Source organism: Nyctibius grandis, chromosome 8 (genome assembly GCF_013368605.1).
Source record: "Nyctibius grandis isolate bNycGra1 chromosome 8, bNycGra1.pri, whole genome shotgun sequence".
Classification (NCBI taxonomy): domain Eukaryota; kingdom Metazoa; phylum Chordata; class Aves; order Nyctibiiformes; family Nyctibiidae; genus Nyctibius; species Nyctibius grandis.
In genome coordinates, this window is record NC_090665.1 from 30,347,572 (window position 1) to 30,469,467 (window position 121,896).

Here is a 121,896-nt window from a genome sequence, read left to right on the forward strand (position 1 = left end):
CCTGGATTCCAGAATTGTGCAAATCTCAGACACTAACGGACTTGAGCATCTAATTTACGCTGACACCACATTACAATGACCTGCCTACATCTGACATTAAGCATAATTTAATGCCTGTTAATCAACAACAAGGGGAAGCGTAAGCCCTGCTTTCCTTATCTAATGCATTCCCTCTCCTCTGCTGAGAGAGCTAGAGGATTTGCCTTGTTCAGTCTATCATCTTCTTCAGTAAACACCAATCACTGGAGTAAATCCAATAAGTAGGCTGACTTCTGACTTCTCTGTTCATATTTGTGTCATATATAAATACGTTGCTGGCAATATTTTCTGGTGGTAAACTTCCTGGGGTCTTTTTTAACCCATTAAACAGAAATGCATTACAGAATAGAACATAAGGGAATTTCAAAGTATTATAAATATAGGATTAGGAAACTTGCCAGCAATATCTACTGCTGACAGCTGACTTTAATAAACTTCATCAGCATTAATTGCCTCATTGTTGAATGACTTTTGCATGTAATTATCACCAGTCTAAACACAGATTGCCTCAGGTACAGTATCTAATGTGATCATGTGTTCTGAATCCTATTAAAATAGCTGAGATGTAGCAGAGATTATTCTCTCCCGAACAGTAAGGAAGTGAAAGAAACAACAGAAACAGCGGAAATTATTTTGCTCAGCCTAAACAGTGTTAATTTCTCTGCCTCATTCCAAGGTTTCCAGCAATGCTTTGGACCCACAGATGCTGAAGCACGACACAGAGATGCCAGTTCTATACCAGTGTCATTTATCTCAAGGACAAGTGAAAATTCCTGTGCCCCACTAGAAAGAAAAAGCCTGAGGCATGATTGCTAAAATGGGCTTTAAACGTCATGCTATATTTTAATAGACAGAAGGATGGATTCATCAATGTCTACAATAATAATTCTTAGATTATATTTATCAGAACAAGGCAAGGCTGGAATTGTACTTTGAAGAAGTCTGAGCTCCAGTATTGTGAGCTAATACCCAAGGAGAGAGGACACACAGCCCTTTCTCTGAAGTTCTATGCTGTTTTAATATGTTTTCAAGATCTAAAGGCTCAGCATGAAAGGCAAAATTTCATATTTTTACACCAACCTAAAATCTTCACACCATATTACTATCCCATTCCCAAATCCTACTTTCTCAATAAAAAATAAATAAATAACTATTCCCTTTCCTCAGTGTACCAACACTTTTGAGACTTAACAGAATACACTCTACTCTTCTGCATCATTACATGCAATAGACATATGAAGGGTTTTAAAAAAAATAAAATAAAATTTTGCAATTTTGCTTGTAGATTAATGTTTAAAGTCTTCAAAAGGACCATCTCAAAAGCCTCAATATCATCCTATAATTGAGTTCCTCGTCCTAACAAATTTTGTCAATGTCAAATACCCACCATTCTCATGTATATGCACTCCCTATACACAAACCTACCCATCACCTACCAGGGTTCTGGAGTGACTTTTCAGAGCAATTCATATTCAAGATTGTGTTTCAGCCACAGATTTAACAGCAAAGGACTTCAAAACTATATTACGCAGTATTTAAAAATACAGCATGAAAAGCTATATTGAATAAGGGCTTTCAGCAGTGAAAAGGGATTTGACTATGGAACACAGACAGCTTCAGAAATTTTACAGTGTTTTTGAACACTACTAAGCTGTTCTTGATTTGGTGTTGTGTGTTGTCAAGGGCTTTTGCAGTCCTCTTGTAAGAAAAGTAGCTGCAGACATAAATGCTTGAATAAAGACAAGACTTGTCACATATTACCTTCCCTTACCCCTCCTCATCTTGCTTTTTGTCTCAAGTTTATTAGCATTAATAACTGGAAGCATTGATGTAGCCTTTTAGGGTATTAGACCAAACCTGTAAATTAATGCATTGGTTCATCACAATTCATTAATCAAGCCTGTGTTGGATTTAACAGACAGCAGATTATTAAAGACACCAAATTACACAGACAAAAAAAACCCAGCTCCCAGAGGGTCACATGTAGTGTGAATGGTTTTGCATAAAACCATAAACCTGCTATTAAATTAAAAACAGGCAAAAATTATGTCTGCTGCTTATCTAAAGTAATTTTTTTAAAAGGGATGTTATGCTAATTTACTTCTTAACTGGTCCTGGTTACACAGCAAAGGACTAAAGGTTAACTGCAATGGCTCCTCTGATGCTTGGTTAAGCAACTTACACTAACATATCCTGACTGAGGTGAAGAAATTAATGAAATTACTACTGTAATTCATTACTAATGGAAAATTGTCAATGCTTTCAGCCAGCAGTTCACACAAATTTTCTGCAGACATGAAGACCTAGTACAGTGACTCATGCTCTTAGACTGGCTACTCTTATTCCAAGTCCTAGCACCATTCATCACGGCCGAACCTTATGCCACGCTATCCAGCAAAGTTTAGCAACCTTTGATCTCAATAGCTGAGGGCTTCCTACATCTGTGACACGCGTTTATGAAGGAAGAAAAAAATAATATGTAATTTTCAGCATCAATATAAGGAATACTAAAACAAAGAGAGGAGAGGGGCAGAATCACTGCAACCAGCATCCGAAGTATAACATAGGAAATATTGTAATTTGCCAGCTATTTATGCCAAAAGCAAACAGTGTAAATGAGTGTAAATTTTATATATCAATTACCAACATAAAGGACAACATTCTTGTCATCTACAGATAGCAAGAACACGTTCTATTCAGCAACTTTGACATAAATAAAGTATTTAACATTACTTGATTCCATATAACATGAAACTCATAAGAGAAGCATTCTTTTATGTTAATTTATAGGACAACATTAATTCATAGGACAACATTGTTTTATGGTTGTGGGGTTATGCTGGAAGAAGCTAATAAAGATAATCTTTATGATCTTCCCATTGATTCGCTTTTTGTTTGTAAGCAAGAAAGATACTGTTTCTGAGGGCCATAAATACCCAAGAGACAAGAATTGTGCAGCACGGTTCCCAACGGAGCAGCAGAGTTAAATTATGCAAACAAAAATTAAAGTCTGAATGTCAGTATGGTTTCCCCCATGGGGAAGAGCAGAATTAAAAGAGGTAGGGAAATCCTTACCAATATAGGCACTTGATAAAGCACACACAAAGCTGCTTTGATTCTGTTCTGTGCATCCCACCACATGTGGGATGTGAAATGGAAAGAAGATCTGGCACAATGAGAGTAACACCAGCACAGAAAGCATGTTTAATGGAAGAAGACAGCAGATTTGCTGTCACATCCTTCCCTCCCTGCGGGGAGTGGGGCTCGGCAGATGAGGTTCAGCAAGCGTGGCCAGAAAGTCCCTGTACCTCACCTATTTTAACTGATATATGGTCTCCTCAGGAGAAGTCAGTGCAAGTAAAAGCCAAAAGCACGTGGACCAGGGGAGAGCCTCTCTTCAGATGTTGCCCATTCCTTAAACTCAGTCCACAAGCATCCCATCGGCTGCTTTCAGGGACCGAGTGCTGAGGCAGACAGGATGCCCATGTGCACCTCAAATGATATTTCTCAGGCTAAGCTTTTGCAGAGTTCAAAAATTAGCATTTCTCATAACTCAATGAAGGGTATTACACGAAGTCTTACTCAAACTCCAGCTAACCCTGGCATCACAGCGCACACAGACAGCAAAGCGGCACGTGAGAAGGTGTCTGTCTTCGTCCCTTGGCAGTTGTTACTCCCACAGATTAGTACAGTGGCAGAGCTTAAAAATTAGGTAACGCAACCTAGAAATCAAAGGAATAATAAAGTCTTCATGGACAAAGGATGCTTAGAATGTATTTGATGTAAAAGCCTTTGGTTAACACTTCTAAGTTAATTCTCATTTAAATCAGCTGAGTACTGTGTTTGTGTACACATGTATACTGATAGACTAACGTACTGTGTCAAGTACAGTCCTTTTGCCAGTATCCCAGGCCAAATCTCTGCTTCAAACATTGGACTCGTAACATCTTACAATGCAAATTAGTAACTCTACTATCGAGTTTTCAAAGCGTTAATTTGTAAACTCCACATCAGAGTTCAGTGGGATGGTACACACAGTCCCATTCTTTATGCCAAGTGTCCCGAAATACTTGGGGGGGTAGGAAGAAACTTAGCACACATATGTAACACTGCTGGAATAGCTGGACTCCTCTATACTACAAGCAGGTGAAAACAAGGGCTGGTTTAACAGCAACAACAAAGCACACCTTCCTAGTGCTATAAAAATTACAAAATTCTAATGTTGAATGTGTTCCTTAATTACATAAAACTCTGCAAAGAATAACATGGTTTAAAATTATTATTCAAATGCTCCTAATTTATGTCAGATTGCTACTTCAAATACAAGTATTAAATCTCTATTAGATTTGTTGAGGTAATGCACTAATATGCATCACTAAGGTCTTAAATTTCTAAGCAGCAATAGTGTTTGTTAGATGCAAATAAGGATTACCTTAATTAAAACACTATCCTCAGCAATCTCAGAAGATTTAATCCAAATCTTTATATAGGGCACATTCATTATCTATCTCCAGTTAATAAAAATATGACCTACTTTGGTTACATTGTAGAATTTAACGTTGATTACCATTTTGTTAATAGAAATAAGATACTAAAGACTTTAAAGACAAGCCAAAAGCAATTTTGCCAGCCTAATTAAAATACTATTTAACGGCCTCAGAAGGAGCTTCATATTTATTCATAACTGTAGAGGTAGACTTTTTAGAAACATTTTTAAAATACCGAATTAGACAACAGACTCCTAAAAATATACCTAAGGATAACAAGTGAGATTTATAAGCAAGTTTAAAGCAGAGCCTGAAGAGATTCAGAGAACTCCTAAACCCCACAGGGACACTTTTGAACACGCGAGCTGTTCTGATAAGCTCAACAAGACTCCTCACTTCTGTAGGAGGAGGTCCATACCATGCGTCTTTGCAGAAGCAAGGCTTAAATTAATCATAACACTCCAAATGTAGCGTCAAGTTACTGCTAAGTAGTGGTTTCCAAGGAGACATGATGCTTATCAAAACACTCTGATGCGCTGCAGCCTGCCACATCTAAGGCAGTATCTGAATGGGTTAGTGCACTTCTTGGCAAAATGCAGCTTATTCTGGATTAAATCAGGGACACAGCAGGCTCAGCGAGAAGGCAATGTTTTGGGAGAGCAGGGGGAATATATGTCCTCACTGTAAAGCTGCTCTTATATCTACTACTGCCATATTAAACAGGATAAAGGGGGTCCAGATGGACCACGGCCAGCCAAAGTGTGTGGTCAGAGACCTCGCGGGGCCACCGCTTCCCCAGAGCCATTCACTCACCTCCGTGGAGTTCTCAAGCCCATGTGCAAAGTTGTCTTTTCACAGCTTTGCTTGGCAAACTGTAGCCTCCCTGTACATATGCTCTTCTCCATACAGAAAGGCTGGGCAAAAACATGCGTCCTATAGAGACAGCGCGCTCTGCTCCGTTCTCTCACACCGGTTTTAGCATCAGTTTCTAGTCCGATGTCTTTTTCCTTCTCCCTCATTCAGTATTTCCACTCTATTTCTTCTCTACTTTGTAATTCTTTGCTGGCCCTATATCACTAAGAAGTGATATAAAAGCTCCTTCCCAACTCCCAAATACACGCTCAGAAAAAACAAAGATTAACGACACATTTTCCCCTCCATCCCTTTGGCCACGCTCAGTCCAACAGCAGCGGCCATTGCAAACAGCCCTGTCGGCTGCCACGTGTCCTGCCCTGTCCCCCCTCGGTCCCCAGCCACATCCCCTGCCGCACGCACCTGCAGGGCTGTACTCCACAAGCCCCAGAAGCTGATCGCCGAACACAAGGAGTTAATCTTAGGAGAGAAGGAAATTTTTAAGCCTAAAAAAAACTGATGACATTAGAAAGCTCATTGTAAATTTTACATAAAGAGGTCTTGTCTCTTTATCATGTACATAAATGTCACCCACTGAAAGACTGTTGTCACAAATGCCTCCCATGAGTGCCGGATCTGTCTGTAACATGGCATATAAGATGCTTGTTCTTCTAGTAATCTGCACTTTTCAGCAATTATTAATTCCTTAAACATTTAAAATAGACCTTTTCAATTGTGCTTTCACCTCTTCAGGTCACTGCAGCAATCTCAGCCCATGTGGTTCATAGTTCCCCTTTTAGCATTCATTTTCAAAGACATATAAAACACCCAGACAAACCAAGTCAAAAGCAGACTCCTGAGGCTAAGATCTGTTTTTCCCCAAAACTCTTCCATATGTTAATATAATTCCCTTTTACCAGGTTTCATGCATGAGACAAGAGACTCTAAAATATTCCTTATCTCGGGGAAAGCACAATAGTCAGGATTTTTCCCCTTTCAACTCTCAGCTACTCCTCTCCATGAGAGCATAGGCTGGAAAGATGATAAGGGGAGTATTCTAGCAGATCTATCCCGCTCTCTTCCTCTATTATTAAGAAAGTGAAAAAATAAAAAACCCCATTACCTCCAAAATGGAGGCAGGCTTTTTGTGAGATAAAGCCACTCCTCCACATCATGCATTCCACCAAAGGGATTCATATTGGGTTCAGTATCTTCTAATGGTTTCATCAGTTAATATTAAATTGGTTTCAGATAGGAAAAAAAGAACTTTCCTTACACTGTACTAAATAATTTGCCTTTATATAGACTGCATAAACTACATTTCTGAAGAGGAACAAACAATTATTGGTCCATTTATGTAAGTGACAGTGGATGGATTTTCACAGATCGACAGTCTGTATCCCATACTGTTGGTATTTTGCTGTGTAGTTGACTTTCACTACTTGGTCATTTTCTTACACTTTACAAATGGAAAGACACTTAACAGTAAAAACACCAAAGGATGGTGTTTTGTAGCACAGAGCTCTGGAATTAAGGTCTTCTCCTCATGCCAGCAAGATAGTCCCTAGTGTCAGGGCTAGAATTGCCTGCGTATAAAAACAACCTGTGTAACAACTTGGACACTTAATGGGATAATGTGGCATGTAACATCTGTGGGGTGACAGTCAGGTGTTCCCAGAAGCACTGTCAGTATCAGTTCACACGCAGCCTAAAACCAGCTCTGATGCCCACCTAACCGCTTGCGCCCGTCACAGGGCTGGCCAGGGACAGCCACTGCCGGAGACAGCCTCTGCCTGGAGAGAAAGCCCATCGCTTTCCCATTTCTTCTAGCCCCAGCTGCCAGACCTGCCTGCCCAGTTCTGGGGCCAGCCAGACTGAACCCAGGCCGTCTGGTGCTCCTTCAGACAGCGGCCGCACTTGCACACACCATCAGAGAAAGCGAGGAAGATCACTGCTTTCAGCACAAAGCCATTCCTCGAACCAGCAAACCCTTGCTCTCCTCTTCAGGTCGGTATTGGCAAATGCAGCAACGGAAGCGACACCCCGTCTGTCCCGACCACAAGCCCCCTCCCTCCGAAGCAGTGCCTGTACCACTGCCAGCTCTTGTTTTCCAGGGAAATGACGCTTCACCACTGAAAACCTCGGGACGCTGCTGCCATAAGCCTATTGCTACACAAGCCCTTTTAATCGCTCCCCTGTCTAGGTTCAGTACAAAAGGGGTTGTGAAACAAAACGGACCAAACGAAGAGCAGCTAACCACTGTACACTTGTCATTTTTACCACACGGTGCAATAATTTTCCAGAACTGCCAAAGCTTCCTATTTTTGCCGAGCCTCAGTTTTCTGCTCGTCGCTGGGAAGTCCATCTTTTTTGTGTCCAAAGGGAAATTACTACCTTTTGGAACAACTCACACCATATTTGACCTTGAGCAATGACCTGAGGTTTACTGCAGGTTATTTATTCACATTCTAATCCTTGTTCAAAGGTTGTAGCATGTTCCAGCATCCCCTCTGGCTTTAAGAGGAAAAAAATCAAAACCAAACCAAACCACAACCCACCCCTTACCTGTGCAGACAGTAGTCTCTCAAATATGTCTATGCACAATCCAAAAGCTGTCAACTTAGACTGCCACAAGCTATGTTTTGCCATTAAAGTAATCTTTTCCCAGGCCTCTGCTTCCTCTCCTGCTTGCCACTGGCCACTACAAAAATAAGTCTGCTACACAAGAAAAAAAATCTTCTGTTAGGATAAAGAAGCAGAATCCTTTAGAAAGATTTTGTTATTTCCACAGATGTATGTTTTGGGGTTTGTTTGCATTTTTTTTGGTTGTTTTTTTTTGGGTTTTTTTTTAACTTATGAATGAGACCTACAGATGTGTTAAAAGTTCTGTTACCCCTTCATGGTATGCTTCCAGAAGTACATCCCTCTTCTTTCTGCTATTGGAAATTGGCATAAATGGAATCTCTTGCTGCTGGCTCAAAAAAAAAAAAAATCCTTATTTCTATCCAGAAAAATCTTAGACCCCCTTGCTGCTACTCCTAAGAGTGCCTGCAAAATACTGAGTAACAGGAATTACACGCACTCACAGCTTTCTCTGTGGTAGTTTATTGCACAGCAGCTGAAATTTTGTAACATTTGTTGCTCTGCTTTTAATAATTTGCTGTTAATAAGAAATTTTCAGTGAACTGTAACCAATTCCTACTTCAGACCCATAGGAAACCTATCAGCCAAAATTTTTCTAAGGACTTGCAATCTCACATTCTACCTAACGGCAGGAAAACTTTTTATTTTGCTGCTGAAAAATTATCCACAACTCATTTGTTTTCACTTAGCAATTGATTTATAGAAAAAATCCATAAGCTACATGAGTACGAATCAATTCTTTTCCTTTTTTACATAGCTATTACTAATAACTATGCAAAAAATCCAGTTTTCATTGTCCCAGCTACCAAGAACATTCCAACCGTGCAGCTTTCAAAACCAGTGCTCCCCAGTACTGAACAGCTTCACCTTCTACAATGACCCTCTTCCTCTGGAACTGATTACATGGTTTCACTTTAGTTACGTTTTCCAATAGATTTGATCAGTTAAATAAATATTTCTGAGCCATTACCAGTGCTCCTGTGGGTATTACAAACACTGTCACACAACACGTAGCCCAGCTTCCATGGCTGTTTAAAAGCCGAAACCTTAAAAACCATCAGCATGCTGTCTGTACTTCCAGGCTTTGCTTTAGCTGTCCCCAATTTCCCCCCACAAAGTGCTCTTCAGTGACAGCAACCACTGCCCAGAGACCTGGTCTCCTCTGCTGAGCACTAACATCAGCTTCCGCCAGGAGCTTGGAGAGATGGCAGCTCTGGACAGGTTTGGGGACATGTCTTTATTCCCGTTCTGCTTTATGGTTGTCCTTCTTGTTATGATAATTTTTTCACAGCACCAATATGTAAATGAACAGCTTCTCCTGCGGTTTTATCACTGTTCCTTTCTTTGTTTTAAAGAGCATTCCCCTAATTCTTCAAAATTAGTCTGAAGGAAACCTGTAGCATCTTTTAATAATTAGTATTGTAGGAAGTAAATAACAGAGCTTCCAGCTCCCTTTAAAAAAAAAAAAAAAAAAAAGAAAGAAATCTGGCACATGGCTGGCAGGAAAGACACACGTTCTGTGCCAAGCTCCAGGCACTCTCCAGGTACTATACAGCCCAGACTGATACCCTCACACCCAGCTGAGTTTCTAGCATTTGGCTCCTTGTCAATGCAAAGGTAACCTTGAAGTCCTCCTTTGCCATACCGGTACCTCAGAAGCACGATTTTCTGGAACTCTTGTAGCCGTTCCAGTGGAGTATTTTCCTTCACTCCCATTTTGGCTCTTACTAGATGTGCCTTGTCTAACCCGTACTTAAAGGGTGGCCCTTAATCACATAGCAAATCCTTGATCCAAAATAGGTTTGCAGCACTTAAATCTTAAACCTTGTAATGCCACTGACCACTGTTACCATCCAAAACAATCTTTGTCATTCACTGGAACTGAAACACATAAGCCTCCCAAGACATTATGCATTATTTGAGCAAGTCCCACCTAACATCTCCATGCCAGGTCTCTATAACAATGCAGAAAAAATCTCATAAAAATTAAACACTTACCTGTGTCCTCTGATTCCAGACATAAGTGGACATTTTTTTTGCAAAAGTGATTTGTCAACCCTCTTAGTCCTTGCTTTCCCGAACACCTATATTTTGCAGATAATCTGCTCCTGAAAGCTGCTGGTCACCTCTTCCACCAATCTGCCCAACCACCCGGAGGTACAACAGCCTGGTTTCCCAGTCTTACGAGACTTTTGGAGGTTGTTGCCTCAACAAAGCCTCTGTCATCCCTAGGTCATTTGAGGAAAATTTCTAGGAATTGCTTTAATTCCTTTGCAGACAGCCTACAGCTCTTGAGTGAGCTTAGTCATCTCTATACTCATGAAAACTTGTTCTCAGTTCTACACGCCATTTCTGCTAAAAAGGGAAAATGACAATGAAGCTGTGTATTTATTTCAGGCATTTCTACTTGAAGCTTGGATACAGTAGCAACTTCTTTGGTCATATTCCCAAACCTCTTTCTAGAGAGTAATCAATCCAAAAAAACTTTCTTTTGGCTGCTCCGAGAACCACATCACCACTGTTTTTATTGCCGTCTGTTCCTTTCTAACACCTCCACTTCTACCAAACGAAAATCAGCCTCTGGCATAGCTCTATCCACACAGCTCAGCTTCTGTTCAGCATCTCACATGGACTGTGTTCTCACAAGTAACTCAGTTATTTTACTTTAAAAAAGAACTGTTTTTATATTATCTTGACTGAAAGGTACTCATAGCATCAACTCCCATAAAAATGTACCCTGCCTCTGTACACTACTACAGTTTAGTGATCGATCAGAGACCAAAAAAATCATTTTGCGTGGATTTTTTTCTAAGTGCATCCCGAGAACGGTAACGGCACATTGATTTTAGCACCTTCAGTCCTAAAATCATAGCACCGGTTTTGCTCTGCAGCGTTCTCTGTGACTAGCGCAAGGGTAAACTTTAGGTTATTAGCCCCTGCAGCACTAACACAAAAGGAGTACCAGGCTGCTCTCCTGAGGTAAAGCTCAGATCAAGCAGCAGTCAACCTTTTGGTTTCTGCATAGGTGAAATTAGCTCCCTCAATTCTCTACATAAAGTTCAAGAAATATCCAGCTAATTGCTTCAGTGGAGCAGCTAGATGTTGCCAGAAGTGGTCCCATAAAGGACTAGAGAGTACCCTGCCTCCAGCCAGCAGGTATCAAGATCTGCTGTAACACTGTGAGTCAGCCTGTTAAGTTCAGCTCACAAGAACTGTGATCATTTGACTACTTCCCATAGAAATCAGTCGTCACTTCTTATTTGCAGCAATGTAAAAGGTGACAACAGGAAAAGAAGCACAAAGTAGAGTTCTTGCTCTCATGCAGAGATCTTTTGTATCATTTCATCCTAAAATGACTCTTTGCATTCAAGTTATAATAGATAATGATGCATATATATAATGACTCATAGATACTTATAATGGGAAATACTAATAAAATATTGACCCCAATTCCATGATCAGCTATGCTCTCATGAGTGACACAAACGGATTACTTGTATTACATTAAGAAACACAAAGAAAAACCAAAATGTAATGGTTGTTACCTTATTAGCATAAAATTAAAGCACCTGAATGCATAAATAACCGAAAAAAATAGGGATTCATTTTTAGAGTCCAAAGAATTCCTTAAATTAATGTGTCTTAGACAAATTTTTCTGTCACTCTGGAGTTCTTTTCACTGCAGGTTAATACTGTGAGGTTAGAAAACACAAACTAATATTGATATAAAAGCCAATATATGAAAATAGCACAGAACAATAACTGCAAAATGCTATTAGCATATTTACATTTCAAGTTCTATTTACCTCTATAATTAAGCCTAGAAACAATCATAACTCTTGCATAAGATATCATAAAGTTAAGTACATATAAACCAGAACAGAGTGCTGCCAGTGTTGCACGTGTTATGCACAAAGAGACAGGATGATAATGCTTAATGCTACTATAAGATATATGAAAGCTGATTCCAGCAATTGCACTATTTCATAATATAAGCAATTTCAGTCTCAAACTCTGGCAGAAATACAATGTGTGCAACATTCCATCATCTTATTTCAAATGAACTGCAACATGATTATGTTTGCATTTTCACAGATAAAGCTGAACAAATCAAGGGACACTAGGTTCTAAATCATCCATATGTAGGGTTTATTAAACTATTTTTAAAAGAAACAATGTAAAAAAAATAGTTTTCCACTATGAAGTTTCTTTATTTGGTGCTCGTTACAGCACTTGTGCATATAATTTATATTAATCTCAGTGGGTTTTGCGGGTCATTCACACAGAAACAGGAAACAAATAGTCTTATTATAGGAAAATAAGATAGAACTACAAACCCACAAAAATTAGCCTTATTTACAACATAATCAAATCTACTTTTTGTCTCATCCTCCCTGTAACAACGAAGTGGGGGGGGGGCAGAATTAGAACCTTAATGAGACTGAGTAACTCTAAAAAGCTAATGAATTCCCAGTACTGTTGATGTCCCCCATTAAAAGTGCCTCCTTCCTCTTGACTTTTGCATTACTTCCATTGAAGTCATGCTATTCTCCTGAACGGTAGGCTGCCTCACAGTACATGCTGCTCATAAAGGTTTCTTTTAAAGAGATGACAACAAAAGCCCTTAAATGTAAATAGTACATATTAGTGCTATAAATAATGCCTTAAAAGATTAAAACAGAAAAGAAGCTATTTTTATTCCTGCTCCTCCCTCTACCAAGAGAGAGACAATTTTATCTACAGACCTTGGTCACAATGACGGTCAGTAACGATTCTAAAAAACTAAACTGTAGAAAGATTTATTTCTTGCAGAATTAAGTAATTTAATCTGTTAGCACTCTAATGTCCTCGCTTCCACAGACATCACTACTCCACCATGGTAGTAGCATACATATGTACCAACACCCGACGTTACATGTAATAGTAAAAATTATCTGGATCTCATGTTGCCCTTTTGGTTACTTCAGTTTACACTTGCCGCACAAAGGGTAATGGGAGAGAAGTGCTCCTCAGATGACCAGGCTATCCTTCTCCTCATACCACAGAAAACACAGACATACGACACTCACGAGTCACGTGAAAGGAGCAGAAGTGAACATGTGCCGTCCCCCAACAAACCTGCCTGACATAGCCAGTGCCATCTCTTCTAGAGACTGGCAGATGCCCACCCAAGGCATTAATTCAACCGTGGTTTCACACACCCTTCTGTGGATCAAGCACATCTCTTCAGGATTAGAATGGAAGCTTTGGATGCGATGTGTTCATGCAAAAACAACTGTGCAAATAGGGCTGATGTTGGGTTTGGGGTTTTGCTCCTATTTCTATGTATCTTTCTTTCTTTCTGTCTTAATCCATTTTTTGTTTTCTTCACGCTTAATAAACCAAGGGATTCAAAAAGACCAATCAAACCTCAGTTTTGTCCTAAAAACTTGGTTCTTCAAGTAGTCAGTCCTATTGCAACAGCTGTCATTTTAGCCTGATTTGCAAAGGAAACCAGAGTTATGCAGCTGTGCTGTCTGTACGGAAGCACACATACTTATACTACAAAATTCTTCTAGAATTTTTGAATTCAACTCATTTCAATTAAAATGAGATGTTAACAGCCTGAGAGAAACCAAGTTCCTACAACTTTGATGAAAACAGGTAGCAGACAGAGAAAACCGCTATTGATACTTTAATGATTTACGCAGAAAGCACAATCAATATCACGCATTAGGGAACCCACCTGGGAGAGCACCGTCACGAATGTCTCTTCTGCAAGAAAGGCTTCATGGGCATAATTGTTTAGAAACAAGAAAGCCCACAGGAAATGAGGCTTTACTAACCATGCTGTTCGAAGAACTATTTCTAATAAAATATCCACAAGAAAGCCAGCTTCTTATCTGTTGAACCATTTTTTCTTTGTGGATTTCTTTTTCCTTTCAATTGAAATGTCGGATTCTGATAGTTATATACACTTCACTAACTTTTTAGACACTGATATGCATTCTCTAACAATTCTCAGGAGTTTTGACTTCGTTTCCCTGCATTTTGTTCTTCTGTATCTGCTTCAGTTCCCTTGGAGGATGGAACATGCACCACAGTATGCATTTCAGTGACTTTTGTGCCCCAGGGGCTCACAGGCTTGCCCATCTCTTTTTACAATAAATGCAAACAAACCATCAGTTAACAGACAGCTGCAACATCCTTCCAAAAGAACAAATTTTAAAAATATTGTTTCCTTGTCTGAACACAAGATATCTCCTACCCTTTAAAATAAGTGACTGATTGATGGGCAGGCAAAAGCATTTGCTTTGACAGAATCAGACTGACATCAGTTTTCATATTCTCTGCTTTCTGAACAGTATCAAGCTGATCATATTTGTAATTCTTCTGAAGCACATCAAACCAAGCAAAAAAAAACGCAGTCCTTTCCTACAATGGACTTGTTGGTTTGTGCAATGTAAGTCAGTGAGTAACAAATTCAACTATAGTAAAAATCCATTGTATAAACTGCTTTTTACAACTCCTAAAATACAGAAATCATCTAGCTTCTTACAACAACTTAATTTGGCAAGAAGATGAGCACAGATCAGAAGAGAGCTGCAACTTACTCAATTGTCATTTGTTCTTTAACTTTTTTTGCTTTTTTACTTTTTTAAATTGGCTGTTGCAGAATGCTAGCTCTGACCAAATAGTTAATCAAGAAGGCATCAGGCAATAATATTCAAGAAAATACATGAATTTATATGCAAGTGCAACTGGCAACCGCTGACCCTACAAATGGCTTTTCTTATGCAGCTAATTACAGTAGCTTTTATGCTAGGGAGGAAAAAGTTGGAAAGCCTGCATCTAATTTTGCAAGAAAGATGACCACAACGGCACGCCTCAATTATTTTTGCAGTCACATGCTTTTTGAGATCACATGATTAGGCACACTATTCAACCCAATTCCCAAAATCAACAGAAAGAATAAACAACTGATTTATACACATGCTGGATAAGGCCCCGGCTAGACTTTAACGGCCAAGATTATGATACAGGTTGTGCTGAAGTACCTTACTATTCTCTTTCCAGAAAAGTGGAGCATTTTAAAGTAAAGATCTGGCTGAGGACAAAAAATCCATCTGGCAAAACCTTACAACATTTAGATTTGCAGATAGATACTGATTATGTTTTCTTACGCTATACATGCATAGGCCTTTTCTTGGTTTTGCTACTTGTCAGATCTATCTCACAGTATAAGGAGAGAACCTCTGCATCTTTTCAAGACTTTATACTCCACTGACACACGATTTTTCAACATAGATATTCTGAGAATAGCTCAATTCTGAAAACCATAATTTAAAATACATGTTATTTTAATATTTTAAAAATAATTCTGTTTTATTCTTCTTTATAAAAGTAAAAATTCATCTCTGCATACACTTAAAATGATAGAAAATTAGACTTCCTTTCTCTCAGGAAGTCATTTCAAAATAATATAGAACAGATTTGTAAAAACTGTTTAACTCAGTCTCTTTTCCACAGTGCCTAAGTACTATACGTGCAACACATGAAAGACTCATTAAGAAGAGCTTTTGCTACTGTCTCATTAAATAAGCCTCAGTGCATAAAATAATACGCAACATTGAGAGACTCCATATTAGGAAAATTACCAAACTCCTTAAAAACTTAAGAAACTCTCAGACAATCCTTTATGTATTTGATATCTCAAATAGTAAAACCTAAAAATCTTAATAGTTTGCTTTAGTTGCTTTTCTAGTATACATAAAAAAAAGAAGTATGATCTCATGGTCTGAGTATGAAACTGGAAATCAAAATATCTTACATAATGTTTTGCCAAACCACACTACAGGAACTAACCAAATTGTATCAGTCTTGCCCTAGTACAATGGAGAGAATTTAATTTACAGTGAATTGATCAATTCTGTTCAGTTAACAAAGAATACATGAGACATTTGGCTGCTGGGAGTGAGTTTTAGAGAGCAGTAAAGCACATGTTTAGCTACATGCTAAAACCAATTGAAATGGCATTGCTAGTTACCGAGAAACTTATGACTTCAAAATTTTTCTACTGGACAACTTACCTAGTCTTGCTAGAGAATGGTATCAGGTAAAATAGAAACCAAAGGACATTAATAATTATGAGAAATAAGTATCCAATTCTCCCTAGGCAAACAGAACTTGCACAATTTAATTTGTAAAAATGATGTATATAATTTGTAATATCATACTGAAGTAAAACACAGACTCGTAATAAAAGAATTTATAAGCTGGCCAAGGCCACTGACCAATCAAAAAAAAAAATGCTGAAGGCAGGGAAATGTTAATAGGGAATTATAACTTACCAGCTTCTAAAATGACAGAAGACTTGACAGAAGTCTTGAGAGACAGAAGACTGAAGTCTGTATATATACTGCTCTGAGAGTTTAATTGAAGAAAGATATCTAAAGATGCACAGACAGTAAAACCAGATAAAGTGCAAAAAGGAATCTGTAAATTATCAAAGAAAATATTACAATTGGCTTTACCTTGGCTTCTTAATCAATTTAAATTCTCCACTTGGGGGTTTTTATACATTTTAGAATAAAAACTAACATTCAGAAAGACACTTCTAAGTTTTTTCAGGCCCCAAGTGACATGCACTTTTTCTTTAAATCAACAGTCTAGTATTTATAGTCAAATAAAAAAGGAGAAGGAAAAATTAGCAGAGGAACACCTAAGGGATATTAAGTATATGCCATCCTCATATATTCAAATCTGTGTTTGCTATGCTTTTTTATAGAAAATATCTTCATATAAACTTTCAAAGCAAAATTAATCATGCTTTCTAGCAGGCCATTATGAAAAACCACTACCATGAGAGATAAAAAACAAAACATTGAAGAACAGGGATTGCAAAACAGAGTCTAACTAGAAGACTATTATTTTAACATGATTTCTTCCCAATCTCTCATGCTTGCCATGCCATTATCACAATTACCTCCACATTCCTTGGAAAAAGTTATCAATACGTAAATGCCAAAAAATCATCATTCTTTAATTTATGAATTGCCTTCTCCTTCTTGCAAGAGGATGGCTACTTCTGGCATTTTTTGCAGAAAAGCTTTAATGTTTTTTGCCAAATTAGTCCTTTTATCTTCCATCAGCCAACTTCCAGCATCTGCAGCCAACTACTGCTTTGGTGAAAGAGTCCAGTGTTTTCTTTTAATTTTATTTTATTTTAAGAGAGGAGGCACAAACTCAGAGAAAAGAGTTGTAAGCCCTGCAGTTTCAAATTCCTTTTGTAGCTCATCCAGCGTTGAATATTCTTTGACTTCAAATGTCTGAAACCTACATTGTAAAAGAGAAAATCATGAATATGCCTAGATTTGTCAGAATGTAATTATCAATTCTGTTACTTTTCTATTCACAACAGTACTAAATTATACCTTTTATGCTGTGACTGCACTTCTGTCTCACACAGTACACTAATCATTTTCTCTTTGCATTTCTTTCCACTTGAGTCCACATCTACCTTAAAAGTTTTCTGAAGAATCAAATACTCCTAAACGACAAAAAAGAACAAAATACTAAAAGGCACCTAGTATCTTTGAAGTTTAGTAAAATGCAAAAATCTATACGAAATATACAAATTTTTTTCAGAACATAGCAATCAGACTTTGAAAGTGCCCATCCCAAAAAGTGCATGACTGTTTCTATTCATCAGCTTTAAGTTAAGCAGAGTCTTAAGTGATCTAGAGAACACGAGTTTCAAAAGATAAAACATTCTCCTCCAGTATCACCCCAAAAACCTGCCTAATGCCATGGGAGTTCATAAGTACAGACAAGAAGTTCAAAGTCCAGGAATGAACTAGGAGCACCATGTTGTCTAAGTCAAGGTAAGAGACAGTTAGCAATGAGCTGGAAATATGTTTGTTATTAATTTCTCATCACAAATGTTCTGTTCTCTGGGGCACCTGGGAAATACAGGAGACTTAACCTAGTCATACTACAGTCATGAATACAGGGGTATAATTACAGTGGGAGGCAAAGCAACACAGGCCACAGGTCTACAGGTATCACTAGTTTCTTCCTCATAGAATAGCTGCTTTTTCTTAAATACAGAATAAAGTTGTTGGGCCTTCCTACTTTCCTAATGATAAATCTCCTTCCAAAACTGTTAATCTTAGAAAAACACACACAAAATATTCAGACACATAGGTTTCAGTGGTAAATCGATGAAACTAGTCAACATTCATTGTTCCTGCACCTTAATGTTGCTCCTGTCACCCTGAAGAAGAATCAATATTATCTTGCCCATGAACATCAGTCTTCCAGTCAGCCTGAGATCTGAAGCCCATTTTTGCACAGTTTTGACGTATTTTGCCTTTGCTCTCATGTGATCTAAATGCAAAAGGAGCATCCAAATACCATCCTCTGTACTCGTTCCTTTTGACAAAGTAGTTTTTTCATTGCAAACTGCTGCTGATGGCTTAATGACATATTTAAGATGTTGCTGTATCCAAAGAATCAGATCGTGTATCATGGGTTCAGAAAGATGCTTCTTTGCTTGCTCAAGGAATTTATCTTTCACATCCATACATTGGGCCCTCGTAAGCTGGTCTGAGTTAACAGAAATATCTGGTGGAGTTGATGGATAATTGACTGGTAAATGAAATAACAGCTTTAAAAGTACATCTGTATCCAGCAGTTCTTTCACACTGACTTGAATCCTAAATGTGATTCCATGCGTCTCTGGAAAGTATCAAAACATAAACATTAATAGTTTGCTTAAAGTTGAAATACATATATATTATTAAGTCACGTTATTTTCTTTAACAATCCAACTCAAATGACTGCCGTTCTACACAAAATGAGGAGCGTGCAGTTTTTTGCTGGGTGAGGGCTTGCAACCAATGGCTCAAGCTATACTTGCAAGGAATCCTGAAATGAAACACTCCCATATCATACTAGAATGAAAGTTATTAACACATTTTAAAAAGCATTCACACCTTTTGGCTCTTTCAAAGTCTAGACAAGACAGCATCAGTCTCTTAGAAACACATAAGCCAGCTTCTACAGCTCAACAGCAGCAGTAAGGACAACCGAAAACAGAGACTTTTCTGGATGGATTCAGCACTGCCCTAACTTTGCTCCTAGAGAAATCTGGAGGACTTCTACCACCAATACCAGCGCAAGCCAAACAGACTTGCACTAAGTAATTTTTAAGACAACCATTCAAAAGCAGTCCCACACTAAAGAGAGACTTGGAAAGAAAAAAGTCAGATTCTTAGTCCCCTACAACTTTCAGAGAAACTATGCTTAATTCTTTTCTGCCAACTTCTCTACATTTAGAACAGTTGGATTGACACAATGAAAACATCTCTGTTGTACATCTGACTCTAGATACTACATACATACACACATACATATGCATATACTTACATACGTGTATATATCTGCATATCTACTCAAAACCTATTGTTGGTTTACTTTAGAATAGAATTATTTTCAGAGTGAAAAGGATACATATGGTATGTAGCAGGAAGGGCAAAGACCACATTCTCCTGAGAAATCCCATAATCGAAGATGCTGAATATTAAAGTTATGTCCAGTAATTCCTGCAATAAAACCTTCTTGACTAAACAATGTTTCACAGAAAAACAATACAAAACTTCATAAAGCAAAAAACAGGGACAAAGACATAACCTACTTTTGCTCCTCTGCAATGAAGAAAGAGGGTATCACATAAAAGATGATCTTCAGATGTTCTCTGCTTCACCCCTTTGATGCATTCTAAACACTTTACCCCACTTCTTTAAAAAATTGCTAAAATGTCAGGTTGATTCATTCTATGAGGGTAGGAGAAGCCAGATTTGAAAGGCAGATTAGAGCAGAGCTGAGTTTCAGAGGAGCTCTTTTGAAGTGACTTGCCGCCTTCTCCCGCTACCTTAATCTTACCTTCTTTACATGACAGTCAGTTGAATTATGTTTGACTAGTATTGCTGGTGCTGCTAACCAACCTCGGTGCTCTCTATGATTTTATATTTGAACCCTACTAAATAAGTGAAAGAACCTAAAAGTGGCTTGGACAGACAGAAGTACTTTAGAGAACTTAGTCAAAGGCTTGTTTCCAAACCTCCTTCCTAGGTCAGACGAAGAACTCTCTAGGTAAGAGCAGTCAAAAATAAAACAAGCAAACCCTCCAAACCTAATAATCACACTCTAGCATTATTATAAAGAAGTCTCCAAACATCTACAAACCATCGCTACCTAAACAGAGTCAAATCCAGTATTGAAAGTAACAGACGCAAATCTGGTGAATTAAATGAAATTACACCCAACCATGCCTATACCTACAGGCACTACATGTCAAAGTTCGTTTCCCTGCCACTGTGAGTGGTCTCCAGTCTTCTAAGACCCTATGAAAGGTTCCAGACTATTTTTAAAGCAAGTTTATTCCTCAGAAAGGCACCAGCCTTAGAAGAGACTCCAGTCTCCACAGCATCCATCTGGCAGCGTGCAGTCCTCGCTCACGGACAGTAGCTACACAGGAGGACCTCAAGTCTTCCCATTCCAATCTCCGTCTTCTGCTGCCCTGGCAAACGTTTCTTACTGAGCACCAGAAACGATAGCTCCTCTGCCATTATGCTAAGCTCGGTGCACATAACCACACACACAAGAAGAAAAGCCTGCACTACACCTCCTGGGATTCCCAGCACCCTCTTGGCCACCATGGAGGGTGTCTGCACACACCTGAGCATCACACCGCACACAGACAGTGCCTGCCAACCCACCTCCTTCCAGTTGCCCCTTACACACGGCAGCCACACCAGGTACATGGCCAGCTGAAAGCAAGCTACATTTGGCTGAACGGTATTAACATTATTATATTCCTGCCCACGAATCACTTTATTTTAAACTAGGTTGCCAATAAATTTTAAAATGCACAGCCTATAAACGAATGGAAGAATACTACTCTATTGCCAGCTTAATTACAGTGACAGAAAAACACGTTACCTTTCTGATAATCCTCCTAGGATTTTTTCCCTAGCCTGTCATGACAGATCTCACCAACTCAGAAGTAACTGAGGGATAAACCGACAGGCCAACCTCGCCCCTTCGGCAAGGGCCTCCTGCTGCAAGGATCGTATTCTTAAGCCTGCAACAATCTCACACCTTTCCCTGTGATGATGAACTAATCCGAAGGAAGGATCGCAGCCTCGTGTCCCAAGGTGTATCACCCTGAGCCATCGCGAAAAGCCCTGCCGTGCTCATTTACATCTGCTTCAGACTTACTTCTAAGAAGGAAAATTGGTTCAAAACATTTGTGGGGCTACAGCATCTAAAGTTTATTTAAACATCCCAGCATCCATTTGCTGCACCAGCGCTGCAGACAGCTGGCAGAACAAAGAGCAAACCACCGTCACCCTGCGGAACGAGGCGCTAAAGAAATATTTCCTTTGTTTGCACACGCGACAAGGTCTGAGTTGTCTTCACAGCTAAATGGTGATTATTTCTGAAATAAAAGGTTGGGTATGACCGTTCTGCTGGCATTTAATGTGCTAATAAGACTAAACTCAATACATTTTAACTCATTTTCCCCCATAGCTGCTTATCAGTATATTGAGCTCTAGCATACTTCAGATTTTCTCTTATGTTCCATGTCACCCAGACAGATATCCCCCTCCTCTCCTGCCCAAAGGCATTTTATGCAACACATGCAGTCTATTTTTAAATTCAGAAGATGGCACCTACTAACGTACAAGCTTTGAATATATAAATATATTTTTATAGCAAGCTTGGTGAGCAAACCAGAAGAGAACAGATTAACAAGTAAATTATGGATTCCTATCTGTAACACTAATCTTTGTAAATAGATATGTAAGGTAAAAAAAAAATGCTGTAATTAATTTATTTAAATTCATCAACACATTGGTTTTGATAAAAACATATTTTACATTCTGAATACTTCATTGTTAAACTCCAGAAAGCCAAAGTTTTTAGCATACTAAGAAACCCGCAAAAGCATTTTCTTACATTCCTCAAAACCATAAATCCCCAATGGCCTCCTTTTTGATCCTGTGGATCTATATGCAAATTACTCTCAAAGTATTAGAGATAGCATAACAGTCTTCCTGGAAGTTACTTCTGTGCACTGTTTGTCAAAGACAATTTATACGGTTTGAAGAGATAAAGCAAACGTAAGCTAATGAATACAGCAAAAGCTAATTGTATACTAACTAAAGGATTCTGTAGCTCCAACGTAAAAGGGAAGTAAATTCCCAAAGTAAGAAAACTACCAATAATCACTGTTGTAAATAACCTTTTCAATCCCAGCAGAAAATGATGGAAATCAACGAGATATGCATGATCCTAACATATCATGAACGCAGCCTGGGTAAAGGCCCTGCAAGGTCACATAACATCAACATAAAGATAATATAGCCTGTTCCTGTTGTGCAGTTGTGGCATTTCACTTTATGTTCCAGGAAGGTTTCTAAGCCTTTTACATCCTGGTAACTTACAAACACAAAATCACTTTTCTGTATATGAAGCACAGAGAAGGATGTGTGTATATTTCTCTAACAGATTTGGAGGAACAGACGTGCATATGCAACTTTCAGATACATTCACATTTTTTAAAATAAACGTCTGTGAAGCCTGGATACTGTATTTTCAATCTATGCCTGAAATAACATTCCTGAACTTTTTGACATTTAGAAAACAAAACTCAGTTGAAACATTTCATCAATCGTATTTTAAAAATACAACTCTAAATACCAATCCAAAAAAAATGGCAGAATTACCTGCCTACACTGGAGCAAGACGTGTGTCATGGAGACCTAGATGCAAAACAATTCTGCTTTTAGATTACCCCAGTTAACTGTGCTCCATGCAGACACTGATGTCTTCATCCCTCTCAGGCTGTCTACACAAAAAGTCCTCTTTTCAAATAACCACTTGCTCCTCTGTGCGAATCTATTTCAACAACTATTTTCAAATAAAAGTTTGAGGTTTATTCAACTAACTTCTTAGTAACTTTTTAGTTAGAGTCACTCAAGAGCAGCCACATGTCATTTCACACCAAAGCAGCACAAAGTTATTTTCACAGAATCACAAAGCAGTTGCGGTTGGCAGGTCCCTCTGGAGGTCATCTTGTCCAGCCTCCCCACTCCTACAGCAGGCTGCCCAGGGCCACATCCAGATGGCTTTTGAATATCTCCAACGATAGAGACTCCACAACCTCTCAGGGCACCCTGTTCCAGTGCTCGGTCACCCTCACAGTAAAAAAGAATTTCCTTACGAACCCCAGTTCTTTTGGGCTGAATACACATGCAGACAAAACCTGACAGCAGGCCACTGGATCCATTTTTAATAGCATTCTCCAGTACTTTACTGCAGTCTACCCAGCAAGAAGCTGCTTGCTGTCCATCACTCCACTGGCGAGCAAGGCAGCACGCTGCAACAGCTCCCAGGACACCAAGGAACAGTAAGTGATACAGAATATATGCATATTCTCTGTGTGTGCGTATACATATGTATCTCTCCAACAAACATACAGGAGAGCTATCACATCTGTGGTAGGCACTAAGCAAAATTTACTTATGCTCTGGATCTGAACAGACATGCAACACTTGCACATCCCACCCGACACTTTCTTTAAGCCTGATAGCAGCTGCTGTTGTACACTGAACTACTGAGATTTATTCTCCCTTGCTGAAGGGGCATCTTCACAGCACTGTGATGGCACAGACTGATAAAAGCCATCTCTTAAAATTATGCTCTGATCAGCGGCCACCATGGCTGATGCAGAAAACATGGAGTAAAGGTGGCTGCACTTACTGTGTTCCTAGCCTATGGCATCCAGCAGCTGATGGGAGCAAGCACTACAAATCTTCTCACCTTCCTACCTACAGCAAACATGAAAGATCAGCCTCAGTACCCTGTAAAACCTACAGCAATACGTGTATTGCTGAAGCCAGAGAACAGCACATCGTAAGGCCCAGATCATTACCCCACCCCCAGAAAAAAGCTAGAAATGACCCAAGGTTTCTTATAGCTGCACCCCTATTAAATACTACGGGATAAACACCTGGTCTTGTTACACGTGTGAGATGCTACTGCTTATTCACCTGAAGAGCAGCCACCCACTCCCACTGCTGCCCTTCACCTGTCACAAGTCTCCACACCCACACCAGCCAGTGTGGATGAAGAAAGTCACTAATTACAACCGAGCAGGACCCTCCAGGCTGTGTCCCCTACAAAGGGGCCAGCAGCAAAGACACACGGCAGCACAGGGACAGGCCAGAAGGCGCCCATCTTCGGCGCTGCCGCGCGTCGCAAGCGGTTAAGCCGCTGCTGCCCGATGGAAGCGCAGCCAGGGCCGGGCCGGGCAGCAGGAGGATCCCCGGCGGCGGCGCGGCGGGACCCTGCCGAGCGGGTCGACCCCGCGGCTCTCGGCAGAGGAGCGCGGCCGCCTTCACCTGAGACCGCCAGCACCTCGCAGGCGTCCGGCTCGCAGTAGATGGCGGCGAGAACCGAGAGCTCCTCCAGCGCCAGCTCCGACATGGCCGCGGCTGAAGGCGCGGGCCGGGGGTGGCGGCGGCTCCCCCTGCCGGCGACGGGGCCGGCAGGGGGAGCCGCCGCCACCCCCGGCCCGCGCCTCAGGGAGGGTGCGCGGCCGCTCGGTTCAGGCAGGCTCGGTGCCGAGCCGCCCGGCAAGCCCTCCGAGGCAGCGAGCAGCACGGGGCAGCACCGGAGGCGGTGGCGGGAACCTCTCTTCCCTCGGCGCGCAACAAAATGGCCGCCCGTCCTGCGCCCCCCGCCTTGTTCCTAGGTGTGCGGCTTTGCACGACAACCTCTGGCCCACAGAGAACCTGATCGTCCTCACGGTGTAGGCAATCAACTGACGCACAACCCCATGCACGCACAGAGGAAGCTTTAGTAGAATGTAAATCTGTGCTTCTTGTATTAAACTGTTGTGTCTTCATCATCCTGTTCACGGCCATCTGACTGAGGTCTTTACAGCCACTGATAGTCTAACTCCCAGGTACAATCACTCAAAAGAAACGCCATCTTCCATTATTACAAAATAGTTTTTAAAAGCAAGCGATGGGTGGTTTACTTTTTCAGGAAACTATATCATGCTATTTTTAATTTCCTAAGTTCTCTTGAAATAACAAGAAACATGAGAGTGCGGAGCTGGGAAGGGGGGAAATAACGTGAAGAGAAAGAAGACGGGAGCTGTCAGAAGTTCTGCCAGGCAGGAGCACACGCAGCTGTCAGAAGGTTTTGGTGGAAATTAGCCTTAAAAGTGCCTCATTCTATTATTAAGAACTTTCTTGCCGCTGGTATTTCCCCCTTCTCGTCATCCACTTTGCATATTCCATTTTACATGCTTAAATAAAAAAGTCAATGTAAATGTCTTTTAAATTAACACTATCACAAGACATTGAGGTCCCCATGAATAAGTTACCGCACTCTGACATTTGGAAGTCATCAAATGAGACAGTATAATGTCAGCTTGATATTTTTCACGCTATGAAAATATCAGCTTCATGTCAAAGATCTAAATTCCATCTTAATGTAATAAATTTTCTTGTATTCGCAGACTAGTGAAAATGCTAAATATTTAAATTTGAAATGAACTTCTACAGTTACAATCTGGCCTTCATATTCCATTATTATTAAACTGGAAGTCAAGATCTTATTTTCCCTCTTTTTTTTATGATTCCTTCAAACATTGCAGTGTTTGATAGAATAACATTAGCCATATTCATTAAATGGATGCTTTCCCATCAACACGTGGCAAATAAAGTTCAAAAAAAATCTTGCTTTTCAGAGTTAGCCTACATTAAACCAGCTCCAGCACCCTATCATAAATCAATATGCCACTGGCAATACCAGTATCTTCCACTCTGCCTGACAAGGCGAACAGAATGCAACCTTTCATACATAGGTAAGATTAATCTTCCCAGTGTTATTTGCAAAAGTAGTATCCTTTGCTTTCCACTCCCTAAAATTATGGCCACAACCAACCAGGTGTTGTGTTGACAACCACCAGTGATTATATATAAAACTGTGCGTTTAGACCCGTTTTCCCGACTGGCGAATAAGAGAGGAGTAGACAGACATTTGGAAAGAAACATCAATTTGGAACAACCATCTACATCTTTTTACCGTCCTTTCCATGCCAGCCACCCTGCCATCCCAGCTACAGCTGCAAGCGGTCCTAAAGGCATGTACTCTAGTAGGCATTAGACAACTAGGAAGACTCTAAAAACCACTGCAGCTGCCCATTCTGGCATCACAAGACAAATCCTAATGAGGAACCCATGACCACAGCTAAGTGTGATGACTAACCTATGCAACACAAACCACATCCATCCTTCGGCACTGCTGTAGGACTGCTGCAGTTCCTGTATTTTCTGCTACAAGAATGTTGACAGCTCTAACGCAGCCAGAATGGTACTTACCAGCTCAAACTGGTCTTAACTGAGTTAAATCACACTGATTTTTCAGATACTCAAGAAAGAAGCCATCATTTCTGTAGTAACAACTGTTAAGTGTTATCGCAATGGTAGAAGTTTTCCCAAGAGTGGCTTGTACAAAAATAGTTGAGAGGAAGCAACATGAAAACCTGTAAAAATCACTCCAAAGGAGCTAAAAGGCAAAAGCTGAAAGAAAACAGGAGAAGCAACCCCTGTAACTGTGAAAAATTGTGATAAAACATGGAGATGTTTTTCCTCAGTATTCTCAAGTACAGCTAGTAGAAAAGTTTTCATCATTTTTTTTTTGGCCCAAAGCATGTCTTTTTTAAAGTTGAAATAAATTCATTTAACAAGAAATTTACATTTCAAAGTAAAACTGCCAAAATTTGCATGGTCTGTTCTAAGGTTAAATTCAACATTTTCATGAGGTTTTGCTCTTTGGTTTTTGGAAAGAAGCTAAAGATTTCTCATTGATATACAAAAAAAAAGCTTTCTCTAATTTGAGGGGAAAAAAATCAGAGGAAAAAATCTTTTCTGTTAGTTTTCCTTTTATGTATTTTAGAAGCAAGTTTTTCAAGGATTTGTGGTCTAGCAGTGCTTTTTAAAGACACTTGCATTTATCCTCCATGCATTAAACTGCTCTAAGTCAATTCCCTAAGACACTTAATCTTTTGGCAGATGGAAGCTCATTTTGGAAGTCTACTAATGATCAATTAAAGCATTAGCTATCTCTATAGAGAGGAGGTTTATGGGGTCAGAGTCTTCAGAAGCTGGAGGCAAGAGCAGCAGCATGTTAGAAAAATAGCTAAAACTTTCTGTAGTTACCACAAAATTGGCAAAACATTGGAAAACAAAAATCATGACTTCGTCTTTAATGGGGTTTTTTTTGGCCATAATATGTTGAAAACAAATGTGATGGTTTCTATTTTATAAGAGAGGCCACGGTCCAAACTGAACGACAGCAAAAGGAACTATCTGTTCTTTTAAATTTTTTTAATGATACCTAATAACAATGCCAATACTTCCAATAAATTTACATTATCCTTTGAAAATTGGACTCATTCAGACTCCAGTCAAAAATATGTACCCATGCTGCAAATATGCAGACATGTCTTGTGAGTAGCCGCCACTGGAATCAGTGCTTCACCAGTAAATAATGCACCATTTCACACATCCTCAAGGCCACACCTGTAGGTTTGGAGTCAAGACTAGTACTCTGCCCACAAGCTTCTATACAACTTGACGTACAAGTAGTAAGACCAAATACATGCAACTGTCACATTCATAAAAGAATTTAAGATTCTTTCTCTAGGAGTTTGGCAAGCCATTTTTTCTTGAAGAAGATGCACATAAAAGTGATTAACTATCCAATGCAAACTAAAAAGGATGCTTTTTACAAAATGACATATCTAGTATGGCCATAGGTGCCTGTTATTATTAACATTGCCGAGAGAATCAATACTTATTTGATTCACTGCATATAGATCTTTGCCTGCAATTTATCTGGTACAAAGTAAGATAGAATAATAAATAGAACACATTTTCTTTTGGTGAGAGTAAAAATGCATGAAGTTGCCTACTGAAAACTTGTAGAAAACTAGCAATGCTGTGTATTTCTAAAAAAAACATATGTAAAGATACTTGCGGGTAGGGAAGGGTGTGACACTGAAGACATAAGCACAGCTAGCATTATGAGTAGTATCTTCTATCCTCAAAATAAGTTCAGCTTCCACATCAAGTGCATCTGCTTGTGGAACCTTACTACGATTTTCCTCCAGGTGTAAGCAAAGGGAGACAAAGGATTAAAGTGTCATTTAATTTAGTAAATGTTGGGGACAGATCTTTTAACAAGTAAAGGAGTGGTGTTTTTGAAAGGGACATTTCTACCCTCTTTATAGAATATATAATATAATGTTATATATAACATATATATCATTGTGTCTATATAATGTTACACAACATTAGTAAGAATCCAACAATTAGGCAGTGCTCCTTAGTTTACCAATTCCCTTTATTTTTAGCTGCTGAGCTACAGCAACCTTAGATCTGTGCCTCCATCTTTTGAACTTCAGCATGTTAGCTATTGTTTCCCCACACTTTGACACAAGAGTTGAACAGCAAAATGGGAGTGCATAAGATGACAGACTAGTTACGATCATTTTCAGAGCACCAAGAGATCCTTTGCCGCTCTCACACCTTTTGGAGGCAGAACAATATTCACCATCATATTTTAGACTTTAAATCATTATTTACAGAGCACATTAAAGTCCTGATAGTAAATACATTATGTAAACATTAGACAGCATTGTCCCATTTCACACTAAACTAGCATGCCTCTTTCCCATCAGAATTCAAAAATTGCGATCCAGAACACTTCGCTTTGGTGGTAAAAAACAGCAATAATCAACAACAGAGACAAATACCTTCTTACCAGCAACAGAGTCTCCTCCTTCTACAGCAAAGTACAGCAGAAATTCTAGGGCTTAGCTGAAATATCCTGAAAGAGGTTGAAGCTGGGACCATTGGCATAATATGAAAGGGAAAAGCAAAGTTGTTTCTAGGGGAGAGGGCAATAAATAAATAAACAAAGGGTGACAGAAGAGCTACAGCTCCCCTTTCCAAACTACCTGCCAGTACAACACAAGGGCAAAATGTCGTAGGCTGACTCACCATAGCCAGTAGCTCCAGGCATCCCGGGCGTATAGCTACCTCCTCCACAAGGAAGAAGAGAAGAGTTTTAGTGGTTGGAGACTCCTTCCTAAAGGGATCTGATGGCCCAATATGCAGAGCTGACCCCCATCACAGGGAGGTCTGCAGCCTGCCTGGAGCCCGAATCAGGGATATCACCAGGAAACTCCCCAACCTGGTGAAGGCCACAGACTACTACCCCCTGCTGATCTTCCAGACAGGTGGGGAAGAAGCTGCATCCCATAGTCTGAGGGGGATGAAGAAAGACTACAAGGCCCTAGGACGGTTGGTGAAAGAGTCTGGGGCACAAGTTGTTTTCTCCTCCCTCCTTCCATTTTCAGGTGATGACGTGGGATGGAATAGTAGGATTCTCTCTATTAACGCCTGGCTACGAGACTGGTGCTACAGGCAGGGCTTTGGGTTCTTTGATAATGGCTGGTTTTATAAGACAACAGGCGTGACAGTGATACATGGGAAAGGTTTATGTCGTAGGGGCAAAAGGGTTCTGGGACAGGAATTAGCAGGGCTCATTCGGAGAGCTTTAAACTAGATTCGAAGGGGGATGGGGTAGTAGCTGGGCTTGCACCACTGGGGCAACGCTCTAGTGTTGAGGTAGACCAGGAGGCCTCCCATCCCCCTGGGGTGAAATCGGTGTGCCCAGCTCGCTCCCTGAAATGCCTGTACACCAATGCACGCAGCATGGGGAATAAACAGGAGGAGTTAGAAATCCGTGTTCGGTCGGGGGGCTATGATCTAGTGGCAATCACAGAGACTTGGTGGGACGCCTTGCATGACTGGAATGTGGTCATGGATGGCTATGTCCTGTTCAGGAAAGACAGGCCGCTAAGGAGAGGTGGTGGAGTTGCTCTTTATGTGAGTGAGCAGCTAGAATGTATTGAGTTCTGTCCAGGGGCGGATCAGGAGCGAGTTGAGAGTTTGTGGGTGCGAATTAAGGGGCAGGCTGGCAGGGGTGATACTGTTGTGGGTGTCTATTACAGACCACCGGATCAGGATGAGGAGGGTGATGAGGCCTTCTACAGGCAGCTGAGAGCAGTCTCGCAATTACAGGGCCTGGTTGTTGTGGGGGATTTCAACTACCCTGATATTTGCTGGGAGGCCTACTCAGCCAGCCATCCCCAGTCCAGGAGGTTCCTCCAGTGCGTTGATGATAACTTTCTGATGCAAATGGTGGATGAGCCAACTAGGAGAGGAGCGCTGCTGGATCTTATCCTCACTAACAAGGAGGGTCTGGTTGAAGAGGTGAAGGTTGAGGGCAGCCTTGGTTGTAGTGACCATGAGATGGTAGAGTTCAGGATCTCATGTGGCAGGAACAGAATAGCTAGCAGAATCACAACCCTGGACTTCAGGAGGGCCAACTTTGGCCTTTTCAAGCAATTGCTAGGGGAAATCCCATGGGACAGGGTACTAGAAGGTAAGGGGGCCCAAGATAGTTGGTTAGCATTCAAGGACTGCTTCTTCCGAGCTCAAGATCAGAGCATCCCAGCAGGTAGGAAGTCAAGGAAGGGTACCAGGAGACCTGCATGGTTAAACAGGGAACTGCTGGGCAAACTCAAGTGGAAGAAGAGGGTGTACAGATCGTGGAAGGAGGGGCTGGCCACTTGGGAGGAATATAAGTCTGTTGTCAGAGGATGTAGGGAGGCAACTAGGAAAGCTAAGGCCTCCTTGGAATTAAACCTTGCAAGAGAGGTCAAGGACAACAGAAAGGGCTTCTTCAAATACATTGCAGGTAAAGCCAACACTAGAGGCAATGTAGGCCCACTGATGAATGAGGTGGGGGTCCTGGAGACAGAGGATAAAAAGAAGGCGGAGTTACTGAATGCCTTCTTTGCCTCTGTCTATACTGCTGGAGGCTGTCCTGAGGAGCCCCGGACCCCTGAGGCCTCAGAAGAAGTCAGGATAGAGGAGGAATCTGTCTTGGTTGATGAGGGCTGGGTCAGGGACCAATTAAGCAACCTGGACATCCATAAATCCACGGGCCCTGATGGGATGCACCCGCGGGTGCTGAGGGAGCTGGCGGAAGTCATTGCTAGGCCACTCTCCATCATCTTTGCTAAGTCGTGGGCAACGGGAGAGGTGCCTGAGGACTGGAGGAAAGCGAATGTCACTCCAGTCTTCAAAAAGGGCAAGAAGGAGGACCCGGGTAACTATAGACCGGTCAGCCTCACCTCCATCCCCGGAAAGGTGATGGAACAACTTGTTCTTGGTGCTGTCTCTAGGCACATCAAGGAGAGGGGGATCATTAGGGGCACTCAGCATGGCTTCACCAACGGGAAGTCATGCTCAACCAACTTGATAGCCTTTTATGAGGATGTTACCCGGTGGATAGATGATGGTAAAGCTGTGGATGTGGTCTATCTCGATTTCAGTAAAGCGTTTGACACAGTCTCCCACAGCATCCTCGCAGCTAAACTGGGGAAGTGTGGTCTGGATGATCGGGTAGTGAGGTGGATTGTGAACTGGCTGAAGGAAAGAAGCCAGAGAGTGGTGGTCAATGGGACAGAGTCCAGTTGGAGGTCTGTGTCTAGCGGAGTCCCGCAAGGGTCGGTTCTGGGACCAGTTCTATTCAATATATTCATTAATGACTTGGATGAGGGATTAGAGTGCACTGTCAGCAAGTTCGCTGATGACACAAAACTGGAAGGAGTGGCTGACACACCAGAAGGCTGCGCAGCCATTCAGAGAGACCTGGACAGGCTGGAGAGTTGGGCAGGGAGAAATTTAATGAAATGTAACAAGGGCAAGTGTAGAGTCCTGCATCTGGGCAAGAACAACCCCATGTACCAGTACAAGTTGGGGGCAGAGCTGTTGGAGACCAGCATAGGGGAAAGGGACCTGGGGGTCCTAGTGGACAACAGGATGACCATGAGCCAGCAGTGTGCCCTTGTGGCCAAGAAGGCCAATGGCATCCTGGGGTGTATTAGAAGGGGTGTGGTCAGCAGGTCGAGAGAGGTTCTCCTCCCCCTCTACTCTGCCCTGGTGAGGCCGCATCTGGAATATTGTGTCCAGTTCTGGGCCCCTCAGTTCAAGAAGGTCAGGGAACTGCCAGAGAGAGTCCAGCGCAGAGCCACGAAGATGATTAAGGGAGTAGAACATCTCCCTTATGAGGAGAGGCTGAGGGAGCTGGGTCTCTTTAGCTTGGAGAAGAGGAGACTGAGGGGTGGCCTCATTAATGTTTATAAATATGTAAAGGGCAAGTGTCAAGAGGATGGAGCCAGGCTCTTCTCAGTGACATCCCTTGACAGGACAAGGGGCAATGGGTGCAAGCTGGAACACAGGAGGTTCCACTTAAATATGAGGAAAAACTTCTTTACAGTGAGGGTGACTGAACACTGGAACAGGCTGCCCAGAGAGGTTGTGGAGTCTCCTTCTCTGGAGACATTCAAAACCCGCCTGGACGCGTTCCTGTGTGATATGGTCTAGGCAATCCTGCCCCGGCAGGGGGATTGGACTAGATGATCTTTCGAGGTCCCTTCCAATCCCTAACATTCTGTGATTCTGTGATTCTGTGAAGGACAAGCCTGTGAATTACTCCCTAATTGCAGGGCACTCATGTTGCCCAGATACTGACAGGACATAGCGCAGAAGAGCAGACAGCTGGGCCAACATTAGAGCAGGGAGGGTGTTGTAGGCACAGCAACCACGTGTTTGGTGCCCCTCTAGAGCGGCAGCATGCTGCCCAGCACCGTAACAGCAGGACAGTCACTGGCTGCCTGAAGCGATGCAATGGCAAGAGGCCAAACCAGATGCTTTAATGCAGAATGGTCTCCTGCTCCATGTAATAAAGATCAGTACCACTCTTGACTACATATGTATGACCCAAGACCTGATTACGGTTGGAGTGGTATGCCAGAGTCCTTTTCCATCAGTCAGTCACAGAGATTGCAGCTTCTGAGCACTGCAATATCCTTGAAGAAAGCATCTTCAGTTGCAGACCAGGAGAGCTCTCCTAACTTGTTTTAACTGCAAGAGTCAAACACAACAGGTCAAGCAGGCCTTCAACACAGTAAAGCAGAACATAGGTGAACTTTAGATACCTAAATACACAACTGATTTTAAAAGCGGTCCTGCTTTAGTGGCAGTGTCCACATTTTCCCTTTGCATGTGCAAAGGTTAACCTGGTTTGAGATGCTGGGTTCCGAACTTCTGTTTCAGCCTGACTGGGACTGGGAACCTGATGCTGCTGCAGAATTCCCCGAAAGGGCCTGATCAGGACACTTCTTCACTTTTTTGAGTTTCATGAACTCTCCATACTTTTCTATATTTACAAAGAAAGGACATAAATGTATTTATTTATGCATACACAGACACATACTACCTTTAATCTAGCCTAAACAATAGTTTTACAGTTAAAACATCCTTCTGAAGGGTAAAAAATATCATTTTAAATCATTTTCAAGTTTACATTAGAATTCTAACCACTCTGACACCCATCTTCTGAGAAATAGTGAACAGCCAAGATCATGCATAAAGTAACCCAGACCTAAAAGAGAAAACTCCGTGTTTACTTCCTTAAGTCTTACTGCTTGTAGAAATTATTTTCATTTATACTTCAAGGATTATTTAAAAAAAAAAAAAAAATTCCTTGCATTCCTCTCTTCAGAATTCAGCCACACTCAGGATGAGTATCTTTGTTATCATGTGCTTTTATTCTGAGAGCTGCTGGTTTGGTTGGCAAACACTTGAATTTAGTTCTTGGGTTTTGGTTCTGTATTCACCTGAATAAATAGTAGTACATATTCAAATATGTGATTAATTGTAACAGACTACAATCTCATATGACACATGCAAGAGCTCATCTTGATAATTCTTACAGCTAAAAATATGATCTCCAAATACCAAAGTTAAGAAAACTATATTTATTTGATTCTCCTTTTTGTCTGATGACAAAGTAGTACATTTCATTAGCAGTAGCACAGAAAAGAACAATTTTGAATCTATGTGAGATGGAACAGAAGACGGTAAAGGCATGAAGCGGCATGTGACACCTTTCACCAGATTTAGCAGCAATTACAATTTCCGTAACGCACTCAACATCACACTTCCAAAATCAACAAAGCAAACTCGTTATTTTGCAGCTTCTGCAGCACTCCCTACATTGGTGTACCTTTTCCATGTTTAGTTGTGAGAAATACAGAATTCTGCGTATATCAGGTTACCAAATATATGCATAAACCAACCAACCAAAAAAACCCACCCCAAAAAGCAATAAGCCTCAGTCTTCACTGTTAGAACAGAGAGGAGCAGCTCTTTCATTATCAGCTATGCTTCATACAAGCTCACACATTTCTCATATTTCATATATACACTGGGTACTCTAGATAGAGATTTTTTTTTTGCCCCAAACTATTTTTCATTTATATATATATGAATCACTAAAAACATGAAAAAGGAGTGAGGAAAGCAGATAAGGGTAAGAGCATGGTTTTCTCTTAGGATTCGGGACTTCTGGGTAATATTTATTTCTACCATGAAGAACAGTTGTCTCTGAAGTGGGAACCGTTCATTTCCATTAGTACCTTAAAGTATGGAAGCTTCCCTGAATATTTTTTTCCTAAATGGGAAGTTACTTGACTGAAACATTGAGGAGCTTTCTCCTCTGAGGAAAAAAAAACCAACAAAACTTCCAATGTCAGTTAAAAATAACCACTTCCAGAAAATGAATGTACAGCTGGTTCCCCTAATGTTGTGAAGCTTCCTGAATGAAGCTTCTCCAATTTGAGAAGCTACAATGTGGTACTCTCTTATTCCTTCCATTCCCAAGTGTTCTGCATGGAGGACTCATTCTCAAGAGCAATATATGCTGAAAGGGAGGAATAATTTAAATTTTGGGGTATGTGGCACCTGAAATTTACCAAGCCATGTAAATTTAAAGCTATTACAGTGGAAGACTTAAAAAAAAAAAAAAGTGAGTTTCCCTTATTAAGCACAAACATTAATCAAATCTTTAAAGCCACAAAGCATTAACATGTATCACTCTTAGAAAACACTCAAATCAACCTTATTTCTTGGAACTTTTGATACCCTTTTAGCCAAGTTATATACAGATCTGTAATATGCCTCACTATAAGCACTATGCAGAAACGTGTATGACTGTGTAGTCATACACCCTTGTGCGATTTCATATTGTATAAAAAACCATGCTATGGTACAGCTGATGAAGCCAAGATGCAAAATACAGATGCACTGCATGACAATTTCTTTAAATAAGGCTTAATTCTGTCCTGAATGCGTTACATAAGACACACATTAAAGACATGAAAATACTAAAAGAATACAGTTTTCTTACATCATAAAACAAACATTTTAAATACTCAAATAAATAGCCATTAAATATCAAGTTTATCTCCTTTTAGAAATGTTGTTTTAAAAGTAACTGACACTCATTTTCTGCTTCTAACAGGTGTTCTGTTCAAAGATAAACTGCAGATTAAGGCATGAATATATTCCCCTTATTTTCAACTTAACATACCTTTAAAAATACTCATACTATACTATACTTCCTTTAACAGAATAAACTTGACTAACTCTTCTGAGGAAGCATGTATTTGAACAGGTAAAGTGCCCATGTGAAAACAAATATATGGTTTTATATAGTTAATAAAACATGCAGTTTGAAACAGTCCAGATCTTGTACCCTTTATTCATCATCTAAGTATCCAAACACTGTAACTATGTGAAATCATTTATGAAATTTCTAGTTTTCACTATTTAAGTAATACTCAAAACTGCAGTCAGAATCAGAAACCTAATGGATTTGGTGCAGCTCTGGAGCCACAAAATGAAAAGGCAGCAAGCTTACGCAGACTCCGTGACAAAATAAGAAAAGATTTCCCAGCTCTTAAGAAAATTAAGATACGTGTTTTTGCTACTATAACTTTATTATTTAATTCAAAACACCATAAAGCATCGGTGTACTTAACATTGTATTTCCCCATCCTCCCTTCCCACCCACAAAGAACAGTGGTGATGATGAAAATAATGACACTTGCAGTGAACTTCTATTTCAAGTCCTAGTATTCCCTTATCCTTAGTCTAGGAGGAAAGTGGTTTACTTTTCGACTACACACCACAGAAGTTATGAAGTCCACCGCCACCAAGCTACCTTCATTCTGTCCCACACTGCCGAGAGAGAGTCAAAAGCAGGGCGAACATCCAGGATAGTGAACTGGTAGTTCTTATCTACTGCTCCACCATCATAGTAATCAATAACGTATCGCACTTCTTTTCCACATCGGTCAACAATCCAATCATGTCTGTCAAAGGGAAGTTCATATCTGTAAAGACAGATAATAGACCACGTAGATATTTTAATGGATATTATGAACCTGGGAGAGGGAGTGGAAGTCCTATTTAAGAAGATTTATTTATCCAGATACTGGCATAAGATCCCCACTAGTACTTCTATCTTCTGGTAATTATAACTTGCAATTCCAGTTCTGAAACATGTTTAAATTAATTCTACACCATGTTTTCAGACACATCTCCCTACCCTCCCACCTCACTGGAAGACCTTCTTTCCTGCCCACGTACCCCATCCATGAGCGTATTCTGGCTCTTGGTGAGTACTCCTTTGCTTTGCCTCCAAACCGCATCAGTGATGGTCCACATGGACATTCCCTGTGCACACAATTAAAAAAGAAAGAAGTTTTTACCTTTTAAAACAGTCTTATTTTAAGTGTTTAAACCACTATGGTAATTTGTTTTAGGAACAGAAAATACGAACAGGAGAAAGAGTAACAGTAAAAAATTAATTACAAGTGATCTAAACCAGCTTTTTTTTTAAAGGTTTGAAAAGTCCCCCAGTTTCTGACAGCACTTACTGCTGGTATGATAAAGTACCTTTGATAGGCTCCACACCACTGTTCTAACTTATCAACAGAGCAGTTCTCAGCAAATCTAATCCACAGATTTCACGGATTAAAGAACAGAAAACCATTAAAGAACAGAAAACTGTAATCAAAACTACTGTGTAACAAAGGTCATGGAATTTCAGAGAAAAATTTCTACATACAGAATGCTTAACTAGCCTGTCCCTTCTAGGAACAGGGACTATACTGACCTAAAAAGTGACAGTTTGTTTTACACCAGTCACTTTTAATCTAAGTTTACATCTTGTATCTTTTTCATAACAGAAAGATTTCAATTAAATAATTCCCAAATAGATACACTAAGAAGCTAATTTCTCCAAATCCACATTATACACACACCACCAAAATGCTCATCAGTTTTATCAATATAGTAATTATTCAGTTCTAGTTAAACTCTTCTGTATAATCTTCCTCCATATGAATCAAAATGTAGGATCCTACAAGACCATAACTTTTGGGACGTATCAGCACCAGAGTATTTCTGCAAAACCTAAAGAGACATTCTACTTTCAAAGAATTACAAGAGCAAGAGCCAAACCAAAGGATTTGCTTTTCACTTCATATGTACATACACAGCATGAAGAGCTTCCCACTTCAAAATCTCCTTCCAAGCTTGTTCATTATTTTGATTGTGAATCTTAATGATGTTGGTCATGTCTTCACTTGTTATGTCATCATCCTTCCACCTCCACCTAAAAAAAAAGAATTTGAAAACAGTTTACAAGCATTATACTCCACCTTCCTCAGTTTACCTGATGGGCTTCTGAATCAAGAGATTTAAGGTTTTATGCAAAGACACAAAGCAAGTACAGAAACTTCTGGCTCATCTGCTTAAGCATCTTGAAAACCAGTTAATTTTCTGTGTAAAAGTGTAGTTATCAAAGTTGTCATCACAGAGATCTACAAATTTTAGTCAGCTATATTAACAGCTTAACTGGATCAGAAACTCATCAGAGTGTGCAAACATCAGCACATCCACACTAGTCACAAAAATGCTCAGGAAAAATCCCACTCGCATTCCTAATGCACAGGAGCCCTGTATTCAATACATTTTGTGTACACTTAGAAATGCCTTTCATCTCCCTGGCCCTGCACTATGACTATGTGCGTGCTTCCTTTACAACAGGTGTAACTAACATTGAACACGTTTAAGTGTTTACAGGATCAGAACTTGTGTTTAATATAGACTGCTTATGACATATGTCTTAAGAACAGTATTAATATGTAGAACAAAGAATTATTGTTGTTTTAATAGTAACCACCTTTAAATTAGATCTGTTTGAGAATGACTAACAAGTAATTACCAAAGAATAAAGAAACAGCAGCACAGAAGGTTCTTTAGGCCACAGGAGACATTTATCATTCAGTTAGATCTTGCCTACACTGAATTTTTGTCAAGACTTAAAACACCTACTTGTCAAACAGTTTTCATATTTTCAGCAGTTTTGCTAAGTCAAGTTGGATGTTCTCACAATCGCAGAACTTTTATTATCAGTTTATAGGATTAGCATGAAGCCAACTGAGTTTGAAAGCTGGAAATCATGCAAAGTTAGTCTATGCCTATGCACTAACTTTTAAGAAAATTCTCTGAGCTAGTGGCAGTTGCCTCACATTCCCTACCATCTTGCTGATCACTAAAGGAGACACAGCCTTTGAGACCAGCTCACCCTTTAAAATAAAGCTGTTTATAAAAATACTACTTTTTAAAAGAGCTAGTTAATTATTTGCTGCTTAGAGTCCACAAACTCTTAAATAATATCAATGAATAATAACTAATGATATTACTTCACGAATTTCAGACTCACAGACTCCATCTGATAATTAACAGCGTATTTACCCTTTTCTTAGCATAGCATTCCAGAACATTTGCTCTGAAGGGTAGACCCACTTCTTGTCAGAATGTGCCCTAGGAATGGAAGATTCTTCTCTAACAGTTGACAACGGAAATGGTTGATCTGGGGATGGCTGCTGATTAGGAGGAGGCATCTACAAAACAAGGAGAGTCAACAACAAACTAGAGTAGGAATTATTTTTATGTTACAGTGTTTGAGAAAAATCAAAGCGTAATTAATCAGCTGCTACAACGATCAAGAAGTTCAACTGTTTTAAGTCCACTAAAATTATCTTTTTGGCAGTAAAACTCTTGTACAACTTTGTCATCTGAAGATCAACACCCCTTTTGCCTGAACTTCAACTTTCAAAACACCAGTGTAAATCAGAGGAAACCTTGGAGAGCTCTGAACCAGCACTTACCCATACCACTATTACATAGAACCTAGAAACCACTAATGTAGCATAAAAACCTACGTGTAACTAAGAAATAGAAATAGGCAGCAAAGGGTATTTACAAACTGAAAAACACCTTTTACCAAAAAGATGTAAATTTGAAGAAGAGAATGTTAAATAAGATGTAATGTGGTTTTATACAAATATTTGCACACAAAATGAGAAAAAAGAGTGTTAAAAAATAAAAAAAAATAATGTTAATTACCAGAGTTTCCACCTTAGACAGTATCCCTATTTACCTTTTGGGGATAGTATTTAAGAAGAAACAAGATTGAAGAAAACACCCAAACTAAGCCAAAGTTACCATATTGCTAGGATCTATGTCATCTTTCACTTGAGATGTACCAGACTTCACCGGACATGCTACAAATTCATACGCTCTTTCCTGATGTGCAGGAACGTTGTCTGTGTTCTCACTTCTATGATCAGGAGTCTTCATGTGCATTGGACAACCTGAAATACAGGAAAAAATAGTATATATTTTGCTACAAAATGATGACCCTAAGACATGGCAGAAAATGCGAAACAGTTCATTGAATGAACAGTTCATGTAGATACAAACTGGTATTTTGCTTTTTCTTCTGAGCTTTACAACACTTTTAACTATTCTCTTACCTGCCTATTTTAGGACCCAGCACCATGGTAAGATCAAAAATTCTATGTAGTCCTTGAATGCTCATTCCCCACCCCACGCTGGCCCCTATACTGAGCTGTTTGTAGCTAAGATTTCCACAGCAATGTTAATCCAACATGTGTTGATTGTGTCAACGGAAGAGCTGATGTCCTCCTTCTCCAGACATTCATCTTATCCCACCCTTCTGCCGCCTTTTTCCAGATGCATGTTCTCTAGCAACAACCACCTGCTCCCAGTTACCATCTTTGTAGGGGGCCCCACGCCTCCCTGACCCTTTGTGGGTGTACCACTCGATGGGAATACATCTGCAGGACCCCTGTGAAACGTGACAACTGGGAGCAACCCACAGGTTCTACAGCAAACACCTGCTGTCTCTACAGACAAAGCAGCTTGCATGGTGTTCTGGTGAACACCTGATCTCTTTTCACGTAAAGTCACTTGAGAGCTATTTGCTAAAGGAAAAATTCACACTTTTATTTGTAGAACCCTTTTTCTTTCTTTTTCCCAAATATTTGTCAATTTCTTTTCCATATAAAGATTTTATTTCGTTTAAGTTTCAAGAATAATTACCGCTCGTTTTTTCCTGATGCATAGGACATTCTGAAGGTGGAGACACCGTCTGATGCGGCTTGGATGCATTCGGCGACTGACCTGCAGCAGCCGGGGAGGACGCAGACAAACCCATGGCCTCCGCACCCGGGTCCTTTTAGATCAAGTTTCTAAAGATAATAAAAAGGCAAACATCCGTAATACAAAACTACGCTGGCGAATACGCTGTGTTGCGGGGTCACAAACAAAAAAATTAAATAAAACATCGGTTTAAGTAATAAACATCCTGCCTAAATAAGAACCTACAGCCCGAGCGTCTACCAGGACTGACACGGAACGAGCTCGCGTGGGCGAGGCGCTCCCCGAGGGTACACCCGCACTGCCCGCCCCCACCGGCTCCTCACGCCCACGGGCGGCGGGGCCCTACCGTACCCCGCACCCCGCCGCAGACCCGCACAGGGCAGCGACACCCCCCCACACCACCCCGCCCGCGGGAAGCGCCTCACGTTACGCCGCGCGAGAGACCGCCGCACTGTTACACACACCGTGACCGGCGGCGGCCGCGGGCAAGGTCAGGCCCGCCCCCCGTGCCCAGCCGGCCCGGCCCGGCCCGGCCCAGCGGTGTGCGCCCTCCCTCAGCTCCCGCCTCCCACCGCCGCGCAGCGCGTCTGCGAGAGCCGCTGCCTCCTCCTTCGCCTCCTCCTCACCTCAGCCCGGCCCGCGGCCGGCCCCAAGCAGAGCACAGCACAGCTCCACGCGCCCCGCCTCGCGAGAACGCGGCGCCGCTGGCCCGCTCCGCGCCTGCGCCACCCGCCGGGGCCCCGCCCACCGCCGCCGGTAGGGGCGGGACAGGGCTGCGGCAGCCCGGCCCCCGCGGCCCCGCCCCGGCGGGCCTGGCCCCGGGCTGAGGGCGGGCGGCGGCGCTGCTGCGGGGCGGGGGGCGCTCCCGGCCGAGGGGCCGCGGTGCTGCCTGCGGGCGGCGGCGTTCACCGGCCGCTGGCAAAGGAGGGCTGCTGGGACCGGCCGCTGCCCGCTCCGGGGCAGGGCGCTGCCGGCGGGGATGCAGCGCCTGCCGCGTACGGCCAACGGCTCCCCGAGCGGGCAGAGGGCGCGGGGGCCTGCGGGGCACCTGTAAGAGCACAAACGTTGCTTCAACATTCGCCAGCAGAGGTGAACGTTGCGCCCTGAGGCTCACGTTTAACCGCCGCACAGACGCTGTGGTTGCGTTTGTGAAATCATTATCCCTTACAACTGCAAATATTTTTTCTTTAAAAAGTACAGAATAAATACTGAATGTACGAGCAGCATGAATCAATATTGTAAAGGTGTATCCTTTCTAGAATTAAACTTAGGGAGATACTAAGGTTCCTTAAGATGGTTTTTAAACATCAACTAGTCAAGGCAAGTATCACAGCTCTTTAAGATTCACTAAGAATAGTGCCTTATTTCAGTGCCAGAAGATGAGGTTTAACTATATGGGTGAAATACTGTGCCTAACTGCAGTTTGCTGATTTAGAAAACTGAGCAAGGAAGACTGCTTTCATCCCATCCCTTTTTGACTAACAGATCCAGCTGTGCAGTAACAGCTGGAACAGCGAGTACAAACCTTGCCAGGACTATTTGAATGTTCATCCCACAACGTGGACTCTCACACTAGGCTCTCAAGTGCAAAAGGCAGGTGGGGAGACACAAGACAAACATCCATTATAAATACATAACAATTAGAACTGATCAAAAAACATAAATTTTTTTGAAACTTCCTATTTCATTGGAGCAATTAAAAATAAAATTAAAGGAGGAAGGAATTTAAGCTTCAAGTGGCCCAGCTATTACATTAACTTGGGATGAAGAAAATCCAAATCCAAATCTGGAAGAGGGGTCTCTTCCACCCTGTGTATGTACTTTGGGGTAAAGAAAGGAGTGATTCTCTCCCATTTCTTTTGAAAAAGATCAGAAAGATTAATAAAGACAAATTCTAAACCACACTGAAGCAGTTCTAGCAAGCACTATTTCAAATTATATAAGTATGTGAATTAAAAAACTTCTTTCATACATCCCTCTCAAGAGTGCTATTAAGAACATGGTCACCTACCATCTTTCAAAACAGGATCTTTCTTATTAACAAGGACCTTGCCATTCAGTGTGAACATGAAATAAAACCAGATATATAAAGCAGTATCAAATATCCATCCTTTCACTCATTTTTGCCCTTTTATGGTCTTTATTATGTAAAAGGAAATTGTCTCCTACCCTTTCTGCAGGCAGGAATTATTGGCACAGCATATTGAGAACCTGGAGTTAGTAAGCAGCACCATGTTGGTAACTGAATCTCTATTATATGCCTTAGAAAAACATCACAATTGCCTCCATAGTTGCCCAAGTTTTAGGCATATTTGGCTTTGCTGAAATCTTTCAGACTGCATTCACAGTAACAGCTGTGGAAGCAGCACTAAACAAGATACAACTATTTTAGTCTTCACTTGCTGCACTTGACAACACACTAATAATAAGAGCCTCCTGTAGGCCAGCTGACATCTCTGCTTCCAAATATTTCAAGTCAGTGGCAGAATGATTCCAAGGTAAAACCCGTTTTCTCTCCCTGATGTTCTCAAATGGGGAATTTGTACTACATCCTCCTCTCAAAGTACATTACGCTGTTGATGTCAGTACGCTGTCTCCCTGCTTTCCACCATCACACTCCACCAGAAGCAACAATTGCGCTACTTATTAGTCATTGTATAGATAGTAGTTTTCACCCTTTATAAGATAAGCCAGGGAGAAAATACTTTTTCCTCAATGTGAAGCATTATAAAGAACACCAAGGTCACCATCTCAACGAAGCACAAAATCTACCTTTGGGGATATTACACTGTGAACTCCAGAAAAGCAGAGCAAAATATGATAACTCACAACAGCAGTCCACCATCTAAAAAAATGACAGATATCCACTGTGGAGATTAAATAAAATTTTTTTTAAAACCCTAATGCAGAATTATCACACCAATACAAGTACAGAAAACAAAGTTTTCAGCAAGAATACAGAGTAATCAAAAAAAAATTGGGGAGAAAATAGAGAGCAACTTTACACTAGAACATGACAAAGAAGTGGATATACAAAATACTTCCTATATCCTACATCTTAGGGAGAGGTATGTTCCTCACACTTTAAGCGAGATTTGTTGAATTTGTCAGGTTCAGAATGGCTCACTGAAAGGCATCCCTTGTTCCCAGCCATGCTTAGCCCTTCCTTTCCACCATTCAGTGTTAAAAGCTGCTCAGTGCCAATCCGAAAGCCTCCCACCAAGCCCCCATTGTCCTTCCTCAAGCAGTTGGAAATCTGACCTATATAGCATCTGACCCTAAATAACATTTCCAGACATTCCCAGACACTTCCAAACAGACCGACTACTTAATGAGTAGTTTTCTACACTAACAGTGTAAAATTAGTACCCTAAGAATATAAATTACAAATGGAACTAAATACCCCTTAAACTACAACAGGAAAAAAGTAAAAACCAATGGAATACTTTGTGTTTTCTTCTAGTAATTTAACCACTGCTTAATACAAAATGAAACTCAAAGAAACACAAGTAATTCCTGTGCTTCGAAGCCAATGGTTAAGATATAAAACAGCAGCAACTTCCTCCGAGGATGCTCAGAGAAACCTCTGAGTTTCACCACATAAGTTGTGCTTCCTACGCATACGTTCACTGCACATATAGAATCTAGGAATCCCCATATTAAGGGACTTAATTGCCCACCTTACTATTCAGTAAGGGACTGTGTAGTGCATCACATGTATACTACGCTGACAGCGGTAGCTCTTTATCCCTAGAGCCTTCAGACAACTGTCCAGCTTATGTCCTGAAACGTGGTATTAGAATACAGTGCAATATAGTTATACTATCCAATATAAATAGAAGTTTTTCCTCAACACACAACAAAATTCACAGTTTAAGTCACATTCCTGGCTCCAGTGATTGTCCTACATAGAATTTCAGCCTTCAAAAGTCCAGCCACCTGAACACCAGTGTGGCTCAGGCCTCATACTCCCTCCCCACCTTTCTTGAAATAAAAAAGACACAGCATGAAATTGCAAGACACCATATAAGCCAGTTATTTCTGAACTGAACCCAAAGAAAATTGTTCTTTCATGATGCATTCATTATAGGTACATAAGCTATTATCGCATTAAGAAAGAAAAATTCACAAAATAAGAAAATGTGTTCCTTTCCTTTATTATGCAGTATCAATACCTTGCATACAACATGCAATTTATTGCTTATTGACAGTATTGCATATATCAAAGTGGAAAAAAAAAATCAGCCAGTATCATTTTATGCAAGCTCCTAAACTGTTCAAACAAAATACAGAAATGCTTTACAATATCACTGAAATGCAAACAAATAATTCATAATTTTTTTTAATAATAAAAAAGTAAATTTAAACCCATAATACTTAATCATTCACCTTACTACGACTGATTACTTTTATCACCGATCTGCAGAATTGTTATGTTGCATTTTTAAGTTCTTATGCCATGATAAGGATTGCTCCTACAATCAGGCTACATTACTATTTGAATAATGCGATCCTAACAGTTTGTGACAGTATTAGTATTTACTGCAAACCAGATTGTCAAGATTTACCAGAAATCAGTCTAGCAGAATTTACAGTTTTCGTCCTTGCTCTGCACATAAGTGAGATATATTTATCAAGTTTCTTCTTAGACAAAAGATTATATAAACATTTTTGAATTATAGGCTCCATTACGTATGCCTAACTGGTACCTCATTTGTTCCCAACAGTTTTTGTAATTTGGTTTTATTTCAGGTTAGCTGTGCTTACATGTTAGATTATTCTACATATATAGGTATCTGTTAATATTAAAGAAAACACTGTTTGGTATATGCATGCTAGAAACAAATCCAGGATATTTGGATGTGTGCATATTAAGTGTGCAAATTATATAGCCGAGCTCATGATTAGCCCTTTTCCTCCTTCCCCCCCTCCATTATATAATGGATTTCTCTTGTGAAACTGGAATAGGGTTACAATAAACAAAACCAATACATCCCACATTGCATTCAAAGTGTTATGTTCTGTATTACAGCTTAGTATTAATATTTAAATGCTGTTTTCAAACCTAGCAAATTTTTAAAAATATGAAATTTAAAAACTTGGAAGACAATTTACATGCAACATGTTCCACTTGGGTGCAGATTCTCACATACTTAAATATTTATAAGCTCATAAAAGCATGGCCTGTCCACAAAACAAGTACAATGTTCGACATCCCACACATAGATTAAAAGTAAAGATACGCTACAGAATATTTTATTTGCTTTTATATTTTCAATTTCAGTAAGTAGGAAGTTATAAATATCAAACTGAATCATTATATGGTTGATACCAAGCCATGCTGAACTCTTCATAATTCATTCTCTTAAAGACATTTCCTCTACATGACACCTAGATTAAAAATTTATATACATCATTATAATCAGATGCCCTCTCAGTTCAGGACATCGCACAATGAAACTGATCTCAGAAGAAACTTTGCCAAAATATTTCTTATACCAACCAATAAAATTTATTCTTCATAGCTACCTTCCATTCTTTACTGAGCTATAAAGTGCTTGGTTATTATAAATAGAGCAAGAATGTCAAAGGAGGTAGCTAGTAGAGATTTGTAATGCATAAGAAACCTTACCAAGTGTTACCGCCTAGAAGTATGATTTGATGCTTAATCCCAGATCTCTAAACATTCCAGGAAGCACATCCTTCATCTTCTCTATCATAAAAAGAACTTTCAAGTTCTTTCAGAAAATCCTAAGAGAAATCTCTCCAACAAAGAGATTTTACCCGGGTTTGGATGAGTGTTGAAGTTCATAAATATTGATCACTATTTCCATTTGACTGCTGTCAGGATCTCAGCAATGAAGTGCTGTTCTTTTTCCAGCTGTCAAATATATTCCATAGATAGAGAAACTCCACCAGGAACAAATCCTTCCTCATGAAGTTCCTTGTAGATGGATAATGATGTTGTACAGTAGGCTATTAAAAATATGAAAGAGGGCTGCCCATACTTTTCAAAGTCTTCCACACTTGCATTTTTTCATCTGAAAATTCTAGGCCCTTTCTACTTGCTTTATTGATGGCTTTCACCAGCAACCAACACTGCATCAGATCCTAAGCTGGAGTAACTGTCAAACAGCCCTTTATTTTCCTCTGAATGGCTCAGCAAAAGGATCACAAAACAATTTTACAAACTTCTCTATTAAATGATCTTCTACAGAAAACTTGTATGTACATATACTTAAACACACACAAGTCCATGAGAAAAAGTCCTCTTCATACAGCAATCAACAACCGATAACCCATTTTATACAGCTTGAAAATTTTAAAGAATAAAGTTTCATTTTCCACTGTGAAGAGAGATACAGAAATACCTAAACCTTTTTGCTACGTATCAGTCTGCTGTTGGGCCAAGTGCAGCAGCAGAAAGACATCTGGATCTCTATACTTGTGTTCTCAAAGTCTCCTCCACCTCTCCTCTTTAAACCTGCTTGAACACATTTGCTCACTCCTGTAAGCTTTTACTCTTAGGTTAATGTTAGTTCTGCAGTATGAGTAATCTTCTCCCGTAATTTTCTAGTAAAATGGAAGTCATTCTCTTCTATTTTGTTAATTTCATTTTTAATACATTTTAATACAAAATTCAGAATTGTGAAGAATTATATATAAAGTCAGCTCCCCTAATTTTCCTGTGGATAGGATATTTGTCATTATTCAATCTATTCTATTTTTTAAGCAATTAAGTTATTAAATTATTGAGCTCACTCAAGATAGCATGTATTTATAGAGGTAGAGTAGGCTTCAGAGATGTAGTTCTTGCCACTGAAGAATGCACACAGATAATCCATAAAGCATCTCTGTAGTGTAAGGCTCTCGACTTCATTGAAATCTAGTGGAACACTCACCGAGAAAATGAGTATTTGAAATACATTTCCTCCGTGCAAGTACCGTATCCACAAATCAATTATAAAAGCAAAACTCGACCTACCGTTCCCCTGTAATAGGTCTGCAAGTGGTATTTACTGATGTTTTGATGAAAAAGTAAAGCCATAAAAAAGGGAAACTTGCATTCTAACATACAGCCTTATCAGTACAGAAAGACTCTCCCATGATCATCATGCTAATTTTATATCACCTGGTAGTGAAAAATGTAAAAGAAAAGAAAAAAAAATATCTGAGCATTTTTTAAGATTAACTCCTTCCATCTGATACATCCATGGCAAAGACACCTAATGACATACCAAGCGTCTGCTTTTACACTAGACAATGCATCTGTTAAAAATAGAAGTTTTAAGCCACTAATAAGATAATATTACATTCTAAAGGTAGCATTTATTACAATGCTACTTATCATGCATTTACTTTTTTTGCATAAAAAAAAGCTTGCAACATTAAATTTCATCATTATTTCACCACAGTTTTTAAATTAATAAAGTGCAGTTGAAGAATGGGTGCCACAGCTATCTAATTTGCTGTATTATAATCTTTTAATGGCAGGTAAAAAGTGCCCTATGCTGATGTATTCAGTACATCACAACTTTGCAGCCTGTTTACTACACTCCTTGCTGAGTACACAAGTGTTAGCTATTTTCGTTAGAAAGTCGTCTTCTGACACATAGTAGATGCATCAGGATATAACTGTAATACATTAAAAAAACAAATTAGAAAATTTAAACCAAATGCACTGGAAAATATTCTTTTAATTACACTAATTTTGTACAGCAATCCAAAATCCAGGTGTCCCTGCCCGTGGCAGGGGGGGTTGGAACTAGATGATCTTTAAGGCCCCTTCCAACCCAAACCATTCTATGATTCTATGAATATTACATGTTTTAAAATAATTATCCCACTGCCCTTGCATTCTGGATTGTTGTCCAAAGTGTATTACGCAGGGTTTTGTCTGGTTTGTTTTTTTTTTCAATCTAGTTTTAACGTAATTTTACTATAGCTTGGCTTTCCCCCCCCCCCCCATCAGACAAAAGTCTATCCAGAAGTGAAGGAATTGCACCATTTTAATGATGTTCTCCATTGAAAACAAAAAAAAATAAAATACTGAAATATTAAAGATTAATTCTAAGAAGGGATGAATTTCAAAAAGTTTTCATGAGTTATCACCTTAAGAGTTGCTCCAAATCATCCTCATCAATTTTTTTCATCCTACTTTCTGAATAACAAAAGCAGACTTCTTTCAAACATGTTCTCCAAGATGTTTGAATTTACTCAATTTAAAATTTCCTTTAGAAAGAAACAAGCTATTACAAAATGATTCCCTGATCTAGTGACTTAAAAAGCACAAGAAAAAAGTATTTCATGTACACCTTTAAATCATAAAGGTGATAGAAACATAGAGCCTTTGTACGTAGCCTAGATTTTGCATTAGATGCACTGAAATCACTATTTTAAAAGATACGAAGTTCTGCAAATTAGTATAAAAGGGAGTCTCTTTCTTTCAGCAAAGCAGGTCACAGGATCAACTCTCAAAGACTATGGACTTCCTGGTACCCAAAGAAGGGACTGCGCTCACTCAAATCATACAGCTAAACAGATTAATTGCTAACTTTCCCAAGGCATAAACAGATCTTCTGTCTGCAGGCTTGTCAAGTATTAATAAGCACAGAATCCAAAAAATAGAAGTATTAACAATCCTTTATATCTCCCTTAAGAAGGCAGGATTGGGAAGCGGTTTTGGAAAAAAGCATGCCCAGTGAAACAGTGGAACTAAGCTTATAAAAGCGCGTATTACGCTAGCCCGAACAATGCTCCTTGACAACATTTTAACTGGAGAACTAAACTCATTGCAGCCGCCTTGGTTATAAGGTATTGCAGCCTACACAGTCCTCTTGGGGTCTTACAGACATCCCATTCCTGGAAGACGGGAACGCTGCGTTCCTCACCCAAGAGCACAGTACTGGGGCACTCACACCTCCGACTGCAGAGGGGACAGTTCATGTCACCCAGCTTCATTAGAGGGAACTGGACAAGAGGAAAACTAATTATCCCACACAGGGTATATATTTTATCTTTTTGTTTAAAAATAAATTGCTTAAACAGTCTGCTACGTCTGCTACAATAATTGGGATGTGCACTAAAGTGCTGAGTGAAAATGAATACTTTTAGCACACCTTACCAGAAGGTACAACAAATAAGTAATGACAAAAAAAAATAAAAATTAAAAAAAAAAAAATCACCACACACCAAAGAAAAAAACAGAAGTTAATCAGTCCCAATTCAGATATGGTTTAAAGCAAAACAAAATCAAACTACGCACAAATACAGCTCTCAAAATCATTTAAAAACAAAACAAAAACCAGAATTTCCTCAAATTGTATTATAAATTAGATTCTAGACTACTCCTAGATGGTAAGATTCCTCTCTGATTCTCTCCAAACCTTTAAGTTTGCAGAAGCAGGAACAGAGTACCTATTGACAAATACATGCTTTTTAAAAAAAAAATAAAATGTTGTGCTTACAGAAGTGAACTGTCATTCTACAAAATTACCATACAGCTTTACAGAAGTTTGGCACAGTTAATTCAAGAATGTTTTTAGTCAACACCTCCGATTTGTGATGTGATTAACAAGGAAAATGTGACAAAAAAACGTCAATACTTCATATCAAATGGGTCATTTCTGTGATAAAAGAAAAAAATGTATTACTGTAAATTACACATCACATGTACAAAAGAATTTTATCTCTTTACAATTAAACTTCACATCCAAATAGCCAATGGTTAAAAATACTCTGAGGAGAGTTGCACCACTTCTCAAAGGCAGCAGCAGCAAAGGAAAAAGCACTCCAGTAAGAATTATGCTGTTTCCACACATCATTTACCATACTAACTCACGAGAGAAATTCCATGGGCAATTTAGAAGATGTACTATTGCATGTAATCTAACACAGCAAAAGTGAATCCTTCCCATCAAAATCAGATAATTTTAACAATTTTTAAGATATTCTGTAGTGTTATAATACAGCATTTTAGATTAAATTATGTCATCAATTTCCCAAAATGGTTTGCATTCATATAAGGCAGAACAAAAAGCAGTAGAAGACTTTACAGACTCAAAGTTAAATTTTTAGCTTTTCTTGCAAAAATTAAAAAGTTGTCAAGAATGAAATCTTGATTGTTATTCCTAAAAGAAAACATAGAAATGTGCCAGGAAAATTGCACCATATCAGGAATTTGGGGAGTTTTTTTGTTTTCTAAAAAAAAGAGAGATCTCAGTGTTCACTGGATTTATAAAACACGTTAATCTGAGAAACCTGAGTGAAACACTTCAAACACACTGGTGGACAACAAGCAAGCAACCATTCTGGTCCTTTCTAATTTCAGTAGCTTGTAACTGCTTAGAACAGACACGTGGAACTCATTTGTGTGAGCTTTTGCTTTTATTCCTCACCAGACAGGATCCATAAAGCGTGGCCCTGGGTGTGCAGGCAGTGTGGCTAGGGCAAGAGGTCAGTACAGAGGTAATACCTTGTTTCCTCAAGAGGAGCATTCCATGGCAGAAATGTGCACTGTTTCAGTGAACCCAAATTATTTTCATAGCAGAAATTTCATTTTATGCATGTGATTTCTAGTCAGATTTTCCATTTCTATGAGTTTTGGCTTCCGCCCGTCCGATAAGACAAATGACTTTGTAGCATCCTTTTGCAATTTTGACCATCCACATCACATTCATAACATCCAAGACAACACTGGAGATAATCCAGGCACTCTGGGCTGCAAATCCTAATCTCTGGAAAGCCTCTGTTCCAAATGAAGAAATTACATGGCTGTAATATATAGGCATGACGGCAATCCTCACCATGAAGAACACAACTGTCATCAGCACACCGTTGATGATGTTGGCCTTTGAAGATTTGGGATATCCTAGTACTTCAAAAAACCACCTGCAAAAGAAGTGTTCACAGATACCAGGCGAACTTGAAGCCACCTCATTAAAAAAAGATTTTATTTCTCTTTTTTTTTTGATTAATCAATTTATTAATTGCTTCTACACTTATCTTTTCTAAATTATTGCACTGTGTCTTGGCTTAGTTGCAAATTCTTCTGCTTGGCTACATTTTTTTTTCCCCCACTTAAGCAGTGTGTGATATCCAGTACACTGCAGAATAACATGCAGAAAATCCTGATTTAAATTGTAAACTAGTTGACAACCAGTGCGCATTTCAGTGACTATTGTCTAATACACTGTAATTCAAACTCACTTTTAAAACGATAAATACATATGCACCGATAGGCAACTAAAATTCTGCTTGTTTCCCTGAAAGCAATTCTAGCATTGTATTTGGATATGGTAAGCTAGATAAAGCTCTAATTTCCAGTTTCACAGATTTGGGATTTTCTGACTGCTTCTGTTCAGCCCGAAACCATAACTTCAGGACCAGACATTGTAAATGGCACTAGATCATGTCACAGCTAGGTATGTTACGCAATTAAAAATGTAAATCTAAAATCCCCCTCTCCCACTACTACTACCAAGTCATAAGTGGTCTTTAAAAAAAAAATTCTTGCATATTAATTCCTTAGTAGATAGGGATAACTTATCTATTGCCTAGCACACAGAACCTGTGCACTGAATTCCTAGCAAAAGGAACAACAAACTCCTCTAATTCTTTATCATCCACACTTAAACCAAAATAAACACAAGGAAAGTTTGTGCAACAATGGGAGGTTAAAGACAGGACTGGAGGAAAATTACTTAAATCTCTGTATTCATGATGGGGAAGGGAAGTAGAATAATCAGTTTATTTCCAAGAAGATATGAGGGTGAAACTATTTAACAAAACAACAGTTCTAAAACTGGTTTTAAAAGTAATTTTTAATTTAATTACCTACAGATTACAACCTACGTAATTACAGATTTACTAATAAGATTTGCCAGAAATCCATCTCTAACAGAAATACTCCAGGAATTCATTAAGAGTGCTACTGAGACAATTAAAATCCAGGCACTTGAGGTGACAGTCCAGCCTGGAAGCAGGACACCTCACCACAGAAACACTTACTGGGATGATGAAGAGAGAGACCTCATATATTTGGTCAGACTAACAATCAGAGCCTGTACTTTCATTGATATATACAACACAGGTTCCAAAAGTGATATAAAAAAAAAAAAAGTTTTAAAATACACTGTGATGTGCCAATATAGGTAACTGGACATCTGCTTAGCAACTTCCCTCTCCCAGCAAATTCAAAAAAATAAAAGTCAGTAAATCACAGCTATCTTTACAATTTTACCCACCACGGTTCATAATTAATTACATAAATGCTGATATTAATATTAAAAGACCTAAATACTTGGCATGGAGACAACTCCAATTAGATATCCCTAACAACAAAGACAAGAAATACAAAGAAAATACTACAGTTCTGAGATTAGAATATCATTTTATATTTTAATAATAGCTGTTTTGGTAATACTAAGAGTGCAAACAAGAAACATAATGTAAGTCATTATCATTATCCACTACTTACTGTCTTAAGGGTCTGGTTCTCTTCAAATTTAATGAAAAAATAAAACCCCATGCACTAATGAGATGACATCCTTTATGCAAGGGACTTTATTATCTCCTACAGTGACTTCCGTTTTTCTGAGAAAGCAGTAAATGTCAGTATTCAAAGACACGTGATCTCACCATAGGCATTTTAAAAGTATAACATATATTACTTTTAACAGCCTGCTGTATCACAATACTTCCTAATGCCACAGTCCCAAAGGTAAGCATCAGTACAGGTACCACTTAAACCCAGGATGAAATCCTGTCTTGGTAGAAGTCAGTTGGGAGAACACCCATTCACTAGGACATGAATTTCAATATAGAAACCTAGAATATAATACCACATTTTTTCTTTTTTTTGCTCTCTTCTTCCTTGTATTACTAAAATAAGTTTAAAGTAGTGTTTATTTACTCCTTAGTTTCTCTGCACACAGAGCACAGACTACATTAGACTATAATCTCCTACTCAGCTGCGCTTGGGCAAATGAAAGCAACCTCTGGAGAGCTCCATTACCTTACCCTGCCCTCCTGTAAGTTGAATTTGCCAAGCTAATGTTTAAAAGAGATCTCAGCACACTCTTCTGTATTCTAGAGATCTGAGGAATGCTACAGTCTCATAAAATATTTCAGAGTTTACAGTTACAACTCGGTAACGGGTAATACTCAGATACCCTGTTTGCAGGAGGATTACAATTCCTATCTGCTTTACAAACGTTACCCTTTCTTTACCAGACACCTGGAAAAGAAAACAGATGCCACATACGTAGAATCAGTAAAGTAGAAATACAACCCAGAAAGTATGGGTGAGGGGCATCCGATACACTGAAAGACCTGATCCTACATGGCAAAAAAATGGAGGAAGAGGAGAGGACTGCAGCACTGCCCTATACCAAAGCCCCTCTCCTGAGGTGAAGTCTTCCTGGGGCAAATCCCTATCCCCAGCTGCGTCATGGTGGCTATGGAGCAAGGAGAGAGGCCACCCTCCCCAGAGCACCAGGAAACTCCATTGACCGCTTTCCCCTACCCGCGGTACGTGGCATTATCATGCTCCTTTTCTGATACTCACTGCAGCAATTCTAGTAGCAACACTACAACCAGAAGCCATGGCAGGCTTCGACTCTCGCTGAGCTCTTCCAAAGAGCCTTCTGCCACTTTCTTCTCTGATCACAACTGTGAAGATTAACCATTCCAGATATATTTAGGTGCTTTACTATTTTTCTAATTTAAGTGCTCAAATTAATTTCCTGAACTATTTTTGTAAATAAATAAAGGATATACATTTATGTTATTCTATGTATTCATGTGCCTATATTAATATTGATCTATATATGTGCAGTATTGCAAAATAAACTTCAAATTATCTAGGGCAATGCAATTCCATTCTAGGATTCTGATGACAATGTTATCTTCCTTCTTTTCCTGGTCCATGATACTAAAAAAAAAAAATCCCTATTGAAAATGATGGTTTTATTATAATAATTAAATGAACATACAAAGGCTAATAAACTATTATATTTGTGAACTTCTTTATTGAGTAGTTTCATAAAAATTTGGCATTTCATATGAAGGCTGATCTACTGTAAAAAGGAACTCAGGGGAGAATACATTAGTTGTACTGTTGCAGCTACAGCAGCAAAAAGTTTTCATAGCAAAAAAGGTTTCCACATAGTAATCCTTAGTTCAATACATACAAAATCCCTTTCAGCAGACATTCAACAACAAAAAAAGCTTCCTAAGAAATAATAATACAGATTACAATTTAAAAGAACTATGCAAAAATTCCCCAACCACTTACCGCTGATTGACAAAAGGAGTGGAGAACTCTGCAAGCAGACGGAAGTTTCCAAAATAAGCCAAAAGACCTTTGCTCTGGTTAGCAAAACAAAACAGACATACAAAAATCAACAATGTAGATACCAAAAAGTCTTCAAGTATACACAGAATGATACAACGTCTCAACTTCTTTATTAAAACGGATAGTAAGTGAGTTTGCCAGCTGTGGCCAACTTCCTTACAATTTCAAAATTGGGTTTACTACAAAAGCTGTAATTGTCCTTCAGGTACCTCGAATCAGTAGTTTCTTACTTTAAATAAACTTTTAAAAGACTTACAGTTAAGTGGCCACGGAAAGCTAGCTAGAGAAGACCGGCACAAGTAGTCATAGGTTATAATTATAATGATGGTATTACTGTCTAAGAGAATTATAAATATTTTGGATTTCTCAATATTTAAACAAGCCCAAACAGAAACACTGTAATCTAAAGAAAAATGTCCCTGCATTGTTTTAGGAACATAATTTGCCAAAGTGAAGATGAATTCCCAGCTCTTATTTGGCAGCAGAAAGGGCACATAAAGCCCTTTCTTCCCTCCTCCCTACTGCAGGGGAAACCCTTTCCACCAGCTCTGTCGCAGTCCCTGCCATGCCCTGTGGGTTGGAAGAAGAGCACATCTCCTCTGTGACCGTATCCAGAAAACTGCGTGGCACATTGACACCAATACACATTGTAACTGAGCACTTTCCTCCAAGTGACAAAGTACAGCATATTCTCTGCCTTATCATTGGGGTTGTGCTGGAAATAGCATCCCATTACACAACGGCTGGGTAAGCAGCAGTTTGCAGATGTAGAGATAAGAAGATTTTTTTTTTGAAAATTCCAGTAGGTCTCCTGAACAACCTGTGGAGTGTGTGTCATGATTCCTTTCCTGCACCGAGCGTGCTAATACCCACTACTTCAGGCATTTCATGTCAGTTCGCACTACACCAAACAAAATCTGTGTCTCAATCACATACTCTCCTATCTTGCAAGAGCAATTTTTGAAATAAGATAATTATAAGTAACTTTCTCTGAAGATAAGAGAATCAGAGTAACACACAGATATCCAAGAGCAGAGCTATATCCAAGTAATAAGAACTGCTTTAAAAGAAGTTCACATGAATACTATGCTTTCCATTTCCTCCGGAAACAACTAATGAATTTTCTGCACCGGGGATTAGCCTTGATAGTGGTATTTTCATTTCTCTAATATGCAGCTCTAATTCACTTTAATCCATGATAATATTAGTAGATCTAATTATCTTCAACCTGAAACAGAGTATTTACTTGTCGGTGTACTTCATCCCCTTTAAACCATTACGTGGGAAGTCTGGCAGTAATCTGGCATCTCGACACTTTTAATATTGTAAGCCTGGGATTCACACAGTAGGCAGGGAAAGAAATGTGGTAAATGAAGTAAATTGTATCTTGTAACATTTCCTTATTTACTGAATGAGCTTTTCAGGAGAAGTTCAGCAGCATTATTCTGGAGGTCAATGGGATTTCTACCAAGTCACATGGGCATCTTTCAGAAACTGCAGCAGCAGCAGCAGAGTAACCAAGTTAGTCTTTATCCTAGAACAGTATCTTTCTCTTCCCCTTTTCCCTTCAATGTATGTATGCCACAGATACTTATAGATAAATACAGTTAACCATCCATTGTTTCCTCATCAATGTAACCTTAAACAAGAAGTCTCAGAGGATGTTTGTGTCCTAACAGATTTTTAAAAAAATACAATTAAAAAAAAAAAAAAAACCAACCGCCCCAGAAAAAACACACCCAGCTGACTGTAGTACATTCGCCAGAGTTAGGGATCACTGACCTATGGCCTTGTAAATACAACCACAAGCAGAACATAACCACTTGAAACCATTTCCTTCTAATTTTCCAACTAAATATTCAGACTTGTGGTTTTACTGGAAACGCTTTTCTATAACCATGTGAAAAGCCTCTCCATCAAAGTCTCTCTACGGCAAAAACTAAGAAGAGTTTTCATTGCAGCAGTTAAATAAATTACAAATTTTGTTGAAGGACTGTAACATTGAAAAGGCAGGCACTTACCACAAGTGACTGATAAAATCCTTTAGAAAGTAATGATAAGTGAAAATACAAATATGCCTTTCACAAAGCTAATACACCAACCAGTGAAGAATTCTTTTAAACGCTAAGCAAATGAGATCTATAAAAGCATCATCTTCAATCTCATCTGCTTGTTATGTTACTGGAAAATACAGCACTCACCAGTACAAAATAGTAAGCATACAGAGCTGCCAAGTGATGTATGACGAAAAATTTGTCACCAATTGCCTTCCAGTAGTAAATAATAAGCAACAAATCTACAAGAGAAAAGAAATAATGATAAAGAACAATTTATTATACTACCATTGACCTCAAAATAGTGTTTCTCTAAGTTTTAGAGGTAAAAATGCAAACATATGGCATCAGTAGAAACTCTCTGCACTAATTATCTCTGAAGATAACATCTTTATCCTAAAGACTTTACTTCAGTCAAAGCATTAAGCAACAGTGTTCTTCCAACAGTTGCCATAAACTATTACTTTCCACATCAATGGAAGTACAGAAGCAATAGCTTTAGCTAAAATATTTTCAAGGGAAAAAGTGGATCCCAAATCTTATAGCAAGACTTCACACTTATGAACCCAAAAATTTGGAACAAGTGACAAAAGAAGGGGAGGGGGGCTACAGGGGGCACAGCCAATATGCAAATACATGCAATAAGTGCAGGGATCTATTATGGGGAACTTCTGAATTAAAAAGTAGTTATATTAACAAACAAGGAACCATTTACCAAATACATTTTGCAAGGGGCACTTGGAATGAGAAGCTTGTTTGCTTTATTTAATCAGAATTTTCCAATTACTGCAAAAGTGATATAGTGGACCTGACTTAATGTTATAAGGAAAGCTTTGACAGGAAAGTGCTTTCTTCTCCCATGATGGTCTGAGATTTCAGAAGATTTTCTTTTCTGTACTGGAACAAGTGATTTCTGCCCCTACTTTCTCCAAATGAGTACTTTGGACAGAATATTAGTGACAAAGGTTCCAAATCAAAGATTTTACCCCCGTGCTTTTTGTATCCCCAGTGAGTGCCTTGATCTCTTATATTAGCTATCCTCAGGCAGGGCTCTCCATCATCTGACAAAGCCGCTCCACTTCCTATTAATAATTAAACATTAACCATATAAGGAAGTTAGAGCGAATGAGTAGCCAGTTTCAGGTCTCTGTTCAAAGGCATTCATTAATTCATAATGTAAGTCTAATGCATAATTATTCAAAAATAGATACCAATGAATTTAAACATGGGAGTTTAAGTTCTTATGGAAAAAAGAGACTTAAACTAGCCCACAGTTTAACTGAGTGTGCTGATCACCAGACTGTGGTGAGAAATCTAGTCTGAGAGATAATCAAGTCCACAGCCCAGTCTCTGACCAGAGACTCCATCCTAACATGAGAAGTTTTCCCTGAAAATAGACCAAGTCACAACAAGTTTTTGCTTTGATGAGTCATATTATCCCCACATACCATAAAAGAAAGCTCCAAAGCATTTTGTAGCAAAATTCCCATGCCAAGTTTAATTGACAGTAAATAATTAAGAACACAAAACATATGTAGGGGTAAGTGCCATACCAAGAAAATAATTTTAAATTTCCATGTTTTATAGATGACTAAATTTTGGCTTAAAGTGAGACTAAAAGGTGGGAAGGCAGGATCTTATCATCTGCCTCAGCGTGTATTAAGGGTTACCAAAATTCTTCTGCCAGCATTCTGAGGTCACAGGAAGAAACATAAGATAAAAGAGCTACGAGTTTTAGACACCCTGAAGGGAGTGAATGGCACTGCTTTAACACCTTCTCAATTGGCTGAAGGACAAAACTGAGCTGGAATTGGTGGTTTTGTATCAAACCACCATGAAGCCACACAGTGGCATTTCCTCAGTGCTTGGGGAGATACCATTCCATCTTTCACAACTGCTGGCAAGATCTGTGATTTCACCACAACCCACAACTCCATTAGCAATTTTAAAAGCCACAGTAGAAACTGTATTGTATACATATATCACATCTCCAGCATAATGGCTCAGTATAAATATACAGGTTGTGTGTATTATATACATACTGCATAATTACCAGAAATGAGGTAGCCTGTGGTAATAGCAATATTCAGTTTCACAATTGAAGGGTCACCCCTGTAAACATACCAAAAATAGTTACAGCCTTTATAACAAGGTAATTTGCAAAGGACATACACATATCAAACACATCATGTCTATCAGGTCACCTTATTCTTGGCCCATTAGTAAGACATTACGAGATTTGGTTAAGAAAAGTCCTAGTCAGGAAAATGGATTCCTTTTCCATCCAGATAGAAGACATCTACTAACTACCCTAATCAGGATTACCCCCTGCCTTGGAGTAGAGACTGCCCCAAGAGCCTTGCTAGAGACTAGAACTGAAACCAGCACGTACCCTGAGCTGGCTTCTCTGGAAACAGATGATAAAAGAGAACAGCCCAGGCAGTGTCTCTTAGCACTTTAACTGACACTCTGTCTCCATTTTTGTTCTTCTGCCAGTGTTAAAACTTTGTTAACAATGACAAAAATATCTTGCTCAGCTGATGGTTTTCATATTCATAAGAGGATGGATGCTTACAGGGATAAACAGAGTAGAGGGAGACATGAAAGCAATTATTTGCCAGTTCTTTGGAGCCAAAGAACCTTCGAGGAGAAATGCTTTTCAGAGTAGTTTCACACCTTCTGTCCCTCCCTTTTTGGTGCCAAACATTCAGCAAGCAAAGCTCTTAGTAGCACACACAACTTCAGTTCCTCTATGATGTTCAACACACCCAAAGTTGTGAATATAGCTCAAGAAAGGGAAGCATCCACATTACAGCAAGTAACCTTTGTTCTTTCCTCCACTGTCCCCTGTACATTCCTACTTTGAGGAGTCTGGCAAGCAAATCTCTCTTCCTCAACAAAATATAACTTTTTTTTAACTAAGTTGTGCATCTAATATAGATATGTTTTGTGTAAGTAGGAACTGAGCTTCACGTGACAGGTCTACAGATTTATAAAATGCGGACTGCTCAAGACAAGCTGTAAAAGGAATCTTTGTTGTCAATTTTTCAAGAAAAAAAGGAACATAACTGTACTTACAGCCACCTCCAAGACAAAGTCTACCTCAGCTAAAAAGAAGCAAAATGCTATTACTTAGCTATTATTTTTTAATCCTATTGAAATGAAGCAGTGGAAGAGATTTCCTGTATTATTACAATCTGTTCACTAAATTTTAAGGCTTTCTTAGTGTCTAAAACTAACTGCTTCCCTGAGTGAGAAGGCAGCTTACAGGAAAATAGAAGGACTTACAAAACCAGAATTCTGCCATTAGGTGAGGAAAAACACTACCAGGAGAGCCTGGAGCTCACTCCATCTCTTAAGATTGGTCATAGAGGCTCTCTTAACAACTTGAGACAGGAACATTTTTCCATGGCTTCAAAACCTTGTTTCATGAGCTATGTAGGCTGTGGGCTGAGTGCTTCTTTAGATGCAGCTCTTCTGAAAGCCACAGCTAGACACAGAGCACAGACAACTGTGTTCTCATAACTTTCGCAGAAACTCTTTAAACAGTTACAGCCCTCCTGTCAGTGCTCCCAGCTGCGGCAGCAGCAACATCAAAACCAAACTTGTAAGTCCTCCCAACACACTTCAGCACATCATCACCAAGATTTAGCCTGTGCTCAAGAACCTTCATATTCTTCACCAGAGAAGATACAAAGGACTGAGTATATGAAATTGGTTCCTTGATACTGGTAAACATGACTTAACTGGATGAGACAGGGAATGATTCACTTGCCTTCATTCTTTCCATGAGAATGGTCACCTTGCAACAAACCTTCTCTAGACCTTCACTTCAACAACATATATGGCTGCACTACCCATCTGTCACCTCCCTTCTAGAAGAGTCCATGTTATAATCCCAAATTAATCTCAATTAATGGAAAACTTAGAATTTAGTCTAAAATCATCTAGATTTCCTGATCTGTCTCCTTGAATGGGAAGTGCAATGGAGCTTATGAGCCCAATGTTTGCAGCCTCATTTTGATGCAAACAAGAGCCAGGAGTGACTTGAATAAGCAAAAGGGAAGAGCTATCTCTTCTGTGATTGCTAAGGAGGTATGTGTGGCAAATGAACTAAAAACCAACATGCACAGGCAGGTATAACAAAAGTCCACATGACCAACTTTCTTCAAATTTCTTTGCAGATACAGAGTCATATAAAATGCTGGAATCAAACATCAGCCTTCAAAAAGTGTAATGACTGTAAAGTGGACAGTCATATGAAAAAGGCCGCTCTTCTGTGAAGCTACTACTTAATCACTTATTCACATCTTCTCCCTCTCCTCATCTGATCTCTACCACCTCCACATTTTCTACTGTTATTCTAACCACCTCAAAAACAATTTCTACACCATCTATGTTAGCTAGTCCCTATTACATACAGAAAAAAAGGCAAAGTGTTATGAGAAGTCCTAGACCGTCAAAAAAGGTGGATGTGCACAATGCTGATGCCTCCCTTCCCTATCAATGCTCCAGTCTTTATTATCCTTTGTTAGGATCTATCGTATCTAGTTCCAGCCATCCTCTCTCCATTGAACCCCAACCCTTAGCAGGAGTCCTGATGCCTTTCAAGACATATGGGTATCACAGTCACCATGCATTTAAGCTTTGTGTGAACCCAGAAGTTAGGCTGACATATGTAGAGGCTCAGAACTTGTGATTTTTCATTACTGATACAGATATCTTTAAATCCAACAGAAAAGAACTGATTGGATATTGTGATACAGTCAATGACTACACAAACATGGTGGCAATTACTAGAGGGAAGGAGTATCTGTATCAAAACCTTCCCAGCAGTCTAAAATCAGAGCATCTGTGGAATGTTTTCAGGCTACCTGGGCTAGAACAGTGCAAGAAAGCTGTGTGAAGGATTCCTGGACATTTACTTACAAAATACTGAAACTAGGTTCACAAATGTTTCTTGTACTGTTAACAAGAGACTCCTACAGAAAGGCTTATGCATCCTTCATATCTGTAGATGACCAAGTCCCACAGCTTATGCCTGCATTTCAAAATGGCATTAGATTTCCAGACTGAGCAGCCTTGCAACAATCCATCTGGTATTTCCCATATAATTTGGTTTTTTCCTCTTCAGTTTTATTCATTAAAATCAAGACTATGTGGATTCAGGTACAAATCAATGTAAAAATGATAAGCAACGTAAGACTTATGTACAGCTAAGCCATAAAACAGACTGGAAAAAAATGTTTAAAGCTCCACATGTTCAGCTAAGGCTTTAATTACTGTGTACCAGGAACCAATATGACATATGGGGGAATGCATAGACTAATGCTAGCCATCTCATTTTTAAGAGTAATGTAAAAGTCAGCCTTAGAAGAAAATGTACATCTGCAAATTCTGAGGAAACCACCCTACGATTCTGGCTTCACTGGCAGAAGAAAGCCTAACACAAAGTTGTATTTTACTCACAGGCTGCATGCAAGTACTTGTAAAACCATGGGCAATATTATGTTTGGTCTTCCTTTGCACTTAATCACTTGCATGAACATAAATTCAAATCATTGCAACTGCTTTAAATACCCTAAGTGATACTTCACACATTAGTTTAATAACTAAAAATACTGATTTCCACATCTAGAGTGTGTTCTGTGCACTTTTAATTGACAAATTCCTGAAACCATTGTCTAAGGTAATTTTGACCAAGAAACAATTTGCAGAAACACTGCCATGAAATGAACCTGAAGCTTTGATTTAAAGCACACAGATTAGATATACTTCCACTAGATTTTTAAACATAAAGTTTCCCTTACTCTACCAAACGTAAATAAAACCACTGATAGCAATCATTGTAAACACATCCAAACAGAAGAAACTATTTAGAAGCAATAGCAGAAACACAGAAAAAAATTCCCCTAAAGGCAGATGGATTTTGTCTTTTAAGATTTAATGTTTTTACATAATCTAGGATGCTAAGGCTCCATAAGCAAGATTAAGTTTTCAATGCAGTATACAAAAATACCTACCATAACTTTTCTCAAGCTTATCAAGAACAAAAAAGTGGTTCGATTTCTGCTTAATTTGAATTTTTCCTGGAATTATACCAGGAAAATCTAGTAAATGTGAAGACTCAATTTATTTATCATTGCCAAGAGGCTTCCATTTCTGCCTTTCATGGCTTCTTTTGTACTGTTTAGAACAAGGTCTACTCAAACAAACCAAGATAAAAGCTTCTATTTGATAAAGCTTACCACAACACACACTGAGAGATATAATAACATGCTGCTTTTCAACATGGTTAACAGATCTCATAAGATATTCAAACTGTATTTGGTCTCTCTAAAGATACCAGACTGCAATGACAAAAATTCAAAACAGCCAACAATTTAATCATATATCACTACATACAGAAGAGGCCAATGTGGCCTAAATTTGTGTTATGAATTAGTGTTACATTTATTAAAGCCACATAACAAGGCAGTGGCAGAGCACTTCAAGCACCCAGTCCTGTCTAGTCCACACTGCATTGTCATTAATTCACAACAGCAAAAGAGCAGAACAAGCATCAGATGTTAAATTTCTGTAAGTTTAAACTGACTCACGGTGTGGTTCTTTAACAAGGTTAAAAACAACAGTCTATGACAGAAATAGGAAATGAAATTTAAAGTAGTGAGTCTGTCTTCAGGAAAAATATGGCCTCTTCCTTCTATAGGGAAAGAATTCCAGAGGATAACAAGTGAAATGTCAAAACACCAACAGCAATCTATAATTAACTCGACTAAAACAAAGGCATCTTGTTCCTCCTCCCTCAAAAAGGTGTGAAACAAAACGATATAAATAGAAATCAAGAAAACATAAGCTTAATATAGAATATTTTAACTAGAGAAAATATTAGAAGTCCATTTATTAAATATTCACAAGCAATAGCTTGTGAATACAGCACTTGAAACTTTCACACTTTTTTTAAAACAAAGATTGATAGAAGCTTTATGGGAGGCATAAACATCTTAATTTATCAATTCAGACATATTTTATACATGTAACAGGCCCCTCCAGCTTTTTCTCCCGTCCCCTACACACCCTCCAGACCTGCAACAGCATTTTAATTTCACTTTAAAATGGTTATAGTAAATAGCATAGCTTCAGTCAACGCCGACTTACGGCTACGTTCTTGGTTCTATGCTTCAGTGATTTAATATGATATTTCAAATCACTTACTTGTATTTCATCTATTCCACTTCAGAGACACAATGCACTAAGACATTAATACTGACAAAACAATTTGGAATTATCAAATTGTACAGACATAAAAATGGCACATCACAACCGCATATTTTAATGGGAAATGAAACAATTATTTCAATAATTAATACACTGCAGGATTATTTTTTTTCCTTCTCAATTATGTTATTTTATTGTGTCAACACAACACATCTGTAACATGCCTTACCAGAGACGGTCAGCATTAACAGCGTCATCATACAACAAAATATACAGGCAAAACCCACCAACCACCAAGGCGTGGAATGTGGACACTGTCCTGAAAAAGAGATCACAGTCACAAGGAGGTACTGCCATTCACAGCTTTCTATACTGTGCTTAAGGTAGCATGTTGCCAAAGACATTCTCAGCTACATCGAGATACCTCTGTGGAAGACAATCGTCTCTTCTTACGCTACATCCCACCACTTATACAATGACAGGTGGGAAAAACAGTCAAAAAGAAGGAATCTATCAGATTCGGGCAGGGGGGCGGTTAAATATAAAGTAGGGTCTTAAAGTAACTGAGATCTACATTTTCCTCTAATTATCCCATATATTAATGAATACTTAAAGACAATACAACATCCAGTTCTCTAACAAATACTTACTGTATCATCCCACTTGCTGGAAAATCTATATGCATTTCATATTCAGATTGGCCCATGAGTCCTGCAGCAGCAGGTTTCTCCATTCAGGCACTAAATTAATAGATGACCCATAATAAAACTGCCAAGTTCAGGTTTTGGAAAGAGGGGCATTAAATGAAAAATTCTATCAAGGAAAGTTTCAGAAAGAATTTCTAGTGCATTTGAAGTAGATTCTGGTTTTCAAAGAGAAAACTTGTATAACAAAAGGGTGTAGCTGAGTATCTGAGGTAAAACAGCTACAAGTTCATATGAACTAGCAGCTCACAGCTTTACGTTATTTTATACTCCTCTTGTCCTATATAAAGACACAGTAATCAGAGTTGCCTTGTCCATACTTGGGTATTAAACACTTTTTTTTTCCAGAGACACCAGTCTCAAATATACAGGCTGCATGAACACTGTACATAAACTCTGAATGTAAGAGGCACTTAAAGAGAATTACCTATTTACAGAGGCCCCGGCAGGGTTTCTGCCAGCACGCAGGCCACCCTTTTGAGTCCACATGTATTCTTGGAAGGTAGAACAATGCAATGGGCACAGGTCCAAAATGTGTGACCTTGTTCCTCTAGCCATGGGTTTAACACTACTATAAACTGCATCTAATACTGTGTAGCTACTGTCTGCTTTCCCACTTTTTAAGTCTGACTAGGAAGAAAAAAAACTTATGTGCCAAAATAGCTCTACTGAATCATGGATACTATTTGAAAAATAAGAACTCCAAGTTAGATGCTGTGTGATCAGAAACACCTTTGCACCATATTCACAGCATTAACAATATGCACACAAAAGTATAGATGCTGTTATTAGTCTTGTCTTTGTACATATTGAATACATGTATTTGGAGGTTATTAATATTTTAAATGTGCATAAGTCACTCTCAGAAGTCTAAACTATACCACGCAAGATTTTAAGAAAACATCTTACTTCCCATGGAAGATTTAGCAAAGAAAGAGTATGTTATAATCCCTAGTCTGTTTCCAGAAGTTGTATTATCGTCTGTTGGCATTAGAAGATTCTGTGACTTTTCACAAAAGAAGTCTCTATTTAGAATTTGTTTAAACAGTGTCATCATGCTATTTTCAGCAGCTTTTTCAACAGTGTTCAAAAAAATGAATGGAGATTAATATAATATGAATAGCCAAATGTAACAAGCTGGATGAGAACATTTACTAACCATTATAGCACAGGCTGCTTCTTTTTTTAACAAACAAAATTTAGTTATCAGAATTTTAATGATAATTAATGGTTCAACTAAAATATCTACTCTTGCAACACAGAATTAACAGAGAGCTAGGAACTTTGCTTCCTTTTTAAAACAAAGCATGGCATACAATATTAGTGTTTGAGAAATACCTGGGGTTTTTGAACTTTAGGAGAGGATAATGCTGAAATAAGTAAAATTTGCCCTATAATATTAGGATATTAGTTTACAGTTGCAATTTGTCTCAGCAGTGGCTGTTTATCCAAACCTTAGTGTTTAGAATACAAGCTATACACAAGCACAGCACTTGAAGGGGGAGAAAATAAAAAAAAAGAAGAAAAATCCAAAAAAGCAGATTTCCTCCTTAACTCTGAACTTTGAAGTTTCTCCATAGAAGAGGGGACAGAAGAACGGAAATAGTGCAACACTCCATTTTAATATGGAATCTAGGTCAAGCTCAGTACATTTCCTTGAAATTACTGTCAAAGCTTGCATCCTTTAACTCCTCAATCAACTGCGAAGAAAAAAGTTGCACTGGCAAGTTGCATACTTGTTCCTTTATTATTGAATATCTATTTTTTTTCACAACTGCTTAATAGCAGTACAAACATGTATTGTAGAAGAGGTGACAGGCATTTATGCACAACAAATTAAAAAAATCATACTACATCTGTGCTGAAGTATAGTTTTTAACTCAATTTGAGCATCTGCATACTTAAGATCCCAGAAGCAATTACTTTATTGGTTCTTAATTCTTGGAAGGTCAAAATGAACAAACTGACAGTATGGAAAAGACAGTCCAGAGCTGCACCTCAAATGCTTGATTACAAAACACTCCAAACTGCAACAATACATTTTCAATGCCACAGTTCATTTCAGGCAGATGTCCTCTTCCAGACCCAGCTAAGCTGATAAAAATGCATAACCATCCTCTGTGCCAGTTTCCTTCAGGTCTGCCAACAGAACCATTTGTGTGAGCACTCCCTACACCAGTTCAATATAGGACAAAATAACAAACATCTACTTCTAAATCATGTAAGTTAACCCAACTCATTTTACTGGGAGACAGTAACTTTCTCTACCTGCACAGCTGTTTGCAGAGTACGTATGTGTCCATCTCCATTCCCTGAAAATATAAGATACTCCATGGGGTATCTTCATTTTGGTGAAACACTGGAGTGATAAGGCAGACTGAGCTAACAGTCAATCTTTTGTAGAAACACAAGCACAGTTAACCTTTCTTTCACTTCATGCCCTCCTCAGGTACAACATCAACAAGCTGTTGGTGAACCTTGCTTTGTGTTTCATGCCTTCTAACTCCAGAACTGAATGTAGCACTGGACCATGACTCATCTGCGTGCTAACATCTACATCCTGCTATCAACTCTGAGAAAAAATGTGGAAAAAAGTAAAAAAAGGACACAGCCTGGGATGCTGTATCAACTTGAGTAGTTAAACACCTTACTACAAAGTAGCCTAGAGATTACAGAGCAGCTTATTTCCAGCACACTTGTGATGTGTGAAACAATTCATATGTTATTATGCAAAGCACTACAACTTAGCATAGTGCTACCAGGCATGGGATATGTTCTCAGAAAGCCTATTATGCAATTCAAGGGTCACTTGATGTAGCTTAGAGACAGAAGTTCAGCTCAAACACAGTAATAGCTTAGTTTAGTTTCCCTGTCTGCCTCTATTGTCGATCGTAACGTAGAGATAAACCTAAGCTGCACTGACATCATGAAGTGGCATCCTACAAAGTTGTTCTGACAGATAGGTATTATTCAAAGATCGAACTGAAATTAAGATGGTGCCTTTAAGAACACTGCAGATGGACATTTGCCAAACAGAAGGGCAAGACTATTTGAGTTGTTAATGCTGCCTAGAGCAATGGAAACAACTTCAAGAGTATCCACCTGATATTGCCTTTAAACAGCACTGAGGAGGAACAGTGATACGACCAATGCATTTTGAGCGCAGTGACAGCCATGCAGTACACATTTTTGAGCTTCAAATTTGAGAAACATCTGAAAAATATTTTAAAGTTGTAATAGACTACTCAAGCATAAAGTTATACTGTATAAATTCATTTCAACCAGAGAAGCTTGTGCACTATGTATACCCTTTCAGAGTAGTATGTCACAAATAAAACCCCAGTGATCATCCATTTGCAGTTACTACCCTATACGCCCTGTATTGCTTAAAAGAGAGGAGGGCATCCAGGAAGGATTCACAGGGTTGAACAAGTTTCTAAGAGCGCTCTGTCTGAGGAGACAAGCGTGATGCAGGTAGATCCATCCCAATGACAGAACTGTGAAACACAAAAGGGAGTAAGGAAGGTTTTTAGATTGAGTTTCCACAGCTCCTTCCTAAATCTGTACCCTGTGTCTGTCACAGCTTCCCCCTCCTCTTCTTGCAGTCTCCTTCCCCACCAACACACAGATGTACTTGTCTAACCCTGCCTCACTCCAATACTACACCAAAGATTCATCGAATTTCATGGAAAATCACCTTATCTAAAACAGGGTGTAATGCAGTAGCACTGGGAGAACAGAGAGCAATTCGCTTTGCACCCAAAAGCATGACCAGATATACACTAGCATTTAGACCATAGAATAAATTGCAATACTTTTGATTTTCATGTAGGTTCGGGGGAAAGGAATTTTGCAGCTCTTCTCTTTACTAGAAGCATCACAGAGAAGCCATTTAAAATTAATCCTCTTTACTTTATTACCTCTCAGCAGTCACTATTTTCTTTTTCTACTGACTTTCACTTGGGCATCACTGTCTAACGAAGTGTTTAACGTACAAGTGTTTGTAATGCTGTGTGTTCACGTGCTGAGGGGCCTCAGCATTTTACATTCAGCATTTGTCAAGTGCCTAGAACCATCCCTCTAATCTTTACAGATGTTTAATAATGTTTTCTGCAGTTTTATATATATACACTCAGGTGGTTCAGATGTTGACAATTTCATGTAGTTCATCAGCTGTAGTTTGTTTTGAACAGTATACCTTGAATTCCATTCAATCTTCCTTTTTTGGCTGAGATTGTTAAAACCAGGTGTTATTCGCGTTGACATCCAAGAACTTAAAACATGGAACAGGAGCTGAAATATGGTAAAACTGGCAACAGCAATGCCAATAGTCAGGTTGCTGAAAGAAGCCATTGTTCTTCAGCCTGTGAAGAGAAGCAGAAGGTAACTTCAGTCTATTCTCCATTTAACTACTTTAAGCAGCCAGAGAAAGTGTTTTTGACAACTAACTTATCAAGAGAAATATTATTCACCAAAAGTTTCATCCTGTTCAGTATTTCTACTTAAGGCTTATCAGCATAAAAGTATCCCCAAGATCTTATATGTAAAAGTTGCATTTTGTTTGTTTGGTTGTTTTTTTTTTAACATTTGCATACTCTACATTTTTGTTGCCTAAAGTTGCATGTATTTTGTCTGCACGGAAAGCGCAGGGAGGACCACTGACAAGTGCAAACACCGGCTCAGAAGCCTCCACTCCTGTACCACGAAGTTCCGAAGTTAAAACTCATCTCATTCTTACCAGATTCACAGCTGCTAACGGGATTTTAAAAAGCCACAATGAAATCAGATAAGCGTAGAAGAGAGATTTTTCAGGTCAGCCTCGGGTAGCAACAGCCTCACTGCACCTTTATGTTTGTATACTTTACAGAGACAGTAGTTCTCAGTTTGTTCACAGTTGAGGGCTCCTCTTTGTGATAGCATGTAGGCTATCGTATTTGAGTTTTTTTCTTACCTTCACGTGAAAGTCTAAACTTCACACAACGTCAGAGCATGCTGAAATGCTTCCTATCATCAGAGCCAATGCATTTTTCAGATGCTGGATATTTAGCTATTTCGTGAGGCCTAAATAAATAGCTAAACAATTCCAAATATAAATGTCAGTCTCTAAATGCTTCAGTCATTTCTCCTAAGTCAACAGAATTTTGCAAGACAGAATGATATTTTCCCAGAAGCCACAAACGTCTGACATACGTCTCTGGTTTGATGATGTTGTGGAGTGTTTTATATTCCAAAACTGGCAAAGGTTACAAACTCATAAAAAGTCAATTTGTATTAAGTTGAACAGAAAAGGGAAAAAAAGCCAAATGGCTTCATTTAAAATATTTAAAGAATTATTTTAATAGCCATTTAAATAACTGCTATCACTTAGTTTAGTTTTACTGAAGAGAACACCTAAAAATAAAATGAAGACTTAGAGGCTTGCATAATTTGATGTTACTACAACAACCTAATGGTCAGCAAAAACTGATACAATTACAAAATACACTTATGTCTACCTTTAGTTCACGTACACTACAGAATGAGGGAATGTGCCTTAGATTTTTCAAATTGTATCTGCATTGCAGATGGCAAGAAACTTGAACCTCAGAGAAAAAAAAAAAGGAAGTCCACTAGTAAAAATAATAACTTTTTTAAAAATTAAGTACAATATTCTCACCTGGTGGTGTAAACGGTAAGTATAGATTGAAACAAGGTTTGCATTTAAATTTTGAACTTTAACAGAAGGTGTATTACATATACATCAGAAAAAAATACTTCTGTATTCAAAGAATTAGAAGGTTCAATGATCTCAAACTTTTTTCCCCTGTTCCTTTTTCTTTTTTTTTTTTTTCTGCCAGAATTGAACAGTAAAAAAAGAAAGTGAATTACCTGAAAACTTTCTCTGACTAGTACCCACAGTAAAAGCTACAGCTATGTAAGCAGGACACAGGACAAACAAGAGCAGATTTGCTGAGTGAAACCTGCATCCATATCATATGGATTTTAAGTGTTTACTTCAGACCAGCTTTAATTCTGTCCTAGGGACTCAGCAATTGTTAGATCATATTTGATGTGCTCTTCAGGCGAATCTTACTGCTAAGTTTAATCCAAAAGGAATCCAGCTTGCATGCCCTGGGACAGCTATGCAATACAAACCGAAGGGCAGTAAGTGGGGGTGATCAGAAGATTGGAGCACATCCAGAGGAGGGCTACGAAGATGATCAGAGGGCTGGAGCACCTCTCCTATGAAGACAGGCTGAGAGAGTCGGGGCTCTTCAGCCTGGCGAAGAGAAGGCTCTGGGGACACCTTATAGCAGCCTTCCAGTGCCTGAAGGGGGCCTACAGGAAAGCGGGAGAGGGGCTTTTTACAAGGACAAGTAGTGACAGGATGAGGGGGAATGGTTTTAAACTGAAAGAGGGTAGATATTAGGAAGATTAGATATTAGGAAGAAATTCTTTCCTGTGAGGGTGGTGAGACACTGGAACAGGTTGCCCAGAGAAGCTGTGGATGCCCCCTCCCTGGCAGTGTTTAAGGCCAGGTTGGATGAGGCTTTGAGCAAGCTGGTCTAGTGCAAGGTGTCCCTGCCACAGGCAGGGGGGTTGGAACTAGGTGGTCTTTAAGGTCTGTTCCAACCCCAACCATTCCATGATTTCTATGATGATGATTTCTATGTTTCAGTTCATAAATGCATTTTTACTCCAAACTAAAATTTTAATGTGTATACGCTGCAGTGCATTGCAACAAACTCTGGTTCATTCCAGTTGTGTATCTGATGACCTGTTCTAGTTCAGCAGCATACTAGTCTTGCATACTTTTTAATGTTAGTCTATTAATCCAGTTTCAAATACTATCCTGAATATTCAGTATTCCCTCAAGTACTTTTTACACTGTTCTCCACATACTTCTCCATTTACCTCCACTGACCAAGAAGATACAATACACAAATCAAATTTTATGCACTTTTTACAGTTTAAAGTACTAAAGACAATGGGCATTAAGCCTGATTTTCTAAATGTTTCTATTTGAAGGAATAAAACAATCAATTCAATTCTATATCTTCCAGATTAAACCCACTGATAAGCACTGTACGGTGCCCATTCCAGATTCTACTCCCAGGGCCAAAACTTTGTTATTACATCATCTCATTTGTAGTAAGCAAGTCCTCTCTTGGACCACATAAGGAAAAGAATCAGTTGGTTTAATTCCTGAAGTGTGTGAAGGAAGCCAAAATGCATGTTAAAGACAATTCTCTTCAGAAAAATAGCAAAACCACTGAACATGAATCACACCTACCTCATCCTTTTGACTAAAATATAGCAATTCTCATGATGCTACCAATTTTATTCATCTGCAATGACTATACTAGTACCTCTGAATTTCAAAGACACTGACATAATTTCTTGGGCAAAAGAAATCCATGTTTTGTTTTGTTTCCTTAGCACCAGAAGATTTCATTAGATAAGTAATGTTTCACTGCATGACAGGTGTTCATTTTAGTACAGGAGACTGCAAGAAATACATTAGAAGAGCTAATCTTTCTTCTAAGGAGCCTGTACAGGAAATTTGTTTTAAGAAAAAGCAGTTGTGTGGAAAGATGCATTATGAACCTGTACCTCTCAGCAGTTTTAGCAGCAAGCACAGAACCATGATGCCAGCAAGGGGGAAAGGTGTGATGGTAGCAGAGAAGAAACTAGTCACCCAGCCTCTGTGGTTGGTCTCACAGATACTCATAAGAGTTTTGCAAGACTGATTTCACAAGGTGATTTCATATATGCTTATCAAGATGCTGTTTAAGAACATTAAGTACCAAGTTCAGGAATAATGTCATGTTTTACTTAGGCAAATTAAGAGTGCTGTATTTTAATTCCATTCAAGGACCAGGTGTAAACAGTGTTTCACGTGAGATGGAAAAACAGTTCAGCTATAAACATTTTCTCATATCTCTAAGTTGTTTTCAACTATATCCTGTTTAACATGAAAATTAACTGTTGTTTACCAGATTTTCTTTTTATTTAAAAGAAAAATCCTTCATGTTGTTGAACGAAAGCTTATCACTTAGAAGAAACATAATAAGTTTCTGATCACATGTGATTTCTTTGCCCTGGGGACAATGGCCAAAGTTAGTAAGTCAAAGGCAACTTCAACTACACTGTGTTTTTCTGCCCCAGTATCTTCTTATGGCTGTCCAGCAAAGTCTGATCAAGATACAGAATTCATGGATTATATAAGACCAGACACTTTATCGCCTAAACTGCATAGTCATTGATTACCATTCAGTCAGCTGATACGGTTTTTGAGCTAGTGGAAGGCTGGTTTAGTGTAACTACTTTCTAATTCAGGGGAAAAAAAAAAAAAGTACTATATCCAGGTTGGTTCTTCACCATTAGTTTTTTAGTAGTGGTCTTTTCCTGGCTTACCCAAAATTACGATCTTAACCATTCAGTTAGACAGTAATTACAAGTGATCAGAACTTCACTCTTGCAGCTTTTCAACATAGTCTTTAGGTAAATAAACATCAGCAAACACCTGAAACTAACAATTTTCAGCTAGGTACTGGTTACACATGTATAGCGCAGTATCAAATTGCTTTATTGACCTCAGTAATTCTGAAAAAGCTAATATCACAGCTTTTCAATCATACTCAGAGCTGAAAATACGCTCTTTTCATCTGCTATTAACATGCTGTGGTTTTCCTGCAATTCTGTTTCTACTTGGAATTTAGAAGAAAAAAAAATATTAAGACTCAACATTCATTCACCCCCAATATGAAACCATTTTAAACTTCTGATAGAAACAAGTCAGCACCTAACTGAAAGAGGCCAAAGGAGCAGAAGAGTTACCAAGCGTTGTACCATCAATGGTATTTAGCATTTATGTTCTCCTCATTTCACTGTTTCCACATCAATTTTTCACATCATAAAAATAAGAAATGCAACTGTACAGCCAGAAGACGTAGTAAGGAGGTGCACAGGAAGGTGTAAGGCCCACAGCCCTTACTTTCTTCAAAGCTGGATTTCAAGATGAGTTGGATCATTCTCCAAACAAGATTACAGTCTAAAGCTGCTAGTGATACCAGGACATCCCATTCAGCCCGATGCTCTCCTGATCTGTTTAAAACTGAAAGTCAAATCCAATCATTGCAAAACTTGCCACACTAATTTGCAGAGAACAACGTGGGACTACTGACTGTTTGCACATATTATAACAAGCCTAGTAATAAAACATCTGCAGTGCTTGAGTTTTGTTGTACTGCTGGTTCTGAATGGCAGTTTCTATTGCTCCAACTAGATGAGAAGTACTGCGTTTGCTCTTACCTAGCTGAGTAAGCAGCATCAAGGAGACACACAACAAAATTCAAGCTACTCACAGCTTAAGCCATTCCCTTTCCTATTCAAGGCTACTCACACCCCAAACTCCACTTTGCTTTCTGCTCTTGAAACACCAAGGCAACCAGCAGGTTAGGCACGCTTCCTACACAGCGCAAAGAGGGTGAGCTGCGCGGTATCCTTTACCTACACCATCGATTTCCCCAAACCTGCAAGATGTTCGCAGTCGGAAAGCAAGAGGGAGGGGGAACCCCCCACCCTCGGAGGAGGCGCCGAGCCGCAGGGGCGCGGAGGGACCCCCACGGGCTCACCCCGAGCAGCGCAGCGCTAACGGGAACCCGCCGGGCGCTCTCCCGAGCCGGGCATTACCGAGCCTTTCCCGTCAGCCGAGGTGCCGCCGTTCCCACCGTGCCCGACCGCGGCGGTAGCCCCGGACGGCTGGCTGGGTGGCTGGCAGACGGCAGCCTCCGCCGCACACACCCGCCGCGCTCGCTCCGGCCGCAGCCACCCGCTGCCGGGGCAGCAGGAGGAGGGGGACAGCGCTGTATTTCGCGCTGTCACAACGGCGAGCTCCGCCGGCTGCGGCCCGCGGCCCCCGGGGGCGGCCCCGCGCGGGGGGCGGCCCGTGGCTGAGGGAGGGAACCGGCCGCTCCGCGCAGCCCCGCGGGGGAGGGGGGAAGGGGCTGCACCGCCTCCCCCCCGCCAGCCCCGGCCCCTCAACGCCCCGCCGGACCCGCGGGCCCCTCCCTTCCTCCCCGCCCGCCGCACCTGGGAGCGGGGCTACCGGAGTCGCGCCGTCGCTTCCGCCATGCCTCCCCACGGCGGCGGGGACGGGACAGCCCTTCCCAGGCGCAGGATGCTCCGCCGGTGGCGGCGGGGGCTTCGGCTGCGGCGGCTCCGGCTGCGGCGGCAGGGTCGGGTTACGGCAGACGCAGCCTTAAAGGAGCCGAGCCGCCGCCGCCACCTGCCGCCGGGCTCCGCTCGCCGCCTCTGGGGGGAAGGCGGCTCCCCCGGGCCCCTCCCGCCCCGCGCTGGCGGCCGCCGCCCCCCTCTCCACAGCAGCTCCCCCGGCCCCTCACGCCCGCAGGCCTCGGCAGCTCGGTCTGGGGCGCGGCCCCGCCGCCCCGGGCAGGCACCGGGCTCTGGAGCAGCGGGCTCGCAGCCGGCGCGGCACCCGAGGGCCGGGCTGGGCTAAGGGCCGCGCAGCAGCGGCGGTCAGGAAACTAAATAAATAACCCGGGACCGTCCTTAAACGCGTGGTCGGCGCGACTCGAAATGCAGCCGCTGTCACAGCGCAAAGCGGCGACCGCCTGCGCTGGCAGCGCGGCGGGGCGGGGAGGGGAGGGGGTCCCGCCGGCCAGCCCGGGACCGCAGCTGCCATCGCGGGCTGCCAGAGCCGCTGCATGTTCAGGTCCCCATCTTCCGCTCAATGTACGTGGCTGAGAACAGCAGATGTGTTGGGGGACGAAAAACTCCTGTTGGGTCCAGCATCTCACCTTCCAACAACATTCGAGTCACTCTGCCTTTCGTTTATGTAGCCCCGTTGTCTAAAATATACCAAGGGAAAAATGCTGATGTGGCTGTTCGTGCCCTGGGAACCCACTTATGCACTCCTTGACAGCACTGCACAGCACAGGGTCAAAGGTAACACACCCGTCATACAGAGAGCAGGTATGGCTGATACTTGCTATTTTTTAAATTAAATGCTGTGATTTTTGTCAAATTATTTTTCATTTTACATTTTTGAACTGTTGTTTAGTCCTGAAAAATCAAAGAGAAGCAAAATTATGTTGACAAAATTAAATATTATGATGATGAATGGACTTAGTTTTTTACCAACTATAAAGCATAATGGTCAAGACCCTCTTCCTCTTGGTATGCTTCTACCATCATACGCATCCTAAACCACCTCAACTTTCCAGTTCATTAAGGATTCCTGATCTTTCAGGGCAATAATTTAAAAATTCTCCTCTCAAACAACATAATGTTGAAGGTATTCATAGATATCTCACACTAGATTACGCTGAGGCTGACAAAGAAATCATCTGCCCTAACTACGTACACGAATCTCTCTTGCAAGGTGTCTCCCACTGCAGGAACATTATGGCTTAAGCCTGAACAGAAACCGGTGTTGGGTTGCCTAATACACCGATCTGCGAAATGCAGAAACTCCGGCACTGGTTAATGAGGCATCGAGCCATTCCTGCTGTAGAAATGGTAACCTGTAGGAGGTGGGCAGGGCGTACCGCCAGCATCTGTAACTTTTTCAAGCCATCTTGGCTTGATCCATCGCTGATCATAAATCAACTGCTGGATAAGCATTTGTGTAAATACTGGAACTACAGAAGTTTGATTTTCTATGGACTTGTGTCTTATGGTTCACCAGCTTTTAAACTGATTTTTGTTAACAAAATTCCACAAGACATTCTCAGCTAAGTGAAGGAGGAGGTCCCATTCCTGCTTCCAATCTTTTTCCATTCCAGAAACAAACAGATGGACAAATAAAGACAGCAATATCATATCAACACAATTTCTTAGTGAAATTAGGATAAAAACCTCATCTGTTACTCTTATATCGTATCATTTATTTCTCATATAAAGGAAGATTTCAACCTATTTTCTATTATGTCTACAGTTCTTAGTGAAATAGAACAGCCACTAAAACCTAAGAACTGCATGGTGGGATCATAAACCACTGTCAAGATTATATAAACTATAAAAATTCTAAGATAATTTTTTTCTTCAATAATTCACATTCCAAAGAACAGTCCTCACTTTTTGCTTAAGCCAGTATCACTGACGTTGAAGTTTCTTTATACATACTTGTCTTCATTTAGCCTGCACCTGGGGCTAAACAATAACAGTTGTTCTCTCACCCAATGTCCCTTCCCCAACGGCTGAAGGGAATTAGGAAAAGGAGGGAGACTCGTGGGTTGAAATTAAACAGATGTAATAAAATAAAGAAACCAGTATCAATGATAATACAAAACACACAAAACTATACTTAGCTACAGAGTGCTGGCAAGTTTCTCCAGGAATAGCAATCATTGAGAATGCCAGAGAGGAGAGCCCCCCCCTGCCCCCCTCCCCAAAAAAAACCCCACAAAAAAAACCAAACCAAAACAAAAAAACAAATAAAAAACCCCACCCCTCCCCAGCAAGCTTTCCCTTTTATAGTGAACTTGATGTTAATGATATAGAGCTGTAGGCCAGCCTGGGTCAGCTGCCCTGGGTTTAACTGCTAATGGCCTGATAACCATGGCTGGCCACAAACTGAAACAAAATGTAACAGAAACTTGATTCTATAAATTTTATCCCCAGGAAACCAGGACAATAGTCCTTGCTCTCTTAAGTCGTAGCAACTATGACAACAGTCTCCCCCATGGACAAGCAGCGGACCTCTGGGGTGACAGAGGATCTGCAGTGGCAGTGAAGGCAGGAGTGGTTGTCCTCAGGCCTGCGGGCACAGGCAAGAACTCTTTCCACTCATGGTTAAGAACCAAAGGCTCTGAACAACAAGCTCTGGCAGATTTAGCTGCTGTGTTTTAAGACATTATTTCTCCCAGATGCCTGAGGTCATGATCATTCTAGTCAAGCACAGCAATGAAAGTGGGTAGCTTTTTAATATGCCAGCATGTGACCTGGAGTCTCTACCATAAGAGTGTGGTAATACCTAGCAGCAGGGTAAAGCAGACAGTTGAGAGTGGTAATGTCTTAAACTGAACAGATAACTCTGCCAGAGACCACCTACCAGAGCTCTAAGCCTCGAAATAACCCACTGCCATTATGCACTTAGAGGTTAGGAAGCATCTAGGAGAAGACAAACCAGACCCTCCCCAAACCTCCATGTTAGGCCTGTATAGCACACAGCCTACCAAACAATTCCTTTGGCCCAGTGTGCTGCATGGGTAAAAGAAACTAGTTTGACCTGCCTCACTGCTCTCTCCTTGGCTAATGATCAGCACGTTGTCGAGCACGCACCGGATCATGACCAGAGGCAATGCCATCTTTCAACAGCCCAACAACACGTACTGGGTTGAGCACTCCTGACTGTAAAGCTGAGAACAGTGATGCAGTCAGGATTCCTGGCTGGCAACTGCTCTCCATAGGAGCATCTCTCAGATTTTTGATAAAGCAAATCTGCAGATAAAAGAGAACTGGCTATGGGGGTATGAAGGCATTGCAGTAGAAGGGAGGCCTGTAGATATGGTTAGATACGGCTACCATAAGTCCAGGTTGCCTTAAATTGGTTGTTCTCTTTTCCAACCAGAAATGTTCTCCAGGAAGATTTTGAGAACTGCCTGTATATCTGGCATTGTTGGTATCTAATAACCTCATCAAGTTGGATGTTGCTGCATACGAGCAGCAGCCTCACCTTGGATGTCCCATGTCCAGCAATCCCAAAGAGATCCTCACAGCAAACACACTAGGCCTGTATTGCATGTGCAAAGCAATTCCAACAAAACCAGGGGAGTACTCTACCACTCCTACAAAGTGTTGCATGAACTTACCACGCAATTACTTTGAGCATTTCCATTAAGTCCTAAAAGTATGAGGCTTGCTGTACTTGCATGATGCAACTTGTGCACCTATTTCTGCATCAGAAATACAGGATCCAGAAGGTGGGACAGTCACTAGAGGAGTACCACAGCCAACTGGTTGCTATACAGTGACCACAGTTTGGCTTTCACAATAAATACACTTCTTCCTCAGTCCCTTGTGATGTGCAGCCACCATTTTCCAGCAGCTGCAAACCAAAGTTGCCACTGCTAAATGGTTACTGTCAAGCAGTTCCCCAGTAACAAGTGCAACTTCTGAACCCAAGCTTCAGCATGGAAGGGAAGTACAGGCTTGCTAAGGTGAGGTGTAGAACGGAGATTTAGGAACACAGGGCGAAAAATAAAATTATATTCCACGTCGATAAAGGGCACATATGCTGAAAGACCATAGGGAACATAGGGAGGACATGGAGGTATCACAGTAGCATGCACAGGTAATAGCATAATTCTGTTGGCTTCAGCTGAATCATCATATTTACACTATGCAAGAGAAAAATTGAGCTCTGCCTTTCATCTATGCTTTAATTACAATTAAACTTCCTGGTTATATTGATGATTTTCAGCTTCATGCCAATCAGGCCCAGGAATTCCATAAATGAGGAACAAATTCTGCTGAAATTGGAGGGGGTCTGCTAAGACAGGGTGGTAAAGAGAAGGTAGCCCAACATAAGTAAGTTGAAGTCTGCAGTAATCCATCCTCAGCCAAGTCATACACACCTGTTCCATACCCTTCTCTGTGACCCTGCATAAAGAACCGTACGGTACCCTTTCCTAAGTACACCTGTAATTTCAGAACTGTCCTTTCTCAGAGCTGAGCCTACCTCTGCCAAGAATGAAGCCTTTATCACGGTTGCTGTACTGAAAAGTGAGGCATATGTGAGAAAGTAAAATACTTCTAGAGCATTTGAAAATAATTTCAGTTGTGGTTTGGAACTTACACAAGACATAACTAACCTTTTTGCCTAAATTTACCAATAGTAGTAAGAATAGCATCTTAATGAACGTTTAAAGCCTGATCAGTTTATGAAAGAAATTATATAACATGGTGTTGTAGCAGCAGTGGTTTGAACTCAGTGACCTAAAAAATGCTTAAATTTATTTCCATCTTAGGAAGTTCCTAGGTCTACCTGTCAGCGGCAGGAGATATTCCCAGAAAATCAATTATACATGTAAGCAAAAATATCATGGAGATGAAAGAACATATGAAAGCACAAGCACAATTCTCCTTTCACAACACTGTGAATCAAGAGTAACTCCACTGAAGCCAACGAGTTACACTGGTGTGAGTGAGAAAAGAACCAGCTCCATTGTCTGAAAATTGCTCAGGCCACCCATGGAGTCCAATCACAGTAACTGTAGGCAGCTAATATTGCAGTGTTTAATTCAGAAAGCCCAAGACTGAAAAGAGGAGACTGAAAAGAAAGGATCTGAATTTGGTTTTAGCCAAAAAAAGCTGAAAAATAGCAGGAAAATGGTGAATGGAAAAGGAAAAAAAAGATTCCATTTATAAAAAATCTGCCCTCCCCAAAAATATTTGCATAGAAAAAACAGAGTGAATCTGCATGCTTTGATTTTTTTTTTTTGAACACCCTGCCTGTACCCAGTCAATACTTGCTGGGCTGTATGCTTCCCTGAAGGAAAAGCGTTATCTTCATTTTCCAAACAGCAGACACGTTTTGTGTTTTGATGCATATTGTGTTATACAGACTCAGATTGAGTGCTACAGAATGCGAGCCTTACCTTTCCAGCACAGGTCACTGTAACGTATCCTGTCACATTTTTAGGTAGCAGTGTACTAAACAATACCTTAATTTTCCCCTGCTTTCGTTTACTTCCTCTAAACACACCCTCCCTTTTTCATCTTAGATCCGTTAGTTTAGCTTTCCTAGCTCCTGTCACCTCCCCATTTGAAATAGCATTTCTGCCAGTAGTACTTACTCTCAGTAATGAAACAAAGGCTTGTTTCTGGAAAGCTGTCTGGTCACTAACCTCTTCCTGTATCTCAGCCTCCCCTCTTCAGTTTTCTTCCAGTTTTTCTGCCTTCTCTTCTCCATTTATCTCTCATCACACGCTGTCTCTTTCATCTAGGTACGCCTCACATGCAGCATTACCCTCTCTGTTGGTATTATTGTCCTGATTATAACTGTCCAGTAGCTACTGAGGACCTGTAAAACAGCACATTGTGAGTTTATTATGCTGCATTACAAACTGCTACACTGATGCACCATGTCAGCATTATGACAAAACATCAAACCACATTAAGACAGATGCGCTGAATACAATCCACAGAACTCGCAAGAACGCCATCTCTTTTTTCTTTTCCAGGTCATTCTCTCTCCTCTTTTTCCCCTCTCCCGCTTTATCCTCTATTTTCTTAACACCTTTTCCTTTGCTGTCACATTTTTTTCCTTCCTCCCCACAGTCATCCTCCCCTGGCTTCCTTCATTGTCCACCTCACATTCCTCCATACATTTTCTTTCCTCCTATGTGCCTGCACAAAGGGCTATAACAGAGGCAGTACTGCAGCTTTGTTATATGTGTCCTTGGCTCTTCAGTAAACAAAGCTGCACCTGGGTGCATCTTTGGGATCAGCAAACTGAGGGTCTAGAAAGCATTCCATCCCCAAAGGCTTAAACCACAGAGCTCCTAGATTAACATGACTTCTCGGTTCCCTAATCTCCAAGATGGAGCACACCAGAAACAGCAGGAGGAAGCTTGAAATAATATCAGATTCCTTTCTTCACATGCACATATTTCCTTTTGCCTTGTGAGAGCTGAGGCTCTTAGCAACAAGAGCACTGTAGAGTGGGGTAGTGACTAGAATCTGATGATGTCAGAACACCAGAAAATGAAAGAAGATGTACTTTGTAATGGCATACAATTGAAAAGCATGAAATTGGTGCCACGCAGTGCTAAAACCAAACAAATTATTTCCCAATAATTCAACATGCAAAAGGTCAGAAAGCAATGCTTTTTTTTAATATTCAGACTGTTAATTAAAATCAGCGTAATTCCAGTAGAGAACAAAACAGTGCTTGTTGATACTAGGTATTTTGTTTTACATGCTAGCATCAGATTTTTCAGGAGCAGCACGTCAGGTAAAAAGACCAAGCACACACTTGGGATAGTATGACTCATCTGTATGCTAGAGACAGCTTCTAAGCCTCGCTTAGATCAGTCTAAACTTTGGCACATGCCATAGCAGCTGCATAGCATTTAACTATGTCTCTTTCAGCATGCACCACAGTGCAGAGAGAATGGTCTATTAACACATTTTAATGGCAGATATATTAGCCTGAAAAGGTTAAGTAGTTTCTTCAGACAATATAGTTTCCTTTCAGTGTCTGTCAATTTTTAAGATTTTGAAAAAAGACTGTTTATAATTTTTAGGGATTTTTTTTCCATCCTCCGTTGATCTGTGAAAGCTTTGAGGAAACAAGGAAGGAAAATTACTTAGCGGCACAAGAAAACAATGAAACCTGTGCATGCTCACATTATGTATGTCTAAATGCCGTAGAAATCTATACAAAAAACCCTGAATAAGAAAACAAAGAATTGTTTTTCACATAGTTCTCAAATACAGTACTCAGTAATACTTGTAATAACTATTTTTCAGAGAACAACATGATTTTTAAATTGATATCTCTCAAATATTAAAGCTTTTTAATTTCATATTTTGGGGTGGGTATTATACATTGGGTATTATACATAGGGTATAATACATTGTTGCAAAAGGAAATATACTTTATGTCCTAATTTTGTCAGTTTAGGAGCCCCAGAATGTGCCATTCATTTTTATCTTATTGCTAATAATGTCTTTTAGCCAAAGACTCTGCTTTTAGCAGTGCTACTTGTTAATTGTAATTATTTGCAAATTTTGTATTGGCAGTATTATAGATTCTTACCTAGAGTTTAGTTCTTAGTTTCCATTGATATCAGCGGGTCTCGTGATTTCCCCCCTCTCTAAAGCCTTGATCTGTGTGTTATTTCATACAGACAGATTTCTGTCCCTCTGTGCAATTCTAGCCATATGAAGGAGATCATGCTCTGTACTGTAACTTCCAAACCTAAGATTTAAGACAGCAGTCCTGGTAAGAAAGATATAAAAAGAGAAGAAACGGTAGATTTAAATACATCAGTGCTAAACCACAGAACTAAAGCTTGCCTTTCAGATCAAGTGGGGAATTTTTTTTTAGGTTTCCACTTCCAGTGACACTATTTAACACCAGTTACATTTTTGCTGATGAGCAACACTCGCTCTGATTGACTTACTCAAGTACCTACAAATATTAGAAAAACACTGAATATAAAACCCAAGGATAATTAAAAATAAAGAAAATCCAAAAATAATCCTAATTGTGTATGTGAAAAAAATGCTAAGGTGGAAGACTTTCACCATAAAAATGTATTATGCAAACATCATAAATGGGTCTGAAAAGTCTCTTTGTGAATTGCACCAAATATATCGTGTAACAGAATAAACTGCAGAAAAATTGCATTGTAATATACACTAATTACAACATCTTGGTTACGTTTTTTTTTTGTGTTGCACATTTACTTTTATTTTGTTGTAAACATACACATTTTGGTGTAATAATTCTACTGGGACTGCTTAAAGAACCTACATTTCAGCAGCTGTTTATTTAATTTGCTTAATAATAGATATTACACATCTGGAGCTCTTCTGGCAATGTCCTCTTTTTCTATGTGGAAATTATGCCCCAGTGGAAGCAGGAATCTCCCCACTGAAAATGGGAACTTTCAGATTCAAGATACCTTGGGCAACAGTACCTGCACATATGCAGACCAAGGTGTTCTAGTCCAATGCCATGTTCTGCAGTGCACGTCAGATGTGTTCTGGATATACTGTACTCCACACATATGCACCAAGTGTTAGAATGGATTATCTCTGACTCACTGGATGTGCCAGACATACCATGCAGCAAGTCCATGATGTTCAGAATTCAGCAAATTTGATGCTCGTGCATACAGGCCATCTGGGCACGGAACGACTGCTTATATCTCAACTTATCCTAGGGAAAAATACATGAAGCCAGGTGCTGGAGCAGGTAATGCTCTGCACCTTGTGTAATTAATCTTTCTTTAAAAAAATACATCTTTCAATGGATCTCCTTAAAACAGGGACCGTCTTTTCATCTAACTTTTGCATAGCGCCTGTCCCAAAGAATTCCTGCATGTTGTAACAATAAAAAACTAATCTGGACAAGAACACAGCACTTCATCCCCCCAGCACCGCTGTGGAAGTTACAGGAATCAAGGCTTCTCGTGATCTGATTCTTAACTACAAAAACACACAACAAAGGGAGAAGGTAACAAGTCCAGGGCAGTAACTCTTCAGTTTCACTTTGAACAATCTTTTTCTTTGTGTGTACAGTACTCTTTAAAGATGATTGCAGTTCACCTTACAGTTTCTCAATTAGACTTCTTAAAAAATAATAACTGAGGCTTATACATGCTCTTGGCTTGACTATTACCTGCTTAAGAATTACTTGTATTTACAATTGTACCAGTCCTCAAACACAAAGGTACAATCAAAAAGACAACATAGTTTGTCTTCAAAGTATTCTAAAAAGAATATGAAATCACTTGTAAGATCCCTATTTGGAAATTATTTACATTATTTATTTTTCTTTGGTCAGTGTTAGTACATCAGAAGCCACCATGAAAACTCGAGTGTTTCCCCATTGTCCTGGCATAAAACTTTTTTCTTTTTAGTAATATACTAATCATCAGTCAGCAAAATAATTAATACCATAACGTAACTCTAAGCAATTGTCTCATTATCACAACATTGTTGTTTAATTCACAACAGGAACTGACCAACTTTCTTGACACCTTAACAATGCATTAAATTCACAATAGCTAATACAAATGGTGTATCATTTCCTAACATTCATTTAATCTGTAATATAGGCAAGGACATTCTCTTGTCGTACTGTCAAGCATAGAGACAACAGCCTTACACATCACCTGTGGCTGATGAAAAAAATGTAAGTGAGGGGTATCTGGTTTTAAATTTTATGTTATCACATATTTTTAAACTGTTAAAATGTAGTGTATAAGGTGAGTTATATTAGCTATAGCTGGACTTTTAAATGTGACAGCTTTTTGTTAACATAGTTTGCTGTGCTTGACATCTTACATATTTTTAACTAAACAGAAGCAACAGAAGGTATTTCAGATTTCAAAATTTTAATATTTTGTCTTGCAAGAATTATACACAAACGTACAGAAATTAAAACATTGAGATAACCTGGCCAGCCCTTGCAAACGCTACAAAGAATTCAATTCATCTCCATTGAGAGCTAGTGGAGTCATTACAGTCAACTGACTTTAATAGGATTTGGACAAATCCCCAAACCTACAGCCATACCTGGCAGCATCCCCAAAACAATAGTCAATAAATGACTTATTCTTAAATACAACTGCATAAAGAAAAGACACAAGGAAAACGGGAGGAAAAGAAAATGAAAGACGGTGTAGAGCAAAACCAGAACACATCGTCTCTTCTTTTCTAATATGGCCAGTTCTTTCCAACACCAGCATGTCCTTAATTCAGTGTGAGACCTTTAGAAACCTAAACAGCTCAGAAAACCATCCTCACTTTCAACTCAGGAACCTGTGTTTACAGTGGAGGGTATCAGTTCTGACTCATTTTGTATGTTCATAAGGAAAAGATGGAGAGAGCATAGAAGGGCAAGGGGCCTTTTTCTCAAGCCTAAGAATGCTGAGGGCTGGGGACTGAAACCTAGAAGAAGAAAACCTGTGATGGCAGCAGCAACCCCCCACCTACCTCATTCTCAGTCAGAGAGAGGAAGAGGTATGCACTGATACAAGCTGATAGATGAGACCAGGCTATCTCCCTGTACAAGAAACAGCCAGTGTTCTGACAGCAGAAATCCAGGAAAAGCTGAAAAAAATGTGCATTTCTCATTCTCCTTACAGATCCATAGAAAGCTCAGGAAAACCCCAGCCAAAAAGCAGCAGTGAATATGTAGAGAATCCCAAATCCTAACCCCCAAGTACCCTCCAAATTTCTTTTTTACGTTATAAACAGATTTGAAGATATATTTCCAGGAAGGTAATATCAGACTCCAAATCTATTTTTAGGAGTATTTTTTAAAAAGGCCTTATTTTTACAGGCCGAGTGGCCAAAGGCACCCAGTGACCTCCAGGACGCTCAGAACTTTTAAGAGGTGAAACAGGAGTCTCTTTCTCCTGGCTTTTTCAATACATAGAAGAACATTAGTTTGTATTATGTTACAGGGACTGCTCCCAAAACATGCTACCCAGTAATTAGAGCAAGTTGCAATATGTCATTTTGGTGCTGTCTAATGCAAATGTTCTTGCTTCATAAAATCACACTCAGAATGCGCCCGAACGTTTCCAAACCTTGTGTCATCAAAGCTATACACGTACTGGCTCTCCAGCCAAGCTGTCAAATGTAGTAGGTTAAAGAAACATCTGGTAGCAGTGTGGCTTGTGCCTGTTAGAGAAAAACATTTTCCCTGCAAATTGCTACTTTGATTCTAAATTTGTACATGGTATTTACATCCAGACAAATTTCTAAGGACAAGCTCCTCCTTCCTCCCCCACTTCTAAAGACTATATACAGAGAACTTATCATTGCCAGAAAGAGGGAAATCTTTAAATAGTTGGAGGGAAGGATACCTTATTTATTGAGTTGGTGAAAACTCACAACCACTTTGTTGTCTGTCACTGATGGCAGAGTTAGACACCACAGCACACCACTGGAAATTGAAGTGTAAAGAATGGTAAAAGTGAACGGGATAAATAATTCCATTTTAATAGAGAATGAATCTCATTATTCGGGGGGATTTGCTTACAGCTTTTTGGCTATATAGGACGTGCAGCGTTTAAGTGTTTGCAAATGCTCTATCTTTGTATCTAAACAAATGAGAGTAATCTTATATATATAAGAGAAGCATCATTATACCAGGGAGCACAGCACTAATTGTAATATTAAAATAAATATTACAGATCTTATTGATTACAGACACAAATCAGGACTTCTAAGATTACATTCCTGTAATTGTAATGACTCACAAGAAAGTAAAACTGCACTTAGCCCAAAGTAATTGAAAGTAACTGCTGCTAAAAGAGACAAATTTTGCCACAGCTTGGCTCTGATAACATCCTAGTTCTGCCATCAAGTGAGATCAGCCAGTAGCTTATACATTTATCAGCTGCCTGCTTCATCTTGTCCCCAGCTGATCCCCAGTGGTCTAGTCCACTGATTTAATTGAAAATCCCTTTCCTTCCTAACAGCAGAACTTTTTACAACACTTACGATGTTGTTACTGTTCTAGAGCCTTCCAGATGCAGCTTGCACTTCTAATATTAAAGAACAATCATTAGAAACCCAGTCAGAAGTCTTCAGGTTCTCTCTAATGAGAGTGTAGTATCACTGCTCTTTTATGTTTCCAAGAACACTGGAAGCACATAAAAAAAAATATTTGTTTTCTGCAGAAAATAAAGTTTACTTATATAGCGTATCTTGTTTTTCAAATCACTTCTCTTATGAAATTATTGTGCAGAAACTCAGAAGAGTATTTAGATAGATTTAATACATGACTGAGATTTAACATGATAAATGGTTCCACATTACAATTTTTCCAGTAGCAAAGCCTGACTAAGAGGTTCCTGCCCTTTTCCTCACCCAGCTCCCCCAACCATTTTGCTAGTTTAGCCCTCAGTTGTGCTGATGCAACTGTTTGTGGAGCCGCACTTTAAGGCAAAACAAAGCAAAATTACCCCATTTAAGAAAACAACAGTACTATCACTCTTGTTCATAGGTCTACTTTTAGAATTCGTAATTAGAAGAAAAAAAAAATTATTCAAAATGCCAGTTAAGAAGTCATGAATATAAGGTGTATTGTAGCTGCATGGAAAGACTCTCTAACAGTTTAAGTTATTTCACTTAAAAAGTGGAATGTCAGAAAGTGAATGACCACCAGATAGCCAAAGTTGCCTGAATTTCATTCCAGGGAAAAAAAATACTTTTGTTTATATTCCAATTGCAGCCTTTCCTATTGGAGACAAAAGAAACCGAAACACAAAGAGTTTTCCTCAATTCAATTTAGTACTCACCAGTGTAAGTTTACACCAGATGTACTAGTAAGCTTCTTCAGAGAATATTCACATATAAAAAGCATAATTATTCAAGTGTAATTCCCAATGAGTAAGAAGGCTGCCAGCGCTTGTTCTAGGAGTTTATGAGGCAAACTCACTAGTTAGCTTTTTAGACTCCTTGAAAGTCAAGATCATTGCTTTGCGTCCAAGGAACTGTCAGATCCTCAGTTTTCTAGTCCAAAGAACAGGTATTTCCTTGTATGCATAACTCTTATTTTTCCCTCTTGTTTTTAAATAACCTCCCTAGCAAATAAACACCCTTCCAGCTTTACTGGGTTTAGGTCAGTTTCTCACAAATTTCACCAAGTAGCCTTACAGAAGAATTCTATATAAGAAGACGAAGTATGTACATGCAGAAATAACATGAAAAGGAGAAAATAAGTTGCAGTTTTTTGTATCACTCTCTGCTGCTGAGATTCCTGGATTGTTTCTCTTAATAAAATGCTTAATAAAAAGCAGGTCTTTAACGCTTCTTATGGTAGGAAAAATAAGAGCAAAGGGAAGATATAAAAAAGCCTTGCAAAAAAAATCCTTAAATAAAACAATTGCTAGCTACACCCACTGTGGCAACCTGGGATACATTCTACACCAATGACATTTTTACTGAAGAAGGTACAAGAGGGGAAAGATCACCACAGACAAAATTAGTATTTAAATTGCCTATAGAAGTTACTGTCTTGTTTTAACATAGTAGTTTATTTTCTGAAAAAGGACTGTGGTGCTTTCTTCCTCTTTCTTCTGTAATTGAGAGACTTGCATCTCTATTGTCCCTAATGATTAGTCCTATGTAACTAAAGTGGAAAGCAAAATGAGTTTTTGAAATTCATGCATCATCCACAGAACTACTAATTAAAACCTTGTTGTTTTCAAATGTCAGCGATAATTAAGCAGTGAGATATTTTTTGTGAGGTTACTCATTTGGGTGGAAGACCTTACCAGGGTAACACTGGTTTTATAGTCTCCGCTTAAAACAACTGCAAAATTGTATGTTGCACTGATGTAAAGAAAAACAAAACATAATCTGTAGAACTATGAGACGTGAATCAGAAAGATTCACTTCAGATCCTAAGATGACAAAGGGTAGCTAGAAAATGTATCTTTTACTTGTAAATGATGCAATAACCACTGGAATTGATGACTAGCACAAGTTTTTGTTAAATTGAGAAAGAAATGTTCAGCTTCCAAGGCTGGTAGGGATTCAAAAAGTCCAACTTGTTCAGAATGAAAAAAAAGGAGAAAACCCAGCCAGAGAAACCATGGCAGACAGATGGAGAATTGCAATCTGTTTGATCTATTGTGTTTGTGCACTTGACGTACAAGTGCACAACTGTCATGTTTCATACCCTTGACAAGTCACCCCATAAAGCAATGGTGTCAAACCACTCCAAAAAGTTCGAAAGTTCATTGATCCTGATTTAGAGGCCAAGAGGAGGGCCTTGCTCCCCGGCAGATAATTTAAGGACAATGATGAACAAACTCTACGGTTTCCTAATCATGAAATGTAATCTCTTACTTTTTCTAGCAAACACACATCTCATCTGAGATTAGTCCAACGGCTGAATCATCACCACTTCCCCAACAAAGATCGGATGCTGACAGCGATGAAAAGAGTGCTGACCTGTTGCTCCACGCTTCTTACTGAAATAAAAAGCTAAAGTATTAGAATGAATGAAAACAAGAATCACGAGAGGCAGTGGAATATTAATATTCTTCATTTTATACATTATTGTAGACTATGTAAAATTATAGTTCCATGTAAGCATACATACCTGGATAAAGATTATGCCTGCACACCGTTGCAAATGCCCGCAGGATGCTGTTCCTGTCAGTGGAGCCACATGACTACTTCTGCAGTACGTATTTCTCAATACACAAATTAACTAAAGCAGTCAGGCCCCCTTTCAGCTGCCTGCAGCCCATGCGGAGCAGGCAGCCGAGGACACGGAGGGCTGGCTCGGCACGCAGCGCGGTGAAAGCACCGGCACTATTCACCCTCGAGGTCAGGCTGTGACACGGGAACGCGGCGGCACTGCAGGGACTCTGCTGACGAGCCGTTGAAGGGGCGAAGGCCGGTTCCTGCTGTTCTCATGCACAAAGGACCGCTCTCGCCAAACGCGTACGGCAGGACGGGCCCAGCCTTTCCACGCTCAGGAAACGCCTCACACTTTATTACCGCCAACACGCATCCCACGCCCCAGGGCAACCGCGAGGCCCCGCTCAGGGGCGGCCTGCGCCCGCAGCACACGACAGCAGCCCCCCAGGCCCGGCGCCGCTTCCTCGGTACGGCCCCACCGCCGCCGGCCCCTCAGCGCCTGCCGCTCGTGGCGCCGCTCGTACCGCTGGCCCGGCCCAGCCCGCTACACCGCGGGCCGCCCTCCCGGCGCCACCACAGCCCTTGTGCAGCGGCGCCGGGGCAGCGGCTGGAGCCGCGGGGAAGTTTGAGCCACGCCGGCTGCCGTACGTGGGAAGGTGCTACCGCCCGCTTCCGCGCGGGACGGCTCCGGCCGCGCCATGGAGCCCCTACTGCCTGTCGCCCTCCTCCTCCTCCTCCTCTTACTGCTCGTCCCCTTGGCGGTCCTGGCGAGGAGGCGCCGCGGCCGGCGGACGCCTCCCCTCAGCCTTCTGGTGGTGGCCGGCTCCGGTGAGTAGCGGTTGCCGTCAGCGGGAGCGGGCCGCGCCGTGGAGCGCCCGAGGCGGGCACCAGGAACTACAGCTCCCGGCATGCAGCGCGGAGCGAGGGCGCCGAGGCGTGCGCCGGCGTGTCCTGGTGCATGCCGGGAGCTGTAGTCGCGGTGGCGGGGGCACCGGGCTGCGGGGGGAGCCCGCCCGCCTGCCTTTGGGTTTTTTTAGTTCTTCGTTTGAGTAATTGTTAAGTTTCATCTTTATCTGGGGCGTTTTCGTCCGTGTTTATGTCTGACAGTTTGGTTTCCGAACCTTTCCTTCAGACGGTACGTGCATTTCACCGAAGTCCCTAACGAATATATTGACTGAAGCTGATGCAGGACAGGCCTGTGCAGCTGCTCGGTCTTCTGACAGAAAATCATTGATCGCGACTCAGGGCAAGGCTTTCCGAGGATCGGTACACCCCTCACATACGTGACATTTTGCAATAATTTTACCCAAACCACATTTCTGTTGTTTACTTACAAGAGTCTCATGGGGGTCTGTCAGAGGCAGTACTGCTGTCCAAGTGTGTCACCCCACACTGAGGGGACACACACACATCTGCTACTCGTTGGTGCCTCCCCTAGGTTGCAGGGCAATTAATTTGCCAAAAAACTTAGACTACCTTGAAAATTTGCATTTTTCAAATCCAGGCAAGCTTTGATTTCTTCACCTTAGTGTCCCTGTGGTTTTTGTGCACCGACTAATTGAGTAATAATCCCAGAACCTTTCTGCAATCTGAGTTTGACTGGCAGTTTTTTAATTTTTCAGGTCATCTTTACTTCCACCAGGGCTGGAAATGTGCTTGTTTTCCTTCGGTCCTTTGAAATCTAGTTTGTACATATTAAAAAAATATATTCACTATACATAGGTTTACCAGGTGAAATAATTCATAAGTCAGTTAACATTGATATAATGTTCAAGCCTCTTCTTCGAGACTTTTTTGAAGTGGGAATCTGCTGCTCTTCTGTGAATACTCAATGATTGCATTAAAATTTGTGAAAGCTTCAACAAACCATTGCTCATGAGAAAATCCCTCCAAAAATGTTGGAAAAATACTGCATAAAATTCTATAGAAAAGTGGCAAACTCCCGTGTCTAATGCAGCAGCATAGCTCTCGCTGTTTGTCGGTTGTTTGCCAGCTAAGAGTGCTTGACTTGTATAGCAAAGGTCTCTTAGGAGGCTAATGACACTGGGCAGCAGGAGGTAGTAGGAATACGTTTGGTTTACTGGTTTAGTCTGAAACTTCCAGCAAAGTGAAAAGTAACACAGCCAGTAAATGCTTATGCACATACTTACGGGTGCTGTTTGATGTTAAGCTGATCCAGTCCAATAGGTAAAAGGTGAGCCGGCTCCACATTACCTATGCACACAATCTTCCCCCTCCCCTCTTCCACTGTTACAGGTATTCCTGTAACTCCAGTGCAGGAAACTCAACTGACAAAAAAAAAAATTAACCCTGCTCCCAAAAAACACAGTTAAAGCACTTGGCTGGAGCTGTGCTGTTTCTTCTGTAAGCACTCAGCTTTTACGCTGGCGTAGTTGCAGAGTGAAATGGCTGCCTGCTTGATTTCAGTATTATGGGCTGGGATAGTGCAGCCCCTGAACCTGGTCTTGCAGGTCATAGGACAGAACACTGGGTAGGGTCAGTGGGAGGTACACTTCCATGGCATAGCTCTGTGCCAGATCCCGTCCAGCTTCATTTTGACTGTTGCACCATGGTGTGGCTTTTGAGTACAGGCTACAGTATAACTCTTTGCCCAGTTGTTTTTGCATTGTGTACAGGATGTTAAATGCAAATGTCATGCTTCTATGTGATCCTGGTTCAATCCCATTTAACTGAAAAACTTCCATCCATATAGCTTCAGTAAGAGCTGAATTGTCTTCATGTTACTTAAACAGTCTCAACCATCCTTTAATTGAATCTTCTACTCTCTAAAGTGTGTCACTGATAATAGTAGTACTAATAAGTTTTAAATGGAAAAGTGACTGATTCAGCTGAAGAAATTGAAAATTACAAATTTTTTCATACACTAACTGCCCTTTATTTTGTTTTTACAGGTGGGCACACAACAGAAATCCTGAGGTTACTTAGCTGTTTGTCAGAGTCGTATTCTCCTAGACATTATGTTTTTGCAGACTCAGATAAGATGAGCGAAGCTAAAATACATTCTTTTGAACAAAAAAGGGCTGAAACATTTCCCAGTTCTCAGGTAACTTGTTAAATATGCTCTTGTAAGATAAAATGATCTTAACATGATATTCTAATCCAAGGTAATTTGGAAGTGATTCTTTAAAAGGATATTTTTAAGATCAGCAGGTGCTTTTGATTTTCTAGGTATTGATAATCACTTGCACTAAAGTTCAGCTAAAGGTGCCATTCTGTACATACTGGTTTTTGCATTTCTAAAAGTGAACTAAATAAACACTGTTGACTAATGCTGGACTAGAGAGACATGAAAATGCAAAGCAAGTATACCTAAAAATAGCAAATGCCATTCTTGCTACCAGTTTTCACTACCCCCTTCCTGACTTTCTCTTAAAATGGTCTTTACCTCCTGTTAGCATGTTAATCCATTTAAAGCAATGAGGGAACATAATTGTAGTGAAAGTGACTGCACAAAGGCGGCTATCTCTTGCTCAAGAAAACCATGCTGAAAATAAATCTCTCAATTTTGTAAACCAGCTAGCCATAGAAGTGTTATTTGTAACTATAAAAATACTGGGGCAGAAATATGGTCAGGGTTTTTTCTTTTATTTTTAGTTTGGCATTTCCCTTAGTGACATAATGTATTTTTTTGAAAGAAGTTATATCTAAAAATGTTTTATCTAAGAAAACCTTAACTGAAATTGTATTATTTATGTGTTTCTAGACTGTGTTTTGGTTGGATTTTAAAGCTGAGCATTAGTTACACATTTTAAAAGTATGCAATACCTCTTAATGTCAGATAGTTTTCTGGTTGATGACCAGAAGAAATGCTAAACTCCTAAAAATCATGAAAAAAATCATGAAAATGTCTTGTTTATCTTTTTATCAAATGTTTGCTTGGTTTCAGCTAGTTTGCTGTATGATTGACAGACAGCAGTATGACTTTCTTTTGACTTAGTGTGATCTGATGTCCAGTGAAATTAGTAGAAAGATTATATTTTTATTTAGAAATTGGAATAAGTATAATGGAAATGAACATTCTGACTACAAAAACCTTAGTCCTTTTGAGCAAGTAGTACAGCATGCAGTAAGTTAATTATTTGTGTGGTACTGATTTCATATGGTCCACTTCTGATATTTCTGTTATCTTCAGCATCGCTACTGGGGCAAAAGACTGTAGAACTCGGTACCAATGATTTTCAGAATAAATTCTTTTAATGTAAAGCAACTGCTGCTAAGTGAGCAACAGGCTCACTTAGGAATGACATTTTTAAGTTTGTTTACCCTACTTTCACCTTGGAAGACAAAGGTTCCTTGCCTCCCACAAGCTGCTGAATCAAGTGGGGATGACTTATTTTAAATTTGAGCATGGCAGTCTTTTCTCTCATTGTGCACCAAGGATGACAGTTTAGTAAAGTGACCAGAAGTATTTCCTGTTCAGAGAAATCTTGTTTGGTAATTAGTCATTCACAGAGTCATACTCATCTGAAAAATGTCCAACCCTAAATTATTAAATTTCTTAAAAATACATATTTTGAGTATTAAAGGATTATGCAGTTTTCCACTAGTTCACTTAGTTTTGCTGAGCAGCTTCCCTTCCGTACCCCCTCCAACTGCTAACAGATCATGTAGTTATGTTTTCCTTCAACACTGAAAGCCAGAGGAACATTTTTGGCTGCATCTGAGTTTGCTGTCTGGATAACAGATGCTCATTTTCCTTTGGCCATTCTTTTTCCACTGAGCAAAAATATTTAGAGTGAAAACGGAAGATAAATTTTGGAAAGTAAAGGTCACATGCCTGTAACATATATTTGCTAACTTTCAGAGTGTGCTTTCAAGTAGTATATGTATTGGCACTGGGGATGCTGGAGATCATCAAGCATTTAAAAATCATGTTTTAGTAGCTTCTTGCAGCTTTGAATAAATTAAAGGGAAAAGTCTGAATGCTTCAACCCATAGTCATTCCCTTCCTCATCATGTCAAGGGAGTAAATTTTTCCAGAACTAAGGACAGAAGACAGATTACAATAATGACCTAAAAGAAAATCAGTGTACACATTTAACAAATTCCAATGTAAAAAACCCACAGATATAACCAGTTTCTCTTTTTGACCTGTGATCTACCCCAGCTCTACCAGCTACAGTATTCAGGAGAAGGAAAGGAAGCCAGAATGAGCGTCTTGGTTACAGGAAGCAAAATGTGCACTTCTACCCACTAAGTCTCTTGAAAAAAAAAAAAAAATCCGAAATGCCTCCTATGAAAAGTCTCTGGTCCTGCTATCACTTGCCTCTTTGTTCTCTGTTGCCCCCAGCCTGTAACCACAACTATTCTACATGGGTGCCCCTAGAGCTGTTACTCAGGGAACCTTCTGTGCTCAGCATAGAGAACCTGCTTCAGCTCCTGCCTACCTACTCTAGCAGCAGAAAGACAGCTTACATTTGTTGACTGAAGAACATGAATTCTTCACTGGATCTTATACCCCCATTTGCCATGTCGGAAATGAGCAACCAGATTAACTAACCCTTACATAACGCTCATCTGACTGCCTGTTCTTTTCCATTTTATGTTTGATGAGAGATATCATGCTAAGAAATCTTGTTCCTCAGCAGGAAAAAGAAAAGAACTACTCAAACCCAGTTTCTTTGCAAGCATTACAGTATATTCAGTTGAGCATATCATAATAATTCACAGCAGTGGCAATTTTCCACCCACTTTTCCTTGCATGCTTGCAAAACAACAATATTAACTAGGTAAAGGACTACATCACTGGTTTTGAAATTGCAATGCCCAGTCAACCATATTTGTCTTCAAATAATAAAAAGGTTTCTGACTCCACTAAAGATGTAAGGAAAAATAAATGCAACAATATGACAGCATAGAAGATAGGGGAGCAATTTGTCTGTTTCTAGTATCAGACATACTATTCAGTTTTTCAGCAAAAGATGCAGGAGGTACCTTTGTCTGGAATACTAACAGTACTCTATCAGATGAGAGGCTGGGATTGCAGAAGCATCTGGCACTGGCTTTTAAACAAACAAACAAACAAAATCTGATTTTGTTTCTCAGCTTAATAGTTAAGTGCTGATTGAATCATAGGCTGAAGTCCTAACATATGACATAGACACTGATGTGCAAAGTTTCAAGCATGTTTTTTGAAGAGCATAGATAAAATCAGTTTGATCTTTACTTGAATTCTACAAGTAAATATCTACTTTGATACTGTTTGGGGTCCCTGCCAAGTTTTGCTGAAATCAGTTTTTTATGATGAAGAAAATCATATACTTTTTTTGGCAAATATTGTTTGACACCATTCTTACAGTGAAGAGAGCATCCTGAATAGTTCCACTGAAACCTGATCTGCCTAAAGCTACCTTATCATGCTCATTTTTCTTGCAGGACTGAATACTATGCAAGGGTCCAAACTCCACCTGCGGCATTTCTTTTTATCACCTGATCCTTTTCAAAAGCTTTAAGAAATAGAGAGGTAGTGATAATCAGAATCCTGTTGAACAGGGAGCAGGGGGCATGTTTATTTTTCTATATTCTGTTGTCAGACTAATGCAATCAGAGTTTCAACACCTGCAAATAAAACATAAAACAACCAGTTTGTAACATCTGTTAATGCCTGCCAGCATCACCGCAGTTAAAGAACCTTATCACAATGAAACAGGATATTTTCAGTCAAGAAAATTACCTTAATATTCTGCATTTATAAGTGGAGTGTTTTTTTTATTTTTTCCACCTTATATATTAAAAAAGCCCCAGTTACTGCTATTCAAGACTGATTTTTAGTTTGTATTTACTGTACAGATATTGGCAACATAATCTTTCCTGGTCACAAATCACCAGGGCTAAGCTATGACAATTAGCAACGGTATATTTGAAGTAACTGGGCACTTTTCAGTATTTATAATGATATTTAGAGTCTCTCACTCCCCATATGAGTTCTGACAGAGTGGTAGTGATCTGGTGTCCCATATGAAGAAAGATAGTGACCATTGTCCAGATATAAACAATGTGTCAATGTCAATGAGCCGTGTACTGCAGCCAATATATTTGTTTTTTATTTAAACAGTCAAAAATTTCATTTGCATCAGGACTGCCTTCTCATGTAGCAATAGTTCTTAGGTGTACTTCCTCTGCGTCAATAGTTCTTAGGTGTACTTCCTAAAAGCCATCTGTGAAGAGTGCAGGAAGCCTAACTACTGTTAACTGCTTACAGTGTTCCAAGACAAGCAGAAAACATTGAAGTTTTATTAATTTGATACCTTTTACACACAGTGAATAATCTCTACTTTGTCCTAGGGAAAAAACAAAGAAAATTATTTCTTAAACTTATTTTTTATTTAATGATAAGATGTTATTTCCTGTTTGTTTATGCAAATATTTTTCTTTTTGAATATGCATCTTGCATATCTTTTGAATACTCATTGAGTACTCATTTAAAGGATAGTGGTATTTGCTGTTACATTTTTAATAGTATGCACCGAACGTTAACTGCGAACAGTTGTTGCATTTTCTGCAGTGTGAATCCACGAAGAATTTAAACAGGCAAGAAACAGCAAAGAGTCACCGTGTTTGCATTGTGTCTAATCAGACCCAGCCTTGTGTCTCGGTGACCACGAGGTGGGGCACTACGTTCACATACTGCGGGTGAAGCTGCTCTAGCCGAATTGTTTATTAAGTTAGGAATGTTTTAGAGTAACGTGAGAAGAGATTAAAAAATAGATATACAGTTCTAGTATTTCGCTTTACTTTATTGCCAGGAGTGTTAAGCACAACACTGAATAAGGCATCTAAAAAAAGGTTTCATACCCAAACATTTCCAAACTAGATTAAAAAAAAAAGTTGGCACAGAGAGATCTAATAACTCTATAGAAGGAGAAACAACATTCTTAGAAAAATAACAATTCCACTTATGCTCTCTTCCAGTTCACCCTTGATCGCATCCCCAGGAGCCGTGAGGTTAGACAGTCTTGGACCTCCTCTGTGATAACAACCCTGTACTCCATACTTTACTCCCTTCCTTTGACCTACAAACTGAAACCAGATTTGGTAGGTAAAGTAAATTTTAATTTATTGAGAACTTGCTAATCTGCATCATAAAAGCATTTGGAATATCAAGACATTGCAGACTGTATCTCATACATATGCTTAGATTTACAGTTCACACGAAAAGTATTTTTGAGTGTAAAATTAAAGCTGAAAGAGATATAGCAGCAATACACCAAAAAAGGGAGAACAGGTTGCACTGCTGGTGAATTACAGTAGCAAACACCAGTTTTCCCCTCTCAAAGTTTGCAGGTAACATCGGAGAGTGTGTCACTCCCTTGTTTATGCTGGTAGAGCTAGCACAAACAAGGTTACAGATTCTTGATAATATCTCTTCAGGTTTGCAACAGCACAAACTGTGCCTGAAAACCTGGTTATCCTGTTGGCCAGTCTTGCTCCTGAAATGGTATGACCAGTCTGGAACAGACAGGTTCAGACCAGCAGAAATATGTATAGATTCAGTTCTTGTGCTTACATGGACTTTTCAGGTACATACATATTTATTTAGTCTTTGGCTGACTGACATTAATTATCTCCTCTTATGACAAAAAATGTCACTGCTGAAGTGGCAATTCCTTGCACTTCAGTAACTTTTTCAAGCTGCTCTCAAAATGCACTCTCATGCTAATTACAACATTAATTTAAAAATAATTCTACGTGCTTAATAAAGTCAGAAGCATTCAGGGTTGTCAGATTACAGAAATAAAATAATTAGGGATATCTGATCAATAAAGTTTTGCGTTAATGCAAGACTCAAAAGGTAGTGCACTGGACTCCCAGGTTTGAATCCTTCAATTCTTTAAGAGAAATTTTGCTTAAAGATGGCTTTTTGCTAGAGTTGTCATCTTAACGAGTCAGTTATCAAAACCTGAGTTTTCTTAAAAAAGCATTATTTTAGCAGAATTTCAAATTAATATTGTATGAGTTTTTACATACTTTAATGAAGCCTGTAAAAACTGGTGCAGTTACAAGATATTTTTCATAATGAGTAGCAGCATATATACACCCACAGAGGATGTTTGTAAGCAGACTTGTTTTTTAGCTTTCACTGTGAACTGTATGACTAATTCTAGAGAAGCTTATATATATTTGTGGTATTTTGAATGTTTAGAGAAGCTGCTGTGAATAATTTGATCTCATTGGCTTCAGTAGTACTGGTCAGTTCCTATCAGATCAAAATCTACTTGCTGGAGTTTTCAGAGCAGTTTAGTGTGCAGAACAACAGAATTAGCTTTTTGCAGTTCTTGTTTTTCAAGCCCATTCTGAAAACTGGAGAAAAAGTTGGGAGGGAGGAGGAGATGGCATACTGTTCTTTTTACAGTGATGCTAATTTTGAGGGGGGAATAGCAGAGGGGTGTTTACATGAAGCAGACATCTTGCAGCAAAGGTGAGTAACAAATATTTAGGAATCACTTTGCTCCACCACTGGTTTCATTTAATGTATATACTTTTTTTTTTAACTTATTATTGCAAAAGAAATTGACTGGAAAATCTCACTGTAGCGTAATGTATTACCAAAAGCCTCAACAGGACACATCATACAAGAAGAGCAGGAAGTTACTGACCTAATTCCATGGTTTCTCTGTTTACAAGAGGAATTTACAGTGACAGTGAGGTTTACACGTAGAATTATTAGAAATGGTGTTGGAGTTGATAAACTGTGATAAGCTGTCAAAAGCCTAATGCTTCTGAAAAACACTTGTGCTTGTAAAATTAAGAATACATTCTAGCAAGTAGGGTTTAAGGGAACTGCTGACTCAAAATGCTATCCAAAGGGTCCTTATTGATGATTAGAGAAGGGCTGGAGGGGAGGGTGTTCCCAAATATTTTTTTGCCAAGTACCATCATCAACCACAATAGCAGCTGGTACTGCCACTGACAGAACCATCTCTAGCATTACGATAAATCTTATACCACTTGAAAGCTGCTTGTATACTACTACTACTGTATGCATATCTTAGTTTAAGAATTCTGTAAAATGTAATAATCTAAAGATTTTAGAACACTTATCAATGGGGAATGATTCGGGGATTAAAATGCCTCACATTGCCAGTGAAAAGATTCTGTGTGGTATGTGAAGCAACTGGTAATATTTAGTTGCCTTTAGAAGAAAATGGTAGTGGTAAATTGCAACTCCCCATACTCTTGGCAAAATGTAATGCTTAGTAGTTTAAAGAACTAGAAAGGGTGGGACAAATGCTAGCATTTGCAGGACTCATCTATAATTTCTGGCACGGAAATCAACGCCCGAGTTTAGAAACAAGCACAGTATTACATCATGCTGAGAGCTTCATATTTTTAAGCAGTAGAGCTTACGGGTACTGTACATTTTCAGTCTAGGCAACTGTTTTTGTTTAACTGCAGGAGGGAGAGAGCGCTTTGAATTGCTTCTAAGTCATTTGTACGTCTGAGTGATCCCCAAAACCTTACACTCGCTTTTAGGCTTGTGAGAAATGTGTGCATGTTTGAAGGAATGACTGAAGTCTTCTCCAGACACCCAAAAGCTAGAGAAAAGCAGAAATGTTGCAGTTTTCAGGGAACGCAAGACAAGAGAAGGACTGCAAAGGGAGCCTGAAACGATTAGGCGCACAAAGGCAAGATGTGGAGCAGATAGGCTTAAGTTGGCATAACTAGCATATCTGTGGGGCCAAAATAGATGTAAAGGGGAAAGAGCAAACCTAGCTGCACAGGAGTTACTTTATATGTGCTTATTTACATGAGCACTGTGTCCCCTTTGTATCTCACACTGATCTTCTGGCAAAGCTTCTTAGTTTTCTTTGCATGAGAAAGCAGTTGCATCTAACTATTCTTCAAGATAGTGAGTTCAGAAAGAACTGAACTGCTTCCAGGACACTTTTGCTGTCTTGCAGGACTTGACCCATACTTGAAATGGACCCCCAGAGAGTTTAAGAAATGTAGAAGTTAGCTTAGTTGTTCAATTTGAGATCATCTTCAAGAGGCCCATTTCTGAGTTATGAACATCTGTACTCTGCAAAGTTAAGTCCCTTTAGAGATATTAAACCAAGTAACAGAATTAAGATGTCAGAAGTTATGATCAGCTTGTGTGCCTATAGCCAAGAACTATAGAACTATAGGTGTCAAAGTGTTTTGCAGGCGCATCTACGCTGGACAGTTTTTACAACATGTCAACCTTAAATAGGCTTCCTATGCAGAGGCCTGAAATTCCAGGAAGGCAAGGCTTGTGTCAGCACACTCTGCTTACACCTTCCGTCCCCCAGAAGAGCTTTTAAAACCATTCATCAGTTGCAGCCAGATTTAATGTGCAGTCACAGCCTCAAAGACTGCAAATTCCTACCACAAAAACAGGCAACTGGTCAGAGAAGAGAGACTTTTGTTGCCTTCATTGAGAGAAAAAGGCTGAGAAGAAATGTAAAACCAGAATAAGATGTTAGAAGATCTACCATGTAGGGAAAGATGCAAATCCTTCTTATACAGTTAGAGAAAATTAGGCAAGCTGCACAGAGATTGTTCCCAAAGACAGAGAAAATTACTGAATCTTACATAGATTATTTGATGTCCAAGAAGGAATAAATTAATGTTACAGCCTTCCTATAATATGCTTCAGTCAGTCAGTCAGTAGGTACAAGTTCCGAGGAAACCAGTCTTCAGTTTTGTTGCTGCTTACAGAGCTATTGTCCTTCTTGTCCCTGGGCGGATTTGCCAACCGTGAAACCAGGTCTTCAGGTGATCTAGCCCTTTGGCTGGGTTGTGATTATTCCAGTCATTCTGGCATACCTGAAATTCAAACTGAAAACAAAGGATACGCGTGCACCACACAGCAGAAAGCTGTACAGAGATTGCATCCAGTCCTTGTTTTCAGCCATAGATGGGCTACGTAATTGGGTGAGCGATTTGCTGTCCTTTAATGTGATTAAATTTCACCTAGAATTGTGCATAAGTGCTGCATAAATTTCCATTCATTCGCGGCTTGTGCATTGTGGACCGTTAGGACCAGACCTTTTTTGCTTTTTTGGGAATGCTTCTCAGCAGTTCCTACTGCCTCAGTGCTCCACAGAGTCTGAGATAATCAGATATTTTCAGATCACTGCTATTTGGAAAAGCCTGGGTTAAATCAGGCAAAGAAGGCATTCCTTCCACATTAGGGCCTCCTTCCCGTGGGAAGTCTGTAGTAAGAAGTTTACGTTTGCACAGCAAGTACAACAAGCTCTGCAATCTCCCTCCCCACCAGCTGTCAGCTGAATGGGTCTCTCCTTTTTAAACTTCTTTCTAGAAGCCTGAAACCTGCACAGCTGATTATGCTTCCAGCAGTCTACCAATTCTTTTATGACTGCACATCCCATCACACACGCCTGGTCCCCCAACTGGTTAAATTCACTACAACAAGCTTCTAGAGTTGTTACAGAAGTATTCACACAGTAAGCATATGAAAGGAGATCATTATTTCATTTAGCTAAGATTTTCCATTCTTTGTGCCCTGCCCAAAATGTCTTAAGTTCATAGCACTTTAACAAATTATTATGACAAATAATAAGTTATTGTCCCTTATATGATGGTTCTTCTTAGAACTTTGTGGAAAGCTACAAAATCTGGGTGGTGGCATTTTTTCTCTATTCACTTCATAACAAGCGAACTTTGTGTAATACAGTGTTAAGACTATCTGGTGCATTCTTTTGTACACTGAATTTTTCCCTGCTATTTGTAATTCTTTTGGACTAGACTGATTTTACGGTATGTCTGATCTACTGTTGTTCTTCTAGGATCAAAACAGTCAAAACAGGCAAGAGTAAGAACATCAGAATAAGACCATCAGTGATACAAATTATATAGTCTAAAAAGAAAACAAAGTTAAGCCATCCAAATTTGTGCTTAACTTCTCGGTGTTAATGAAAATATGAGTCTTATTCACCCTTCGTCTACCTTGTGTGCTGTGTACAGCTACCCTGCAGCCACAATCTAGAATTACCCTCTGCAGAGCACAGATAAACATCTAAAGCTATTCAAATCAGTTAGTTTAAAGCTAGGTGGTAGCTCTGCTCTTTCTATGACCACCAGTTAGACATACCTATAGACACTACATTTCAGAGGGAGGATAGAAGTAGCAGTAAAGATGAACTGAAATCTTAGCTTAGATTTAAGCAGAGTTTAAACTAAAGACAGATCAGTCTTAACTCATCAGCTGTCAGGTTCATTACGAACCTAATGAACACCCTGGTCACACTTCCACATGTGCTATGAAGCATGGTTTCAAGTAAACAGTCTCGCTAAATCAGGCCACTGGTATGCAGATACAGATTGCTAACACCTCTAGGTTTTGCATTGTGAAGACATTTCAGGCAGTTATTTAATGCGGATTCATGCTATACTAACTGCAGCGATGAGGCAGTAGCCTCAAAGATGTTTATGTACATATAAAATGTCAGTTTTAGCTAACCTAAAATACTGCTTTCACATTCTAGTTAAATGAATGCTTGACTAATGAAAGACACCTTGAGATTTGCAATTAAAGGCTCATTTTAGGCTACTGTTAATAATATGTTTGATTATATTTAACAGTCTTTGGATTTAATTTCTCCTTTCCTTTTGAGCAGAAGCAGGCTGCTATAATAAGCAATACTTTTTGATATCAGGAGATGAGATAAGCCCTTATTTTTAAATAGGCTCTAAAAGGTTAGATGTTATTTCTCATGGTTCTCTGACCAAGAGACTTTAGTCGGGTTCAGACTCAACCAAGGTGACACTTAGAACAACAACAGCTTGCTGAAAGGCAGCTAGTACCTAGTGTTTGTAGCTACAGAAGTAGTTCGGTAACTACCATTTCATTTACTTGGCAAAAGCCTTTTACTGAATTGTTTTATGACCAACTTTTTCATCCACAGGAAGTCAATTTTCCTTCACTTCCTACTACTTTATCAGCAGCAATAAACCACAGACCCACTCCATGGTAATGCGGGTAGGGAGTTAGTTTATTCTTCAGCCTGCATCTGCCTTGGTAATCTTGTTCTTTTTTAACCAGCCTTCTATCCTTCTCCCACAGTTTCTCACAAGACTGACTAGTGCCACTCTTTCTTGACACAAACTTCTGGCAGAGGTCATGATGTTTGATTGGTCCTATTGATAGTCTGTGTGTTAATGTTTTAATAACCAACACTAACATTCTGACAGACTTGAGCATTAGTACCACTTTCATACCTGTCATTATTATTTTCAATTGATTAATTCTATGTTCCTCGTGTTACGTTTGGCAGCTAGGCTGGGGAGTATGCTGAGCTCGCATATCCCATTCTGCTTCCGCATACCTGCAGAAGCATCATATGTATGGATGGAAACTACCACTCGAAGACCTTTTAATGCCAGTGACAGACCTGCCACCTTTCACCTGAAAAACAGGGGCAGTTAAGTAGGGTGCCTAAGGTTAGCTTCATTAAAGAAAAAAGTCAAACTTGCATACTTGCATGTTTGTTTATGCATCCAAATCTAGATTCTCAAACTTTCCTCACAGAGCTGTTGCCTAACTTCTGAGGCTATTAATGACCCCAGTTATCTTTCTTTTCATCAGTAAAGCCTTTAGGCATACCCAGAAACAGACCTGAGCTGTTTAAGCCTTTACGGTGTCAAATAGCCACATGCATAGCTGAACTCCTGAGCTCTGCTGAGATCCAGAAACTATGAGCTTCCCTCACTACTTTGCATGTGGATGCTGATCCAAATCACATCAGCTGGGCCCCTACCCTTGTCTCTTGCCCCAGAGGACACTGAGCTGTGGTAACTCTGGGTCAGGCCACTAACTGCCTAGAAGGCAGAAGTGACAATGCTCCCTGCTGTTACAATTAAATCCTGTTGTTAAATCTAGTTCCTAGTGGTTTTGTGGAACCTCTCCTTTTTTCCCCCTAGAAAAATCCACTAGGCAGGATTTTTGTCTCCCTCTCCTCAAGCTTTTGTAAAGTGAGAACTGGGGAAATGAGGGAGTTGTTGATACTTCCCAATATATTTCATTCTATGATGAAAATAATACTCAGAAAAAAAAGTAGTGCACATTAGAAACCCAACTGCACGGCATGCTAATTCTAACTCCTTGCTCTTCCACTTCTCCCTTCTTCATTCTGACACTGATCTTATTTATCTTAGTTAGGTAATCTGCCTGTAGGACCACACATGTCCCTGCTTGTTTTGAAGAGCACCTCACGTACTGTGTGTATTGTGTGATAATAACAACAGAAACCTTACCAACGAGATACACAGAAGTGGACTAGAAAGGTTTTCATGGCAATGCTACAAGCTATAGCTGCTGACCAGCTTGAACACAAGCTGTTGCAGTAGAACGTTATAGCTACTTTTTTGCACCACTGATGATTCAAGTGATTTAGACAGTAGAAGGTGAAAGTGTACCCAGGTATAATTCAATTCTACCTTAATTACCCAATTTACATCAAGACTACACATCTAGAATTTTTGTCCTAGCCTGCATTCCGCAGGTAAATTCAAACAGCAAATAGGGTGTGAAGTTTTAGCTGGTTTTATTTTCAGGTTGTGGAGGGGAGTGAACTGGGTAAGATCTTCACTATTCAAAAAGAATAAGCCAGTAGGTAATGACCTTATATTGTTCAAACAGAACCTGAAATTCTTCTTTCTCCCCACCAGCAGCAATAATAAGGAACTGTTGGAAAAGGTTCCTGCTTTTTTTTTTAAAACCTTAGAAAAGTATTAAAAATTCTAAGCTAGTTTTCCTCAAGGTTCAAAACTTGAATTTTCAGACATGCTAAAGAGCTAGACTAGGAAAAGCTTTAACAAGGACACTCCCTCCCACATGCTTAAGTATTTGAGCTAAAGAGAAATCCCTTTCTCTTAAATTCTCAGATTTCTCTTTTTCTGATTACCAAATAGATTTATATTCCCTAGAAGAGAGCTTATTTCTATCATAACTGCATTACCTCCGTGTAGATGAACAATGTATCTCTTGAAACCTCTTAGAGTTACTCTTCTATGAAAAAAAGTAACAATTTTTCTGTTTGCCATACAGGCTTAAGTTGCCATCAAAGTTACTAGCAGCAATTGATTCTTAATGAATGAGGCCTGCTATGTCTGAACATATTAAAAAAATAATTCTATTCAAAAGAAAATAGCACATACATTTTATCTTATTCTCAGATTATGCTACTGAATCAAAATGCATGCTAATAAAAACAATACTCTCCATACCTGGAGATCTTCACTGAAAAGGATATACAGGAATCTTGATGCATCCTCTGTGAGGAGTAAATTATTGTTTTCCTGGTGTTAAAGTAAAAAATACTGATGTGAGAAAAAGTAAGTGCTGTGCCCCAAATCCTGTGGTGAGTCCACAGCGGAGCTGCGAGTACAATCCTGATTTCCTGACTCTCCAGGCTTGCATCTTGGTCATGAGCTCATCAGGTAATATATTTACAACGAAAATTTGAGATATTTGTTCACTGATGCTTTTGTTAGTTTAATTTTACAGTTAGAGCATCTCCAATATTAAGAGAGCTGGCCCCACAACTGCAGGGCTGTAATGCTTGCAGTTGTGTTTCCCACAGACTTGGGGGCTCTTCAGGATGCACTGGGCCGTCAGCTGAACTGGGTCCTTGTGAATCACCGGGCAGGGAGTGGGAACAGCTGAGACCGAGAAGCCAGAATCAGCTGCCATTGTGGGTAGCACTACGTACTTCTGTAGGTGAAGATGAAAATGTTTAGCTGGATACTTCACCTTACAGGGAATTAGTGTGAAGTTTCCAAAACAGTAAGATAATACTAAAAACAAGCAAGTTTTGAAGAGCTCATGAGATGCTGTGTTTTACATAGCAGAATATAAATTAATTCATTGCAGATTCTCTTGTGCTACAGGAACAACCAACCTCCCCCAGCAAAACAAAACACATACAAAAAACATTTATTATTACAACTCTGAAATCATAAAAGGCAATAAAATCCTGAAATTTCAAAACCCCTAGCTCCTACCTGATGACTGCAGGAGTCCAAAACTAGCCCTGACATAAAAATGAGTATGTTATTATGATTTTTCTTTTAATTTTCCTTTCAGTGTCCCAGGACCGCTACTCTGCTTTCACTAAATGTGACTGTTCAGTTTCCCTGTCACTGGAATCATTCTCTGCTCCATTTCCCTTGTTTCTGAAAGATCCTTCAGGTTATTCTACAGTCAGTTTTGTAGTTTCATGAAGGAGGCTTTCTTTGTGTCAAGACAGTGTCTTCTGCCCCCTGTTAGTTTTCTGTATTTGTATGTCATTGAATTGTGTTTATTGTTACTTCTGCTACCTTTGTGAAAGGTTTATTATTTTTGTCTGCCATTGTTTCTAGAATTTCTTAAAGCTGATTTTTATAAGGTTTCCATGTATTGTAACTTGCTATGGCACTTTGTGGGGTTTTTTTGTTATGTAAGTCCAGCTACCAACAACACAGCATTTGGGTGTCTTGGCATCAGCCAAGAACATACAATGAAAATAACAATATATAATGCACAGATTACAGTCCCTTTAGCTGCTTTCTCTAATTGGTGCATTTCCAAACTCATTCCAAAGCCAGAGTTCACTTTGCCTAGCAAGGTGGAAACTTGTCAAACTTGGTTCAGATCAAGGAACCTTCTGCTGAAAATACCTTTGGCTGAAGAGTTTTGTCAAGTCTGTAGATGGTCTAAGTTGTTCATCAGAGCCGAGTGAGATTGGTTTATGCTCTTTCTTTTTCTTGATAGAGGAATTAAGGGATTTGTTTTGGGTTTTTTTGTTTTTCAGTGAAGCCTTATTTGCAAACAGGCAAGCTTTTTTCTTAAGTCTCTTCTATGAGAGTACGGCAGAATGGTCATGTTTTAAAACCCTTTTTCTTCTGTGCTAACTTCATTTCAATTGTAATTCAAACTGGTTTCCCACTTCCTCTCTTCCATGCTTGCTTCTTTTTTTATCCCCTTTCCTTTTCCCTTGCCTTCCTTAAAATGCCAGGAACAGCTATTCAAATTCCCTTGGCTTTTCTGACAAACCTCAAAGATATCTTCTTGGCTTTCATATCTTAACAGGCTGAACAGTTATTTTTGTTCCCAAATGTTAAATAGCCATTGAAATGAAGTATTTATCAACAAAAGCTGAATTTTAGCAGTCCAGCAAAAACACAAACAAAATAAAATTATTAATAAATTACTGCTTTTAGACCCACGCTTATTCCTGAGAACCAGAAAATACCTATTTTTTTTCTACATTGTTAAAAAGTAGGTCTGTTTACTTGTATACAAAGATTATACAATTAACCCAGCTTGAATCAGTTTTGTATCACTCCACTTGCCTTCGCATCTTTCAGTAGTTCTCTATCACCACCATCCGTTCCCTTATTGTTATCTCCAGTTGTTTAGCACTGTGGGGAAGGGAGCATTATGAGGACCGAGGAGGCCTAAGCGATGTCCTAAATGTACTCCAGGAGGTAGCGCCGTAGCTGGCAAGCAGCACAGTCTTCAGTTCACATGCGTACATCACCCTGCAGCAGCAGCAACCAGCATTCCCAGAGCAGAAGCCTACCCAGCCCCAGAAAGCTGGGCAGTTTTTCTGCTCTTGTCCAGGTGGCAAAGGCCAGTCCCTGTGGAAGTCATTAAGGAGAACAGCAGGTGTTGACAGTTTCTTATGCAAAGCAAATCTCACATTAGTTTTCCACTTTCTACTAAGTTTAGGGGGACTTATGTTGTCCTCCCTTTGACTGTTGTAATTTGGGAACATAAGCAGTACTCAAATTCTTGTTCATTAAAGATAAACAGCAAATGTATGTTTACTTATTTGTGAGAAAAACTGCAAGTTTTCTGCTTTACTCATTTTTGCTTTAACCAGTGGCCTGACATTTAATCGCAGTGAAGCTGTGAGCTATGCTTTCAGTGTTTTAGCTGGTAAATGTCACTCTGCTACAGTGCTGCATTCACTGATTCTAAAAGCAGCTTTTATCAGCAATGATGCCATGTGCCAGTGTTCCCAGTGTGCCAGACTGCTGGCTTAGCTTGTTTTCTTTCAACAGTTATAGAAAATACCTGAAACAGAAAGGCAAGAACTATTCCATTTTTATATGAAAGTGATTAATATGAAATTAGATTTATAGAGAGAGTTGCTAAGTATAAATGTTATATTCTGATCCTTTACTTTTAAACCTCCATTAAGATACAAATTGATTAGTTTATTGTACTGTTTAAAAGTCTGGTTGCATTGAATTGGTAAAGGATTTTAGTGTGTAGGATTTAGTTTTTAGGCCTAGCTGTGAAGCTGGGCAGCCAGTGAGCCAATTTAACAGTTAGCTGGATATTTCTTTACATTAAGGCAAATGTAAATGGTGTAAAGAGACCTGCAGCACTGGCTTCTGGAACAATCCTTTACAGCTTTTTGGCAGCAAAGCTGGATAGCCCAGTGACCAAGAAAGTTGTTGGGCAGTTGCATCTCAAGAGGTCACAAAGTTGACACAAAATTGTCTTTGGCCCCTTCTTCCCCCCTTTCTGCTAAGTCATCAAGGAAGGCTGAACTAAGTAAACTAGAGAACTTTAGAGACATAGCTCATGCAATGCAAATATTCTACAGGCAGCCTTGTAGCTAAAATAAATAGATATTGGGAAACATTTAGCCTGAATAGCCAGTTGACCTTGTAGAGGCCCTTGTCCCTTCTTACCCAATAGATGCCTGCTTCTTCTCCACAGCATACTAATGATTGCCACTGGATTCCCTCAGAGATACTTGTATTCTGCTGGAGGGGAAAAACAAAAGCCTTGGTGTTTTCAAGGTGGAAGACATCAATCATTCTCCAGAATTTACTTTTGAAGTGTTTTGAAATTCACTAGCAGGACAGCTCATCTTCTCTTACATGTTTGAGAAAGGCTGTAGATGATTCAGTTCCTTTCTGCCATCAACAAATTCGTATACTGGCAGGAGCTGAACGGCAGCATTTCTAGCTTATAGATTCCACAACAGTTCCTCTTCTTTATAATGTGCACACTTGTTTTCTCAGAAGTTTCCCTGGTATTCCTTGATGAGTGTATGATGTTGGATTCCAAGCAGCAGGAACACTGGTCTCCCTCCCTGCTGACGGTGAGAGAGGGAGTAAGTAGGACTGGTCAGACCAGATTTTTGGAGGGGAATTACCACACATGAGCAACTGCACCATCTCTAGGTACGACATGTCTCTAGCCACGCACTGAAGGTTAACTGAAGGTTAATTTTTAATGATCAGAAAGGTTGGTTAATAGTTCTGACTTACAGATCACGACCTCAAATTCAGATACAGATCTACTTGTCTGTTGGCTTCAGCAGGTTTATACCAGTCTCTTTCAGGGGACAATTCCTAAACCCAAGCATTTTAGAATAGGAGCATCTATAGTTAGAGTATTTTATGGACATTTTGCATACAGAGATCCTATAGAGCCACACCTGCTTTGTCTTGTTTGAACAGGTATGTGTGGAAGGGGAAAGAGGATATGAGAGTTATGATCAGATAATATTTTTTTAGAGATGCCTAGTCCATAATTTTCCTGATCCTTTTTCCCACATGCAAGTACTTTTCCATGAATCAAAGGGCATCTGAGAAGCAGCTTACAAGTTATAAACTGTCAGTAGAAGGTATAAATTGAGTGCATCATATCAAAACCTCGATATAGTAAAGGTATTTTATTATGATTTTAATTTTGTATCGATTTTCTGGTTTGCACCTCAGCAAAGTAATAACAGCAACTCAGTGTGGCCTTTAGAGCTACATGCAGATTCACAAATAGACCCGTTTACTATTATTTCATTACGTGATCTTTTGTGAGTACACTCAGTTTGGAATTCATTCTAGCATTTACCTTTGTGTGTGCATCTAGACACAAGAATACTAAATACCAAAAAGGCTGGAACTGCTAGCCAAGTTTAACAAAGTGGGGAAGAAGGATGAAGTGTGTGGCACAGTGGCTTGATAAAGACCATGATTGTAATACTTCAGCTTTTTATAAAACCTGTTCTACAATTCTCAGCTACTGGGCTGAGGAGAATATTAGGATGTCTACCTGACATAAATCATGTCTGCGACTGGTATTTTTTTTGTGTCAGACTGTGGAAAGTAAGAGACCAATGTGAAACTCTCTCCTTGCTTTAGACAACTGTGTTAGGCTTTCATAGTAGATGAAGGCTAAAAGAGTGCAGAGCCAGTACGAGTCCAGAAGGAAGACAGGAGGAAGGGTGCCTGGGAATAGGGATGCAGAGGGAGGTGAATACCAGAGATCACAAAGGAAACCAGGGAAGAGAGGATGGGTGGGAGACATCTCAGAGGACTTGGTAGAGTACAGAGAAACATCAAAATGGCAGACACTGAGGAAAGGACAGGGGAGAGGACTGTAGTGCAACAGAAAACGGGCTTGGGGAGTGATGAAGATGAGACAATATTTGTACTCCAGGTGGCTCTACTGGAGGAAAGGGGAGTTTCTGTTTAGCAGTGGTGCACATTTTTATCTGTTCCCTTAAAGCAGAATTTTGAATCTGAAATTAGTAGTCAGACTGAATATTCAACTCACAAAAAAAAGTAGTAAATAACTTTTTTGGACTATTTTGGTGCTTCTTATGCACTTGTCTGTAACAGACCGGACTCTGCAGCAGGGACCCTGGTGGGTTTTGCCTGCAAGCACAGAACACTCCAAGTTGTTTCCTATGCCTGTGTTTACACTGCACTAACAAATGTTATTACAAATAGAGATACCTAAACATGCCTTGATTTAGATAGCAGTAGCTGTGTACCAGTAGCACAATCAATACCAGTGCAAATTAATCAAACTTGTCAAGAAATAGGGCAAAATGCCGGGTTTAGTTCACAGGTATGGAAAAGTTTCTTGGAAATGCTAAAAGGCAGCATGTGTGGTTGGTTTATGTCCTTGCTTGCCAAGTCAAATGTATAAAAAACAGATTTCATTTTCAGCAGATTATAGAGTAGGTTTTAAAGTCACAGCATGGATTTACTGGAAATCAGGTTCAGCAGGAGGTTTGAAACCATAGTATATTACTCTGATTTCAAAATCGAGTATGTGAAGTTGATGTGTTCAGCTTCTTTGCTATATAATCACTAATGCAAAAGTATTACACTGTTACAATTTTCTTATACAAGTCTTTGAGGCTGTTGACACCCTAGGATTTCAAGATTCAAACATGTTGCTCGTAAGGGTCTTTCAGAAAATGTCAGCAAGTCTTTCATGAATAAATAGTTCTATTAAGATCAACAGTAAAATCAGAATAAATTTGCATACAGTATTACATTCTGTTGATTCTGATAAGAAAACACTGTGTTACGGTCATCACATCCCCAAGCTAGATTTCTGGGGCCATCTTAAAGGCAAAGGAAAGTACAGGGGAGAGAGTTTGGAACTCAGTAGCACCAAAGCTGCTGCTGCTGCTTTTAACTGAGACAAGGTGCTGTTAGCTAGTTTATCAGTGACATCTTGCCACAAAGCAGGGAAGGAAACATTCTGAAATGTTTGATACAGCCCTGAAACAAAAACTCTGATATCTTTTTTCCCCCACTAATATACTTCATAAGCTGGTGAACTTGGAAAAAAAAAATGTGAGTTCATAGGATATAGGGCCATGATTTTATAATAGAACTCTTTATTTCCATGTAACCCTCAGCTGTGCAGAAGAGTGCTGATTACATGGTAGTAGTTAAATTTAGTAAGAAATTCCTTGCTTGAAATCAATTTTGATACCTGAGTAGAGTGCCTAATATACCCTGGTTTAAACCTTTTACTTTTAAGCAATCTGTATTTCAGTTTACCAGTGTCTAAAATTGAAAGACTGCTTTCTTTTACTGTTGACATTTATAAGTGAATTTGAGATCCTCTGCTACAAGGACATGACATGTATTTACCAAAACACTTTCCTTCTGTATGCTTGTTTCTATGTACTAGTATTTATTAAAAGAAAAAAAATCAAGTCTTGCATATCAGCTAGTAGATTCCGATGAAGGTCCTAATTCATCAGCAGATTTTTGCTGAACTGCTAAGTGTTTTGCTGACTTAAGCCGAAGTTCAAGAGGTTTATAACTGGATCCCAGGTTTAGTAATCCTAATTAAACTTCTTTGGCCTTATTATGCCCTAATCCATGCTCAAATCTCATGATTGGTACAACACAAAGCTGTGACTGAGATTGGAAGCTGTTTTAGTTATACACCCATGAGTCAAGGGATTCTGCTTCCTTCATAGAAATTAGCTGTGCCATCACAGAGCTCTTTTCCTCCTTGACATGTAGAGAAAGATGATCTTTTTTGGCAGCTGCTTTGAAATAATATCTTTTGTTTGCCCCATTTGCCTCCTCCTCCTTTTATTAACTTGCCTCTTCTGTTTTTAAAAATATCTTTGGAAATAATTTCTTTTGTAAATGTAATGTTATATGAATATACACACTTTTAGTTCTTTACCATATGAAAAACCTTATGTTTTACTTTTGTAAAATGTTTCATCTCTTTTAGATATTGTGCAATGGACCAGGAACATGTGTTCCTGTCTGTGTGTCTGCTCTTCTTCTTGGGCTTCTAGGAATAAAGAGAGCAATCATTGTGTATGTAGAGAGCATCTGCCGCGTGGAAACTTTATCCCTGTCTGGAAAGATTCTTTACTACTTTTCGGATTACTTCATTGTTCAGTGGCCTGATCTAAAGGAAAAATATCCCAAGTCAATATATCTTGGTCGAATAGTGTAACAACAGAAGACAGGCTTTACCTAAAATAAACTCTGCAAGCTCCTCACTGAAGAAATGCATTCATGTAGCAATTTATTTTCAAGGATTCCTGTTAAGAAATTAGGCTGGTACTGGAAAAGGAGACAATAATAAAGATATCTCTACGTTTAAGTAGATGTTTGCGTGGTTGTATTTATTGCCATCGTGTAGGTCTGTTCACCAATACCCTATAATGGCCTTAAGTCTATGCTGTCTCTGTTTTCATCTAGTTTTCCTTCTATGTGAATGGCAATTTTTGTCTACAAATAAATATGGGAATTTGTATGAATTGTAATATTTCCTGTAAGGAAACTTTGTGTAGTTTTCTAAATTGTAAGAAACAAAGTCTTGTTCTAGCACAACAGACTTTATTTCCTGTATGCTAGCAGTGAAGTCCCTTGTGAATCTTCAGTGTATAAAGGAAGCAGTTATATTAAGTTGGCTTCATGACAGTTTGTACTCTACAGTCTTCCAAAACCCCCAGAGCGTTCAACCAGTATCATTTTTCCTCTGGGCTTGTTAAAACTGTCCTTATAATCTATAGTGCACCTTTTGAAAATTGTTGCTCACTTCTTAAGATAAACAAAATGGTGACAAGTGTCATGCTACAGGCACAGTACTTATAGATTTAAGTACTTTCTTCAAAGCTTATGTGCAAAAATCCTTAGTGGGTTTACATCACAGAGAGCAAACTGTCCCTTGGGAAAATTGAACTCGTTGAGACTCTAAAATATAGAAAAGAAAAAAGTGTTACTATCAGTAATAGGGGAAGGAACAGAGTTTCCCCTCTCTTTTCCTGATACAATGAATTTGATTTTCAGTATATCCTGTTTTCTCATTTTAAGCACTCTACTTTCAGCAGTACAGTATGCACTTTACCATTTTCCATGACAAAAATCTTTTCTGTACATTGAAACAACTTTTAAAAGGTTATTTTGTTGGAGCTAAGTGTGTGAAAGTCTACTTCAGCATTTCACATTCATCTGGCAAAACGTAATTCTACACACTGTTCCACCTGTAAAGCAACATAAATACATCTGTCATCTGTACACAGAGCTATGTGTCTGGCTACAGAAACATATACAAAGAAGAAAGCTCAAAGAAAAGTAGAAACGCTCTGCAGAGTGCATAGCCTGACTCTGGTGAAGCCAACAGCAGCTCCTCACATTGCAACAGCTATTCTGGTAAGGAACAGGAGGTGCAATTTAACTGAATAGAAGTGGTGGTTCCTGCTGTTAGGAAACAAAGGTCTAGAGGAATAGTCTGCTTTATGCAGAAAATCATTAGAAATCATCAGCAAACATTATGCAGAAAATTACTGTCATGATGTTGCGAGGCCCTGTGGGGAAGCCAGCCATTATAACCTCTCCAACAGGCTTAATAATCCTCAGCATAAGTAGAGTCCCTTGATGTGGTCACATGTGAGTTCAGAACAGAGAGTTTTTGTGGTTTTTAACCTAGATTATGTCTGACATTAAAGAGCAGTTAATAGGTTAAGACTACATGGGAAGGACTCTCTGTGCGGTACATACTCAGGTCCTTGAAAATGACCTGGCTGAAGTAAATCTGATGTGTGCAAGGGTGGTTTTTTCCCTGAACTGGAGTGAGGACTGACTTATCAGGACTTTCTGCACAGTTGCAGATGGTTTGGTATATTGGAGATACACTGGGCTTTATTATGGCTAATGGTAGTTTATTTTAGATTAGTGCTCTCTGCACTGAATCTTGCTTTGAATCTTGCTCTGTTTTGCAAGGAAATTAGAGTAGAGGGGAATGAGGACAGAGGCAGCCTCTTCCTCTGCTCCGGGTAAGGGCAACAGCACAGCATCAATGCTCCGAAGCTTAGAGAAGCATGAGAAAAAAAAGGCAATGAATGCTTCCATTCATGCACCACATCCCGTGCCTGAATAGCCTGCTGGCCTGGCAGTGAGGCAGACTCCTAGACCACTTCGTCCATAAACACAGCCAAGGCACAAATGGTGCTGAGTTCACATGCTGCTTCTGTTTAGAGCAAAGCAGAGTGTAGCCCATCCTCATCCTGCTCTTGATTTATACCTCAGTGAAAGCATCTCTGGCTGCTCGATTCCTCCCTTAGAGCCCTGCCCAGGGCAGGATTTTGTTCTTCTGTGAGCTTTCAAACAGTGGGTTCATAAACTTCATGAGTCTGTCTTTGAACGCTGCGCAGATCCAGGAATTTTCTTCTACCTGTCACCTGCACAGCAATGACTACTACTAAAGAAAATCACTTGCCTGTTCAGACTTGTAGCCCCCCATGTAGACACTCTGAAGGTAACAGTAGATTTCTTCACAAGAGGCTGGTCTGAAAAACTGAACTGCTCCAGGCCATCTGATGTGGAGGAATCTCATTTTCAAGGACTTGAGAAGACTTTTCCCCCTTTACTTTACTGCCAGTCTTTTTGGGGGAGCAAAGCTGAGAGAATCTCTGCCTGTGTTCCCCCAACAGCATGTTCTTTACTCTGTTTGGTCAACCTGGGAAACACAGGTTAAAATAGCATGTGTAAAGTGTTTTTTAATCCAGATGATCGGCTATGGGAGAGTGGGACAGTACCCATTTCCTTATATTTGTTGCTATTTTCCATACTGATTACTGACTCAAGTGCCAACTGTAGTTAAAGACACTTATTTTCAGCAGTTTATAATTAGTCTTAGTAAGTGAAAAATTGGATTAGAAATGACCTAGAAGCCTGTAAAGTTGAAGCAGCTAGAACTACTCAGGAGAGCTCAGAAACGGAAAGACCACAGCCTAACTTTGACCAAAGCCTTCAACAAAAAGCTGCAGCACAACCACAGGGGACGGAACACAGAAAAGAGTTCCTGGCTTGAAGTCTCTTAAAGGAAGTTTTGTTATCAACTAGATTGACTTTTCCTTGAAAATATTATCTCAAGTAACTGCTAGTTCTCTCCAAAAGCATGGTGGAGTCAAAGTGAACTAGCATTTTGTTATTGAGTAGCTCTTATCTTTGTTTGTAGTAGGTGGGTACAACCAAACTGTCATTGTTCTAGGGGAAAACTGCATTCTTCCTGCTCCCAGCATGGAACAGAAAACAGTGCTCTCAGGGTCTATCCAAAGACTTAAAGGTCGCTGACTGGATTCCTTATGCTTAGATTCTCGGGTTTTGCTGTGTGTCATTCTTTTCCTTAAATATTAACATTGAGGCAAACACATTTGTGTTATGTATATGAGGGACGTTTGGAGTGAAATAAGTTACCTCTTTTTTTTTTCTACTTCTAAAAGAGGAAAACCTAATATCTTACAGATTTAAAGTAAAATAGGGAAGAAATATATTCCTAAATTCAACAAAGATGACTTTATGGAAATATCGTCATCTGACTTGGCAAAGATTCAAAAGAGAACAGAAGGCATCCAAAAATTCCTTCCCCGAGTCCTAGCCTGGAAGCCAAACTTTAAATGAGTTTTAGTTATCAGATTGTTTTATCTACATATGCATTAGTTGACAAATATTAAATGTTCAGAGTTGCTTCTCTTTTGACCTGGTTATCTTCTAATGGAGAGTATATATTGCATGTACATTAAAAACAGGTTATTTTAGAAAAGGAGGAAGGGAAGATAAAAGAGGAGCATCATTTGGACTGTAATAAAACAACAATGAGAAAAAAGTTGACTGTTGACAAAGACAGCTTAGGAGATTACTCCCAAGTTATGCCAGAAGACAGCTAAACAGACTGATCTACTTTTAGCTAATTAATCAAATTTCTTACAACTCTGTGGTGATCATTCCAATAAAGTTATGCTGCTCTATAACATTTTGCAAGCCATTAAGGATTTCTGGTCAAAGTCTCAGAAGTAACTTCTGAAGTGTTACTCACACAATTCTTCAGACACCTTTTCTTGTGCAAAACCACCCTATTGTAACAGATGACAGTTAATGCCTTGAAACAAAAGATTGCTATATACAAATAGCACATAGACCATTTTAGAGATACAAATGCAAATCATGTTTGTAAAGCAAAAATATTGTCTGTGCAAGGGGCCACAGAGCAAAAACAGACCCGGGAGACCATCTTTTCCATCCTTTTTTCACCTCCAAATGAGCTTATCAGTGTACCTTAGCCAATATGCTGTCACAAATCACATCCAAGCAGCAGCAGCAGCCTGTTTTCCTCAGACAGGAGAGAAAGTACGCTGTCTACATGGTAGAGTATCTCAGAGACAGTTAGGTAGCAGCAGTTGCACAAAAACCCTCACTTGGTTCAGTGCCAAGTGGCATAATCCAATTTGCCCCACACTTCAGTCCTTGGCAAATAGCACAAAAGGCTTGCTGTCACCATCTCTCTTTAGGGACTATGTCTCCTTCATCTTCATGATGGAAATAAAGGGGTTTAACAGACCCTTGCTAGATGTCTTCACAGTTACTCAAACACATTGCATACACAGTACTTTTATTTCCCTTCAAATCATGTTTGTGTTGCCTTTCCCTCTCCTGGTCACTCTTGAAACCAAGTCAGCATGGTGGGCTATGGAGTTACAGTACTGTAGCAGATACAAGTTGCTGATCTTACACTGCTTTTATTTCTTCTTTAAAGGAACTTTTGCTCTCCCAGCTGGAGGCACTGGGAATGAATGCAAGTGTACAAGCACTGTAGCCGTGGCCATCCCACTTCCCTTCTGGTAGTTTGCAGTGGTGCACTCAGCAAAAGCCTGACACAGACTACTACTAGGTCATGAGTGTCATAAATGTTAAAGCTTTAAAAAGTCACTTTTTTCTTTGATTTAAAACTTACTGTGGAAATCAGAAATGTATATTTTTGTCTAACATTGGTTATCTTAAGACAGTAGAGGAAGGATAAGCAATAAAATTCTCTTCCCTTCCAGTCAAGCAAGGGACATCAACAACCATGGTGTACATAAGAGTTTTGATCACTGGGGTACATATCAGAGACTTACCAGCACTAGGAATAGATCATACAATGCTTCATCTACATTTTCAAACTGACCTCAGGAAACTAGTTCACGAAAGTAATTATGAGCTGGTTGTTGAATGTAGTGTTTAAGACAACCATTCCCTAGGACATTAGTTCTTAATTATCAGTTCAGCAAAAATAGCTTTCCATTCATTGGTAATGCTATGTGAATGAAGGACAGCTTACATGTGATGAACACAAAGATCATTTAACTGAAGCTTATTTAATTATCAGTAATGCACTGGGAGGGTGGTGTCTGTATTATGGGACAGAATACCACAGTTCAGAAATTTTACAACAGAAAATGAGTTTTCAAATAATGTACATTTAAAGAAAACTGAGTTGTATTATTGTACTAGATCTGACAATCACAGAAGTTACAAAACTGCTGGTATGGGTCACTGTAAGGCAGAGCACAAACAAGCACTGTGTAAGGTGTTTGAAGAAACTCCCTGGCTCTCCATCAGTACTTTGATATTCCTCCCCTTTTGCTGGCCCATGCCGAGACCACATGCTGTACCAATAAACACCTGGTTGCTCTAGGAGGTGGGTGAGGATCTAGGAAAGTAGGCATGGAGCCCTTCTGCTTGGTTGCAGCACAATTTGAACCTAGACCTTTCTGAAACTTGGGTTTTCCTTTTTTTAATCACCATACTTCCTTATAGCGTAATGATAGTCTTATGACCAGTACTGTTGAAATCAATAGGAAGTACTTTGAGGCAGAGGTCATGTTGCAGAAAGCAGCTTCATAAGGGACAGGATTTTGCATGAGAATTTAAGAAAACCAGTAGCTTTCACTGTCATAGCTTTGGACAGCACTTTTCATCTGCATTGCTGTTTCATGCTGCAGTAGTGATGGAGAAGGAAGAGAAAGTGACATGTGGTAGAGAATGTTAACCTTTGTTGACATGCTTATTTAAACTCAGGTGACTATTCCACACAGTGTACCATTTCATATTTAGTATTTCTTATATCTTTGTTACCTTGTCAGCCAAAAAATTCTAACATGTTTTATAATCCAGTTAATCAGTCAGATGCATACAACAGAAATAAGCAATTTCACATTTAGCTGTGCCAGTGATAGGCTTTAACCATGCATGTATCTATAAAAAGGTATATTTGTTGAGTGATAACATCAGTTTTACACATACCTTTTGTTATCTTTGCTCATACCTGAGGAACAAAGATAAACAAGATGTTTGACATGTTTGTCTCTCTAACCAGATAGAGACTGAGGGCAATAATGTTTAACAGACAAAAATGGGGGAAGTGAGAAGTCTCTGCAAAGAATGTTTCATGTTTCAAACAAGTTATAGCACTTTATCAATGAAGATATTATGCATATTAAAGAAGTCTATTGTAAAATTGATGCTTCATGAATGGTAGCACAGACACTAGTTGAGTATTACTAGATCTTTGTCACTGTTCCACCCAGAATGTTTCATTTGGGGTTTGGAGGGATTTTTTTTTAAGGTGGAGGGGTTGTTTTGTTTTTTGTTTTGTTGTTTTTTTTTAATACAGAAATCAGGTATTCATGACTATGCAATGAGATATCTTTCTAGACAGGATTGGATTTAGACGGGTGCTCAAAGAGATTTTGTATAAACTTCAGAAAGAGAGAGAAAGAGAATATTCATAGATAGATGAAGTTGTCCGTGCACTATGCAGCAGATAATTTTTAAGGAGTCCATAACACAAAATTACTGTTTTGTTTTGTTTTTTTATATATTGAGATTTAAGAAGTATTTTAAACCATGCAGTGAAGTTGTTGTGCATGTTGTGCCCCTTCTATGCACTGGGGCACAGCAAGTTCTTAAAATCAAAACACCCTCTACTTGGTTTAAGAAAGTGGATATTTGTAATGTTATATCAACAGTCAGATCTGCTCAGTTAGCATTACTGTAAATTCTACATTCAGCTGCCAGTAGTTTGGCAATTAGTGTTTCCTGCTTTATTGTTATACAGCGCAACTGAACTCTGCTGCTTTTCATTTATGATCCAGCTTGGGACGTCAGCTGACAGCGAAATGAATGTCCTAACCTCCAATTCAGTGGCTGAAAGGATATCTCCCCAACATTCACTGCCAAGACGAAATCCAGAAATTATTATTCAGCACCAGTAAACAGGGCCTGTTTTTGCAGGCAACCATTTGTAAAAAAGCAAGCATGACAGCTTGGAATCACTGTTAATGTTCTTTTTATATCCACACTGAAAAGCGAGATATTAAAAGTAATACTGCAGTATTTGTAAAGAAGCACTTAAGTGATATCTTAACAGCTCTACATTAATATTTATAATTCCTTTAAAAAGTAACCTGGCTGCAAAAGGGTGCACTAAGTCAGATTTTGCAGTGTAATTAGATATAAAAGATACCTTCAAAAATTATTGGTGTAAGGATCTCCACTCTTCTGTCACTTATAGACAGAAGTTGGCCGCTGACAAGCAAAGGCAGTTCTCAGAGCACAATCACAATTCTAAGCATATTTTTAATTTAACACCAGCCTAGAGATAATTCCTGAAAATCTTCATCTAACTTTTTCCTTGAATAACAGGAACAGAGGTAGAATAGGAAGGCTGAGGAAATACAGAGAGTGCTGCTTCCATGTAAAGTACTGCTTTAGGAAAGATTGAACAGACAATTCTGAGAGCAAAGAAATTATTACTGCTGCCTTGCCCTCCCTTCCCTCCCCCCGTTCTTTCAGGTTTGTTGAAGATTCAGAATATATAACACAAAGCAATTAAGGTTTTGTACTGTGCAGGCTGAATTTACTTCTGGTCCATAACACTGAACTGTGCTGGCTGTGATGTAATGAATATTTCTAGCATATCATGCTCATTTGCCAAGCTTTTCCTCTGAAGAAAATTTATTATACAATGCAGAAAATTTATTATACAATGCAGATACAAAATAAAGTTTTCTGTTTACTTACAGTTTTTAACCTCTAACTAGTATCTTCCTTTCTGTTTACAAGTAAACATTACCAGTACTTTCTACTTGCGTGCAGCTCTCGCTCCACCCCACACATCCCGCTTTTGGAGATACGTCAACAGACAAAACACATGCAAGAACTGCAGGTACAGAACAGTACCGTCCCCGGTACTTCATTTACTACTGAGAAAGCACACCTAGCACACACAGAGTACATCATATTAATATCACTGTTTTAAACCATAGGTATTACTTGTGTTAAAACTTAAGCAAGTAACTACTTTAGATACTAAATCTTTGTTCCAGTTTGGGAGAAAAAAAAAAAGAGAAAAAAAAAGACTTCATAGCACAAAAAAAAAAAAACACTAAAAAAACCCCACACTCAACATCTTTTGGAAATTGTGAAGTTTTGTGGGATGCAATACAAGCATAAAATGGACAAGATTAATGATCTGGGATAAAGTGGCTAAAAACCTCAGCA

The 121,896-nt window shown here is 39.6% G+C and overlaps 4 protein-coding genes across 11 annotated transcripts; 1 reads left to right on the forward strand and 3 right to left on the reverse strand.

Annotated features, from left to right (window-relative positions):
• Positions 1-16,533: 16,533 nt before the first annotated feature.
• On the reverse strand, positions 16,534-24,559 carry RWDD3 (RWD domain containing 3). The gene is made up of 4 exons (XM_068406864.1): positions 24,473-24,559; positions 18,256-18,740; positions 17,435-17,550; positions 16,534-17,336 (listed from the first exon to the last, which is right to left on the reverse strand). Exons 1-4 carry the CDS (start codon positions 24,555-24,557, stop codon positions 17,222-17,224), a joined length of 801 nt encoding a protein of 266 aa, XP_068262965.1. The 5' UTR covers positions 24,558-24,559; the 3' UTR covers positions 16,534-17,221.
• Positions 24,560-34,029: 9,470 nt separating this feature from the next.
• HCCS (holocytochrome c synthase) lies at positions 34,030-41,341 on the reverse strand. Its single transcript, XM_068407042.1, has 7 exons — positions 41,233-41,341; positions 40,547-40,695; positions 39,647-39,795; positions 38,894-39,042; positions 37,629-37,748; positions 36,719-36,805; positions 34,030-36,462 (listed from the first exon to the last, which is right to left on the reverse strand). Exons 2-7 carry the CDS (start codon positions 40,659-40,661, stop codon positions 36,264-36,266), a joined length of 819 nt encoding a protein of 272 aa, XP_068263143.1. The 5' UTR covers positions 40,662-40,695; positions 41,233-41,341; the 3' UTR covers positions 34,030-36,263.
• Positions 41,342-44,756: 3,415 nt separating this feature from the next.
• On the reverse strand, positions 44,757-90,631 carry TLCD4 (TLC domain containing 4). Of its 7 annotated transcripts, XM_068406102.1 has the most exons (10): positions 89,747-90,631; positions 89,491-89,615; positions 82,709-82,891; positions 80,793-80,968; positions 69,137-69,302; positions 64,464-64,553; positions 59,070-59,128; positions 57,164-57,258; positions 54,903-54,976; positions 44,757-51,496 (listed from the first exon to the last, which is right to left on the reverse strand). In XM_068406102.1, the coding sequence occupies exons 5-10, from the start codon at positions 69,289-69,291 to the stop codon at positions 51,181-51,183; spliced, it is 789 nt and encodes a 262-aa protein (XP_068262203.1). In that variant the 5' UTR covers positions 69,292-69,302; positions 80,793-80,968; positions 82,709-82,891; positions 89,491-89,615; positions 89,747-90,631; the 3' UTR covers positions 44,757-51,180. The 7 variants fall into 7 exon arrangements, with proteins under 7 accessions (XP_068262203.1, XP_068262206.1, XP_068262205.1 ...); XM_068406105.1 differs by lacking the exon at positions 89,491-89,615; XM_068406104.1 differs by lacking the exons at positions 89,491-89,615; positions 89,747-90,631 and adding an exon at positions 85,618-85,728.
• ALG14 (ALG14 UDP-N-acetylglucosaminyltransferase subunit) lies at positions 90,331-121,420 on the forward strand. Of its 2 annotated transcripts, none has more exons than XM_068406110.1 (4): positions 90,331-90,618; positions 92,703-92,854; positions 97,723-97,845; positions 113,294-113,677. In XM_068406110.1, the coding sequence occupies exons 1-4, from the start codon at positions 90,489-90,491 to the stop codon at positions 113,522-113,524; spliced, it is 636 nt and encodes a 211-aa protein (XP_068262211.1). In that variant the 5' UTR covers positions 90,331-90,488; the 3' UTR covers positions 113,525-113,677. The 2 variants fall into 2 exon arrangements, with proteins under 2 accessions (XP_068262211.1, XP_068262212.1); XM_068406111.1 differs by lacking the exon at positions 113,294-113,677 and adding an exon at positions 120,489-121,420 and having other exon boundaries at positions 90,419-90,618.
• The last annotated feature ends 476 nt before the right edge of the window (positions 121,421-121,896 follow it).

Coding starts and splice junctions, on each gene's coding strand:
- ALG14 (XM_068406110.1), top strand. CDS start 90,489: ATGGAGCCCCTACTGCCTGTCGCCCTCCTCCTCCTCCTCCTCTTACTG. Junction 90,619..92,702: donor TCTGGTGGTGGCCGGCTCCG/GTGAGTAGCGGT, acceptor TTGTTTTTACAG/GTGGGCACACAACAGAAATC. Junction 92,855..97,722: donor AAACATTTCCCAGTTCTCAG/GTAACTTGTTAA, acceptor GCTCTCTTCCAG/TTCACCCTTGATCGCATCCC.
- HCCS (XM_068407042.1), bottom strand. CDS start 40,661: ATGGGTTTGTCTGCGTCCTCCCCGGCTGCTGCAGGTCAGTCGCCGAAT. Junction 39,796..40,546: donor GCATCAGGAAAAAACGAGCG/GTAATTATTCTT, acceptor CCTGTATTTCAG/GTTGTCCAATGCACATGAAG. Junction 36,463..36,718: donor AGAATACGCTCATGGATGGG/GTACGTGGGCAG, acceptor CTGTCTTTACAG/ATATGAACTTCCCTTTGACA.
- RWDD3 (XM_068406864.1), bottom strand. CDS start 24,557: ATGTCGGAGCTGGCGCTGGAGGAGCTCTCGGTTCTCGCCGCCATCTAC. Junction 18,741..24,472: donor CGAGGTGCTGGCGGTCTCAG/GTGAAGGCGGCC, acceptor GATACTTTCCAG/AGACGCATGGAATCACATTT. Junction 17,551..18,255: donor GTGACAGGAGCAACATTAAG/GTGCAGGAACAA, acceptor TTTGTCGTTTAG/GAGTATTTGATTCTTCAGAA.
- TLCD4 (XM_068406106.1), bottom strand. CDS start 69,291: ATGGCTTCTTTCAGCAACCTGACTATTGGCATTGCTGTTGCCAGTTTT. Junction 59,129..64,463: donor GTTAATGCTGACCGTCTCTG/GTAAGGCATGTT, acceptor GTATGTTTACAG/GGGTGACCCTTCAATTGTGA. Junction 57,259..59,069: donor CACAGGCTACCTCATTTCTG/GTAATTATGCAG, acceptor TTTCTCTTGTAG/ATTTGTTGCTTATTATTTAC.